This window comes from Rhinoderma darwinii, chromosome 2 (genome assembly GCF_050947455.1).
Source record: "Rhinoderma darwinii isolate aRhiDar2 chromosome 2, aRhiDar2.hap1, whole genome shotgun sequence".
Lineage (NCBI taxonomy): Eukaryota > Metazoa > Chordata > Amphibia > Anura > Rhinodermatidae > Rhinoderma > Rhinoderma darwinii.
The window spans coordinates 248553874-248698052 of NC_134688.1; the positions used below are offsets into that span (position 1 = coordinate 248553874).

The 144179-nt window shown below is 42.4% G+C and overlaps 1 protein-coding gene across 5 annotated transcripts; it reads right to left on the minus strand.

Moving 5' to 3' along the window:
• Positions 1 to 15141: 15141 nt before the first annotated feature.
• CLTC (clathrin heavy chain) lies at positions 15142 to 95851 on the minus strand. 5 transcript variants are annotated; one of them, XM_075853038.1, is made up of 34 exons: positions 95540 to 95851; positions 73476 to 73683; positions 59843 to 59869; positions 55896 to 56164; positions 51315 to 51476; positions 49893 to 50006; positions 48288 to 48461; positions 44290 to 44487; positions 43033 to 43233; positions 42667 to 42819; positions 42422 to 42544; positions 41269 to 41406; positions 41012 to 41176; positions 39367 to 39547; positions 37625 to 37788; positions 35341 to 35466; positions 33686 to 33828; positions 32950 to 33184; positions 32365 to 32487; positions 32116 to 32261; positions 31347 to 31530; positions 31073 to 31265; positions 29701 to 29858; positions 28161 to 28325; positions 27960 to 28067; positions 27625 to 27792; positions 27365 to 27514; positions 26983 to 27114; positions 26749 to 26859; positions 26426 to 26596; positions 25878 to 26099; positions 23788 to 23808; positions 20639 to 20714; positions 15142 to 16427 (listed from the first exon to the last, which is right to left on the minus strand). In XM_075853038.1, exons 1-34 carry the CDS (start codon positions 95579 to 95581, stop codon positions 16303 to 16305), a joined length of 5076 nt encoding a protein of 1691 aa, XP_075709153.1. In that variant the 5' UTR covers positions 95582 to 95851; the 3' UTR covers positions 15142 to 16302. The 5 variants fall into 5 exon arrangements, with proteins under 5 accessions (XP_075709153.1, XP_075709152.1, XP_075709156.1 ...); XM_075853037.1 differs by having other exon boundaries at positions 59843 to 59872; XM_075853041.1 differs by lacking the exon at positions 59843 to 59869.
• Positions 95852 to 144179: the final 48328 nt, after the last annotated feature.

Below are 144179 nucleotides of genomic sequence, written 5' to 3' on the forward strand. Positions count from 1 at the left end.
TGCACATACCCTCAGCTCTTTCATCACCGGTGTTATGGCTTGTTGAAGAGTTTTCCTCAGGAATGACTTGGTAATCATACCAGATTCTGTGGCCGACGCCATCGCGCCACACATGCTGTCTGCATCTGAGTCCTCCGATGCGGGATACGGCACCATCTTGGCGGCTCAGGCGGCCGCTTGTGAATCCTTCTTTTGAAGGAATTTACCCAGGTCAGCTTGCTGTTTCTGCAATCCTGGGGTGCCAGAGGTGTCGCTGGCTTTGTCCTTTCCAGTTTTGACCATCTTAAGTAAATTGTGCCTCGTTAGTTCTATGGATCCCAGCCGGCTTGTGAGGAGCACTGAGTTATGCTGCCATCACGTTCAGTGGTCAGGCTCCACCCCGAACCCATGTATTTCAATGGGGCCATTAACACGACCGTTGTTTCAACGGAGAGTGTGAACGGCTTGTTGAAAAATAGGACGTGTCCTATTTTACTGCGTTTCACACATCCTTCCATAGACTGTAGTCTGTGGGGGATCCGTGACGCGTCCCCCATGGGTGCACCTCGGACCTGGAAAACTGCAGTTTTTCACGTCCGAGGTGGGCAATGTTTGTGTGAATGTAGCCTTGGGTACTGAAATTATATGCGTTGAAGAAAAGCTGTAAAATTGTTGGTAAATCATGAGTTCAAAGCCATGAAACAAATTTACAATAGAGTGTTAACGAAATCAACAATATTTTTTTCTTTCCAAAAGTCTATTGGAGGCTATGTTCACACGGGGTATTTTGCAGGAGGAATATCTGCCTCAAAATTCCGTTTGGAAGTTTGAGGCAGATATTCCTGTCCCTGCACGCCGATTTTCGCGGAGTTTTTCGCTCCGTTTTTCGCCCGCGGCCATTGAGCGGCGCGGGCATAAAACAGCGCGAAATACGCTTTCTCTGCCTCCCATTGAAGTCAATGGGAGGTCAGAGGCGGAAGCACCCTAAGATAGGGCATGTCGCTTCTTTTTCCCGCGAGGCAGTTTTACTGCTCGCGGGAAAAAGACGCCGACGCCTCCCATTGAAATCAATGGGAGGCATTTTCAGGCCGTTTTTGCCGAGTTTTGCGACGCGGTTTCCGCGTCAAAAAACTCGGCAAAATACCCCGTGTGAACATAGCCTTAGTTTGGAATTAATAAAAGCTCCCAAAACGACTCATTTCTGCAGATTTGTTTGTTATGCCACAAGTGAAAAATAATTTTTTTTAGACCGCAAACATTCATGCAGATGCAGAATGTAGAACTGCTGTCAAAGGGTTTCTACCACTTTTAATTTCTCTATTTATTTAAACAGTGTTCCATACTACCGGAAAACAGATGGTGTAATCCTGGTCATAATTCTATCTGGTCAACATACTTAGGCTTTATTCAGACGAACGGGAATTACGTCCGTGCAACGCGCGGGATTTTCACGTGCGTCGCACGGACCTATATTAGTCTATGGGGCCGTGCGGACATGTGCGTGATTTTTACTCAGCGTGAGTCCGCTGAAAAAAAGTCACGACATGTCCGTTCTTTTGGCGTTTTGCGCGAATCACGCACCCATTGAAGTCAATGGGTGCGTGAAAACCACGCATGGCGCACGGAAGCACTTCCGTGCGTACTGCGTGATTCACGCAACAGCTGTCAAAAGGATGAATGAAAACAGAAAAGCACCACGTGCTTTTCTGTTTACAAACATCCAAACGTAGTGTCATTATGATGGCGGCTGCGCGAAAAGCACGTAGCCGCGCATCATATGCTGATGCCCCACGGAGCTGTTAAGTGGCTTTTGCGCAAAAACGCCACGCTCGTGTGAATCCACGCTCGTGTAATTCTCCGCCCTTTAAAACCATGTAATTTTAGGTCCAAAATATTTAGCTAATTCTTTTCCTTATGCATCTTCATAACGGTCTGAGCTCTATTTTTCTGATGCAGAGCTTTATTATTCTCTTCACTGTATAACAGTATACAGTAAGCTCCCTCTAGTGGCGGCTGCAGGCAGACAATGTTATTTTTTTAACCCTATATCTATGCAGGGGATTTAGAGCACTGTATCAGAAAAACAAACTTCCGGACACTATACAGATATATTAAGACATATAATAGCACAGAATTTTGAACCTATTTACATTACAAAAAACAAAATTATATTCAATGGTGGCCATTCTCTTGAAGGGCAATTTCGTCTTGTAACTGCAGTGGTTGTACCAGCTTTAGCTAAAATGAGAAAAAAAATATACAATTTCAAAGTCCTCTGATGTCACTCTTTGGGGGGATACTCTTGAATCATACTCTAAAATTTAACACAACATTAAAATCATTGTAGGACTGGGTTTTAGGGACAGATGAAGGCTCTTATTTACTAAGTGACTTGTGCAACTCTAGTGGTGGTAAAAAAGTAGCAAGTTTAGGCACACGACTTTTATGCACAAAAAAAAATAATTTACTATTTGGGGCTTGTCCACACGTAACAGAATTGGTGCAGAAAATTTCTGCAGCAATTCCGTTGAAAGTAGCAGACTCTCTGCTGCGGCAAAAACGCACAGTTTCCTGTGATTTTTACTGCAGAAAATGGTGCGGATTTTGCTGCGTTTTTCTCAATGTTGGGAGATAGTGCCAAAAACGTAGCAATTCAGTCCACTTTCCGCAGCAGAAATTGACGCGCTGCGGTCCAAAAAACGTGCACAACAGGTAAATTTCTGGTCCAAATTGTTACGCTGCGTGTGGATGAGATTTATTAAATCTCACCCACTTTGCTGCTACTGTATTCTGCTGCATATTTTCCGTCCGCAATTCCGCTACGTGTGGACAAGCCCTTACCATTTTCTGAGTTTCATGGCTCTGCAAGTCTGACATGTAGTGCTTGATTGCGGTAAATTCTTTAATTATATACGACATTGGAAGTTTGTTTACTTCTTGAAAAATGTTATAAAAAAAATAGTTTAAAAAATATATACTTTTTTCACTATTATGCCACGTTTGGCCCCACAGCTCAACGTATTTACTATAATTTATGCCAGAAACTGGCGTTAATTATAGTGGGAGTTTGGAGGCGCATGGACAACACAAGATACAACTAAGGCGGGATTCACACGACCGGGTCCCGCCCGAGCCCGAGTATCGGCCGGTAAAATCGGCAATTTTTCCCGCCCGGTTTGCATTATTTTTGCATCCGTTCCGGGCCGGGCAGATCTGGACAGTGACATCAGCGGTAACTCCTGAAGGGGAATCCCCATGTGTTCGGGGATTCCGCTTCAGGAGTTTCCCCTGATGTCACTGCCCAGATATGGACAGAGACATCAAGCGTTCTGTCCAGGAGCGGAATCCCCGAACACACGGGGATTCCGCTCCTTCAGGGAGCGAAAATTGAGCTAGCGCATAGCAGAGCGGGGAGATACCTCCCTGCTCTGCTATAGTGGCGTCGCTACAGCAGTAGCAGCCGCAGCAGCAGCAGCTGCTAGCGGCGCCATGGAAGGTGTCGCCGGGCCAGGGCGCTTTTAAAACAAGCAGGGGAAGGGAGCCAGCGCAGTGCTCCCTTCCACCTGCTGTACACCTCGGCCCTGCCACACAGTGTACAGCAATTCGTCCGAATGGCATCAACTCCTCCTCCTCATATGCACTCTGCGCTGTGAGGAGATAGAGCGCAAGCGACGGAAAACCCGGCCATCACTCGGGACACATTCCGGTGATGGCCGTGTATTACCCGGCCCCATAGACTTCTATGGGAGCCGGGCGGCCGGGTACCCGGCCGAAAATAGAGCATGTCCTATTTTTTGACGGCCGGTTTTCCCGGCCGTCAAAAAATCGGTCGTGTGAATAGCCCCATTAGGGGTCTATTATTCCTAATGCAGCCGGGTGCCGGCCGATTTATGAACGGCCGGCACTCGGCCGGGAAACCCTGTCATGTGAATGAGGCCTAATTGATTGAGAGGCGTGTGGCTCTTAATAAATGACTCGCATTTTACTCCTGCGGCTTCAGACTAAGGCCCCATGCATACGACCGTAGATTTCATCCATCCGTAAATATGGATCCGTAGTCATTTATATTCATTCATAAATCATCCGCATATACGGAACGATGTCTAAATACGGTCCGTAGTGCATCCATATTTACGGATCCGCAAAAAAGAAAACCACATATGATATGCAACATCTGAAAATCTGGCGTCAATTTTACATGGTACGCTTTCACTCCTGAGCCTGGTCGAACGTCCAGGCAAAAGATTAGCGCCACATGTAGGGTGTTTCTAAAACCAGGAAACACCGCATAATAATTAGAGAGCTGTCTTGTTATGGTGGCACAAGCTGGGCACCACATATTGGCATATCTATGGAAAACATCCCATTTTCACTCTGCAATATCGAGTGCACACTAATTTCTACAAAACACCTGTGGGGTTAACATGCTCACTACTCCCCTAGGTGAATGCATTGAGGGGTGTAGTTTCCAAAATGTGGTCACTTCTGGCAGTTTCCACTGTTTTGGTCCCACAGGCGCCCAGAAACCAATCCAGCAAAATCTGCACTCCTAAAGCCAAATGCCGCTCCTTCCCTTATGAGCCCTACTGTGTGCCAAAACAGCAGTTCATGACCACATATGGGATATTGCCGTACTCTGGAGAAATTGCTTTACAAATGTCGGGTTCTTTTTTTTCCTTTATTTGTTGAGAAAATGAAAAATGTTGAGCTAAAGCTACGTCTTATTGAAGAAAAGGGATTGTTTTTATTTTCACTGCCCAATTCTAATAAATTCTATGAAACACCTGTGGGGTTAAAATGCTCACTACACCCCTAGATGAATTCCTCAAGGGGTGTAGATTACGAAATGGAGTCAATTTTTGGGCGTTTTCATTGTTTTGTCCCCTCAGGTGATTTGCAAATGTGACATGGCCTCCGCAAACCATTCCTGCTAAATGTGAACTCCAAAAGCCAAATAGCGCTCTTTCCCATCTAAGCCTTGCCGTGTGTCCAAACAGCCGTTTATGACCACATGTGGGGTATTGTTTTACTTGGGAGAAATTGCTTTGAAAATTTTGCGGTGCTTTTTCTCCTTCAGTCCTTGTGGAAATGAGAAAAAATTAGCTAAACCTACATTTTCTTTGAAAATGTAGATTTTTATTTTCACGGCCTAATTCCAATAATTTCTACAAAAAACCTGTGGGGTCAAAATGCTCACTATACCCCTAAATTATTTCTTCAATGGGTGTAGTTTCCAAAATGGGGTCTCTTGTGGGGGCGGTTTCCAGTGTTTTGTCCCCTCAGGGGCTTTGCAAATGTGACATGGCCTCCGCAAATCATTCCCGCTAAATTTGAGCTCCAAAAGCCAAATGGCGCTCTTTCCCTTCTAAGCCCTGCCGTGTGTCCAAACAGCCGTTTATGACCACACGTGGGGTATTGTTTTACTCGGGAGAAATTGCTTTACAAATTTTGCTCACTATACCCCTAATTTCCTTGAGGTGTGTAGTTTCCCAAATGGGGCAACTTTTGGGGGATTTCCACTGTTTTGGCACCGCAAGAGCCCTTCAAACCTGACATGGTGCCTAAAATATATTCTAATAAAAAGAAGGCTCCAAAATCCACTAGGTGCTCCTTTATTTCTGAGGCCGGTGCGTCAGTCCAGTAGTACGCTAGGGCCACATGTGGGATATTTCCTAAAACTGCAGAATCTGGGCAATAAATATTGAGTTGCATTTCTTGGGTAAAACTTTGTGTTACAAAGAAAATGGATTAAAAATAAATTTCTGCAAAAAAAAAATGAAATTTGTAGATTTCACCTCTACTTTTCTTTAATTCCTGTGAAACGTCTAAAGGGTTAAGAAACTTTCTAAATGCTATTTTGAATACTTTGAGGGGTGCATCTTCTAAAATGGGGTTACTTATTGGGGGTTTCTAATATATAAGGCCCTCAAAGCCACTTCACAACTGAATTGGTCCCTGTAAAAATAGCCTTTTGAAATTTTATTGAAAATGTGAGAAATTGCTGCTAAAGTTCAAAGCCTTGTAACGTCCTAGAAAAAATAAAAGGATGTTCAAAAAACTATGCCAATCTATCTAAAGTAGACACATGGGTGATGTTAATTAGCAACAATGTTGTGTGGTATAACTGCCTGTCTTACAGCAGATACATTTAAATTGAGAAAAATGCAAATTTTTCGCTAAATTTGGTGTTTTTCACAATTAAATACTTAACGTATCGAGCAAATTTTGCCAGTAACATGAAGTCCAATGTGTCACGAGAATACAATCTCAGAACCGCTTAACATAAAGTGAAACATGTCAGATTAGAAAAAAGAGATTCTGAAGGTCAAAAGTGGCCAAAGAGGGAAGGGGTTAAAGGGGTTGTCCAGGCACAGACAATTGATGACCTATCCACCGGACAGGTCAACAGTAAATGATCATGGGGGTCGGACACCCGGACTCCACACTGATGAGCCGTTCTGGCTGTCTTCGTCACCAGATGTCTATATCGGAAGCAGATGGCTCCGATCACATAAGGCTGGGTTCACACGACCTATTTTCGAGGCGTATTATGCCTCGTTTTATGTCTGAAAATAGGGCTACAATACGTCCGCAAACATCTGCCCATTCATTTGAATGGGTTTGCCGACGTACTGTGCAGACGACCTGTAATTTACGCGTCGTCGTTTGACAGCTGTCAAACGACGACGCGTAAATTGACTGCCTCGTCAAAGAAGTGCAAGACACTTCATTGCAACGTAATTTGAGCTGTTCTTCATTGAAGTCAATGAAGAGCAGCTTAAGATTACAGGCGTCAAAGACAGCATTTACATCTGAAACGACGCAGCTGTTTTCTCCTGAAAACAGTCTGTCTTTTCAGACGTAAAAGCCTCTCATCGTGTGCACATACCCTAATAGCCGCCGAGCTGCAGTACTTCAGCTCTGCTCCTATTCAGAGTTGCTGTTCTGCAGCACAGCAGATATGCAGTGTACAGAGCCATCTGCTTCCGGCTCCATATACTGCATACTCTGCATTACATCAGGCACCCGAAGGTAGTCGTAGCAACTTATGTGTGCGGGGTCTGGGAGTCGGATCCCCACCGATCATATACTGATGACCTATCATGTGGATAGGTCATCAGTTGTGTGTGCCTGGACAACCCATTCAAAGTCTTTCCTCCTGTGTTTTCCCTACTTCCTTTGCCATTTAGTGCTTTGGATTCTAGGAGCATTGCTAGAATCTCCAAACACCTAGCATGGGGTGGTAGCAAAATTGCTTGGCCCTGCCTGGTCCCCTCACACATACAGAATCAGCAACAGAGCCCCATCTTGCTTCCTCACGTTCCTTTCAGAGGAAGTAACATGTGAGCAGCAAATTAGTGCCCGCTCACGTTACCCTGTTGGTGGAGAAACCCTACGGCTAAGCGATTTGCGTCTCAATGGTCAACACCTCACTTTGTCAGGTCGCAATTTTATACACTGTAGGTTGAGAACGTGTTGAATAGTCTCGGTATGGGGTACCCAGACAGCGGCAGCACCTAAATAAGAAGCAATTGCAACGGTAATATTATTGCAGATTACATAACATCAACAAACAGTAGGTGCTCACAAATGTCAGTAGCACACATGACTAAATACTACATTCAGCAAAACAGTGGCACACCTATTAGGCCTTATTTACACGAGCGTGTTAAACGTCCGTGGGACAGTCGTTGAAACAGCGGCTGTCTCACGGACCTATGTAATTCAATGTGGCCGTTCACACAGAGGTTGTTTCAACGGACCGTGTGAAGAGTCCATGGAAAAATAGGACATATCCTATCTTTCCACGCATCACGCATCACTCCATAGACTTTTATCTATGGGGGGATGCGAGACATCGCGTCCCGCAGCGCCAAGCACGGATGCACCTTGGCCGTGAAAAACTATCGTTTTTCACGTCTGAGGTGCACAGCTCTCGTGTAAATAAGGCCTTAGTGGAATACTAAGAGACCTTTTATACTGGCCAATTTTGGCCATAACGAGTGCCAATCAACAAGACAGCTCGTTGATCGGTGATCGTTTGCTTCATTCACAAGGAGCTGTGATCAGTAATGTATGAGGACGAATGATCGTTAATACGATCGCTTGTCCCCATGCATTTCCATCATGTCACATCTCCGTCTACAAGCCGATGAATGGGCGTTTGCACAGGGCAATGATTATGAAGGAGCGTTCATATAAACGCTCGTATTCCCAATTATTGCCTTGTGTAAAAGGGCCTTAAGAGTGTGTTAAAGAGGCTCTGTCACCACATTATAAGCACCCTATCGCCTACATAATGTGATTGGCGCTGTAATGTAGAGAACAACAGTGTTTTTTATTTTGAAAAAAGAAAGTTATGAGCCATTTTAGATTTGACTATCTTGCAAGATCATGCTGTTCTGTCACATACACCCACATTAACTTTACTGAAGTGTCTTGACAGTGAATAGACATCTCCTCCAGCCAGGACGCGATGTCTATTCACAATCCCGAAACTTTGGTAAAGTTTATGTGGGACTAAATCGCTGCACAGCGTGATCTCGCGAGATCACACTACTGCTGTCATTCATAGTGTGATCTCGCGAGATCTCACTGTGCTGAGTACAAATGGACAAGAATGGAGAGAAGTGTATGACCCTGATTGGTCAGCGTCATATACTCCTCTTTATCTTTACAAAGCCCACTTGGTCAAAAGTAAAGAAATGTCCATTTGGGCATTAAGAAAGTAATTAGCATAAATCTAAAATTGCTCATAACTTCTTCAAAAATGATCGTTTTTCAAAATAAAAACAGTGTTGTTATCTACATTACAGCGCCTATCAGATTATGTAGGAGATAGGGCACTTATAATCTGGTGACAGAGCCTCTTTAACAATGAGAGATAAAGAAGATATCAGCAGGGCAAATTAAAGGGAGACTATACCATCTAGAGGGCTTCCACCACCCACACTCCCTGATGGCTGTTTGGTGATCCTTTTCAGCCAAGAGGTGGACACGCACGTGTGTGTCACGCTCTTTTGAAATCTAAGGGGTTGCTGGCTTGGCTATCTCCAGAACTCCCATAGACTTCAGGGAAAGGGCTCTATGGCCACCTCACCTATGTATCTGATGAGGTGGTATTCAGGTCCCTCACCAACCTTAAACTGGCCCTTGGTATCAGGTATAAACCAGTATGACTGCCCCCACTGGTCTGAAGGAGAATAGCATACTAGCCAATTGATCTGGAGAATACTCGACCATAGAGAAGTAGAGCAGGTGTTTAGTAAACTATTGTTGTGTTATATAGAATAAAATACATAGGGATGGGTGGGAAGACATGTCCCAGACCAAACCCCATAAATATAGACACGGGGCATGCAGATACTCATCTCCTCATTCCTTTTCACTCCCAGGCCGCACTTGTACTGTTGAGGGTGGTGACTGTCTCTATCTTGGTCGTGCACTCCTCCCATGTGTCCAAGGCTCTTGTTTTTCTAGTACAGAATAAAACTGGATCTTTCCTGTCCTAATTGCATTTTGTAGGCCCCCCCCAAAAAATAGGCCATCAATTTTTATTGACTGGAATGCCACTTTAAAGTATAGTAAATATAGCAGTAATGCAATTGCAAATTATTCAATGTTTGTATATGCACGATGTGGCTAAAAGTATGTGGAAACCTGACTATCGCACTTATATGAGCTTGTTGAACATCCCAACACCATGGTTGTTAATATGCAGTTGGTCCACTCTCTGCAGCTATAACTACCTCCACTCTTATGGGAAGGATTTACATATCATTTTGGAATGTGTCTGTGGGAATTTGTACCTTTTCATCCAGAAGAACATTCATGAGGTCAGACACTGATGTTGGGCCAAGAAGGTCTGGCTCACAATTGGAGTTCCAATTCAATCCAAAGATTTTCTACGGGGTTGAGGTCAGGGCTCTGTGCGGGCTTTTCAAGTATTTTCACACCAAGCTCATCGAACCACGTCTTCATAGACCTCATTTTGTGCACTGGGGCAATCATGCCCAATCATTAACAGGAAAGGGCCTTTTCTTAAACTGTTGCCACAAACTTGGAAGCATACAATGGTCTAAAAAAAAATATGGCATGCTGAAGCATTAACATTCCCACCAACTGGAAATAAAGGGTCTAGGCCACCCCTAGAAAACAACCCCAGGTCCTTCTCCATAAAATTGTATAGTATGCACCATGCATTCCAGTAGGTAATGTTCTTCAGGCATCTGCCAAACCAAGATTCATGCACCAAACTGCCTGAAAATAAATTTATGACTCGAAAGAACACATTTCCACTGATCCAGAGTCCAGTGTTCTAGAAATTTCACAAACTGACTTGCAGCATCCTATGACAGTGCCACATTTCAACCTTACCATGTTTTGTAGATCACAGTATACATCTCCAACATAATCCAAAGATATTTACTGATGAAACATCCATAGCAAAAAAGGAAAATTTTTAACTCATCAATAGCAGTCTCTTTCTCAAGCATCTGACCCCGCTCTTATGATGGGTCGAAGCATTGCACGTTATGCTATGGTTGTTTGATCGATACCACTATTGAATCATATTGGACAGGCATTCGGTGATCTACAAATTATAGTAAGGCTATGTTCACACGGCAAACCAAAAACGGCCGTTAAATACGGAGCGGTTTTCAAGCAAAACCAGCCCGATTTTCAGCCGTTTTTTTGAGCAACATGCGTTTTTTGAAAATTGTTTTTGGAGCAGTTTTTCTATTGAGTCAATGAAAAACAGCTCAAAAAGTAACACGCACTTCTTTTGTACGTGCCCGTTTTTAAAAAAAATGCTTCATGAGAACAGAACGCCATCTTTCTCATTAAGATCAATGAGGAGATTCTTAGAGGCGTTCAGGCCCCGTATATTCGGACATTTTTCGAGGCGTTTACGGCCCGAAAAACGGCTGAAAATAAGCTGTGTGACCATACCCAAAGGATTGAAGAAACCGGAGAGGATTTATACGATAATAGTACAGCGTGACACCATCTCATAACCGGGCTTTGTGCTGCTTCACAGATCTGACTTTTTCGTTTAAAGAGGCTCTGTCACCAGATTTTGCAACCCCTATCTGCTATTGCAGCAGATAGGCGCTGCAATGTAGATTACAGTAACGTTTTTATTTTTAAAAAACAAGCATTTTTGGCCAAGTTATGACCATTTTTGTAGTTATGCAAATGAGGCTTGCAAAAGTACAACTGGGCGTGTTGAAAAGTAAAAGTACAACTGGGCGTGTATTATGTGCGTACATCGGGGCGTGTTTACTACTTTTACTAGCTGGGCGTTCTGATGAGAAGTATCATCCACTTCTCTTCAGAACGCCCAGCTTCTGGCAGTGCAGATCTGTGACGTCACTCACAGGTCCTGCATCGTGTCGGCCACATCGGCACCAGAGGCTACAGTTGATTCTGCAGCAGCATCATCGTTTGCAGGTAAGTAGCTACATCGATTTACCTGCAAACGCCGATGCTGCTGCAGAATCATCTGTAGCCTCTGGTGCCGGCTCGTCTGACACGATGCAGGACCTGGGGCAGTGACGTCACAGCGTGATCTCTCGAGAACACGCTGTGTCTGCACTGCCAGAAGCTGGGCGTTCTGAAGAGAAGTGGATGATACTTCTCGTCAGAAAGCCCAGCTAGTAAAAGTAGTAAACACGCCCCGATGTACGCACATAATACACGCCCACTTGGACTTTTACTTTTCAACACGCCCAGTTGTACTTTTGCAAGCCTCATTTGCATAAATACAAAAATGGTCATAACTTGGCCAAAAATGCTCGTTTTTTAAAAATAAAAACGTTACTGTAATCTACATTGCAGCGCCTATCTGCTGCAATAGCAGATAGGGGCTGCAAAATCTGGTGACAGAGCCTCTTTAAGTCACTTACCTTTTCAGTACGGCCCATTGTACTACCAATGTTTGTATATGGAGGTGGCTTGATTTTATGAACCTGTTTGCAATGGGTATTGATGAAACGCCTAAACTAAATCGATGGGGTGTCCAAATACTTTTGGCTACATAGTGTATCTTAGAGCCCACAGGGCGCTGCTGCATATTTGTGTTTGCCAATGCATTCACAGCAGATTTGCACCTGTCCATGTACTTGTTCGCTTGTGCAAATTGGCTTTTGCATTTAAAAAAAACAAAACACGACTCCATGCGCAAGTAAGAAATAGGGAAATTAGTGATTTATAAGAGAAGGCAAAAGAAAACAAAATAACCTTCTACAATACGCAAAACCACTAGAAAACACATATGATCATAGATCTTCTGGATAACAGATTTTTGTTGTATTTAGGCCTCAAGCACACCTCAGTGATATTCTTCAGTGTGCTATCCGTTTTTTTTTTTTTTTTAACGGATAGCACACCGACCTATTCATCTCTATGGGGCCATGCACACATCTATTTTTTTTTTTGTGGATCCGTGTGTCCGTTCTGCAAATTATAGAACAGGTCCTATTCCTGTCAGTTTTTGCGGATCGGCGGTCTTGGTCATTCTATTCATTGGTCTTAGACCGACGGATCGCACACGGAAACCATCCATGTGTGCTTGAGGCCTTAAAGAGGATCTGCTGCTTCTCCTGACAGGTCTATTTTAATACATTTTTGTATTCCCCATAACATAACAATTCTGGAGCTTCTTTTCTTCAAACTTTGCGTTGTGCCATTCCTCTGTAAGGGTATGTTTGCATGAGTTTTGGTGCACTTTTAATAATCGTGGCGGTTTTGCCGTGATTACAAAAATTCCGTGAAACACCGCAAAAAAAAAATACACAAAAAAAAAACCCCAATAATTTAAACATACCTTTAATCCCCATAGAAATTTGAATAAATTGACAAGTAGGCATTTCCATTCACCTTGTTAATAGGTGTATCCCTACAGTCTCACTGTTTCAGCAGTCATTGGACAATGTCAGACTGTGTAGACAGAGGTTGAAAACTAGATGCTCCAGAATTGTTATTTCATAGGGAATAAAAGTATTTACTAAAACAGAAATGTCAGGAGGAGAGCCGACAGGTCCTCTACATTTCTGAAATTATTTAGCAGAAAGTCTTAGGCCCCATGCCCACTTCCATTTTTCCTTCAGGCCGCTAGCAGTTTTTTTTTTTACGACTAGCACCCTGACCCATTCATTTCAATGGGGCCATGCAAACTTCAGTTGTTCTGTTCCGACAAAAGTAGAGCATGTCCTACTTTGGTCCGAGATTCCGTGACCGCGGGGCCCATACAAGTCAATGGGTCAGTCAAAAAAACGAAAGGCACACGGAAGGCATCCGTGTGCCATCCGTGTGTGACAGAGCCGTTTCCTAGCAACAGCCGGGCGGGTAGAAGTACACGTAGAGTGATATTGCACTGCACTAATCGGCAGCCCCTTCACTCTATCCAGCACTGATAGAGAGAAGAGGCTGCTGATCAGTGCTGGATAGAGAGCGGTAGCAAGAAAAAAGTTCATACGTATCCCCGGCCATTGTCTTGGTGACGCGTCACTCTTTTGACATCCAGTCCGACCTCCCTGGATGACGCGGCTGTCCATCTGACCGCTGCAGAGGTCACATGGGATGAAACGTTATCCAAGGAGGCCGGACTGGAGGAAGAAGCAGGGAGTTCTGCGTAAGTATAAACTTATTTTTTTTCTGAGTTGGGGTTTTTGAAGGAAACATTAGAAATCTATATGGTGAATGCCGCGCATGGTACTCACTGTCCAAAGTGCTGAAAGAGTTACTGCCGATCAGTGCAGCCCCTTCTCTCTATCCAGCACTGATCATAACTCTTTCAGCACCCGGGACAGTAACTACCGCTGGACAGTGAGTACCATGTGCAGCGCTCGGAAACAAGGAAGTGTACACTGAGTACACACAGGAACCACACGGATCAGTGAAAAATGGCCATGAAAACTGTGATGGAAGTGTGCATGAGGCCTTAGAGTATGCATTAACCTTTGCATAGGGGTATATGATGGCTTTGGATACAACGCAGGTCGCACGGCCAAAGATTATTATGTCACGTTGTCTGCATCGCAGTAATGAAAGTGATTGTGGCCACATTGCGACCCTCAGGTTGCCATGACAGCAACACAGCAGTCGGAAGAAATCCATCAAGTTTGGATTTTTTGCGACTGCCATGTTGCGGAAAGCTGCGGGTCAAGAAGTTGCCACATTCACTTTCATTACTGTGACGCAGTCAGCACAAAACTGCAACGCAGGCAGTGTAACACAGCTATCTTTTTCCATGCAAACTGTCACAGCCAAAGTCACTTTGTAGCCCTAGCCTAGGGAACATTCAGATGTGCCAGATTTTCAGGGATATTCCACTGCAGAGGACTAAAGGGTCTGGATTTGATTTTTTTCAATATCAGCAACAGATCTCCCTCTCTGCAAAGGCGGCCATTTTACAGAACATCCTTACCTGGTCTCATGAATGCACTTGTGATTAAATGCACACAAATCCAGTAGTCATGTTCCAGAATCTAGTAGACCGTTTTGTCCTGGAGAATGGTGGCAGCAAATGGAAGGCAAACTGCAGACATTTTGGAGGGAGATGTTCATCAATCACATATGAATTGGTGAAAGCTAGCTTTCTAGATGACTTTAAATGATGACGTATACACTTTAAAAAAAATAATAATTCTGTACATGGTTATGGGGGCAGCCATCTTGTCTGAGGTGCGACCAGCATCGAGATATGCTTTACAGCAGCCACATGGAAAGTACTCATGGACTTCTACGGGAGAGTTTTGAGTGCATGCTCTGCAAAAAACTGACGGTGCAGGGAGGGGCGAGCTGCCCGCATCACCTATCGTCAATGGTGTGATACAGTGTTATCTGCCCCAACTCCATTGTAATCAAGCCTATGATAACGAGATAACCGCTGAAAAGTGATCTCCACAGAACAGAAAGTATCAGCCTATTGTGAGGGCTCAGTGGTTAGCGAAAACTGCAAGATTTCACACATCTTTCCAAATATAGATAGTGACATGTGAACACAGACATATATTCCCTTTAAAGAAAAAAAATATTGGTTCATCGTAAAAAGATCAGAGGTTCCATTTTGAAAGCTTTTCAGGAGTGAGCAGAACCAGACGGTCTAAATACAGAAAGAGTATGGGAATTAAATAAAGACAAAAATCAACACTCATATTTTAGAATATGTCCACAGTTCAGTATTTTTATTTCATTTACTTATTTTTTTTCTTTTAAATCTGTCATCTCAAATTGCACAAACAAAACCGAACAGCATTTATAGTTGTTGCTTAAAGTCTCTCCTCTGTACACTCAAAACAGTGACCTAAGAACACCACAATATCCAACATACACAAACCTCAGGGGGCAGGAGAGGGGTACACAGACTGGAATTATGGTGCCTTCATTGTTCCTGAATGAAACGGTCCCACAAAAATAGCACAGGGTACAGCACGACATAGGGCCATCTGCTCATCATGGAGTGACCTATACACACTAGCATTATCTATAGGCGCAACTGAATATTCCCTTATGTGACTGATGTTTTAGATTTTACGCAGAGTTGTCTTGTATGTTGCTAAAATTAACAGAGTCACACAACAAAAGTGGTATAGAATATGTAGATTAGTGTTCTTTTGTCATCGGCAGTCTTGCATGTGGAAATAGAAACATTTTCTTTTTTTCTTCAGAATATACAAGTAGATTTATATGCATTTAGATAAGACAGTACATAAGCCGCTTACATACATCAATTCTGAGAGAGTCAATATTAACTTTTCTAACACTAAGAGTGCAAATCAGATTCTTCACGACAGACTGTTAGCATTGTTAACCCCTTCGCTACCAGACAGTGTCTCTACAACATTTTTTTGTTTTGTTTTACATCATGTATTGCAGGTCCTGTAAGGGGTTGAGAGTTGAAGTAAACCTCTCTAACAGCGGAAGCTGCTGCACCATATAGAGCCCCAACTACTGGAGGGGTTACAAGCAACTCATCAGAATAAAAAAAAAAAAAAAAAAGAAAAGAACAAAAAACAAACAAAAAAAAGAAAAAACAACACAGACCACAATGGCAAAAAAATTAAAAGCCTGCCTAAAAGAAAGAAACTAACATACAAGATTGTAATTTTGTTGATTATGGAATGTGAAGAAAAATAATTAAGGAAAGTGTGATCCAAATACACTGTAAAAAATAAATTTGTCCTTCATGAAACAAGGATTAAAGAATATGGAGCCAATTTCTGCAGCTTTTCCCTGCTATGGGACAGTAGGCGGAAGAGGGACGGTGGAGTTTCAGTAAGAAAATAGCCCAGGTTTAGAGATGTCAACCCTTTTCTTTTACATGCTATATCCAAATCCTGGTTGGGGCTGCCCGTAGGCGGGTGCAGTATAACCATAGCCAAATGCAGCTTGTGGAGGTACTGCAACACTGGGTCCTGCTGTCAGCATCAACTGGGGCTGGCCTAAAGAGAAAACACAAGAAATGGGGTTACATCATAACAAACCATCAGAACTCACTAGTCTTATGGAACATTGTGTAGAGTCGAGCACCAGTGCACAAGACATAGTAGAACTTGAGCGGGTTCAAAGGCGGGCAACGAAAGTAATAGATGGAATGGGAGGACTAGAGTACCCAGAAATATTATCAAAACTAGGGTTATTTATCTTAGAAAAAGGATGGCCGAGGGGTGACCTAGCAATTACAGTATGTATAAATATATTTAAAGTCAATGCTGCGAAAGTGATTAAAATATCTTTATGTGACTCCATTTTGTAAGTGTGGTTATGGGACTCCATCTTGTACGAAGAATCCAGTTTATGTTATGAAGAATCATCGGTTTCTCTAAAATTAAACGTATGCTGGGATTGTCTGGGCATTCATAAGGTTAAACATTCTTAGCTCGTGTTGATCATTCGTTATCTGGGTCTGCTAGGAGAATGTATGTACTGGCCTTGCAGCAAGCTTGTTATGACTCTAGTCTTACTGTAAGACAATCTTCTCACAAGAAAGGAGTACGTTTCCATAAGATGCCTTTCTTGCTCGTGATTGGCTGAGCTACAGCCAACGTCCCATAAGTACGCGATTGGCTGAACTCAAGCCTACGCTCCTTTGATACTATTGTAATTGCATTCTACCAATAAACCAGAGAAAGATTTTTGGGTATACAAAGCCTGTGTCTTACTTCTCTCCGATATATCGATATAACATATGGATTTGGATCTGGGCAAGTGATTGAAGGGTATTAGTTGTCACACCCACTACACCTTCTGTGTAATATATTTTGGCCGGGATTGTGTCAACAATATAGAGATCTCTGATGGTCTATTTATACCCAGGTCTGTAACTATAACAAGGGGGTATCCTCTAGGTCTAGTGGAAAAAAGATTTATTAACAAACATAGAAGCAGATTCTTTACTGTAAGAGCAGTGAGAATAGGGTACTCTATGCAAGAGGAAGTTGTTCAAAAGGGGCCTGGGTGTCTTTCTGGACTGTAATAATATTACAAGCTATAGAGATAGGTTGTTGATCCAGGAATTTATTCGGATTGCCATAATTGGGGTCGGGAAGGATTTTTTTCCCTCCCTAAGATAAGGAAAATTGGTTTCTGCCTCATGGTTTTTTTTGCCTTCCTCTGGATCAACATTGCAGGATAAACTGGATCAAATTATGTCTTTTTTCAGCCTCAAACTACATTGCTTAAGTAAAAAACAAACCAAAAATTATTTAGTCAACTACTGAGCAACAACTTATTTTCCAAAAAGATAAACTACAACTAAGGCCTTCCAAAGGTAAAAACAGGAATGTCCTGTGATATTTATAAATGTCAGTATAAGTACCCTGCTGATCACATCGACTTGTTTTTTAGGTAAATGAAGCTCATCATGACTATAAAGGGAAAAAAAGTTATTCAACTTTCTAATATACTTTATTTCAACTCTTCACCATTTCCATATTAGTTTGCAGAACACTGGTGTCTTCTATGGCAGCCGGGGGCTTAATAAAGGCCCCCCGGTCTGCCTCTAGTCAATGCCTGATAGAGGCCGTGAGGCAGAGGCATGGCCTAGCAGATGCCTGTCCGCTTTAAACGGACAGGCAGTAATCGACTGCAATACAGAAGTATTGCAGTGTATTATAGATGCAATCGGATGATCGCATATTGAGTTCCCCTAGTGGGACTACTAAAAAAAACAAAAAACGTTTACTAAAGTGAATAGTAAATTAAAAAAAGTGAAAAAAATTAAATGGAAAAACCCACTTTTTCCCCTTAGAAAATGCTTTATTAACAAAAGAAAAATAAATATAAAAAAAAAAGTTACACATATTTGGTATTGCAGCGTCCATAACAACCCCAACTATAAAGTTATTACATTATTTAACCTGCTCGGCAAAGGCTGTAAAAAAATAAAAATAAAACACAATGCAAAAATTGCTCTTTTCAGTGTTTCCTGCCTTAAAAAAAAAGTGATCAAAAAGTCACATGTAAAAAAAAAGGGTTTTTACTGTGTAAAAGTAGTAAAACATAAGAAATCTGTATAAATTTGGTATCGTTGCAATCTTAACAACCCGTTGAATAAAGTTATTGCTTTATTTATACCACACGGTAAACGGCATGAATTTAGGACGCACAAAAAGCGTGATAAAATTACTGCTTTTTTTCTATCCCCCCAAAAAAAGTTAATCAATAAATTCTATGTACCCCAAAATGGTGCGATTTTAAAAAAAACAAAAACAAAAAAAAACAAGACCTTATACAGCTATGTCAACGCAAAAAAAAAAAAAAAAAAGTTATAGCACTTTGAATGAGACGATGGAAAAACGTAAAAAAATAGCTTGGTCATGAAGGTCTAAAATAGGCTGGTCACCAAGGGGTTAAGTTGTATTTACATAAATCCCAAAAAACCCTTCCCGACATTTGACGTATACATACGCCAAAGTCGGGTAGAGGAAGTATGGAACCCGCTCCATACGATACGGGTGTCAGCTGTTTGTTACAAGCCGACACTTCATTGTAACGAGAGGCATCCCTCTCGTTTAACTCGTTAAATGCTGCGGTCAATAGGGACCGCAGCATTTAAATAGTTAGAAAGAGGGGGACGACCCCCTCGAACAGCTCATCGCGCCGCCACCGCAACGCAATTGCGGGGGGCGATGGTTGCTATGGCTGCATGGGGGCCTAATGAAGGCCCCCAGATCCGCCATCTTTGTGCACCGATTAAGCCTTGCCTCCAGCAGGGCTTAATAGATGACTGTCAGAATCACCCTATACTGCAATACATTAATATTGCAGTATATCGTACAAGCGATCCAACGATCGCTGGTTGACGTCCCCTAGGGGGACTAATAAAAAAAAAAAGTAAAAAGGAGTTGGTTTTTTTTTTTTGTGTAAAAAAAATAAACAAATTAAGTTAAAAAAACCCCCCCTTTTCCCATTTTCCACCTAGAGCATAGTAAAAAAAATAAACATAATTGGTAAAAGTCTGAACTATTACAATATATCATTATTTAACCCGCATGGTGAACACCGTTAAAAAATAAAAAAAAAATAAAAAAAAATTGTAAACGCCAGAATGTCTATTTTTTGGTCGCCTAACCTCCCTCAAAAAATTTAATAAAAAGTGACCAGTCGCATGTACACCAAAATGGTATTATTAAAAACGACCGCTTATCGCGCAAAAAATAAGCCCTCATACCACTTCGACGGAAAAATAAAAAAGTTATGGCTCTCGGAATTTGGCGACACAAAATACTTGTAAAAGTAGTAAAATATAGAAATATATATATATATATATATATATATATATATATATATTTATTTGGTATCGCCGTAATCGTATTGACCCACAGAGTAAAGTTGACATGTTTTAATTGCACAGTGAATTCCGTAAAAACGGCGCGCAAAAAACCATGGAGGTATCGGTTTTTTCCATTTTCTACCCCACAAATAATTTTTTTCCCGTTTCCTAGTACATTATAAGGCAAAATAAATGGTGCTACGAAAAACTACATCTTGTCCCGCAAAAATCAAGCCCTCATAGGACTATATCGAAGGAAAAATAAAGACGTTATGGCTTCTGGAATGTGTGGAGGAAAAAACAAAATGAAAATCTGAAAAAGGGCTGCGGCGGGAAGGGGTTAATAGAGGGAGCCCCTGTCCAGTTCACACTCCTTAAACATGGCGATTTATCTCAGTGTCTAAGGGGATTACATAGTCCAGATGGGATGCAGTCACATTTGCCCAGTTGTAATGCAGCCTACGGCCAAGTCTTCACCTCTACCGAATAAAGCCGAGAGAAGTCGTCAGGAACTAAAGGGGCACAACACGCTGGCCGATAAGCGACCGGTGCATCGTTGATCGGCGCTCGTTTTCTCCCGTCACACCGAGCTATGGATACATTATCATCATGTCGGCAGCGTGTCTCCCTGTTTACACAGGCAGATGTGCTGCCGACAATATTTAACTTTTTTTAAATGATACGACCAGCAGATGATTGAGCGTTTGCTCGTTCATCCCCGTTTACACAGGGCAATTATCGGCAACGCGCGTTCTATGAACGCTGGTCTGCCAGTTTATCGTCCAGTGTAAAAGCCCCTTAAGGCCTCTTTGTTACGTAGGCTGTATAGTAATCTGCATGCTGAGGAAAGCTCATATAAATCGTTTCATTATGAATTACCATAGACAATAGGCTGTGTTTCTGTAGCTTGTTCTTCCTCTTTTCTTAGGGATTCAGAGGCATCCAGTTTGTCAACCTTTAAAACAGCACAAGAAATCACGTCAATCATCACCATATTATACACAACGGAGGATCCTACAATGATGAAAACTAAAAACGTGGAAAAGCCTTAATATTCAGAAATGTATATTTGATCACACAGGACACATGTAATGCCACCCGCCAAATTGAGCCACATTAGGCAGAAAACTGGATGTAGTATCAGCAGTCACTTAAAACACGCACATCAAAGAAACAATTCTTGTGTAATATAAGCACCTACATATAGAATGACTACAGTAGATATAACACGTCAGCCAATTAATATCGATTATGACAAAGATTTTCAAGCAACTTTAAAATGAAGCAATGACATCATGGGGAACACGGTCCCAGTTGTAACTTGCAATAGGGCTTCATATATTCTATTTTTTAATAAATAGTTTCTAGGGCTAATGTTCTAAGTATCATATTCCGCTGGACTCCGGAAAGCAATGGGAAGCTACTGGGTGTAAGTTATGAGGTTACAAGAATGCACATCCTAATGGCTCGCAAGAAGTAAAATTAAAGCAATGCTAAAAATCAACATGCAAGTCATTCTCATTAGATCCCGGCACAAAAGTCGAACGCTAAGTATTAAATTGTATAGAAAAGGGTTAAGACAAACGGGAAATGTAGAAGTATAAAAATGTCCCCTGACCTCCTTTATAGCCAACAATCTTCATTCTGTCTGATCAGCCCTCACATGTCCGATCCACAATAGGACGCTAAATCAGCAACTGTTGCAAAGTGCCCAGATACAAGTTCCCTTTACGAGTTAATATACAGGGGCCTTCTTAAGTCAGTTCTGTAAAGACGAGGCACGCAGGGATTTCGAGTAGATCTTCCTAGATTCCTGACTCTCTCCCGTCAGAACAGGAATACTGAAGGCTTCTGAACACAAAGGCCTGGAAGACGCCACCTAAACAATTTGTGCATGTGGCCCTGCTCTCTATGCAGGGAAAGCACGGCTACACATGCAATGATGTATAGTGTTACGGTGTTAATCATGCCATTTAACCACCATGTCCAAACTAAGGGAAGGCAAAACAAGATCAGCTCCGACCAGGCCAAAACACGCCACGTCTACACCCATAACACAAGTAGACAGGTTATACAGACAATGCAAGCGGCGGTACAAGCATTTCCAGACACGCTATATGCCTATGGAATAAGGGCTTTACGTGTCACCCACATGTTGCTAGTCATTCAAAAACAATAAATGCAAACCACCAAGAAAGAAACAGGACTACCGACGTTGTACACTTTGTAGCCGCTAATAGGAAGCTAGTATGCCTAAAAATATAGGGATTCTTCACAGGTTTCCCAATATGGGCTTGGATACAAGAGAATTTAAAGATCTATTACTATGTAACCATCATTGCGTTGTGTGTAAGACTATACAGAGGTCATTTATGCTATTATTCTATAGGTCCTGCACGACTGCCACTGAACGGCTAAGCATGTGGCAAGCGAATTGAGAGCAAGAGAACCACAGACTGGCAGCAATTGGAAGTGGGGGGGGGGGGGTGCTTAAAAGAATTGGACTAAAACCATTTGCGCTTACAGGGACTACCCAGTTTACTCTGTTCTCGCACCTTGTGCCACCCATGTAAACAAGTCAGCTCAATAAAGACATAAGATCTATAAAAGGCTTTTCCACAGAAGCAGCAGCAGCACATTGCAAAAGGTAAAAAGAAGAACTCTTCCGGAAACATGCATTGAACGCCATTTACATGTAAAGTGTCAAATGTGTGCATGAAAAGAAACGGCAACAGAACTGAAGCAAGGAGTGGAATCTCAAAATGGAGGTTGCCATACAGGCTCCTGACAAACAGCCAACAGCAAAGCTTGCGCGATCATCTTAAAAACATGGCGATGCAAAGGCTGGAAAACTAATGCTGATCTTCAATAGTGCAACACTACCGCAGTTCAATTACCCGTTTGGTTTTCACACAAACACACACTATATATATATATAGATCTTTAAAAGGTCAGGCACAGAAGGACATTCCCCTGATTTATTTCCAGCATCCAGTAAGGTCTTCCTATGGTGTCAGACCATTTGCCAAAGAAATCAAAAGGTATTTAAAGGATGTTTAAACTAACATTTCTATGGGGAGAATATGCTTAAAGCCCAACAAATGGTTTTAGCCAGTAAACCCAAGCACAGAACAGGAGCCACCATCTTCTAGCCAATATACCAAGGAAGGGTGCAGGATCATGCAACGGAGTATTACTACTCGAAGTTCATTTGTAGGGTGGAAATTAAATTATATATATGTTATGGCAAAGAAAAAGGAAATGAACGTAATAATAATACTTGGGCAATAGACACTGACACCATAAGATCTGGACCAGTGAGAAGGGGGGAAACCACAACAAGAGAATTCACTTCTGTGACTATAGTTTTGGCTAATGTCCGGGGAAAAAAAAAAAAAAAGATCAGGAACTGGATCACAGTATAGGTTTATAGAATTAAAAAAATAATGGACAAATCTGAAGGATGTACATATGAACTACTGGTAAGAAAAATAATCACAACAACAGACTGCAGGATACGAAATATTGAGTCTCGCATATAAAACATTGTCAAATGACGGGGACACTTCCCTATTACGGTATAAAACTAGACTTATGTTGAATGCAAATCTTTAAGCAAAACCTAATTTCTTATTCCTCCGATTCTACACTCTTACAGTAATAAAGTCTTACATCAGTGGTATGTTTATCCTAGGTAGAAGATTAGTTGCCATCTGGTGGTGTGAGATGGAACTACAAGTAACATGTATCTCATCCTTCAGATTTACATTAGTAACTGTGAACCAATCCCTTACATCTTCCTGAGATTAGCCGATTAGTAGCAAAACACTAGTAGCAACCTATGTCTAACTATTTTAGTTCTGTATTTTAAGGCCAGCAGAGGCTTTAGTGAGTTTTGGGGGGGGGAGGACAGCAGCAGCAAATGTAGTAATTGTAGTAAAAGAAAGGAGGTGGTGTGGGAAACGCATGCAGATTCTTTAGACTTAGTCTTCCAGGTTTAAAGATGGAAAACAAGAATCAACTTTCACCTTTTCCTTTATTGCATCAACCTGCAAAGGAATTCAGAGGGTGCAGCTTAGAAAATCAAATTTCACATTGAGCATAACAAAAAGGAAGAATAAGCAAAGAAATAAAAATAAAACTGCGGCTGTTAGAGAGAATAAATAAAAAATAAAAGAAATAAAAAGGAAATGTGATAAGGAAAGATAACAGGCATGGGTTTGTGTCTGGGTTTCTAGAGTTGATTTGATGCATAAATCCAAATAAAAATGCTTGCCGTATACAGTTAGAGGTGGCATGGGTGCATTAGAGAACGAGGGGGTGCATAGGTACAGTGCCCCTGTTAACATTTATAGAAATGCATTGCGGTTGGAAAGCAGACAATTGACCAGCCGACACGGCACAATTATGGAGGACTTGTACAAAATGTAAAACATTAAAGGGGTTCTCCAGAATTGTAGCATGTTCATAACCCTGAGCACATCTAGAGACTATAAACAAGCGCACACATCCATGGTCTCCTGAGACCTCCGCAAAACCGACATAAGAACGTTTCAGCAATTAACTACTGCAGCCCCAGACAATGCCTTTAAGTTCTGTTTATTACTCAGACTTTGCTACAAAAGGGAGATTAACTTGCAGATCACCTTAATAATATTAAATGTCTATTTTACGGATATGTGTGGTCTATAAAACACTTGCAGACTGTAAAACTACCTACTAAGAAATCTACAGCGACGTTGAATATGTACTAGTTACCAGTCTGCTGCCCTACTAGCTGCAGCCTAGAAAGATCAATGGTGCCAGTACTGATAGGTAACCCCTGCCATCACAAAAACCCGTTGGCAACAGTCAAACAAACACTCAGTGTTAACAGGTCACCCACTAAAGAGATTTTGCTGTTCCAGCACAGAATTGCGCTCCTCGCAGTGGCCAGCATGTACAGGGCAGTCCTGCTATGTGCAGGTATTAATGCAATGGATGGCCTGGATTGTTGTGTACAGCAATGTGGAATATGATGGCCCAATATAAATATAGGGTGGAAAATAATAAACCGCATTAGAAGATGCTCCAGCAAGTATTCCGTTTTATTGCTTTCAACTAATATGTTCGATTATAAACAGGCAATACAAATGATATTCTAAGTGGCCTGGGTGCCCAGCCAGGTGACAGAACGCAAACTAAGGACTCCCACATGTTCACAAAGAGAGTCCAGATAGGGGAGCCTAGTTATTGCCACGGCTTCAATATTACAACTGTTGGCCAGATGCAGCATACTTCTACTCATTAGGGACAGGTTTTTTACCGCAATCCTGTTAAAGTGGCCTTAATACCAATCTCGTTCCGAATATGTTCATGTCTGTGCAATACGTAGCAAAAAATAACGAAGCTACGAGTATCTTGACACTGCAATAGAAGGTCAATCATCCAAATATAATGAATGTAGTCATGTTAAAGCGGTTTTCTCACTGACTCTTAAATCTGTGTATAGGGGATAAAGGTTAGATCACTGGGACCCCTGACCATCACTAGTACGGGGGTCACGAGACCCCCAGAAACAGCCGAGTGAGAGCCGGGTCAGCGGTTACTCCACACAAACTCCTCATCTCCATGGTCATGTTGGGGAGAATTAATAAACCCTGGACACCAGTACTAGTGACTAGTAGGGGTCTCCGTGATCTAACATTTATCACATATCTAGGGGACACAAAAACAAGAAATAAAAAAAAACTGTTTTTTGTGTTTTTTTTTTTTTAATTGCTTCTGGGGTAAATCAGATTAATGACTTATAAGACTGATCTACCATAGCTAAAAACACAAAGTCTTACTTTGCAATTACTGAAATACCTTCCTGAACAACTTTGCAGAGTTTAACCAATTATTCCCGTTAGATAAAAACCAAACTACTGATTCAACAATAATATACTATTATTATAATGGTGCTAAGAAGAACCTATAGTCTATCTCATGAATGCACTGGCATAAGGGTGCACAATTTTATTTCTCAAACGTATATATATGATCTGTTGTACTGGGACAGCACTTCACGTCCACGGTATTGGAATAGACATTCAGCTCCTTAGGACAGGACATTTAACCATGTTTTGTCAGTTCTTACCTTGCTTAAGTATTCCCTCATGACCTGAATGAAGTAGGGCATGGCAAAGTCCATAATATTGTGCCTCCACGCAGTCTCCAGGACCACATCTGGCCGCAGCAGGTCATAGCACGTGAAGAGACAAGCTGCAAAGCACTCTTTCTTCTCTTCCAGCAAAAACCATTGCAAAAGTTCCTCTGCCAGTTCTGTGTCTTTGGATTCAGAGGCATACTGCATGGCGTCCTGCGAGAAAAAGTGGTCAAAGTAAACACATATAGCGTCACCAACACATTGCTCATTTATTTCTTATTAGCGGTCATGAAGGAAAGGTCGTCTTGTGTTACTACTCAAGCAAACGATGTTCTAACATATTAGAGACTGCATGGGTGCAGCCATGTGGGCCATTACCTACAGCGATGGCAGTAATTTTTGCAATGGGCCAATGTTCCTTAGAATGGAATGTACGAGTAGCACTGGGCCTGTAATGGGAGAGGACATACTGGTGCACTCCGCAAAGCAGAAAAAGCTTGGAGAATGGATTTGACCATAGGAAAACTGCTCATATATACCTTATAAAGCCGGTCTTTCTTGCACAGCTCTACACTCTGTTTCCAGCGGTTGTTACCCTTGAAAAGGTATGCAGCAATCCTTCTAAATTCAATCAGCTCATGCCTCTCCAATCGCTGAGCAAGGGATATGTTGTCAAAGTTGTCATATGCATCTATGGAGGTACGAAGTGCCTAAAAAGGAAATAAAGTTTACTTTTTATTAAAAACAAAAAAAGGGAGGGGGAACTAAAAAAAAATATTATATATATATATATATATATATATATATATATATAGAGATAGATCGTTGAGCTATATATGGCTATATAGTTTAGCAATATTACCTGGTAGTCCTCTTCTGTTATGAAGAGATTGTTAAGAGCCTCATTAACCGATTTATTGTTGTGGTTCTGCACTGAGCGGAGGTACGGTTTTACAAGAGGAAGTTGCTTCACCTTGAACAAGAAAACCAATGTTACGTTAAAAATCTGAACAGGGAAATCATTAATAATGAATATGCCATGCATTTGTCAGCTATTCTATGCGTATACCACTAACTAGTACAGACTGGACTTTACCTTGCTGAAGTAGTTGACAGCGCGGGTGTGGTCCAGTCTTGGAGACAATACCATCAGGAGATCATTCAGCAATAGTGGCTTAAATTCCAAATAGAACTGTACGGCTCTGTAATAAAGCTCCACATTGGCCACCTTTAAACGAGGGAAATAATAAATAAAAAAAAGTTTAAAAATCAAAATGTACAATTTACTCTGGCTTCAGTCCCAACAACGCCTGCAGATTCTGGCTTGTGCTTCGCATGCACTATGATGCTTTGAGTATCTTAATCATCTTACAACAATCCTGTGTTCACAACTATTTTGGGTGTGTGATGTCTAGAATATGAGGCTAACAATGCTAGTCCAAATCTTAAGTATTAAACTCACTTTGCAGAAGTGTTACCTTCGTAATAATATCTTTGAATTGTCCTTCTTTCCATGCATCTGTCGGGTGGCTCATCATTGTGATAATGGCATTATCATACTCTTCATATTTATCATAAAGGAACACCAACTCTGCCCACAGGTGAGCTTGCTCTGCTGCTCTGAGCACCTGTAAAAAGAATGTACATATAGAACACAGTTTACATAATCTATTGACGTGACTTACTATATAGCTTGGATATACTTTTGAATCTACATATACAAGATGGTGTGGTTTACCTTGGGAATGTTGACTCTGGACCAGAACAGCTCCAAGTGCTCTCTCATTTTTTGTGGCTTGAATTTTGAATACAGAATGGCAAGCTCTGTGAACATGCCCATGTGTGCCCTCTCCAGGCCCAGAGCGGCTTCAAGCATGGTGATAAGCTCTTCAAAATAACCACGATCCTAAAAACACCAGAACACTATTACACACAATTGAAGACGTTTTTCTTCACAGACAAGTGAATTAAGTCCTAAGTTTCCCCTTAGCGAGGACATATTCTCTTACCAGTTTTAATACAGCTAGCCTACAGGGGAGTAAAAAAAAACAACCAATATCCATCATTAGTTACCTGATAATAATTTATTAGCTCCTCCAGCTCATCAGCATGTACCACAATGTGAAGACCACACATTTGGGCAAGACGGAACTCTTTACCATCAACACAAGCAAAGCAAACCTGGTAAAAGAAAAAACGCAAAAAAGATGAATTATAAAGAAGTATTCCAAAAGAACAGGGTAAAAAACAGACGGACTAAGATGCTTGTTTCACCTCTTTCCAAGTGCGGGTGCTGTTTGCCTTTCGTGCCCCATCCACAGCAGCTTGATATTCTCCTAGATGAACCAATGTGGATGCCAAACGGCCAAAATTTGAAACATTGTTGTAGAGAAGCTTAGCAGCATCATACATTTTCTCATCATAGCAACGATCACCAACCTAAGGAAAAAAAAAAAAATCAACATTAACGGTCAATAAAAATGTAATACACCTAAAACGCCTTACATACACCTTTTGTTTTATTTCACAACACCGAGTAAGAAGGGTTGTCTTGTTTAGTAAACCCATTTTTAAATGCTTGACCTGTTCAAGATCCTCCTGTATTAGCCGAACAGGGAGCAGCTACAAAGAGCCCAATGGGAACTTTGTACTAGATTATCTCCCCTGCAGGGGAATTATAAACACTTGCTGCCATCTTCCTCCACAGGTTACAGTTGATCGCTGGGGGTCCAGGCAGAAAGAGACCCTATGATCAGTTTATCTTGGAGGGATCCTTCTAACAAACATCCACTGCAGGCATTTTTTAACACTTTCCCGACCGCCCACTGTCTTTTGACGTCAGGCGGTGCGGGTGCTTAGTCTACAGAGACGTCTTTTGGCGTCGCTGTAGATGAGGCTGATGAGCGCTCGTCCTCTAAGCAGGAGCTGTAACTAACAGTTCCTGATCTTAGAGCAGCCTCCTGAACACAGCTGGGGTCGGCAAACATTCAGACCCCAGCTGTTTAACCCTTTGATTACCGCGGTCCGTGACCGCGGCATGATCAAAGGGAATTCCCCTCTTTGATCGCATCACCGGGATTCCAGTGATGAGATCAAACACCGGGGAATCCCTCTGCAGTCAGCCCTGGGGACCTACAAAGGACCCCAAAGGATCCGTGTGCCTGCTGTTCGGGCACACTATGTGCTGCCCGATCAGCAGCCTGTGTCATAGTGACACAGTGTAATGTATGAGCGTACAGAAGTATGCTAATACAATACAAGTAAAAAATAAAGTTACAAATAAAGTTATCCCTTGATGGGATTAAAAAAAAACAAAACAACAAAACAAAAAAATAAATAAAAAAAGTCCCAAAAAGAGTCTTTATTTTGCATTAAATACATTTTATTGCCCCTACACTAAATAAAAACAAAAAACCTACGCATATTAGGTATCTACACGACCGTAATAACCTGAATAATTAATCTAATGGGTTATTTAGCGTGAAACGTGAACGGGATAAAAAATAAACAAAAAAACTAGTCCGAGAATCTCATTTTCTTATATTCACGCCGTAAAAAATTTTTTTTTTTTTACCCCCAAACTGAGGGGAAAAAAAATATACTATTTCTCTCGCATAAAACAAGGCCTCATACAGCCACATCAATTAAAAAATAAAAAAAGTTATGGCTGTTGAAACGCAGAGAGGCAAAAACAGAAAAATTGAGCTGGTCATTAAGGTCTTTTCAGGCCTGGTCATTAAGGGGTTAAGCAGGATTAAACATTCCTAACACTTCCTACATTAGCAATCGGATGACAAATAGAAATAAAGCTTACTTGTTGAATATGAGCATTGTTTGGTCCATTGATAAATTCCTCAAGTTCTGTGAGACGGTTGGTTTTAGCAAGAGCAAATATGAGCTCTGTTTCTACATAGGATTCTCTTGCCTTCTTCCGTGCCATTTGCAAGTATTTGACAAGTTCTTCCCAATTTCCTAGAAAAAAAACACAGGATAAAAAGTTAGTCAATTGAACGATTGCTGAGGTTCTATTAAATAGTTTAAAGGAGTATTCCCATCTTACACATGCATAGCATATACACAGGCTATGCCATAAAACATATGATAGATGCTGGTCCCAGTTTTGGGACCCCCACCTATCTCGAGAACAGAGGTCCCCCAACCCAGTCTGGTGAAGCTGCCACACCCAGACAGAGACTGTGTGGACAGGTGTCTGGGCTCGCTGTGCTATGCGGTTTCTGGAACGCCCATAAAAGTGAATGGGAGTTATGAACAGTGAGTTACGCTGTTTCCGGAACTGCTACACTATTTCCATAACTCCCATTCACCTCTGCACATACTCTGCCTGCAGAGGGACGGGGGGCTCCCCCACCAACAGAGGGGTGGGGGACTCCCATTCTGTTGATCGCTGCTGGTCACAGAGCGGAGACCCCTTTCTATCAGACAATTATAGCATATCCTGTGTATATGCCATACAGGTCTAAGATTTGAAGACCCAATTCATAAAATACTATTTTTAACTGTACTACCAACACTGTACAGCAGAGAAATTACCCTAGCTTGTCAGACCATGTGGAATCACTAAATTAGAACGCAATTATTGTTATGATTTTCTATACACAGAGCACATCTCAAATCCCAGGAGCTGCGTATATGTGTACATACATAGATTTAAAGTGTAGCTAAACGTTTTACAAACTTCTGACATGACATAGTGACATGTCATTAGTTTGGATTGGTGGGGGTCCGAGCATGGAGACCCCCACCGATTGCTAGAACAAAGCAGCTGAAGCGCTCGTGTGAGCGCTCAGCTGCTTCGTGTCTGTTTGGCTTTTTCAGGAAATAAATGTATCGGTGTACGGACTCAAAAGAAAGTCTATGAGCCCGTACTCCGATACATCGGCTTTCCGGAAAAAGCGGAAAAGACACGAAGCGGCTGAGCGCTCACATGAGCACTTCAGCTGCTTCGTTTTAGCGATTGGTGGGGGTCCCAGTGCTCAGACCCCCACCAATCCAAACTTCTGACATTTCAGTTTGTAAACGCTTAGCTACACTTTAAAGCTACATATCTTATTTTACTTATCTGGCTAAAGAGGCTGATTTCAATAACTGCTGGTTTTTAATATGTATTCATGAAACTAAGCCGGGTACTCAAGTCACTCAGCTGTAGTGTGAACACAAGAACATACCACTCGCATTGGCAGCCTGCACGACCTCCATGTAAGAAGAAGGATCATCTGCTTTAATGTAAGAATCAATAGCTTCTTTGACCATTCCTTTCTGCAGCTGAGCCTTTGCCAGTTGACTCCATACGGCTGGCTCATTGCAGCGCTCAGCAAATTCATAAGCACGGTCTAAATTTCCAATGTGTTCAATCAAAACCTAAAACACAAACAATGTCACTCAAAATTCAACACCGATGTGGTATGTGATAACAGGCTAAATAAAGAGGCATGGCCTTACCTGAATGGCAGAAGTGTTCACATCAAACTTCCTGAAAATGGCAAAGGCTTCCTCATACAGCTCATTACTGATGGCAATATTTGCAATATCTGGAGCATCATAATTGTCCAGCCGATTAATATATTCCATAACCCTGGTGCGATCAGCTTTAATAGCAGTCAGGATCAGCAAGTTCTGTAGATTTCTGAGAAGGAAAGGGGGAGAATTAGAACTGGAGGAACCGTAGTAGCATGGATTGCCAAAACCGCTAACAGACAATGGGGTAGAGAAGACCGACACAGTGGTCTGTTACATTTGCCCATGTTACCAGGGCTACAAAACTACTGGTCTCAGTATTCTGGGCATGGAAACAAGGTGAGCTTTGCACCAACTACAACTCCACTGCTTTCTAATATTAGTGTAAACAGGAATTATGCAGCGCTTTCTGGCCATCACAATTTGGGCAAAAGCTTGCAGGAGGAGATGCATGTCTGCAAGTTAAAAATGACAAAAGCCCCCCCCCCCCCCCCCAAGAGGTAATATATTCATTTATGTCCTGTAATTGGTATTGCAGTTATATTTTACATACCATGGTTGTGTACTTGTAGTTACTAGCACCGACTGTTCAGGAAAAAAGGTCTATACATGCTTGCTGCTGCAGCTAAACCAAACGTTGTATAGCCATGGCTTAAAAAAATGTAAAAATAAATTGTTGCCACTGGAAACAGGTTTAACACTGGTCGAAAAATGATCTTTATAATACCCCGATCAAACATGCTGCAAAACATACCTGTGTTCACTGAAAACAGAGTTATCCAAAACAATCTTCTCCAAAAGCTCAATGAGTTCATTTGGAAGGTCTGCAGTCATGAAAGCTTTTACAGTAACAGACACTTCCTCCGGATCTTGAGTTTCTGACAATGCTGTTTGTACAACCTGGGAAGAAAGAATAAAGTTTGATTTGAAAGAGATCGCAGCTCATGGTGACAAACAGAAGCTGGTTTTGCCATCTGTCACAGTAATAAGTAGTAGAAAGTACCTGATCAATAAGAGGCCTCCTGTACGGATTGCTTTCTAACAAAACACTGGCCCACAATTCGGGGTCTTTACGGCGTACCAGATATCTTGACAGACTTTTAAAAAGGGAGTTTTCATTGCAAACCTGAAGAGAAAACATAAAAACAAAAAGTTACTTTTTTTACTACGATTGCTTTCTCGTATATTAAATTAAAAAGTGCACAACATTTCCTTTGAAAGGTCAGCGGAGCATTAAATGTATTAAACTTGCAAACATCTGGGATCCCAAAAAAAAAGTTCCATAAAAATGTATCCAACGACTGCTAAGGAACTCAGAACACGAAGGGTGGATTCCGACATGCAGATTTTGTTGCAGAAAGTTCTATGATTGAAAAGGAGTTCCATTTATCTGAACGGAACTTGCAGAAATACATATGCTTGCTGCAGAAACACCACCATTCAGATTGAACGGATTTTTCAGAAATTTCAGCTGTGAATCCACACTAATGGGGCACAAACTTTTCAATAAATCAGACAAAAGTTCTACAAGGCACATCACTTAAAAATGGTCATAGGTTTTAAGAGTGTAAAGCGTAGAACCACATACATTGATAAGCTCCAGGTCACACTGTCCTCTTTCATATGCCACACATGCCAGATGGGGATCTCTCTTTTCACAATACTTTCCAACAACACGGCTATCGTAATATGGGTTTTCACGAAGGAAACGCTCTGGGTTGTTATTACTGTCTATGTAAATCTTTGCCAAAGCATTGTGTGTGGCAGGTTCCTCACAGCCCTCATGGATCCTAGACTCCAACCATGGAAGGAGCAACTTTAACCTAAAAAGAAAAGAAATAATGAAATAACTAATCTAATTTAAAGGGGTTGTCCACTTTGTTAGAAGGGTCCCATGACAAATAGCAGATCACAAAGTGTCCCCTTGTTAGGATCCCCAGCGATCAGCTGTTCTCTGAAGAAACCTGTCAGGAAGTGTTTAATTGCCCTGCAGCGCCATCACAGGGGAAGCTATGCATTACATAGTGTCCATTCCCATCAATCTATTATCAGTGTAATGCAGGATAGGTTTGATCGAGAGAAATAGGTAGAGATATATAGAGAGATGCTTTTTGTGATTGCTCTTAACTAAGACAAAGATTTGAGAACTCTGAAAAAGGAACACCTCTCCATCTAATTCAGAATTTCCTAACAAGGTATATGAAAATGGGTTTTCTAAACCAGACAACCCCATTAAGAGTAATATAGTGGGTATAGCGTAAAACATCCAATAAATGCACGCTGTAAGAATACAATTATAAACAAAGGGGACGTGGAGTACCTACCGGTTCCTTTTTTCCACTTCAGCAACAAGTTCATCAGTGGAGAATTGCCCCCTCACCACTAGGATGAGGTTTTTGATCACATCCTCAGAACAATCCACATCAAGCAAGCCACCAATAACCACAGGCAAACGGCTAGGGTTAACCTGAACAGAAAAAAAAATAATATTTAGTGTTAATCCCAAACGTGAACAATGCTGCAGTGGCAGCTGCCGGAGAAACAAAGCATTACAAATAAATGGATGGACCATGAAATCCATGGACAGGCAGGGTCCGCCAAATTGGCTCTCCGTTCTGGGTCATAGAGGGGGTCCAGAGCGAGGCACACCTCTCTATGACGTCTGTACGCCCTAATATGGAACATGAACAAGGGTTGTCTTCTTGTGACAACCTCTTTAACCCCTTAATAATGCAGCCTAGTTTGGGCCTTAAGGCTCAGAGCCCATTTTTCAAATGTGACATGTCAATTTATGTGGTAATAACTTGGGAATGCTTTTACCTTTCCAAGCGATTCTGAGATTGTTTGGAAAAACTAGCATTTTTCAGAATTTAAAAGTAATTGCTTGTAAAACAGATAGTAATACCACAAAAAATAGTTACTAGTTAACATTTCCCATATGTCTTTATGTTGGCATTTTTCGAACGCTTATTTTTCTAGGACATTACAAGACTTAGAACATAAGCAGCAATTTCTCATATTTTGAAGAAAATTTCAAAAGCCTTTTTTTTTAGATATATATAGAAAAAAAATCGAGCAAAGAAGCAGCACTCAATAGCAAAAAATGAAATTTATTCACCCAACACAGCAACGTTTCACTTCCTCCATGGAAGCATTTTCAAGCTTGGAGGAAGTGAAACGTTGCTGTGTTGGGTGAATAAATTTCATTTTTTGCTATTGAGTGCTGCTTCTTTGCTCGATTTTTTCCATATACCTTACTGGGAGAAAGTCACTCCCTGTTATTTGAAGCTTAGCACCAGCTGTTTTTGTTTTTTGCACAGTGCTGCTCCTATTATATGATTGTTTCTATATATATATATATATATATATATATATATATATACACACACACACATATATATATATATATATATTATATATATATATATTAGAAACCCCCATTTAAAAAAAACCTAGACTCTTCAAAGTATTCAAAACATTTAGAAAGTTTAACCCTTTAGGCGTTTCACAAGGAATTTAAAGAAAAAAGAGGTGAAACGTACAAATTTCATTTTGTTTTAGTTTTTTTTTTGCAGAAAATCCTTTTTATTCAGTTTTTTCCTGTAAAACAGAAGGTTTTACCAGAGAAACGCATCTCAATAGTTATTGCCCAGATTCTGCAGTTTTTAGAAATATCCCACATGCGGCCCTAGTAGCAAAGGAGCATCTAGTGGATTTTGGGGCCTTCTTTTTCTTAGATTATATTTTAGGCAGCATGTCAGGTTTGAAGAGGTCTTGTGGTGCCAAAACAATGGAAGTGCCTGTTCACATCAGCGTTGGCTTTCCGTTGAGGGGTTCCATTGGAGGTGTCAGTCGGGAGAACCCCTCAACGGAAAAGCAAACGGAAACCTTAGCTTCCGTTTGCATCACCATTGATATCAAAACGGAAATGGTTTCATTAAAAGGAAAAAGATACATTTCACAGAAACAGATGACTTACCTTCTGTACATAAATCTCAATATACTTCTGCAGATTATTTCTGTACAGATACAGGACAAGATCATGGACAAAGTCAAAGCGGTCACATACAATTATGAGTGGCAGCTGGTCTGTAAGTTTTGCTTCCTGCAAGGATGAATAAAACAATACATGTAAAGACATACAAATCCGCAATCTAACTAGCTATACTAGCATCAGGTAACTTAGATCAAATGTTAAATAGCAGTAGGTTAACAATTAAATAACATTGATCTGCACATATGCTTTTGTAAAACATAGATAAAAAGGTTCCTGACATGGATGCATGCCATTATAAATAGTCATTTATATCAGATTTTAAAGGTATCTGGAGTGTGGACTATGGCAGTAGTCGCACAGCACCCTAGGACTAGAAATGTAGCTTACAATAAATTAAGGAAACCTTAAAATATTTTTCACATGACAATCCTACATACACAATTACACCAAAAAAGTACAATGGGGAGACCGGTATAAGATTTACCTTGCACATGTCCTGCTCATTCCACAGACAAAAGGAAAAGCACAAAAAATAATAACTTCCATCAGGAAAAGTTTAAAAACATTAAAGAGGGTCTATAAGGGGTACTAAGTCTAAAACTTGTAATGAAAATTAAGTAAATGTAGGAGACGCGACTAAATGTATATAGTATGTATATAAATGTATATAGTGTTGCTAAAACGTAATGAAAAACCACATATAATAAAAGAAGATCTAAAGCAGACTGGAGCTCCATATCCTGCACTCTCAGGATTGCATACCTTGACCTCTATAGGTAGAAGCAAGATGACCAGCTGGCTGATAAATGCAGGTATCAGCCTCAAATTTAAAGAGAAGGTCCACCGTTAGGGTATGTGCACACACACTAATTACGTCCGTAATTGACGGACGTATTTCGGCCGCAAGTCCCGGACCAAACACCGTGCAAGGAGCCGGGCTCCTAGCATCATACTTATGATGCTAGGAGCCCGGCTCCCTGCAGTGTGTTCGGTCCGGGACTTGCGGCCGAAATACGTCCGTCAAATACGGACGTAATTAGTATGTGTGCACATACCCTTACATATTTGTCAACATCTCACCGCGACATGCCAGATGAGGTTATTGGTGGGGGTTAGTGTGAGGGGAAACCTGTCCATCCCCAATTCTTAGTGACTTAACATGTGCTAAACGCTGCAGATAGACGCCGGACCACCTTCACCAGCACTTCCGCTAGTAAGCTAAAAAAGTGTGCACTTGTTTTACAGGTGTTAAAATTTAAAATGAGTGTTATTAAAAAAAAAAAAAAAATCTGTTTTTCACATTGTCAATGTTCAATAAAAATCCTTTAAATGGCATAGTCATTTTGATATATAACACGAGTTGTCAGGGTGGACCTAACACGACGTTTGGACTGGCAGAGGTGTGTGCGTGTGTGTGTGTGTGTGTGTTAAATGCTATGTAAACCATTGAACGCTTTTTTTTTTCTCTTTATCTATAAAACAATGTATCATGATTTTAAATCAACTTTGTAATTAGTTTTTATTCATTTTTTAACTTTGAGATACAGCTTTTACTTATTCTGCAGGGACCTCTTATCGATCACAAATAAGTTATGAATTTAGATGTGATCGATAACAGCTGTCACTTAAGCTGTCAGTCTTGCAGACCTGACTGATTCGGGTTTGAGCGCAAGATACAACTTCTATGTATCCAGGATAAATAGAAACGGGGTCAAAAAAAGTTAAAAAAATGCTTTCATATAAACCAACTACAAAGTTGTTAAAAATATGATACATTGTATTATTTAAAAAAAACAAAAAAACTTTCAAAGATGTACATAGCCTGTGTGCTATTAAAAATGGAAAAACCTATATATAAATTTTTTTTTTTTTACATAGCCTTTAAGAGATATTATAACTTTACATTTTTGTTATTACTATTGCCCCCTGCAACTGGGGCTGCCATCAACCCCAGTTAATAACCCCCTGCCTTCTCTAGATAGCCTGACTCTCTGACAACAGGCTCTCCTAATCTGCAGCTGTACATACAATAATTTTTTTTTTTTTTTTAAAAACAACACTTTTGCTACATGGTTTACCATCTTAAAAAATTTTAACTTAAAAACTGAGCAAACTTTTGAAGGGGCATACTTGATCAATATAATAGATTGCTACAAATGTGAACTAATACACTACCATTTAGTTATAATCTTTTACAACCTAAGTATTTCTCTAAAGGATATTTATGGATGTCTCAATACCCAGAGATCAATTTAATCATAATTACCTTAAGGAAATTTTTCACACGCTCTGGATCATAACAGTTACTCTCTCTGCAAATTCTCTCAACTTCTTTTATCTGACCAGTTTTGCAAGCTGCCTGAATGTACTTGAAGTGAACGTCAGGATCTTGGCTGAAGTTAACAATGGAGCCAAGGAAATAAAATAGCCCTAAAGAAACAAGGTTAATAAAACACTATTTCATGTCAGCAGAAATTATTATTCAATTAAAGGAACACACTGGGTTTGTTAATTTAAAGGTTAACTGAAATAAGTATAGTATATGCTCAAAGTTTGTAATCTATCCTGTAGTAAATCAGTCCTCAAAGACAGACATTGGGGACGCCAAAGAGTACTGTTCAGGATATGAAGCAACATGTACACAACTATTCTATGCATGTTTTTCCATCTTGGATGTAAGCAGAGGCATCAGTGCTTTCAGTCAAAGTCTTCCAATCATGAGAACAGATTTCGGACTTTGAGAACATCATGTCCTTATTTAATTTAACTTTATTTGTATAACTTAAAGAGGCTCTGTCACCAGATTTTGCAACCCCTATCTGCTATTGCAGCAGATAGGCGCTGCAATGTAGATTACAGTAACGTTTTTATTTTAAAAAAACGAGCATTTTTGGCCAAGTTATGACCATTTTTGTATTTATGCAAATGAGGCTTGCAAAAGTACAACTGGGCGTGTATTATGTGCGTACATCGGGGCGTGTTTACTACTTTTACTAGCTGGGCGTTCTGACGAGAAGTATCATCCACTTCTCTTCAGAACGCCCAGCTTCTGGCAGTGCAGACACAGCCGTGTTCTCCAGAGATCACGCTGTGTCGTCACTTCCCCAGGTCCTGCATCGTGTCAGACGAGCGAGGACACATCGGCACCAGAGGCTACAGATGATTCTGCAGCTGCATTTGCAGGTAAGTCGATGTAGCTACTTACCTGCAAATGCTGATGCTGCTGCAGAATCAACTGTAGCCTCTGGTGCCGACACGATGCAGGACCTGTGAGTGACGTCACAGATCTGCACTGCCAGAAGCTGGGCGTTCTGAAGAGAAGTGGATGATATTTCTATACACAACGCCCAGCTAGTAAAAGTAGTAAAAACGCCCCGATGTACGCACATAATAAACGCCCACTTGGACGTTTACTTTTAAACACACCCACTTGGACTTTTGCAAGCCTCATTTGCATAAATACAAAAATGGTCATAACTTGGCCAAAAATGCTCGTTTTTAAAAAATAAAAACGTTACTGTAATCTACATTGCAGCGCCGATCTGCTGCAATAGCAGATAGAGGTTGCAAAATCTGGTGACAGAGCCTCTTTAAGTTATTCCCTTTAACTGCCAAACAAATACCATCCAACCGGAAGCACGCAAGATGTGCCCCAACTCCTCCAACAGACTGGTAGGTATTTTACTATTCTGTTACACTATAATAAATATAAATAAGTGAGACATAAGGAATTAAAGTTGGATCTCATGTCACCATAACCAATTCAATACACTTTAAATTACTATTAGTTTTTTTTTAGCATATGTTGATTTTACACTTTTCAAAGTGTTCAATAAGCTTACGGCCAATGTTAACATATGTAATATTTTCAGTGTGTCGAATATTTCTAATTTCCAGTTCTAGACGGAACTCTATTTTTGTTGTCTAGCTTTGGAAAAAAAAAAAAAAAAAGAGAAGTAATGAAGTGAGAAAATATTGTGAATTTACTTCTCTTCCCTGTCTACCTACCTTCAAAGCTCTTGAACGATTCGAAAAGTTCAATCAGAGACTGGGTAGAAAGCTGCTCATGATATTTGGAGGCCACTTGGACACATATCTGTAGGTTTTGCCGGATGTTTGCAGAGAGCATGGCACGCAAGCACTCAAGTGAGTCTTCCACTGACAGGGATCCAAAATAATTAACAAGCCACTGAAATAAGAAGAAGAAGAACAAAATGTGTAGAATTGTAACACTTTAATTGACCCCTTTCCATGTAAATGAACAGGCTAACAGCATGGGGATTTACTTTCTATCTTTGATGCAACAGGTGCACGTAGCGCCAAGGCAGGATGGGGCTGTCACAATGACAGCTAGAAGTTTTACTGCAATAGGGATCTAAAATAAGGAGTTCAGTGTTATTTTAGTAGAGCAGCACTCATATTGAGCGCTGTGTCACAAATGCAGAAGCCGCCACTTCTGCATGCATAGAGGTGCTTCCAAGGGAACCCCATTAAGTCATTGGTGATGTCAAAGGGATTCCCTGAGCAGAGGGGACTCAGAGGCACTGTTATCAGTGATCTGTATATTGAGAGAGCAAGGAACATATAGAACATGTGCTCCATGCTAACCTGGGCCCTGATGGTAAAAATAAAATATATTAATATATAAATATAATACATTGTGAAAGTAAACAAAATGAGAATAAACATAAATCAATTAAAAAGTTAAAAAAAACAACAAATCTAATCCTACACTCCCAATCCACAATCACCAGTATTAGACATCCGGCATCACCCCAAGGCTTCATGCAGACGACTGTGCCCGTAATTACGACCCATAATTACGGGTAAGGCAGGCTGCGGATAGCCGGCCATTTTTAAGGGGCGTTCTCCCATTATAAAAATATAGGAGCATGGTCCTTAAAATAAAAAAATAGGACGTCCTATTTTTTACGGCAGGTTTCTACGGCACGGACACACTCCCGTAGACATATGGGAAAGTGTCAGTCGGCCATAGAAATGAATGGGCCCGTAATTATGGTCCGTTATTACAGGCGATTTTACGGTCGTGTGCATGGGGCCTAAAGCATTTTGTGTGGGTTTTTAGGTGCTTAGGCACATAGAATCTAAGTTACCTGAAATATACAATAATTACCCCCAGCACCAATTTTTGGCTGTCCTACTCTGGCCCTAATTTTGCTCCTTCACAAAAACATCCTTTATAGGATCCACAAAATTAAATTGCATAAGCTCCAATTTTAAATAATAAGAAAAGCATAGGTGTCCCACAAAAAGAGAAATACACGTTTCTGGACTAAAATAAAAAATGATTCATCCTTGAAAGGCAACATTCCAAAATGTGAAATTTTGCTATGGGAAACAGGGCCTAAAATGAAGATATTCATGAAGATATTCACAAAACCAGTTTCTCTATACAATGTGCTCATACAAACCAGTCTGCCGATTTTCGCCTCCCTACATCAGGATTTAAGCCCATAAACCAACCAGTGTAAGTCATAAACCAAAAAAGTATTTGTTGATGTTTACCTTTCATTACTTACTGACTGATTTTATTTAGTGCCACAAAATTCTAAATTTTTCTATGGAAATAATACGTTACAGTATTATTAATTAGCTCCTACCAAAGCATAATACAAATAGATGCATGTTTTACCTCTGGGTTGAGAAGGTGAGTGTGGACAACTGCTCGCTTGATGTCATACAGATCTGTGAAGTGTTCTAGAGCTCTCTGCAGCAGACCAGCTTTCTCACAAAGTTGGGCAATGTGAGCACGATCATAGTGTGTAAACATCTGGTTGCCCAAGATAGCATCTGCTACCTACACAGGTATAGGAAAAATTAACACTAGATCTCATGCCAGTTGTGAGCTTGCAATTTAAGTCACAAAACTTAACAGTAAAGGCAGACTACCTGAGGAGCATGCATTAGGTTCATCTCAAGCAAGCGTGTTTGCAAGGGACCCTCACTGGGACGGTTGTTCTTCAGAGCATCCAGTAGAAAAGCAGTGCACTGCTGGATGAGGTTGTATTCCATAAAGACGTCCACAATCTGATGGAAGATTACATTTTGTTAATCCGCAATTGTACACAAAACTTAGATTTAAAGGAACAGTGTCATCACAATTTATTTTTTAATATGTTAAAGATGTTAGTGCTTTATTAAAAACGTTTATATTTATTTGTGTGCTTGTGTTTTACTTTTTCTTATTTTTACACTTTTTCTTCCCTATGGGGGCTGCCATTTTTTTTTCCATTTCTGTATGTGTCGATTAACGACACATACAGACATGGAATACGGCAGCTCCAGTCCCATAGGGACTGCGAACGGGGCCCGTTCCATCCACTAACATGTACGCCGCCTGTGTGGGAACTGCGCATGCGCCGCTCCCACACAGTCCAATTTGAAATGCGCGCCGTCCGGCGCCATTTTCCTGTGGACCGGAAGTCGCGGCCGGACAGTAAGATTACTACTTCCGGTCGCGGCTTCCGGACTTGTGCACTTGGACCAGCGGCAGCAGACGGAGCAGACGGGCCGGAGGGAGCCGCGGCGGCAGGTAAGAGATTTCTATGTATGTTCGTGTTTGTGTACGTTTACTACTGTATGTAAACCTACTACACTGTGTGTTAGCCCAAAAAATTGCGACACAAAGTGTAGGAGGTTAGACCGTTCAAACCCCTCGTTTATCCCGGCACTAGCCAGGATAAAGGAGGGGGGGGATGCTGAGAGCTCACTAGAGCTAGGGCTTTTTACCCAATTTTGCAATGCTACAATTTTGGGAATAGCTCCATCTAGTGACCAGCAATGGGAAATATTATAAATTAGAATTAATTTATAATATTTCCTGACTCGTGAAAAAAATAAAAAAAATTTGAACAATGTTTAATCACCTATACACTAACTGTTTAATTAAAAAAACAAAAACATGTTTTTCTGGCAACACATTCCCTTTAAATAACCTCAAAATGTGCAGCCAAGTAAAAGAAAAATTCTAACAAATTTTACTTTATTTGCAGATCTACCGAATATCATTTTTCAAAAACTCTGCATTGTCATTTTTCATTACCTGTGTGATATCAGCAAGTGGCTCTTCATCCTGAACCAACATTTGCGCAAATTGCTGACCCTGGTCTGGGTTGATTCTCATGACATTTCTCAGAAGGAAAATCCAGTCAGGGGTGTATCCAACCTGTAGCGTACAAACCGTGCACACACACACAATATAATCAACTAAGCAAAGCCAAAACGTATAAATATAAATGGTACAGTACATTTCTACAAAGAGGAAATGTAATCCATTAACTATTGTACCTTCTTAGCATACAGGACAATCTTCTGAACCTGCCCAGTTTCTGCGAAACACTGAATAACCTTGTTAGGAACATTAGCCCGCAAGTAAACACTCAAAGCTAATGTGGGGTCCACAGACTTTACAAGATCTCCAAGCTCCTCAGAGCACTCCAGCTGATAGAAATAAACACAGTAACCGTTAACAAATCCGACCCAAAATCCTTTAAGAAAACATGGACACACATTTTCAAAGGCAAGTGTTATATTATTTGTGTGTACACACACACACACACTTTTTTTATACATACATGTATACACACGCACACACAGCACAATATTTTAGAATATCAAACAATGGCTCATCGGACATTACAAGTTTTGCCATACCTTGTCTTCTTTAAGCCACTTCTCGAGAAGTTGTTTGCGACCCTGTTGCAGTACAGGTCTACATAATTCCAGAGATTCATATTTATTCAGCTGACCCTGGTCCAACAGAATGCCAAAATACTGAAGCAGCGGTGAGGTCTGACCTGGCTGTGCGGGAACACTTTGAAAGCGTTTTATTGTTTCTGGTGTACGGAGAATACCCTGGAGTAAAACAAATAAACGTAAGTACAGAAAAAGGTAAAATGTTTGAGCAAGAAGGCAAAGTTCAATTAATCCCACTTGTCCTCTGATACATCAATCGGAAGCCACTAGATTACCACAAGGTCCAAACAACGGACACTTTGTCCTGCATGAAACTTAATTTTGACCAAGTTATGAACATTTTAAGATTTATGCTAATTTCCTTTTAATGCCCAGTTTGGCGTTTTATTACTTTTCACCAAGTGAGCGTTGTAAAGAAAAGCGTATAACGCTGACTAATCCGTGTCAAACGTTTCTTCATTCCAGCCCAGCTTGTTTCACAGCACGGCATGATCTTGCAAGATCACACGGTGACGTCACTTCATCCCACGAGTCCTTCACTGGAGCGATGGAAGACTGAACAGATATCGCCTCCAGCCGCTGCAGATTCGGATAAACGTCCTGGCACGGCTGGAGGCGATGTCTGTTCACTATTCTGTCGCTCCGGTGACGGACCTGCGGGAGGTAGTGATGTCACAGCATAATCTCGCGAGTCTACTGTGCTGCTGTCTGCAGGTTGAAGGACTAAAGTTTCAAAACCGAATACATTTAGGAAAATAATATAAAATGAAACCTTTACAATAATGTGTACGCAAAAACGGGTGTTATGTGCACGCATTACATAAAGTTTCCAAAAATAACTATCCAAGTCTGAATTCCAAAGCTGGTCAGTCGACCTGACTGACCAGCTTTGGAATTCAGACTTGGATAGTTATTTTTGGAAACTTTATGTAATGCGTGCACATAACACCCGTTCAGTTTACTGAGACCTACACACCAATCACAGGATTTGGAGGAAAAATAACTCTTGCATCAAAGGTTTTTAACATTTATGAATACTCCCGGGTCCTTTTCTGACTCGCTGGCGTCTGCACTTGGGAGACACAGGCCAGCCCATTGACCTGGAGCCTCCTGAATGAAGGGGAGCGTGACGGATCGAAGCCGAAGGAGTCATAGTCCTCAAAGTAGGAGAGTAAAACTATAAAGTGACAAATTAAAATCTGAAGCGCTGCTAACCTTTGGTGCATTTGCAGCCACCTTTGCTGCCTCTGAATAATTCCCCTGGGCAAAGAGAGCATTGAATTTACGAGCAAATAGTTCCTCTGCTCCAGCAAGATTGTTGCGGACAGCCATGCGCAGGGCCAGATCCGGGTTTTGCAGGACATTTGTGATGTAAGGTATAATATTTTCTTCTTCTACACAAACAGACAAAACCTGAAGGACAAATAGAAAAAAAAATATTTGCCAACTTCTGCCATTACATGATAGTTCATCCTTAGAAGATCAGAATATTATATTAAAATACAAATCAAATTGAACCAAGATGAAGCTCAAAGTTATCAGAAAACTAGAGAACTGCACGCCTTGCCAATGACCAAATTACTTAAAGTTAACACAATATTTGTGAGCTTTGTAAACAATACGAGTTTTAGTTTTGTCCGGCCATCAAATTTACGCCATGTTCACATTTGCAATGTGGTTTCCGTTATGGATGAAGCTACAACTCTCTGCCAGATCAAATCGTACAATAGATGTAAACGGTGCCCGACAGACCCCATTGACTAATAATTAAGTCTGTCGGGTTTCGTCTTGGTGTTTGTACTTTTGATGGGAAATATAGTGCTACATGCAGCGCTATTGTCTCCATTAAATATGTCGGAATCTGAGACAGGGGCACCAAAGTAAGCTTTTCATGCAGATGTAAACAGAACCTGTGGCATGTGTATACTGGTTTAACTCCTTAACGCCGAAGGACAGATATATCCGTCCTCAGCAGCTGCTAGTTCGCGCAGGAGGACGGATATATCCGTCCTGTGATGGCGCGGGTACTGACACTGTACCGGCGCGATCAGCGGCAGGAACACGGCTGTTATACACAGCCTGGCTCCTGCTGCAACTGCCAGAATCGAAGCGCGCTCCGATTCCGTCAGTTTAACCCATTAAATGCCGCTGTCAATAGTGACAGCGGCATCTAATGTGTTTGACAGAGGGAGGGAGCTCCCTCTGTCACCCGATCGGCGCCCCCACAAACAAATCGCGAGTCGCCGTCGGGTTTCCATGACAGCCGGGGGTCTAACAAAGACCCCCAGGTCTGTCTTCCGCAACTGCCTGTTAGGCGATGCCAGAGGCATGACCTAACAGGTTGCCTGTCAGTTTTACACTGACAGGCAATAATGCTTTGGTATACGAAGTATACCAAAGCATTATATATGCGATCGGCACATCGCATAGTGAAGTCCCCTGGTGGGACTTAAAAAAAAAAAATGTTAAATCAGATAAAGTTTGTTGAAAAAAAAATATATAATAATTACAAAATCAAATAAAACTACTTTTTTTGCCCAAAAAGTGGTTTTATTCAGTAAAAGTGTCAAAACAAATCACACATACACATATATGGTATCCCCGCGATCGTAACAACTTGACCAATAAAATGAACACATTAATTAAACCGCCGGATGAACAGCGTCCAAAAAAACCGCAAACAACAACGGCAAAATTCTCTCTTTTCTCCCATTCCCCCCATAAAAAATAAGATAAAAGTTAATCTATAAGTCCTATGTACCCCAAAATAGTACTAATGAAAACTACACATTGGCCCGCAAAAATCAAGCCCGGATACGGCCACATCGACGGAAAAATAAAAAAATGACGGCTCTTGGAATGCGGCGATGCAAAAACAAGTAATTTTTTTCTAAAAGGGTTTTTATTGTGCAAACGTAGAAAAAACATATAAAACCTCTACATATTTGGTATCCCCGTAATCGTGCCGACCCATAGAATAAAGTTAACATGTTATGTACGCTGCATAGTAAACTGCGTAAATTTATAACGTGAAAATCAATGCTGGAATAGCTGCTTATTTTCAATTCTCTCCTAAAATAAAGTTAATCGATATATTATAAGCATCTAAAAATGGTGCAATTACAAAATACAACTCGTCCCGCAAAAAACAAGCCCTTATACGGCTATGTCGACGTAATAAAAAAAAGTTACGACTCTTGGAATGCGACCGTGAAAAAACAAAAAATAATCCTTGGTCATTAACGCGCAAAATGGCCCGGTCATTAAAGGGAATGTGTTGCCAGAAAAACATGTTTTTTTTTTAAAAATTAAACATTTAGTGTGTGGGTGATTAAACATTGTTCAAATTTTTTTTATTTTTTTCACGAGTCAGGAAATATTATAAATTAATTCTAATTTATAATACTACCCATTTTTGGTCACTAGATGGAGCTATTCCCAAAATTGCAGCATTGCAACATTGGGTTAAAAGCCCTCGCTCTAGTGAGCTCTCAGCATCCCCCCCTCCTTTATCCTGGCTAGTGCCGGGATAAACGAGGGGTTTGAACGGTGTAACCTCCTACACTGTGTGTCGCCATTTTTTGAGCTAACACACAGTGTAGTAGGTTTACATACAGTAGTAAACACACACAAACACGAACATACATTGAAATCTCTTACCTGCTCCTGCCGCCGCGGCTCCCTCCGGCCCGTCCGCTCCGTTTGCTGCCGCTGGTCCAAGTGCACAAATCCGGAAGCCGCGACCGGAAGTAGTAATATTACTGTCCGGCCGCGACTTCCGGTCCACAGGAAAATGGCGCCGGACGGCGCCAATTTCGAATTGGACTGTGTGGGAGCGGCGCATGCGCCGTTCCCACACAGACGCCGTACACTGAAGTCAATGGGACGGGAGCCGTTCACAGTCCCTATGGGACTGTGGCTGCCGTATTCCATGTCTGTGTGTGTCGTTAATCGACACACACAGAAATGGAACAAAAAATGGCAGCCCCCATAGGGAAGAAAAAGTGTAAAAATAAGAAAAAGTAAAACACAAACACACAAATGAATATAAACGTTTTTAATAAAGCACTAACATCTTTAACATATAAAAAAATAATTTGTGATGACACTGTTCCTTTAAGGGGATAACTGTATAGAAAAAAAACAAAACCTAGATTTTCCACCTGTAGTTGGTCTCTCAAGAAATAAACTCTAAGGCTATGTTCACACGGGGTATTTTGCCGAGTTTTTTGACGCGGAAACCGCGTCACAAAACTCGGCAGAAACGGCCCGAGAACGCCTCCCATTGATTTCAATGGGAGGCGTCGGCGTCTTTTTCCCGCGAGCAGTAAAACTGCCTCGCGGGAAAAAGAAGCGACATGCCCTATCTTCGGGCGCTTCCGCCTCCGACCTCCCATTGACTTCAATGGGAGGCAGGAGAAAGCGTATATCTCGCTGTTTTATGCCCGCGGCGCTCAATGGCCGCGGGCGAAAAACGGCGCGATAATTGCTGTTCACACGGAGTATTTTGGGGGAGGAATATCTGCCTCAAAATTCCGTTTGGAACTTTGAGGCAGATATTCCTCCCCCAAAATACTCAGTGTGAACATAGCCTTAAGGCCTGCTCACACAGAGTTTTTTGCAGGCAGAAAATTCTTCCTGGAAAAATCATCTAATTTTTTTTTATTTTTTTTTTAAGTGGTTTTGCACCACACGTGTTTTTTTCCACGATTTTATACGCGTTTCAGGCTTTTTTTTCCCTATTCCTTCAAGAAACAAAGTGAAGTTTTTTTCCATCTCCCATTGATTTCAATGGGGGGTTTGAGGCAGAAAACACCTAAAAATAGGGCAGGTCTCTTTTTCCTGCGAGGGTTTTTTTTTTTTGCTCGCTGTAAAAAAACGCCTCCGCCTCCCATTGAAATCAATGGGAGTCAATTTCGGCCATTCTTTGCAGCGGCAAAAAAAACTGTGTGAACAGGGCCTTACAGTATAAGCCACAAATTGAAAGCGATTGGTCTATGTGGTGGAGGTAGCAGTCAAAAAACCTTGATCGAGTTTTGTATCACAGCAGGGGAAAAAATAAGGAGGCAGGCCAATACCTGGTGGTCAATACAGCCAATAACTGGGGGTCCCAGCAGCAGAAAAGTCTTCATCAGGAAAGTGGCCACTTAACTTATGCTGGACCACAGAGTAACAGAAACGGACAAACTACTATAATAAGGAAAAGTATGTACCTGTCCCTTTCTGTTCACTCCAATAATTCCAGCAGTGGCTTCATGTGGTGCAGTAACAAAGATGGTCTCTCCACTAATCCTGTTCATATAAATGCAGGTGCCAGTCTCCAGGTCATAGAGGTGAATGTAACCATACTTCGTAATTAAGAAGACAACGTCATGTTTCCCACTGATCTATATGGAGAATAAAAAAGTGTTATCAAACAATTGTGACCTGGTTAATTTGTAATATTCCATTGAAGGGGTTTTTCGGTTTTAGCAAATTAATGTTATTTTTTGTAGAATTAAAAAACGTATACAATTTTCCGATATACTTTCTGTATTAATTCCTCAAGGTTTTCATGATCTCGGCTTGTTATCATCCAGTAGGTACATTCATTGTTTACTTCCAGTGGATAATATTCTGTCCATGGTCATGTGATGGACACACAGGTGCTGGGATCGTTAGAAGACACAGCTGTGATACACATACTGTAACGATCCCAGAACCTGTTAGTCCATCACATGACCACAAAGAGAACTGTATTCACTGGAAGTAAACCATTATTGTTCCTACTGAATAACATGCAGGAGATTTGGGAATACCGAAAGTATATTAAGAGAATTGTTTACGTTAACTCCTTCCCGTCGCAGCCATTTTCTGTTTTTACATTTTTATTTGTTCCTCCCTACGTTCCAAAAGCCATAACTTGTTTATTTTTCTGTCAATATAGCCGTATGAGGGCTTGAAGTTTGTGGCACGAGAGGACATTATTCACAGCACCATTTACTGTACCATATAATCTACTGGGAAACTAGAAAAAAAAATTCTTGTGGGGTGGAATGGGGAATAAAACGGATTCCTGGTTTTATTTTTGGAGCATTCACAGTAAAAACGACATGTTAATTTTATTTTGTGGGTCAATAAGATTACGGCGATACTAAATTTTGATATTTTCTCTATTTTTTTACTACTTTTACAAAGAAAAAAAATGAATTGTTAAAAAAATAGAATTGTTTTGTGTCGTCAAATTCTGAGAGCTATACTGTGTGAAGGATTGATTTTTGCAGGGTGAGCTGTAGTTTTCATTGGTACCATTTACCATTTTGGGGTACATGCGACTTTTGATCACTTTTTAGTCAACTTTTTGTGGGAGACAAAGTGGCCAAAAAAACAAATCTGGCGTGTTTTCTTTTCTTTTTTTTTTTTACGGCATTCTTTGTGCGGGTTAAATAATGTTAGATTGTTATAGGTTGGACTTTTATAGACGCAGCGATACCAAATTGTGTTTGTTTTTTTAACAATACATTTAGAGGAAAAATGGGGGTTTATAGGAGCAGAACGATGGCAGGTCCACTCCACTCTAATGGATTAGATACAGCGGCCGCTATTGACCACAGCATCTAAGTCGTTAAAAGGCCGGGATCAAAGTTATCTCCGATCCCAGCCATTGCCGTGAAGTGAACCCACTAAGTATGGAGAGGGCTTAGCCCATGAGCCCGCCTCCTCACTTCAAGGGGTTTGCTCTCAGGCATCATTTTTAGGACACTATAGATCTTATATGACCAGGACTAAGAATTGCCTACAGTTTACAGCACGTTTAACTACAGACTACACCAACATACCTGCATTGCCACAGGAAAATCATTTTGGGCTTCTGGTGGAAAGAAAACATCCACTGCTTTCTTTGGGAAAGGCTGGTTACCAGTGGGTGGTGTTCCAACTTCTATTATATGCAACTGGAAGGCAAAGCACATCAATAAAAGCAATGCACAGACAAAGCTGTTCTGATGACCAGATATGTAAGCAGAAGCGAACTTTGTGTGTACTAAAGCTTAATTGGGAATGGAAAAAAAAAGGACTATGGAATACTGGGTTTTTGCTTATTGCAAAATTAGAAATATATAAAAAGAACATATGTTCATAAAATAAAATTATTATAATAATGGAAAAAAAACAAACAAAAAAAAACAAAAAACAAACAGACCACAACGCTCCAAAATATAGACGGATACAATGCGTTGAATTTCACAAAGCTTACTTTTATTATATTATATACAATATATGTTGTAAACACTAAAATAGTTTGGTAAATAGAGGAAAACCATTTTAGTTCAACATTTACAATCTGTTTGAGCGCTAAATTTGTAGCATGATGTTATAGGTACACTGATACGAGGTCATGTAAACACCTAACATGTAAAAAAAAAAATATACAGATCGAGAGCCAATGAGACGTTACAGAATTGTACGACGATTTTGATAAAAGGCGACAAGATACATGGTGAATTTTGACATCATTGTGATCATTTATTCCTTTCAGTGATATTACATGTAAATTATTTCCTACATATCAGGTAGACTAGTAGACTACGCTATTCCATACCAAGATATACAGTAAACACTGTACAGTATATTTTTTTATTAACGTAGCCCATTAGCAACTTGCCTATATAATTGGATATGTCGCAGCCCTATGTTGGAGGCATATACTGGTGTATACGCTGAACGTAGGGTAACAACGAGGTGTGAACACAGATTACCTGTGACTAAAGGCCCTATTACACCGGCCGGTGCAGCGGGCACCGATCAATGAGACATCGTTGATCGGCGCTCGCTTGCTCCTGTCACACGGAGCTGTGGATGGGGACGAGCGGTTTACTCCGATGCCTCGTCCCCATACATTATCATCATGTAGACGGCGCGTCTCCCTGTTTACACACCAAGATGTGCTGCCGACAACAATATTTTACTTTTTTAAAACTATACGATCAGCATATGATTAAGCGTTTGCTCGTTCATCTGTTGACCGTTCCCCTGTTTAGGCAAGGCAATTATAATTTATAATCGCCCAGTGTAAAACCCCCTTAAGGCAAAGTATAGCATCTTAGTTTATGTAAAGTAACATGAATTCACATGTCCAGAATGGTTCTTTTTTTGCTTATATTTTCGTTTTGTTCTCCGGTTTTTCATAAAGTACGAGTTAATAAATCTGAAATTATTTCGTATTTATCCACAGCTCACTACTGTAACTGAATGAACTTTACCTTTCCACCAGCCTGGCCTCTTACGGCAAAACAGAACAATGTTGATTCTTCAGCATTTCCTTCCATTTTAAACTGGGCAAAGCTGGCTGCATGGCCTTCAATGGGTTGAGACACTTTCCGGTCCACAGAGTAGAGTTGCATTGCTCCAACAACACGATTTTGCTATATAAAATAATTCTGAATAGGTCAGTTTATCAAAGCAGAGGCACGGAAATGATAACCACAAAGCTGAAACTAGATTTACAGTATTACATGGATATGATAGTAATCAAAGTAGATTTTTTTTTTGTTGTCCGAATGGAAAGAAACAGTGGGAATAATAGTAGCGATCTGCTATAAAGCTATAATCCATGAAATTGCAGACAGATTTTCACAGTAAAGCTATTAATCTTACATACTCCTGGGCTGTATAATAGCTACACAAGACCTTGCTCATAGTGTGTTTCATTATAGTGAAGGCACCTCTAAGAATGTATTATCTGCATTGTACAGTCTAAATATAAGTATTAGACAAGTTTTTTTTCGTTTTTTTAAATAATTTTTATTAAGGTTTATCGAATACAGGTCAAGAGGAACAGAATTCCTCCATAGAGAGAAAATGATTGAATGCGCAATATAGCATAATATTACACTTTACAGTTAAAAAAAACAAAAACAGTTATTTTATACGGCAAATATTAAAAGGGGTTTGTCCAGTTTGAAGTTTTTTGTCGACTAGGAAATAATCCAGTTTTCTAATATACATGTATTAGAAATTCTGTTCACATCCATTTATTATAGTACATGAGGGCCCTGTCACAGTGGAATGGTATAGCCCACAGATTAGTCCTGTATAATGTGACCAACACACAAAATGTGTTGGGACAATATGGGCTATGTGAATAGGACTAATGGTGGAATAACGATGAACAATTGATTCACTGCTTGTAATCACTGTCCCTAGATGATTTATAAAATAACTGCCTGTCACTAGGTGATGTTGTCAAGTTAATAAAGTTATATTAAAAAGAAAACATACAACACCGCGGACACAGGGAGAAGAATGTAAGAGCTGCTCCTCACAGACACTAGCAGAGATGATGTTGCTGTAGGTAGAAAAACTCCAACTTCTGCTCCTCAGTAATCTATTTACCGGTTAGATACCTGGACAGTGTTACCTGAATGACAGCGGTCACATGATGTGGGTCACATGACTGTCCATTCAGTTATACTATGGGTGCTTTTTTATTGACTAATCTGTGGGCTATACCATTTTTTTTATTTTTTTAGACAAAGACAATTGCACTGATGTAATTAAGGTATGTGAGCAGAATTTTAAATTACATGTATATTAGAAATATTTCCTATTCTATAAATAAGTTAATAGAAAAAATAAAAAAGTGGACAACCCTTTTAACCCCTTCCCTCTGCAGCCATTTTTCAGATTTTCACTTTTGTTTTTTCCTCCCCACCTTCCAAAAGCCATAATGTTTTTATTTTTCCATCAATATTGCCGTATGAGGGCTTGATTTTTTGCGGGACGAGTTGTAGATTTTCACATCACCATTTCTTGTACCACATGATGTAGAGGGAAACGAGAAAAAAAAAACGCGAGGTGGAATAGGAAAAAAAACAAAAAAAAAAAACAGTGATTCCTCAACATTTTGGGTGGTTTTGTTTTTATGGCGTTCACTGTACGGTAAAAATGGCAAGTTAGCTTTATTCTGCGGGTCAATACGATTACAGCGATACCAAATGTATATAGTTTTCTTTATTTTTTACTACTTTTACAAGGAAAAACCGGATTGTTAAAGATAAAATTTGAGTTTTGTCGCCACATTCTGAGAGCCATAGGTTTTTTATTTTTCTGTCGATTCAGTGCTGAGGGCTTATTTTTTGCGGGGCGAGAGATGTGGGAGATGAAGGGACCAAAAAACAGCAACTCTGATGGTTTTTTTCACCGTGTGGACTAAATGATATATTGTAATAATTCAGACTTTTACGGACGCGTCGATACCAGTTATGTTAGCTTTTTAATTTTTTTACGTTGTGCTTAAGGGAAAACAGGGTTTTTTTGAGATTTTATTTTTTTTGTTAAAAAAACCTTTATTTTACAGTTTTTTACTTGTCCCCCTAGGGAACGTTAACCAGTGATCGCTTGCACGATATACTGTAATACTAATGTATTGCAGTATATCGTGATTCTGAGAGTCTCGCATGAAGCCCTGCTTCATAGGAGTACAAAGATGGCTGACCTGGGGGACTTAGTCACCCCCTGTTTTTAGTCATTTAAATGCCACGATCGCTATTGATCGCGGCACTTAACTGGTTAAACAAGCGGCATCGCGCTCGAATGGGGTCCCGCTCGTTACACGTAAGTGTCGGCTGTAACACAGCCGACACACTCGCTCTATGGAGCAGGCTCAGCCCGTGAGCCCACTCCATATTCCCCCACCCGGCGTGCGCCGTGTGTGTGTATATATATATATATATATATATATATATATATATATATATATATATATACATATACATATACATATACACACATACATACATACGGCGGATGTCGTGAAGGGGCTAATGGACACCTTTCACATGTAAAAAATATTTTTATATATGTTAGTGGTTACCTGGATTTAAAAAAGTTGCACACAGCTTCAGGCTGCAATCTTCATTCATTTTCAGACCCCGAGATATTCAGTTTACAACCTGCGCCTAGTTCCAGACTTTTCATGTGGTTTGTCCCTCACATGCTGGATGTGGGGTATGTGAACCCACGATGCTGCTGCCTTCACTAGCTCTCATGTACTAGCATGGCTTAATTTCTATACTACTTCCGTCTACAGCCCATGAGGTATCTCTTCTCACTTCCCCCATGCTTTCCTCCCTATCTACACTCTGATTCAGTACAACTTGTGTGATCTGTCCTCCCTGAACACTTGGACCCACATTCGGATCTGCGGTGTACAACCCCCCCCACTAACTCTAAAGGCCCCGATACGCATTCAATTAATGTCATCCCAACCAGTCTATTTCGGCCGACTGCCTAATGTATATGGGGACTTTCAGACTCCCCTCCGACAGATGAAGTCAGTGGAAATAAGGATCGGGCATGTTGAATTTCAACACCTGAACCTTTTGGTCTCTGGGAAGATAAGAGGTGTCTGGCAGTAGCTGACCTGCATGCCTGTATAAGGGGAGTTTGTTAGGAATAGCCGTTGGCCGAATAAGCTTTCGGCCAATAGCTATTGATAGTGTATAGGACACTAACACAAGGAAGGAAGGGAGAAAGAAGAGAGCCGACACAGCAGATCTGTGACAGAATCAGCAGCACAGCCAGCTAGGTGAAGGAGTTGTACAGACTCTTAAGCAGCAAAATGGTAGGACATTTTTAATAAAGAATATTTACAAAATTGATTAATTTTGAGTTTAGGAAGCAAATTAACAATAATAATAAAAAAAATGCAAAAGGTGTCCATAGCCTTTAACTTATAATATGAAATGACTACTTCTCAAGCGTGGATGATTCTACACCCACATTGCTGCATCAGAGGAGGATTCATTCTAAAAAACAGGCTGGCGATAGGGATTGTATTCATGTAACGCATTGAGGAAACATTAAAGGAAACTTCTGTAGGCAGTATGTTATAGAACAGAAGAAGCTGGGTAGATTGCTCTGTAGTTTTGTCGAAAAATATTCAGTATAACAATCTATTGATCTAAATCCCTGCTCTTTCTAAGCTAAGGAGTCCAGTCAGAGGTCCTACTCTATGACTAACAGCCTTCCCGGTATGAGTGTGTATACATTGACAGCTGTCAATCACTGAGTAGGACAGCCCACTGGACTCCTAAGCTCAGCTCTCCATTTCAAACACTAAAAGCAGTCACCCGTGCCCTTGCTATACAGCTCTCTCCCCCCAGCTAGTCACCATTATTTCTTTCCTGCTCCTCTCCCTTACTGCACAAACAGCCTCTGCGCAGTAATTCCTCTTTTCATCCTCTGATTTTTATCTCGACTTGCGCCACTCGACTCTTATGGGTTTCTGTTCCTAGTTTGACACTGTAAATTCACTCATCCGTGTCCCCGCTGTCCAGCTCTCCCCCGATTGCCATCACAATCTTGTTCCTACTACTGAACAGGAACAAATTCTTTACACTGATCATAATAAAGATTATTTGGGATGCACGCAATTTCAGAGTACCTGTTCTCTCCTTTCTGTCAAACCGTATACAAGCATGACAGAAAGGCTAATGGGGGCATGTGTCTGATAAGATGAGCAAATGGACATCATAGAGGGGGCACTCGTATGCCACCCCCCCTTCCTTATGAGCCAGAATGGAGAGCTGCTATCAAGCAGTAGCTCTCGGGAGACTTGGGCCATCCGCACCAGTTGCTGCAGAAAGAATGAGCAGCTGGCCACATCTTCCCACAGCAAAATATGCTCCTTGCTGGGGGTCTCAGAAACCAGATATCATATTAAAAGGGGTGGTCTGTGGTGAGACAATCCCTTTTTCGTATGGATTAAATAGGGTCTGTATCCTAATCTACCAAAATAAACTAAAGGGACATTATAAGACCTTTACTCCCATGTCGTTTACCTGGGCAGATATTCCGGTTAGAAGCAGCCACTTCTGTTTTGCATCTGTTCGGTAGTTAATGATCTGGCATCCTGCCAAGCTGGAGTGCCGATCAAACATCTTTACTGGCTGCGATTCCCCCTCCATGCTCCAGTGATACACAGCATTGTCAGTTACTAGAGCAACAGTGTTCAGCGAGATCCACTTCCAAAAGGTGACATCATCTGTCATGGTGTGAGCCTTCATTTTACTTTTCATTTCAATGTTAAAAATCTGAAGGGTTTTCCCAGCTGAAAACAGAAACAACTGCAAGTTATTTTCCATGAAATGTGTAAATGAAGCCATTCTTGTCCCTGCAACCACAGCAGACGTAATATTTTTATGTCAGTCTTTATCATGCATTTTTAACATGGTAGTAGTTCATGATGCATTATGTTTAACAAAAAGCTACAAGGATCAAAATGTAAAACAAGATCACGGGGTAATTTTAAACTGTGCATTGGAGAAAACATTTGTAAATTGGTTTAACAAAGGGTTAACCAATTTGATTTAAAAAGTATGGAAACACAGCTTTCTTGCCATGCTAGCAAACAGAGCATGGCTCATCCCCCAGAAGCCCCAAGCATGAAATCTGGATGATCAAATTAACCCAAACACTACCAATCATTTACTTTGCTTGAATTAAAAATTTCCAGAAGCAATTTTATATAGCAATAAACTGCCATCTAAAACGAAAGAATTTTAGAATCTGACCCTTCAGAAAGCTTAAAGGGGTTGTCCAGCCTCAGGGCTCCTCCGCTGTATAGTTAGAGCCAAGGGAGGGATTGGATCTCGACCTATGAGATAAGGAATGACTCTCCCAAACAATTTGCTTTTCCTGACTCTCCTTATGTCACGGGACAGGATACAAGCCCATCATTGGCACTAAATATACTGCTCACGCATGAAGCCTAAGGGGGGGGTTATCCAGGCACAGAAAAAAAAGGATCTGATTTTCTTCCCCAGAAAAAGCACCATGGGCTGTGTCTAGTATTGCAGCTCAGTCTATTTCACTTAAATGTGGCATGGACAAGGTTCTGGGGTGGTGTACGAGAAACAGAACTTTTTTTTCTAAACCTGGAGAACCTCCTTTATGACCATGTGCGCTGCTTTTTCTGTAAATAAAGGGTATGCATTGTATAGTGAAGTGTGACATCTTTCAAAATGTAGTTTTTTTTTGTTACTCATCGTTTTCAAGATCATTGTTCATTGGCAGTCAATGTAAGAGTATGAACATCTCTCAATAAGGTCCTGCTCACTTAGCTGCTGGATTTGTTACATTGTATCAGTGGGCTAATCTTGCCCCTGTACAGAACATTTTGCTGCTTGATCTATGGGCTTCTTGAGGTTTCACACTGAGCAATTATCGGGCAAAACAATCATTCATAGAAAGCTTGTTTGCCCATAATTGTCCTGTGTAAACAGGGCAGCGATCAACAGATTAACAAGCAAACGCTCGTTCATCTGCTGAGCGTATAGTTTTAAAAAAGTAAAATATTACATAGCTTCAACGAGCGCCGATCAACGAGCCGTCTCGTTGATCGGCACTCGCCAAAATTGGCCGATGTAATAGGGCCTTTAGGCTGTATTCAGACATGGCAGGCATATTGAAACTGCTGCATAAAACAAGATACGGTCGCAATGTGTAAACACAGCCTAACCTTCTGCAGTGCCAAACCCAACAGCTGTATAAACAGGACCCAAAATGTTTCCCGCCTTCGAACCAGGTCTAGATAATTTTAAGCATCTGAAAGTAAACAATGAATGTTTTCTTTCACTGACAGCAAGCAGAGACCTCAGAGAAAGGGGAAAAAAAAGAAGAGTACTTTAGAAAGATGCATAACTTTCTTATACAATGATTAAGCCCTGGAAAGACAAATCCCTGGAGCCAGATAGCCAAACAATATGAACGTGATGCTTTGGCTACCAAAACAAAAACGTAACCTGGCTCCTGGAGTGCTTTTAGTCTACAGTAATTTGTTGACACCCAGATAAGGTTTATCTATATAACACTCAACAACCCCTTTAATACAAACGAAAAGTGTATTAACCATGTCGGTACTGAAGAATTCAATGTATATTAAGAAATCAGTTAAGTATTTTTTTGCTTTCTTTTAGGCAAAACTATGTTCCCATCACTTTCATTAGGCAAATGTTGACAACAACAAGCAAGGAAATGATTGAAAATGCAAATCATTTAACTAAAGTGATTTACTATAAGGCGATGCTGATAAGTCTCCAGCTTTCCCTTTCTAGAAAAGTGACACACGAAAGCAGGTACATTTAACTGATCTAGTTCTCAATTTTATCTGGGGATGGGGGAGGTTTTTTTCTGTGGGTACAGCTTGACAGCGACCTGTTGAGGCTACAAAAAAAAAATAATTCAGGACAGTGAAGAAGTTTATGTTCTTCCCAAGGAAGACATTTATAAGGACATAGGTATGAAAAGTACTTCTTATTCAACGGTGATAGGTGAGATTACCAGCCCCAACACCCCAGGCTGAACAGGCATGTAGCAGGCATCCTGTGTTTCTACTTGACAGCAACCATCAAGTTATGGTCAGTCAAGAACCAAAGACAATCGACAGTCGGCAGATGTCGCCAAATCGGCAGAAACCACAGACAAAAATCTATTGTCTATGGCCACATGTAGGGTTACAAATCACTCATTCAACTGAATGGCAGGTAATTCACGCTTGGTGAAGGCGTCCATGTGCCCCAATAGGATATGTGGAAAGAGGTTGGTCAGTTGGGACAAGCCCTTTAATGCAGTGGGTGCCAAGTGTCCCTACTAGTGTCCTGACACAATATCCTATTACTACCTACGCACTGAATCAGTCTAGTGGACAAAGCAATGTGAAGGAATGCCTGTCATTCTCCAGGTCTCAAATAATTGGCGATTCAATAAGCAGTTTGAAACACAGACAGCTTAACAAGTAGGTAGTGATTCACTCACATTGCACCACATACTATAAACGATCCAAAGTGTAGGCAGAAACTGTAGGCCCTATTCACATCTGCATCGGGTCATTCTGCTCCTTCAGAGGAGCAGAACAAGGGCTTACCGGAAGCAACTATTCCATTGAACCACGGACACAACTGGCGGCCGACGGAACCTATTGACATTAATTTTGCTGGGGTGTCCGTGGTTTTACCAGAAATAATAGCAAAGCATAATGGGCTATTGTTTCCAGTAATCTCTGCCAGATCTGCGAAGGAGGCCCCTAACGGAGCCTCCAATGCAGATGTGAACAGGGCCTGAAGCTGTAAATAACTGACACAGCTACCTCCCCTGACTCCCCCCCCCCCCCCCATTAGACAACTACCTTAAGGTGTATTATTTTGTGACAAGTTGAGGATGCAGTTTAATTTTTTTGACAAAAGGTGTGTCTGAGGGCATAGGTAGGTGCAATTTCCACTGTCACAAGGTGTGTCGGACATAAGACTGGACACCATACATCAAACAGTCCCCATGGCCTGCATATTATATTACATATACAGCGCTACTGCCACTCCACAAAAGTTTTGCGAACACTAGTTTCTGGCCTCTGTAGCAAGTCTTTGTACATCCCTTTAGCAAGGACCAAATCTGTCAAAACATAGAGCTCAATTCCCACTAAGCAGGGTCCGAGGTGAATTACAAAGCCCCGCTCTTAATAAATGGAGTCTAATTATCCTAAACCTAAATATAGAAATTCACACATCCATTTCCTGAAACTGGAAAGCAGCAGAAATGAAATGCCTATCACACAACCATTTATAACCCAGAAAGTAAGGGGAACTGCTAATAAATGCTGTGTTAATCATTCTAGATCCCCTCTTGCTCTATACCAGAAATAGCACAACCCTAGCCAGATTCCATTAGGATTATTGAGCAGGCATTAAACATGGTTAGTATTGTACATCTAAGTCTACATTGTGATACTTACCCTGCGCTGGCGCATTCTCCACAGAGCCTGCTTCAAAAAGAATTAAAAAGATTGCAATCACTTTATAAAGAGCGGTCTATACAATGCATAAAAATATGAAATCATTGAATCTTTATAATAAAAATAAGAGAGTGTAGTGATGGTTTGAAGGTACACAGGGTGATTTATTAGGGAAACATGTCATTCCCTAACCCTTACAGCTACCAGCAGAAGCATCCTCTAGCTATAGCATGGAAATCATATCCCCCTCTATCAGGAGGCTACATTGTATAGCTTGGCATCCACATAGTCTCTATGGGTTAGCGACAGGCACAAGTAAATCACATTCTTGCTAAATGTATTGTCCAATAGTGGGCACAGATTTTCCCCCAAATGTAAAATTCTCACATTAGTAGATCAGAAGTTAGAGCGATAGCCAAAGTTTGCAATTCGGTTTTACTTAAAAGATACTGGCGTTTTTCAGTTTTGGTATAGAAGTCATTTTTGACAGCAGGCGGTGCAGCCATACTGGTTCTCAACCTCAAATTATCTTTACAGAAACTATCACCATGTTCTATTATTAAAGTAATAGTTAAAGTGGCCACAACAAAACGCTCTAACTTCTGATTTACTATTAGGGTATGTGCACACACACTAATTACGTCCGTAATTGACGGACATATTTCGGCCGCAAGTACCGGACCGAACACAGTGCAGGGATCCGGGCTCCTAGCATCATACTTATGTCCGATGCTAGGAGTTCCTGCCTCTCCGTGGAACTACTGTCTCGTACTGAAAACACGATTACAGTCCGGGACAGTTGTCCTGCAGCGAAGCAAGGACTCCTAGCGTCGTACATAAGTATGATGCTAGGAGCCCGGCTCCCTGCACTGTGTTTGGTCCGGGACTTGCGGCTGAAATACGTCCGTCAATTACGGACGTAATTAGTGTGTGTGCACATACCCTTATATGGCTAACATCTATCCGGCGTGGACTCTCTCTGCATGGGTGTGTATAGATGGAAAGCTGTCAATCAGTATGTGAGAAGCCAAGAAAGGAAGCCCACAGTCTCCTGTTTTATCATATGCGCTGCCCCCAAATAGGACAGCATGGATGGTCTGCGTTAAAGCAAATTTGGAGTAATTTCATATGGTATTCAATAAGTGGACTGTGTACCAAGTAATGGTTTGTATGAACATATTGTGGAATCCCTACATAAACTTTTAGTTTACCCTATGATGTTGTCTGGCCTATTGCTTTTAAATTAAAAGGAGAGAAGAAGATATATCAAAACTAATGAAAAGGAAAAAAAGTATTTTTTCAGGTTGCTGCTTTCATTTTCCAAAAGGCCTCTGAAAAAATGAGATGGAATCTGATTGGTTGCCATATGCAACTACTCCATTTTTCTTTTGCATCAGGTTTGATATTTCTCCTCCAATGTGTTTTAACAAAGTAAATATGTTCATATTCTAAGTAGGGTGTATGTTAAGACATTACCTAAATCATTATAAAGTATTCTCTAGTATTTACATAAATATGTCCTTTTAAAGAATTGACATGGTGATTCCACTGAGATAATCAAACTACAAAGGGCAAAAGCAATAGTTAAGCATTTAAAGAATATGCAACTAGAAGTCTACATCACAATGGAAGGTCATAGTATGACATCTACAGCGACAGGCTAAATAAAGCGGACCTGTCATGCCTACCAATGCTGCCCTATCTGAGAGCCGCATGTAAGACCATCTCAATGTCTTATTACAAATAGCGTAGTAAAAGAATTTCACAAAATTCCCAGACTCACATCTCAGCATCAGCAAGTCCAAAGGCTGGTCTCTCCTACCCAACACACAATGATTAAAAGCTTCCAGAGTTTGCATACAGGGGAAGCTGTTGATCAAAGTGTGTGGAGGGGGGGGGGGGGCGACACTGGCCTTCTGGACTTGCTAGATGCGATATTGGGGATAATAAAATGACAAAACGAAAAACATACTGATCTGGTCAGTGGCCCCTCATATAGAGCAGTATGGTGGGACTGACATGTCCGCTTGAAAAACTAATCTGTGAAACAATATTGGGACAGGTTTTAAAGAAAACGGTTTATTTCATTAACATTCAGCAGTGGATTCCCTTCACATCATTTCTCAAACTATACAAGACATATCAAGGTTATGTTTACAAACAGACTTTTCCAACACCATTACATTCCTATGTCAGAAGAAGGTTAGACTGTTAAAGTAAAAAAAAAAATACATGGCTTAAAAGGTAATCGGTCAGCAGATTTGACCCCAATAAGCTCTTAAAGCTGCTAAATAGGTGCTGGGGAAATAAGTTCAAAGATCCCTAGGTTTGTTATCATAAACTTAGTATATCCGAGAAAGTGATCTTTTATTAACCCACGCTCGGGATTAAGTGTCCGCTGGGAGTGTTTTCATCTGTGAAGTGTCCTACCAATCCCCTCTAGGGGTTGCCGCCGGTAATGCAGGAAACTTCACAGATGAAAGAATACCCAGCAGACACTTAATGATTCATTAGAATGCTGCACACGAGTTAATAAAAGATAATTTAATCCGGCATACCTGGCTTGGGATAGCAAACATGAGAGGGATCTTTGAACTGGTTTTCCCAGCACCTATTTAGCAGTGTTAAGAGTTTATTGGGGTCAAGTCTGCTGACTGATTACTTAAATGAAACGTCTCAATACACACTGGGCATGTCATGACAATATTTTAGGTGCTTAAAGTAAACATTTTCATATACCGTGTTATATCCCTGACAGTGTATACATACCTGAAAGAAAACAGAACATCTCTAAGAAACGTTGATGCCAGCTTAGTGGTCAAGTATTTATAAAAAAAAAACTAACACGTTCACGGCTTCTAACTGACATTTCTGTGTAGACTAAATAAAAAAACATTTTTGTAAAGCAATGTTTGAGTGTCACATGGGAGGGGGGGGGCGGCACAATTTAACTAGGACATCCTCCCCTTTGTCTTAAGTTCTCTTCTATGAAAATCGCCAACCTCTTAGGCCAGATTCACACAAGCATGTTCGGTCTGTGATATACGGACCGTATGTTGGCAGTATTTCCCAGACCGAGCACACTGCAGGGAGCCGGGCTCCTAGCATAGTTATGTACGACGCTAGGAGTCCCTGCCTCTCTGCAGGACAACTATCCCGTACTGTAAACATGATTACAGTACGGGACAGTTTTCCTGCAGCGAGGCAGGGACTCCTAGCGTCGTACATAACTATGAAGCTAGGAGCCCGGCTCCCCGAAGTGTGCTCGGTCTGGGAAATACTGCCAACATACGGTCCGTATATCACAGACCGAACATGCTTGTGTGGATCCGGCGTTAGGCTGGGTTCATATCTGCGTTCCTTTTTTTTCCCCATTCATCTTTTCCGTTATAGGAAAGAAAAAACGTAAAAAAAAAATAAAAAAAACGCAGGAGTGCCGTGACTGTTGTATGACATTGACATTAATGGGTTCTGTCAGGTTTCCGTCGTTGTACAAAAATAACAATGCAGTGTGCTAACAGATTCCGACACAGATGTGAATCATGACAAATGCCATTTTTGGAAAAATTACACAGGCACAGTAAAATATAGGGAGATGTGCTGCCGACAACTAATATTTTGGGCATTTAAAACGATGCAATCAGTGTTTGCTCGTTCATCGGCTGATCGTTGCCCTGCTTAGAGAGGGCAATTATCAGGAACGAACGTTCTATGAACGATAATTGCCCGGTGTCAAAGGGCCCTAAGGCCTCATGCACACGACCGTAAAAACACCCGTTATTGCGGGTCGTTATTACGACCCGCAATAACGGGCTCATAGGCTTCTGTTAGCCACGGGTACCTTCCCGTTTGCTCACGGGAAGGTACCCGTGCCGTTAAAAAAGATAGAACATGCCCTATTTCATGCCGTAATAACGGCACGGGCATCCCATAGAAGTCTATGGGGCTCCCGTAATCATGGGTGGCTGCGTGTGTTCACCCGTGATTACGGGAGCGTTGCGAGGTGAGGCGAGGTCAGGGGACTACCCGGTCTGCAGGCCACAGCCCAGTGGCGTAACTACCGCCGGGACTACAATGAAAACTATGGCAGAGCGGGGAGGTATCTCCCCGCTCTGCCATAAACAAGACATGTATCCCCTATCCTGTAAAAAATAAAAATAAAAGACGTTCATACTTACCGACAACTTCCTGCTTCCTCCAGTCCGGTCTCCCGCCCGTTGCCTTGGTGACGCGTCCCTCTCGACATCCTGGATGACGTTTCAGGCCATGTGACCGCTGCAGCCAATCACAGGTCAATCACAGGCTGCAGCGGTCACATGGACTGCCGCGTCATCCAGGGATGTCGGGCTGGATGTGAAGAGAGGGACGCGTCACCAAGACAACGGCCGGGTAAGTATGAATTTCTTTAACTTTTATTACAGAAAAGGCTGTCCCTTCTCTCTATCCTGCACTGATAGAGAGAAGGGGCTGCCGATTAGTGCAGTGCTATTTTGCTGCCAAAAACGTGCTCGTAAATACGGGTGGAATACGTGTGACACCGGACCCATATTTACGAGCACGGGTTCGTAAATACTGGTGCAAAACGGGTGGAATACGTGTGACACCGGACCCGTATTTACGCCAGTATTTACGGGTGTGAAAAAATACGGTCGTGTGCATGAGGCCTAAGGCTGTGGTCACATCTGCATTGGAGGATCCACCGCATTCAGTAAAAATCCAGAACAAAACAAAGCACAGCATGCGGAGCCATTTTGTCTGGTAAAACGGAAACCTGACGGAGCCCATGAAAGACAATGGGTTCGGTCAGGCACCATTAGCGTGCGTTATGTGGCGGATCCGGCACATCCATTATTTGAGTTTTCCTGTGAACAGAGTCTTAAGGAATTATTGATTTATAATCTGTTCCTACAAGCAGCCAGAAGTTACAGCCATATAATAAGATTCTCACACTGGAATGATAAAGCAGGACTCCTTGATGATATTGACAACCGTGTAAGTGTTCCTTTGTATAGGAGAATGTCTAGCGCTGGTTTGCGTATGTAGGTAACATACATAACACCTTTTAATTTTCGCTGTCCCCTCAGTTATTTCTACATTACGGACTTTAAAAATGAGCTGTCAAATAGGTGTGTGCACTTTCAATTAGAATTTCCCTCGTTTAGCTAATCTGTCAACATTGTAATCCTCATACTGTTTGGACTGCAAATTTTTTTTATTTAAAACCATAGGAATCCATACAACAAATTCCAGTCTAGAAACTAAGCAACATTCTTCAATTAATTATATTTATTTTGGGGGGAGGGGTGTCTACCATTGAATTTACACAACATGCCGACCACTTTGATGGTTCAAAATATTTTTTTACTGTGACAAACAATTAGGACAAAAAAACTTTAATGTGCATAAGTAGTCAATACTTTGTGGAACTCTTTTGCCACAATAAGGCTTCATTCACATCCGCATCGGGACTCCAATCATGGGTTCCGTCTGAGCTTTCCGTCGGGGCAACCGAGATAAACACCCTCCCCCTTCATTACGCCAATTTGTCGATGAGGGCAACGAAAGTGTTCATTCATTGATTGATTTAATTTGCTCATTTGGATGTGGTAAATCCTCTACTTCACGTGACGATAACCTTGATATAGGGTTTATAAAGCAGGGATAGTTCTCTGCTTGTTTCTGTCTGTTGCAAATGGCAGCTAAAATACAGGAGGTTTAGAACACATTGTAATATTTGTGTGAAACTGAAATGCCATTATTGGTTTGTGTCTGTTTGGTTGTATTTTTCCTATATGGATTTAACTCTGGTCTAATATTTTAGTTTATTATTTTGAAAAACTATATTTTAGATTTGACATTCACTTTCCTCAAGAATTGCCCTGTATTTACGGCCATCCATCTCTTCCTCAATCCTGACCAGTTTTCCAGTCCTTGCCAATGAAATACATCCCACATTATGATGCTGCCACCACCGTGCTTCACTGTGGGAATGGTGTTCTTGGGGTGATGGGAAGTGTCGGGTTTGTGCCACACACAGCGTTTCCCATGATGGCCAAAAAGTTACATTTTAGCCTTATCGGACCACAGAACCTTCTTCCATGTGTTTGGAGAGTCTGTCACATGCTGTACGTTGAACTCAAAACGCGTTTTCTTATGTTTTTCTTTGAGCAATGACTTATCTGCCCACTTTTCTACAAAGCCCCAATCTGTGGAGTGTACGGCTTATAGTGATCCTATGAACAGATATCTCCATCTCCCCTGTGGATCTTTGGAGCTCCTTCAGTGTTATCGTTGGTGTCTTTGTTGACTCTCTGATTAATGCCCTCCTTGCTCGGTCTGAGTTTTGGTGTGCGCCATTGGCCTTTTAGTCAGGTTTGTAGTTGTGCCATAATCTCTCCATTTTATTATAATGGATTTAATGGTGCTCCGTGGGATGTTCAAAGTTATGGATTTTTTTTTTTTTTATAATTTCCTAACCCTGATCCAGGTGGTCATGCATCAAAACAGGAAAACCAACAAGGGGTGAACACTTATCGCAAGGCAATTTATCAGTGGGAGCCCAGCTACAACAAAACAGAAACCAGAACACCTCATCTAGAAAGTCACTGGGAAAAAAAAAATAGCATTACATGGGACCACAATGCATACCACATGTATCACTAAATTTGCGATAGTGCCTTAACCCCTTAATGACGAGTGACGGATATATCCGTCACTCTAAACTCGTGGGTACTGCCACTGTACCCACAAGATCAGCGGTAAGAGAACGGCTGTTATATATAACCAGGCGCCTACCTCAACCGAAGAGTACTCAGATTCCGGCAGTGTAACCCCTTAGATGCCGCTGTCAATAGAGTCCGCTGCATCTAATGTGTTTGACAGAGGGAGCTCCCTCTGTCACGTCATCGACACACCTGCGACGAGATCACGGGTCGACAATGGGGTTTCCATGGCTGCTGGGGGCCTAACAAAAGCTTCCAAGTTCTGCCTTCAGTAACTGCCTATTAGGCCATGCCAGAGGCACGGCCTCATTGATTGCCTGTCAGTATACGAAGTATACCAGAGTATTATATCAGCGATCAGATCGCAAAGTGAAATCAATTAAAAAAAAATAGTAAAACCGTTAAATTAAGATTACTATCAAAATAAAACCACTTTTTTTTTTCTATAAAGTGTTTTTATTTAGTAAAAGGGTAAAAAAAATAACCACATACACATATATGGTATGAACAGCGTCCATAAAAAAAAAAAATACTATTAATTCTTCCCATTCTCTCCTAAAATAAAGTTAAACGTTAATCAATAGATTATATGCACCCAAAAACGGTGCCATTGAAAAATACAACTCGTCCTGCAAAAGACAAGCCCTTATAAGGCTATGTCGACGAATGCGACAGTGAAAAAAACCAATAATCCTTGGTCATTAAAGGGTTAATAGTAGACAATTTCTCCCCAATTCAAGATAGGTTTAAAATAATACTAATAATCTACTTCACTGCTTGACAATCAAGTGCCAACGTTCCACATGACATCATAAAGTCTGTCAATCTCCAGCATAACTATGAGTGCCACACATCAGTGCAGCCAACAATACTGTTCCGTAATAAAACAGAATAATACAGCACAGGATGACAATCGAAGTGCCTGTACAGTCCAAGTGTGTCTACGGAAAATAGATCGCCTAGATCCCTTCTTTTATAGAGCTAATAGCTCTGCTACTCAAAACACATGGCAATTTTTTTTATTTTACAAAAAAAAAAAAGCTCCCAAAACGGGAAGATCTGTTCCGGCACATACTACTCCACCTAGGGGATTGAAAGTCTCGCTCATCGTTTCAATCCATTTGTAACTTTCATCCATAATTCTTTTTTTACTGTTTTTATAAGAAAGGATGCTTTTAGAAGGACTATGTTGGTGAGTGGTAGTCTGACCTCAGGGACCCCTGATGATTATTAGAATAAGTTCTCTCTTGAATGAGTACCAGGAACACCTGCACGTATGGACGAGCCCCTGTTCCTGGATAGACATTGAAGAAGCCACATTGCTCTAGTGAGCACCATGGCCCCTTTGTTTAGATGATTGGCAGAGGTCGGACCCCTACCGATCAAACACTGATGGTCTTTCTATGTTATATAGGCCTACAATGTTGTAGTCCTGGATAAACCCCTTCATGATGTGCATAGAACCTTGGTGCTTGAAAGAAGCGTGGCCCAGTTCCATAAAAAATTCTGAATTAGTCATGCCCAGTGACTGGATAAGATCCAATCTTCGGCTTTAAAAATGTATCCCTCCTGCATGGAGCATAAGCTCTTAGGGTCCTTACACACAAAATCTCTACAACTCCTCAACACATGCTTCGTATGAACGGAGTCCAACGGAGCATGTCACAATTTTTGTTCTGACTGATGGGTACGGAATCTATAAAAAAACAAAAAAAAAACCTCTGTATGAAGTCAGAGGCATACGGAGGTACAGTAGACCTCTCTGGCAGCCATATTACTGCTCCACACAAAACGGAACTGTAAATAGATTTGTGCATTCAATATCTGAAGTTGAGTGAATCTTATCATCCATAGCGCCTTACAGTATAGTATTCAAAATATGGTGTTCAAGTCTAGCAGTTCTAAACTATAGGAAACACCAACAAAAAGGGAAGTAGATGATCAAGCCTTGCTGCCACAATTACAACATTTCCGTGGTAATGTCAACAGCTCATTTATTTCTTTGCCTTGGTAAAAGTGAGGAGGGGTGTTTGAACAGGAATATTTAGGGCTCTATCCAAAACATTACGTAAAAGCACATGATGGGGGTATATAAAGCACACTAAAGGGGAACACTACGAAAGACATTGTAAAAGTCACTTTCCTGCTAATAAAAAGCTTACAATTGTTTCTGTGAGGTTTCTTTTAGTTTGTGAAAGGTTTTAATATTTTTTTTAACTTTGCTTGGTTTTATAAAATATAAGTGAACTGCAATATTAGGATAAGTCACCAGTATACATTAAAATACAGGACGAATGAAACTGCTTCAGTTCAGGTAGGGGGGGGGGGGGATGAATCTTTGCATTTTATATACATTGGTGAAAAATATTAAGCACAGAAGTAAACACACAGAAACAGTGGCTAAAGCTTTTTATATATACAGGACTATGACTTATACAATGTAATAGGATTTAACTCACCATCTGCATACACACAAGAAGCATTAAATGTAACAAAAAGCAATGCAAAATTAAAAAAACCTTCGTAAAAAGAGCAAGTTTTATAACAACATTTTTTAAATTAAAAAAACAAAAGTACTTTTCATAATTGGAATTATAAAGGCACTTTCACAGGGGGCAGTATTAGTATGGAAGAGAGCTGCACTATGACAAAACCACATATTAAAGGGGTTTCCCCATGAAGGACATTTATGACATATCCACAGGATGTCATAAATGTCAGATAGATGCGGGTCCCACCTCTGGGACCCGCACCGATCTCTAGAACGGGGCACCCTAAACCCCATTCTAGCTTTTTGTACTCACGCTGCCTCCCGGCCACTTATGGTCGGGAGTTACGGTGACAGCCTAACTCGCTGAGCTACGCTGCTTCCGTAACTGCCATTCACCGCTATGGGAGTTACAGAAACAGCGTAGCTCAGCGAGTTAGGCTGTCACCGTAACTCCCGACCATAAGTGGCCGGGAGGCAGCGTGAGCACAAAAAGCTAGAATGGGGTTTAGAGGACCCTGTTCTAGAGATTGGTGCGGGTCGCAGTAGGTGCATCCATCTGACATATCCTGTGGATATATGTCATAAATGTCCTTCATGGGAAAACCCCTTTAAGGCCTCCTGCACACGGGATAAAAATGCTGCGGATTTCATTCGGATTAGCGCACGTACAATCCGCAGCGACTCACAGTCTTCGTCATGCGGATGAGATTTCAACAAATCTCATCCACATGCTGCGGGAACATTTTCCCACACAGAAATCAGAGCATGCTGCGGATTTTCAAATCCGCAAAATTCTCATTTGGTTACGGATGTTTACAGCGGATCTCACCCTTTCCAATGCAGAAGGGGTGAAACCCACAGTAAAATACACACAACACACGTGAATTTTGCTGTGGAAAATCTATCACATGTGTGGGTACATTAATATACTTTTTTTCACATTGTTTTAATGCAATTGCGGATTTCGAAAATCAGTGATTGCAATTGCGAAAAAAAACGCGCAACACTATTTACATTGAGTTTTGCCAACTGTAGAGTAACAACTGCTCTCGCACCAATGCAGCCCCGAGTGAATGTAACCTAAAGAATGCAGGTTATTGCATAAAACTTAAATATGTCAACATTCAAAATGCATTTAAGAACATTTTAGGATTTCCATACAAAGAAGCCGCATATAAGATTCATGAACTGTAGCATCAGATCACAAAGCATTGCTACTAGTAATTCAGAATAGGGCTACATAGACTTAGAAATAAATGCATCTCGCAGCTTGACTGATAACTGCAGGTTGCATGCAATTCTTTTATCCCATAGGGAGAAATTAAATTCTCATGCCATTTTAAGTCACTTTGTAGTCCTAGCCTTATGGTTTACATGTATACTTGCTTTGAAATGTATTCTATGTTCAGAGCAGCATCAAGATTTAGGACCTATCTCAAGAACAATTAAATTCTAAAAGTGGTCAATGCTGTTAAATATTAAAACTTTTATGAATTTGTTCAAAGGGAATCTCTCAGCAGTTTTAAGCTGACAGTGCTATGTTGAGGAGGGGACAACAGTGTATTGATACAAGTTGCATGACTGAGAAATCAATGTTTAATGCTCACGGCGCCACAATCGCAGGTGCCACAGAAGCATTCCCTTGATGTCCGAGTGCTCTTGACTCTTCACTGAACGCTGCCATCGTGTCTGATATAAATGACTGCTCTAGAGTACTCCTGATTGGACGCTAGAGTCGTCACAGAGCGGCATTTGAGACCACAGCACCGGGGGCATTCAGCGTCAATATCTTGATTTCTTACATGACCAACACACCAGGTATCCCCTACCCTATATAGTGCAGCTAGCAATTTTGATGGCTCAAAACGGCTGACAGATTCCCTTTAAGTGTTCTAACAAATGAAAATGGAATACTATTTTAGATTTGTATATGTTTAGAGGGTGCACGGTCTAGAATTAAAATGCACCTTGAACTAGGAATTCCACCACATCCCTTTCACCTGTAAGGCTATGTTTACACATCATGGCAGGGATTTATGAGAAAATCCACAGCAGAATTAATGTAATATAATGGAGCTAATCCATGGCTTTCAGTGCGGAATCGACGGCAATAATGAACATGCTGTGGATTTTAAAATCCACAGCGAGTTCATTGTTCCACGCAGACACTTACCTGGACATGTGACATGTCATATAAGATACCCCATTCACATGCATTGCAAGCAGAATCCACACCTACATCTTCATACAATCCTGAACGTGTGAACATAGCCTTAGTGGGGGAACTACTTGATTCAACCACACAAATAGCTCAGAGTATAGCTGTCTACTGTAGTTTTATAGGATGCCTGCAAGAGAGTCTTTACAATAGACCGTTTTAGTATTGTACTATGCCTCCAGACATGCATGCGCTGCTCTGCTTCTGACATGTATATATGAATATATTAAGTATTAGTTTTGGAGAATTCCATTTTAAAATGTTCGATATTTCGGTACATTATTTTATTTTTTCACACTCCAGGGGTTTTCTTAACTTTTCATAACTACAATGAGCTTATGTAGCTGTAGAGGACCATGTACATCCATGATTTACATAGCTAGCTCATTGATTCCAATAGAAACTGTATAATGCCTCATTTCCACTGTGGTGGTGCTGCAGGGGAATGAAACACTTGGCCTTTACAGATTACAGTTGATCACCGAGTCCCAGCAAAGGGGTTTCACTGATCAGCTCTGCGGATTCGCCTAACAAAAAGTGATTGCCCAAAGTAGACGTCCCCTTTCATTCAATATAGTAAACTGCAAAATTCAGAATCTGGTGCTGGAATGACGATGTGTGCCTTACATGTCTATGAGAGAACTCATAAACAAAAAGTTGCTCACAGAGGGTTCATATGCCAGCATTTGAACCCCCCTTTACACTTGGTTAGAAGCCGAAAAAGCAAACTAGTCTAAGTGTGTAATGTGAACCCTTCTCTGCATTAACAAGACTATGTTCAAATAAACTTATTTATACAAAGCACCGTATTCAATATACAGTTAAAGGAGTTTCCCCATCAGAGACATTTATGGCATACCCTGTGGATATGCCATAAATCTCCCTGATCGGAAAACCCCTTTAAAGGGGTCACCTAGGTTATTACAATTGATGGCCTATCCTTAGGATCGGCCATAAATATTCGATTGGTGGAGGCTTGACTGTCAATCCCCCCGCCAATCAGCTGTTTAAAGGGGCTGCAACGCCGTTGTCATTGTTTACATGGTTCTCCTCACCGTTCATACAGGCACGCGCCATTATATTTGAGGAGGCTGTGCAAGGTATTGCACCACTCTCCCATTCACTTGAGTAAGACAGTTGTACAGTACCTTGCACAGCTACTACAAATGTAACGGTGCGGGCAAGTATGAACGGAGAGGAGAACCATATAAACACGGAGAGGCTGCGGTGCTCGTATGAGTGGCACGGCCCCTTCAAACAGCTGATTGGCTGGGGTGCCGACAGTCGGACCGCTACAAATAGGCTATCCATTTTAATAACGGAAAAAAAAAAAATTAAACCCTCTTATGTAAAGAAAGTCAAGAACTATTGAAAAGGCAGATCTCCCATGGTTTAGAACAGCTCTAACAAGAAACAGGGGTCAAAAGACAAAAGTAAATGGTCCTTTAGAAATGTAACCTACTACTTAGACAACAAAAAAACAAAAAAAAAAAACATATATATATAAATCTGCAGTAATTTATTAAACGGCTATTCCCCTTCCATCACTAGGATATGATCAGTGGGGGTCCAACCTCTGAGACAATGGTGAGTAATGGTGGGGAAAACCCTTCAGACTAGATTAACACATGCCGTTTTGATGCAGTTTGTGGTGCAATTTTTTTGAGCCAAAGCTAGGAGTGGACACAATGGAGAAAAAAAAAAGAAGTATACAGGAAAGACTGTTTGTATCCAGTAAAAAAAAATATCATCAAAACAGCATGTGTGAATACAGCCTTAAGAAGATTCTGTTATAGTAGATAGATTGTACTGCATGTGAAAGTCTGCACACAAGTTTCTAAGCTTTGGACCCCAATACGGATGGCAGTCATACATTATAATCAGCCATTGACACCTTTTATTAAGATTTCAGTAAGAAGCCATGTTTTCTCTTTATTGAATCCACAATACATGGCTCAAAATAGGAATTGTTACTTTAAATAAAGTGCAAAAAATCCAGACGGCACATCTCAAGATAACCTCCAATGTGCGGCAGACTTTCACATGCAGTGAGACAGATACTCTACAATAGGTCATTCCACTTTCTATCACTGTTCTCAATATCCTACTACACAGGCTATAAAACAGGAGCTACAGTTAAGAAAATCTTTTAGGCCATTAAACTGACTAATACAGAGTGAAAAATCAAAATGCGAAAAATACCTTTCAACGCTATGACTTTGCTGGCTGGATTCATGATTGCATTATCAGCGGATATAGGCCTACGGATAGGATTGGTGGGGTCATTCATGTCAATGATAACTACTTGGGCTTGTTCTCCAACCTTCTCCCTGATGCAGATGAACTTGTCAGACTCCATGGTAAGTGTACTAAAGCCAATGTTAGCTGGGTTTATACCCAGATTTTGGAGCTGAAACAGAAAAGAAAAAAGGAAAATTAACATTGCATCATTGTGGTTGTGGGGCTTTGACATTGCAACCGAAAGTCTTAAGAATGGGAAAACACAGAAATAAGCATTATTATTCAAAAGAATATGTACATGAGTATAACCTACATATCAAGATCTTACTTACAATAAATGACATTTACTAATTAGATACATAGAACCAAATGCAGATATAACATAAAACTACAACTTGCGGTGGTCATTGGCATCATAAGAATAATAAATAGTTAAAGGGTTTAACCATTCATGTAATTCAATGGAGCTAATCTGTGGCTTTCAGTGCCGAATCCACGGCAATAATGAACATGCTGTGGATTTTAAAATCCACAGCGAGTTCATTGTTCCACATTTATAGCATATTATATGGCAAAACGATGTGATCTTTGATGATGGTGGGGATCTGAGCAGCCGATATCAGAAGGGGTGGTCTGGTTCCCAGTGGAGAGGAGCATTGCTTACAATGGGGCAGACAGCACATACTTCCCTCTCATTACGAATGCCGCACCCTATATCCTACTACAGATCGCAGTAATGCACATTACAGTCAGTGAGACACGCATGGACAAAGTGCAGGTGTCTCAATACCATAATACCATACGCTATTTTTCAATAAAAGGAGACATACGCTCGCTTTGTACAACAACCGGGAGAACAAGTAGGCCATAATGATAATGGTACGTTAAAACAGCCTCCTAACTTATAAAAGGTATGGATATGTTGGATAAGGCCTCATGCACACAGCCGTGCCTAATCACGGCCCGCGTTTGCAGGCACGGCCGGCCCGCGATTGCACATACTTACCCCCTCCGTCTTCTCTGCACGTAGTCCGGCCTCCTACGAGGACGTTGCAGGCCATGTGACGCTGCAGCCTGTGATTGGCTGCATTGGTCAAATGGGAAGAAACGGACTGCAGGAAGGAGGGCATTCTGGGCAAGTATAATTATTTTTATCCGGAGCTGCAATTTTTGCGGCGTAATCGTTGCAATTATGCAGCAAAAAAGTCGCAACACTTGGCTCTGTTGCGGGTCTTGAATCCCCATTGAATTTAATGGGAAAATCCTGCAACAGAAAAGCAACAAAAACACAACATAAATTGACATGCTGCAGAATTAAACGATGCAGAATTAAATTTTGCACCGCAGGTCAATTTATTAGCATTTATGCTGCGTTTTGTAAATGCTGCAGAATTTCCGCACATAATTCCATTGCGGAAGTTCCACAGCGTTTATGCCTCGTAGGAACCGGGCCTTAGGTTATGTTCACACAGAGTTTTTTGATGAGTTTTTTACGTGGAAACCGCGCTGCAAAACTCGCCAAAACACCGGCTCGCGGGAGAAAGAAGGGACATGCCCTATCTTCGCGCGATTACGCCTCTGACCTCCCATTCACATAATGGGAGGCAGTTTTATGCCTGCGGTGCTCAATGGCCGCGGGCGAAAAACGCCACGAAAATCGGCGTGCCGGCAGAGGAAAATCTGCCTCAAGCTTCCAAACGGAATTTTGAGGCAGATTTTCCGCCTGCAAAAAAACTGTGTGAACCCGGCCTTACACTTCTCTTATTTGGAACTACTCCCAGTTTCGGCATAACAAAAAACAAAATGCATCAAAAAGGCAAAATGTGTACTGGTCCTTAAAGGAACAGTGTCACCCAAAATTTTTTTTTAATATGTTAAAGATGTTAGTGCTTTATTAAAAACGTTTGGATTAATTTGTGTGTTACTTTTTCTTATTTTTACACTTTTTCTTCCCTATGGGGGCAGCTAATTTTTTTTTCCATTTCTGTATGTGTCGATTAACGACACATACAGACATGGAATACAGCAGCTCCAGTCCCATAGGGACTGCGAACGGGGCCCGTTCCATCCACTATCGTGTACGCCGCTGTGTGGGAACGGCGAATGCGCCGTTCCCACACAGTTCAATTTGAAATGCGCGCCTTCCGGCGCCATTTTCCTGTGGACCGGAAGTCGCGGCCGGACAGTAAGATTACTACTTCCGGTCGCGGCTTCCGGACTTGTGCACATGGAGCAGCGGCAGCAGACGGAGCGGATGGACCGGAGGGAGTGGCGGCGACTGGAGCAGGTAAGTTATTTCTATGTATGTTCGTGTTTCAGTGTGTTTACTAGTGTATGTAAACCTTCTACACTGTGTGTTAGCTCAAAAAATGGCGACACACAGTGTAGGAGGTTAGACCGTTCAAACCCCTCGTTTCTCCCGGCACTAGCCAGGATAAAGGAGGGGGGGATTCTGAGAGCTCTCTAGAGCGAGGGATTTTTACCCAATTTTGCAGCATAAAAGCAATGTGGTTGCTTTACCACATGCAATGCTGCAATTTTGGGAATGGCTCCATCTAGTGACCAGTGCTGGGAAATATTATAAATTGAATCCAATTTATAATATTTCCTGACTCGTGAAAAAAAATAAAATAAATTAGAACAATGTTTAATCACCTATACACTAATTGTTTAACTAAAAAAAAAAAAACATGTTTTGCTGGCAACACATTCCCTTTAAAACACTTCACGCAGACTTCTCTGTAAAGCCATTAACACTCCAAAAGGAATACCATACCAGAGAACTCCTTTAAATGGTCACTAACTTTTCATCAAACGTTGCATAAATCAACATTATAAGAGAATATAAGAAACATTGTAAGGGCCTGTTCACATCAGCGTTAGCTTCCCGTTGAGGGGTTCAGTCAGAGCTTTCCGTCGGGTGAACCCCTCAACGGTAAGGTAAACGGAAACCTTAGATTACGTTTGCATCACCATTGAGATCAATGGTGATGGAATCAATAGCGCAGTCGACTGCGCTATTGATTGTCAAAAAAACTTAAACCTGACGGAATGGTGAAAAACGGAAACCATTAGAAAGGTTTCAGTCACCATTGATATCAATGGTGATGCAAACGGTAGCTAAGGTTTCTGTTTGCCTTTGCATTGAGGAGTTCACCTGATGGAAAGCTCAGACGAAACCCATCAACGGAAAGCCAACGCTGATGTGAACAGGCCCTAATTTAACTTCTTTCTCCACTTATCAGGCCCCCCCCCCAAGACCTTGTTCCCACAGTGCAGATTTTGCATGCATTTTTTACACCAAAACTAGGAACAGAACATAAAGAAAGGCCTTAAAGTGTCTCCTCTCCTCAATCCAATTCTGTCTTTGATTTTAAAAATAAAAAATTAGGCCTGATTCACATTTCGTTTTAACCCTTCCATTGGAGGTATACGTTGATATATCTCACTGTATAGGCATACAGTGGAATAAGTCGAACTCCCCGGGCACAGTACTTCTTGAAGCGCTTTGGCAGGGGATGCCCCTGACATCACTGTGCATATGTGTCTCCAGTCCCAGAGTCCCCGGCCAGAGCGCTACAAATGCTACGGTCGGAGAACACATAGTTGCAAGCCCCTGACATCACAGTCCATATATATGGACAGTAATGTCAGGGGCTTCCTCAGGGTCAGAATCCCTGAGCGCTACCTTCCCAGGGGCTGCAGCCATGGGGAAGCTCCCCAAAGTATGCGTTTTTTCATCTGACGGATGCCATACAGTGTCATCCATCACACATAGGCTCTCATGTTAAAAAAAATATGATTCCTTTTGTAGCATAGTCCCTCAGGATGGAAATGCATATAATACGGTTATTCCACCCTCCCAAAAAAAAAAAAAAAAAAAAAAAAAAAGAATGACACATACCAACCCGACAGAGGCCAAAAGGACACGATTAATAATGGAGCCCTATGGACACGTTTGACGTGTACGTTCGGAGTTTTCCCGATGTACAGGATAAACGTAGGGCAGAAACGTGATGCGAATCATGCCTTAGATGTATGTCGGCCGAGCCCTCAGGGACCGGCCAACCGTCTATTGCGGTGGCTGATAACTTCACGATTTTGCCGGGTATTACCATCAAAATTGTGAGGCCATTAGTCACTGAATGTGGGTGGAGTTTCTGCCGCATGCAGACCCCCTCCCTATGTAGACTAACGACACATACAGAGATGGAATACGGCACATACATCCCCATAGAGAATGGGAACGGGAGCCGTTCCATTCACTATAGCGTACGCCATCTGTGTGGGAACGGCGCATGCGCCGCTCCCACACAGACCAAAAGGAAGGTCTTCGGCAGAGCGACATCCGGCGCCATTTTCATGTGGACCGGAAGCAGCGGCCGGACAGTAAGATGACGACTTCCGGTCGCAGCTTCCGGCCATATGGTCAGACGCAAAGACTAGGAGCGGCGGCGGCAGCAGCAGGTAAGTTATGCTTGCGATGTGTGTGTATGTTCGTGTTATACTGTGTGATTACCACTGTATCTAATCCTCCTACGCTGTGCATTCGCTCAAAAAATGGCAGCACACAGTGTAGGAGGTTTGAACATTCAACCCCCTCCTTTCTTCTGCCACTAGCCAGGATAAAGGAGGGGGGGGATTGTGTGAGGACACTAGAGCGAGTGTGTCATCTCCAATTTTGCAGCATAAAGCAATGAGGTTGCTTTACCACTTGCCAATGATGCAATTTTGGGAATTGCTCCCTCTAGTGACCAGCACATGGAAATGTTATAAATTAGAATCTAATTTATAATATTTCCTGACTTGTAAAAAAATTAAAACAATGTGTAATCATTTATATACTAACTGTTTAACTAGAAAATAAAAAAATTTCTAGCGATCCATTCCCTTTAATACTAGATTCGTAAAAAAAAAAAATGACAGACATAAGGAGAGCCAGCACAAAGTGTGTTAGATGTTGCTTGCTTTAGTAATGTTGGTTTTACTTTAATAATTAGCCTCTTAGTACAGACATTTAACGCCAATAAGAGAGAAAAACATTTTATAAAGCATTCCAAACCGCTCCTAAACCCATTTTTCTATGAATATTAAATGGATAACACTACATGTTGACAAATCTGTTCCTCCACAGATATGTAGAAGTCATGTTGCTATTTCTATAAGAGACAGCAGATGGTCTGGATGCCAGGCTTATACACCACTGTATCCAATCGACTTAGTCAAGACAGATTTACCTTAAAGAATCACAACTAAATCGAACCATCTGTTAACTGCAAGAATCTGCAAAGGAGACACGTCCTATAGTGTGTGAACCTGATGCCACGTGTGTAAGTTCTACACAGGAATCTTTCTACCTATACATTCACCACTGGAAAAAACAAACATCTGATCAGAGCTCGAATGTCAATCATCAGTGTAGAGTCCCATAGAATGATGCGATGGAGGAAAAAAAAAAAAACTCCCAACTTCATCTTTTTTCCATTTGAGAATAAATAAAATGAAAATGTGCTGACAAGGATTCTTCCACTATTTTCCCTAAAGTTGTCAGCAGATTCAGGCAGCGCACTGTAAGGAAGGACACAGAACTGCTGATCAGACCACATTCTTTTACTTCAATATTCAACAACAGGATGTTAACTATTGTTCTCAACGGATTTCCCAACGTCTTTCACAAACGCTCCTACAACTAAAAGTCCTCAAATCATTGAAATAACTACAAGCAGAAATAATGTAAGCGACTCAAGCTACAGATGAAATCCAGTGTACTAGGCCAAAACCATAGACATCCACAAATCATGGCGTAAAACAGGCAATTCATGTGGTAGGTAGAAATGTTTCACGTTTTCACAAAGCAACTATAGCTGAAAAACAGAACACAGCAGAGAGGCCTTTAAAGAGTTATTCCCAACTTAGACATTTATGGCATATCCACAGGATATGAGAGAATCATCATGATCTGTACACAGGCTAATGTACTGGCACATAGATAGATATATGCCAGTACATTAAAGTTTAAAAAGAAAAGAAAAATAAAGTAATGTTAAAATTAAAAAAAATATTTTTTTTTTACAACAAACATTAGAATCACTCTATACATACAATATGCACACATATTCAGTATCGTCGCGACCGTAATAACATATTTATAGCATCACTTAAGTTTATGCTGTTATAAATTAAGAACGGCCTTCTTTCACTTATTAACCCCATCCCGACATTTGTCGGAAGTATAAGTCATGGAAAACCAGTGCTTCCCGCAAAATGTTGTGTCCATACGACAAATGGATGGCTTAGAAGCCGAGTCGGTGCCATCATCCCCGGATGTCAGCTGACACCCTGCTGTAATAGCGGAGACCGAAGTTAGCTTCGATCCCAGTCTTTAACCCCTTAAATGCAGCGGTCAAAAGCGATCGCTGCATTTAAAGTTGTTTGCAGCTTATCGGCACCCCCAGCAATGAGATCACCGGGGTGTCGGTGGCTGCAATGACAACTGGAGGCCTAATAGTGGCATCCCGGTCTGCCTAGTATGGAAAACCTCCAGGCTAAAAGGCTTGCGTAGCCGTCGGCAAGATTGCGCCGCCTCAGGAGCGGAGTCGGCATCATCAGCAGTGGATGTCAGCTGTATGTTACAGCTGACATCCAGCTGTAATGGCAGGAACCGAAGCCAGCTCCGATCCCTGCCATTAACCCCTTAGATGCAGCAATCGAAAGCCATCGCTGCATCTTTATAGTTGTCAGCAGATCGGCAGCTCTGCCCTGCAATCGCAGCGCTGACTGCTACTATGGCAACAGGAGACCAAAGGGTTTTCAAGGGAAAACAGCTCCTGATTTTCAGAAGTTTTTTTTAGCAACTCGCGTTTTTCACAGCCGTTTTTGGAAAGGTTTTTCTAGAGTCAGTGAAAAACGGCTCCAAAAACGGCCCAAGGGACCGGCGTCCTTTTACGTATCGTTTTTTGAAAACGGGGCGTAAAAAAACCCCCCCTTCGGAACAGAACGCCGTAATTCCCATTGAAATCCATGGGCAGATTGTCATTGCCAGGCTCACTCCCCTACTGACGGCTGCAGCCATGGGTCTGCGAGCGCTGGCCCCAGTCTCCTCCTCAGGAGACGCCAGCGCTCACTACTGCTTACCTTGGCCGGGTCCCATAGGGTGTTTAATGTCAAAATTAGCCCATGAGTACCCTGGACTATAAGAAGGGCCCAGCCACTTCCTCCCATGCCTGAGCGTTGTTGTCGTACCCTAAGTTTGTCTAGCAAATGGTCTAGAGTTTTCCAGTTCCCAGTGTTCCCCATTCCTGTATCCTGTGCTACCTGGTCAAGTGCCGTGCTGAGCTGTAGTTGTGCTGTGCTGTATTCCACGCCTGTCCTGCTACACCACACCTGATGTCTGCCTGCTGCCTAAGTCCCAGCCGAGCTGGTCATTGCTACTGTCCGAGCTGCCACAGCTACACTATACGAACTACAGACTGTGACCTGCGTCCTGTTGGCCAGCTGCCATACCGTCAAGGCGGTACTGCCCAGTGGGTCCACGCACCAAACATGACACAGAGGTTTGTAGGCGTTCTGCTTGCGATTTTTCAGCCTTTTTCTCAGGACATTCAAGGCCCAGAAAAACGGCCGAATATAGCCCGTGTGAACATACCATAACAATGCCCTCCTTCTCCTTCATTACGGTAGTCGATTAGGCCCCGCCCGAAGGTGAAGCCTAATCGGCTTGCTGTCGGTAAATGACTGACAGATAGAATACATTGCACTACATAGGTAGTGCAATGTATTAGAAAAAAAATAAAAATCTGACAGTTGGACCTTCAAGTCCCCTAGTGGGACTAAAGAAAAGTAAAAAAAAAATAAAAAAAAAAAATTGTAAAAAATATAATAAACGTTTCAAGTAATAAAAACAAAACACTACTGCCCTTTTTCCCTTATCAAATCCTTTATTATTGAAAAAAAGAAATAAACCATACATATTTGGTACCGCCGCAGTCGTAACGGCCTAAACTATAAAAATATGTTATTTGTTACACGCGGTGAACGGCGTAAAATAAAAAAAAAAGTAAAAAACAATGCCAGAATTCGTTTTTTGGTCACTTTCCCTACAAAAAATGGAATAAAAAGTGATCAAAAAGTTGCATGTATCCAAAAACTGTACCTATAAAAACTATAGCTCATCTCGCAAAAACAAGCCCTCATACAGCTACATTGACGAAAAAAATGTAAAAGTTATGGTTCTCACAACATGGCGACAGAAAAAAAAAAATACATTCTTTTAACAAAAGTAATTTTATTGTGCAAAAAGTTGTAAAACATAAAAAAGTTCTATAAATTAGGTATCGCCGCAGTCGGACTGACCCGCACAATAAAGTTAACATGTAGTTTATAACGCATGGTGAACGCTGTATTAAAAAAACTAGAAAAACTATGCCAGAATTTCTGTTTTTTGGTTACCTTGCCTCCCAAAAAATAAGATAAGTGATCAAAAATTCACATGTACTCCAAACTGGTACCAATAATAAACTACAGCTCATCGCACAAAAAAACAGCCCTCATACCACTACATCTATGAAAAAATATCATTAGTTAAGGCTGCAATAAGTCAAGAAACATGCAGTTGTGCAGGCCTGAGGGGAACATTTCTTCTGATTCAAGAGGCGATTTATTAAGGCCATCAAATTAGGGAACCAGGAAGGGGAGAGCCCAAACATATCCGCTGGAAGCGAAGGTATCCGTGTTATACCAGGACAACACTTCCCAGCAAAATTCCCCAAACTGCAATGGTGCAGAGTGTGGAACAAAAGGGGGATAAGAAAGGACACCATTTATCAGTGCGACACCGGCCTGTGCAGAAAGGATTGCTTCACAGCGTATCAAATATCTATGGATTCTTTAATGTTTTTTTTTTACTCCATTATTATACCACCTGACTATGCCCCTGATTGCCCAGCTTACATGTACCCCCCACATTATAAACTGAAATACCGGTAAACCTCCAAAACAAAACTACTACCAAACAAAATCCACACTTCAAAAGCCAAATGGCGCTCCCTCCCTTTTGAGCCCTACAGTGTGCCCAAACAGCAGTTTACTTCCACATATATGGCATCGCCATACCCGGGAGAACCCTTTTAACAATTTTTGGGGTGTGTGTCTCCAGTGGCATAAGCTGGGCATGACATATTTGCCACTGAAAATGGAATATCTGGGGGAAAAAATTTCCATTCTTACTTTGCACCATCCGCACCGCAATCATTTATGGAAAAGACCTGTGGGGTGAAAATGCTCATTACACCCCTTAATAAACGCCTTGAGGGTGTAGTTCCCAAAATGGGGTGACTTCTCAGGAGTTTCTTTTATTATTTCACATCAGCCTCAATTTTACATGGTGCTCTTTCACTCCTGAGCCTGGTCGAATGTCCAGGCAAAAGATTAGTGCCCCATGTAGGGGTGTTTCTAAAACCGGGAAACACCACATATTAATTAGAGAGCTGTCTTGTTATGGTGGCACAAGCTGGGCAACACATATTGGCATATCTATGGAAAAAAAATCCCATTTTTCACTCTGCAACAGAGTGCACACTAATTTCTGAAAAACACCTGCAGGGTTAACATGCTCACTACACTCACTCCAAAATGGGGCCACTTCTGGGGAGTTTCCACTGTTTTGGTCCCACACTGGCTTTGCAAACGCTACATAGCACCCAGAAACCACACTAAAAAAGCCAAATGGCACTCCTTCCTTTCTGAGCCCTACTGTGTGCCCAAAAAGCAGTCGATGACCACATATGGGGTATTGCCGTACTCGGGAGAAATTGCTTTACAAATGTTTGGGTGCTTTTTCGCCTTTATTTTTTGAGAAAAAACTAAATTTTGAGCTAAAGCTACATCTTATTGAAGAAAAAGTATTGTTTTTATTTTCACTGCCCAATTCAAATAACACCCATTGGTTAGACAATTCTAATTTGGTTTCCGAAGAATTAACGAGGCATCGTATGGGACGGTTGTGAGTGGCGTATGTGGATTTTGGCTTTGATTGAGTGACTCAGACTTGGGGGACGTGGGATCCTCTTCTAGAACTTGATGATTGGCTGATATATTACAATTGCATATGGGGTTGCGGTGGGGAATTGCATTAGGGTGCGCAGGTCTAAGGCATTCGCCAATTTAGGCTTATTTTAATTATGTGAGGATGCTGTACCATAGGTATCACTGGTTATGTTGATTACTATGTGCCGTTTATTGTAACCTTATGCACTACTGTGTATACACATGGACTGTACTATTGCCATAAATGACTATTGCACTGCTTGGGAAAGTTTTTGGTTGGGTGAGTAAAGCTGGGGATTATTAGATTTCTTCTGTATGTTTTGTAAATTGTAAATGCAAATTAAAAAAATTACTGAATTTAAAAAAAGAAGAATGTAAGAGCTGCTCCTCACAGTCACTGACAGACAATGATGAGATATTGCTGTAGGTAGAAATACTTTAGAATTTCTGCTCCTCAATCTACTATTTACCCTTTATATACCTGGACATTGTTACCTGAATGCCAGTGGTCACATTGACACAATTTTAAATACAAGTATATTAGAAAACTGTAAGATGTGCTATTCTTCAAATAAACTAATAGAAAAAATAAAAAAGTGGGCAACCCCTTTAATCCTGGACAACACATTCACTTTTAAGCAGGTCATTATTAATTCCCAAGATACGTTTTTTTACTCAGGTTCCAAATATTGCATTTTATTGAAACATCATAACCCATTTAGTAGAACAAATATGTAACAGTGGGCATATATATTACTTATATCATTACTTTTGCAATTGCTGACATTCATCCCTCAGTGGACACATTAATATAATGTATCTGTGTATTTCCTAGGGACTAGAATGACCTTGTTTGAAGCTGAATATCTACATGGATTCAGTCATTTTAAGAAGGAGGTGGAGATTGATATGTAATGTGAAATCATGATTTTTACACAAAACATTTCATAGATAGAATAATAATGGATTTCCTTGGAAAGATATATATAGTGCAGTGTGCGTGCTGCCTCAGCAGAACTTCCAGGGCAACAGGGTCATACGTCAATGTTAAACAGAAAAAAAGAAAGGTTTCATGATTATTCTGGAACGGTCAGAAGGTGTATGCACATGATTCCATAGAAGTATTTGCACACAATTCAGCAGTGAGGTGCCATTGTCCATTCTTTTTACAGAGTCAGGACCATTATACTGTAGAAAATGTTACATAGCAGCAGGAATTTTTAGGCCATGTTCACACGGCTTCTTTTCAGATGTTATTTCAAAGCGTCATACACTCATTATGCCCCAAAATACACCTGCAAATAGCATCCCATCAATGTCAATGGGAAATACACTGTGTACTTTATACGAGTTGTAGTTTTGCACTGCTGAATATAAAAAAAAAAAAAAAAAAGTGCTTTGTATAAAAAGTAGTCAATTTCCCGTTGACCATTCAAAAAAACACTTTGAAAATACACCTCAAAGTGCTTTGGAAATCAGCGCCAAAGACGCCTGGATCCTGAGGCTGGTTTTTTTTCCCCTCATATTTTTTAACCTGAAAATATGCTGTGTGAACATGGCCTTAGTCATATTGGCTCATACTTTAGTCTGTCACTTTTTTTTTTTTCTAAAGCGAAGCATGGATTCACTTGGGGTGTGTATGTAGGTTAAACTATTCTGTTCACGTCATTACCTGACCTGCATAAAAAGTTTTTAAGATCTGATCTTACTACGACTTAAGCCCCATGCACACGACCGTAATTACCGGCCCATAGACTTATATTGGCCACAGGTATCTTCCTGTTTGCGTACGGGAAGGTGCCCGGGCCGTTGAAAAATATAGAACATGTCCTATTTCAGGCTCTAATTACGGCACGGGCAGGCCCATAGAAGTCTATGGGGCTCCCGTAATTACGGGTGGCTATGTGTGTGTGCCCCCGTAATTACGGGAGCGTATCTAGGCGACATCAGGGAATTTCAACTTTTGAATAAAGAGAAGCAGAGAAAATGGCGCCTGAGCGATCATGTAACCCTTTATGGGTTCGTAAATACGGGTGTGTGATCGCAATTTGAGTCACGTTACGCCTTGATCTCCATGCAGGTTCAAATCAGGTGGGGGGGGGGGTGCGAGCTCGGAGAAGCAACAGATACACTGAGACGTTTCTCAAAGTAAAAATCCTTCTGACTTTATTTAACCGTTGTGGTCGCTTTTATAGCATCAGAACAAAGAACATTCCATAACATATGAGTCATCTGTATATTCAATCCTTACATCCTTCTTTCCCATAAAGCCCATTGGTGGAGAATCAAGTATTCCCTTGTGTTTCCTTTTATGCTTAGGGGGGGGTTGGTCAAGTGATTGACCGCCATCTGTTCGCAATTTCAAGGGACGGCAGAAGCAGCTGCAAACTATTTCCTCTCTTAACCTTTCTAAAATACCCATTCTATTGTAACACATGTTCTCCTCTATAACATTTCACTCCTTGGGGCCCCAGATACATTATACATATATTTATACCATAACAGGGTGGAATACAGATGACAACGGACCCGTATTTACAGGTACAGGTCCGTAAATACGGGTTAAAAACGTGTGTGACAAAGGACCTGGATTTACGGCCAGTGTTTACGGGAGGCAAAAAATACGGTCGTGTACATGGGGCCTAACATATAAATGGCCCTGTCAATGAAGTTATCGTCTTGCCCTAGCCTAAGCGGTATTGCAACTCTCAGCATATCATTTTAAGTACACAGAAATAAAGTTAGAGTAAAAAAAAGATTTTGTGAAAATATACAAAGCATATATAGACAGTGTGCTAAAAATAGATTCCAGGTTGTCCTTCTATTAAGGCCTCATTCATACTTTCATATTCTGCATCAGTTAGCCCAAACCAGGGGTGGGTCCATAACACAGAAGAGTTACACATCTCTTCATTATAACTTTATGTTTGCGTAGGACCCACTCCTGGATTTGGCTCACAAATACAGATAAAAAATACACAAATGTGAAAAAAGCCCAAAGGCCCATTTTCACAGGCCGATGATTGGCTTAAAAAGCAGTTGTGAGAACTCTTGTTCCCAATGATTACCCCTTGTAAACAGGGCGGCGATCAGCCAACTCTCGTTTGTTCGCATAGTTTATGCAGCCTGGTGAGATTGCGATCATACAAAGCAGCCAATCTGAACAAGCAGCCCTGCAGTGTAAATCAAGGGGGAGGGTCAAAATAGCATTCTAAACCTGGGAAAGGCGGTGGATTATTAAATTTGCAAACAGAACAAAAGTTGCAATTGCAGAGTTTAGCAGAAGAGACAGGCAACCTGCGGCCCAACATTTACTATAATTTTTGCCACAAACTAGCATGAATGAGGGCCAGTTCACACAGAGTTTTTTGACACTGAAACCGCGTCAAAAAACGGCCGAAAATGCCTCCCATTGATTTGAATGGGAGGAGTTGTTTCCCGCGAGCAGAAAAACAGTCTCCAGGGAAAAAGAAGTGACATGCCCTATCTTTGGGCGTTTACGTCTCTGACCTCCCATTGACATCAATAGGAGGCAGAGAAAGCGCATTTTGCGGCTTTTTCTCCCAGCGGCACTCAATGGCTGCCGGTGAAAAACGGCGTGCAGGCAGAGCAAAATCTGCCTCCAAATTCCGTTTGGAATTTTGCGCAGATTTTCCGCCTGCAAAAAAAACTGTGTGAACCCGCCTTATAGTGGAAATCAACATCATCTGCTGTCTAACGTAGATTTTGATCCGTGGTGAACGGGGAGCCAGGGATGCGCCCAAGTTATTAAGAGGCGTTCACCTCTTAATATGAATAGCGCTTGTGTAATGCGCCTAATTTATTAAGACTGGCATATGAAACGCCAGTCTTAATAAATTTCCCCAATGTAACGAAACAGAAGTACAGATCACAGCTCTGCTCTTAAAGCAGACGGGCAGCCAACAAGTGGGGGAAAAGAAAAAGGACTAACTCCGTGTACATTTTTTTTTTTTGGTTGCTTAAATTTTATACTGGATAGGCTGCCCATGTATGGGTACCAGTGCTTGTGATCCATTCTTATGCGCCACTCTCTCCAATAAGCCTGAAGAAAAACATTAAAATCATTAAAGGGCTTGCCCCACAAATAATTTGTTTATAGTTAAATCCAGCTCCAAAAGATGAACGTTTTAGAGAGCTGGAAATGAGCTTGCTGTACATCTGATATACAGCTGACACCTTTCAGTATAACATTAAAGCTGCACTCTTTATATACAATCGACATATTGACTATGACTGATTTGTATGAAATCAGACCATCCTAAATGCATGATGCCTGGAGTGCTATTCCATTCTTATTAGGTTAAATGCCAACAATGTTGAAAATTCTCCAGGCTGCTGCATCAGATCCAATTGCCATACGTTTCAGGTAAAGATCCAGTGTTTCTACCAGAGTAGCCAGAGTTCTGTCTTTCCCTACTAATGAAATGGACAATCAACACCATAGAACGAATGCATTTTTAATGACGTGTTCATATGACCCATCAGTACTAAAGGAGTAGACCGTATCTATTTCCCAGTTCTGCTTCTGTATAATGCTTCTGTAAATTCTAATTTTGTACTTCAGTTATACATTACCAGCTCTCTGAAAGAAGGAACACTTCAAAGACCTGCAACAAACCGTTAATGTTCTATTTCACACAGCTAATCCTTAAAGAGGCTCTGTCACCACATTATAAGTGTCCTGTCTCCTACATAAGAAGATCGGCGCTGTAATGTAGGTGACAGTAATGCTTTTTATTTAGAAAAACGATCCATTTTAAACCACTTTATTAGCGATTTTTTAGCTTTATGCTAATGAGTTTCTTAATGCCCAAGTGGGCGTGTTTGCAAAAGCACGTTCGTGTGAATGAGGCCTTAGTACAATACAGTTCCAAAGTTACTTAAATGCTATGTCCAGCTTTGCAACCATTTTTTTGTTTTTTATTGCTCCAATGCCTATAAAATAAATGAAGCAACTTTGCAAATAGTCTTTATTAAAAGTGGTCTGCCATTTTGTATCTAAATCTTCTAGTGACATATGCGTCTCTATGGTAACAGACCACAAACAAACTCTGTAGTCTAATCCTGCAGTCATACTCACTTCCATTTGTCTACTACTTCTTCCTACCATACATTCGGTAGATTAGCAAGAAGCTATCCAGATGCTTTATCATATGGAGAGCTTAGAAGTAGTTTAATGCTCTAACTCCTTCCGGTCTACTCCAAACTAAACCAAACAACCCCGATCCAGTGGACCTTTTCTCTGGGCACTAGGCCCCAATCACTACTGCCTCATGAACTTATGATCACACACACTCCTCCACTGGTGGGTACTGCTGTACTATATATTTTTTGTGATAACTGACGCTGAAACAAATTTCCTAACCCCACTTCCCTTGTCCCACTACCCTTCCTCCCACTCTCTTTATTATGTATATGTTCTAATTGTTCTGGCCATTTTTAATGTTAAATAAAAATGTTATTGTAAAAATATAAAAAAGGCATGACCTGCGGTTCAGACTACAGTATTTGTTTGTAGTCTATAACCATGGAGATGAAAACAATCGGAGTAACGACCGCTTGTCCCCATCCATAGCTCCGTGTGACAGGAGCAAACGAGCGCCGACCAACGATGTCGCCGCTTATCGGCCGGTGTAAAAGGGCCTTTAGCTGAAATCCAATCAGACCAGTACTTCCTAAACCTGTCTGAAGGCTCGACAAATCTACACTCTGGAAGCATAGGAACGAAATAGTGACTGAATTAACCTGTACTCTGCTTAAAGGGGTATTCCCACTTAAGACATTTATGGCAAAGCTACAGGATATTCCATAGATGGATGATCAGTGGGGATCCCACCTATTGGGAGAATTGGGTTCCCTGACCAACATTTGGCATGTCAAAGTGGCCATCAGCATTGTCTCTTGTATGCTGCTTAAAGAGAATCTGTCACTAGTTTAGTAAAGCCTTATCTCCTAGAAAATTGTATCCCAAAAAGTTTTATTATTCTAAAAGCTATAAGCTTTTTTCTAAATATGCAAATTAGGCTATACTAGACAAGTGGGTGTCGACACCAGCGATTCTCCTGAGGTAGAGCTACTTCACAGTGTGAGAGACTGAGGCTGGAGGGAAGGGGGATCACTTAAAAAGCAACTATAACTCCGGAAGCATACAGCAGGATCGCAGTTCTAGCTGTGAAACAACCGGAGGTATCACCAGTTGAAAACCCAGTGGCGAATGGAAGCTGTATACTATATGATCGCACTGCGTTGATGGGCTGGGAAGAGAACTGTATAACGCTGGACAGTCATACAGAAAACATTACACCGCTCAGAGTGAAAAGAAAGAGTAACCTCCCATTTGGCAAATTAGCATATTTAGGAAAATGCACATAACTTTGCAGATAATCTTTTTTGTAGTTATCAGCATCATAGCGCCTATTAGATTAGTTAGGGCCTTAATAAACTAGTGAATTATCCTCTTTAATGGTAGTCAGTGGACGCTTGCCTATCACACATCTATGGTATATCCTATGGATCGGTTTTAAACGCCTGAAGTGGGAAAAGCCCTTTAAGATGTTGAGCTCAGCTTACAAAGATTTAGACACCAAACATAGTCAAATAAAATTTTGTTATTTCGCATAACGCGCGACCCTCTCTCCAATAGCCTCCGTCTGGACTCTGCAGCCAGCAGGCGCCGCACCAGGCAAAACGGGGTCGGAAAACCCTTGATCTCGAAACAGGTGCAGGTACCAGAGCTGGGACGAACATCCTGTGGTTAGGCTATAAATGTCTTAGATACCCCTTTAATGTAATAAATAGTGTAACATGATTTGCTATTCAGCACCTTAACGACCACCAATACGCATTTTCACGGCGGTCGTTAAGGGTATTTATGCCAGAGCTCTGCCTTTTCACGGTGCTCTGACATAAGCCCGGCACAGGTGTCCTGAGCCGGCTAAAGCGGGTGTCGGGCAGTCCAAAGACAGCCGGACACCTGCACTAACGGGTGGGATCGATTTCAACATCGATCTCACCCGTTTTAACCCTTAAATGCTGTACTCAATAGCGAGCGCCGCACCCAAGTAGTTTTGGAGGGAGGTTGCTCCCTCTCTCACCCCATAATTGCAATCGCAGGGTGCCAATGGCTTCTATGGCAGCCGGGGGCCTAACAAAGGCCCCCCAGGTCTGCCTGTAGTGGATGCCTGCTAAGCCATGCCCAGGCATCACCTAGCAGGTGCCTGTCAGTTTTACACTGACAGGCAAATATACGCTGCAATAGAGAAGTATTGCAGTGTATTATAAAAGCAATCAGAAGATCGCATACTGAAGTCCCTAGTGGGACTAAAATAATCAAAAAGTTTAATAAAGTTAATAAATAAAAATCCCAAATAAAAAAATGAAAAACCCACTTTTTCCTTTATAAAATACTTTAATATGAAAAAAATAATAATTTAAACATTACACATATTTGGTATCGCTGCATCCGTAACAACCCCACCAATAAAGCGATTACATTATTTAACACCGCACGGCGAATGCTGTAAAAAATAAAATAAAAAACAATGCCAGAATTGCGGTTTTCTGTTCACCCTGCCTTAAAAAAAAAAAAAAGTTAACAAGTGATCAAGAAGTCGCATGTACTCCAAACCGGTACCAATAAAAACTACAAGTCCTCTTGTAAAAAACAAGTCCTCATACAGCTGCATCGGCGTAAAAATATATATAAAACTTACTTTATTTCTACATTTAAATTCCATTTTACACAAAACTAAATATATAAAACGTTGGGAAACTAAAACACAATATCACTTAATATAATGTATAGAGTTACTTAACGCTTTATATAGTCAACAAGCTGTTGACGGTTTCCATTAACAACCAGCAGAATTGGGTTATAAAGCAAAAACAGCATAAACTACCACCATGTTCTCACACTTCAAAGACGCTCAATCCAGCTCTCTGCCTTGTGTATGACAAGTGGTTTCACAGAGAACACCATTTGGAGCGTCACAGCACTCATCTGTGGACATGGAATAGATAGTGGAGTTGTCCGTCTCCTACATTCTCTCTCCTCTCATCACCATAGTGCACAGGTCATGTGCAACTCCTGTTCCGTATAATTCAGAATTGACAGATCACACTCTCCAACAATAAATGACCATGAATGTGGTAAAATAATAACTTCTATTGCTGACTGGACATAGACTGTCTCGTCCCTATTTAAAGGGTAACTATACATATCATTAATAGAAAACATAGTTGCTATAAACCGAGAGCAATGCAACTTTAGTTTTTGCCATGTATATGTTGGAGTTTAGTTTATTACTTATTCTGATTGCAGCAATCCAGCTTTGTATGAGAGCCATATACTTAGCATTAAAAACAGGATTGATCCTGTATGTTAAGGTAGGAAAGCTTATCCCAACAAAATCTTAGTAAAAGAAAGCCTTCTCCTATGATAAGATGCCATCTTGCTCCTGGCAACAAATATAAGGGTATGTTCACACGATAAACAAAAAACGGCTGTAAAATACGGAAAATAGAGGGAAAATAGCCTCTGATTTTCAGCCTCAAACGTTTTTTGATGCATTTTTTGCGGCCGATATTGGAGCTGTATTTCTATTGACACAATGAAAAACGGCTCCAAAAACAGCTCAAGAAGTAACACGCACTTCTATTTCCGGGGGGTGTTTTTTTTACGTGCCTTTATTTTTCAAACGGCCACGTAAAAAATTCCCCGTCAGGACGAAACACAGTTTTTCCCATTGAAATCAATGGGCAGATGTTTGGAGGCATCCAGCTTCCGTAATTTCAGCCGTTTTTTAGGCCGTTAACGGATATCTTTAGAACAAGGAATGGGATCAGACTGTTATGTGTAATAAAGAAAGCTCTTCCCAAAAAAATTTTTTAAAAAATACTTGGGAAAAGGTTTTCCAGATTACAAATAAAAGGTTAGATTGTGTTCTTAGCTACAATTACACAGAGCTCCCACACGAAGCTGTATTACATGAGTCTGACTGCAGCCTAATGGTGACCATAATATGGCCACATTTTAGCGGTCGTATTATGGCCGCAGGTCCTAATTCAACCATGAGACTATTGACTTGAACTGACAGTCCCAAATCGAAGCTTGGTTAGGCAAAGACTTGAGGCTGTAAAGCGGATGTTAAATGTAGCCCATTAGCACCTTCTGAACGAGGCCCAAGTCTGATGGTCAATGTAATGAATAACTACTATGGAAGACACGTTTTAAATTCCTTACTATTTTCAAGATTTCTGGGTGCTGCCAGAATTATTATTTTTTTTTTAAGATTCTGGCTCATAACAGGGGGTCCCGAGTAGGGAAGCTCTATTAGGCTTCGTTCACATCTGCGCTAGGGCTCCGTTCCAACGTTCCGTCGGAACGGAGCCCTGACAAACACAAATGCAAACCATAGGTTTCCGTTTCCATTGATTTCAATGGTGACAGATCCGGTGTCAATGGTTTACGTTTGTCTCCGTTGTGCAAGGGTTCTGTCATTTTGACAGAATAGCGTAGTCGACTAATGGACATGGACAAGGGTTATCTTTACGAGATAACCCTTTTAATGGAAACATTCAGGCAGATTGACTAAGACTGGCGTCTCATACTCTAGTCTTTGCTTTCTGCTCTGCTGGTCACATCTTTCCGCTGGCCGTGCGCCACAACTGTGGCGTATCGACCGCAGCTGTGCGCCATCCATTTCCCCCACGGCTCCTCCCCTCAGCATGCCACGGCTCATACAAGGTTCTCACGGAGACCATCGTCAGGGCCTTATATGCGATGCAGCATTCAACGTCCGGAGTACTGCGTCACATACCACGTCCTGAGGCACAGGCCCCTACCTTGCTTCTCCCCACAGAGTGAAATCTATGCCAGCTAGGAACTGGCGTACATTTCCACTAATAATTACACCAGTAACCATTCTGCAGCGTATTACAGTAGTAGAAAGTGTATGCGATTTGAACTAATCTCTTCCACGCGCCACGAGAAATATTAGCAGAAAAGGACGTGCTCGAACTGACCTGCGATGCAAATTCTCAATCTGGAACATGTCAATTTCTCTAGCAAAAACGCTGTGGAATTTACACTACATGTGAAGTTAGCCTTAGGTCTCAGTCAAACATTGCGGATTTGCCCCTTATTTTTGCAAGCCAAAACACGGAAGAGGTCCAAATCTTTCCATTAGATTTTTTCTCTGTTAATGTTCCACTGCTGATTTTGGCTTACAAATACTGATGCAAAATACACAAATGTGTACGAGGCCTTAGGTTAGCGCATTATTGCATTGATTTTCAGAAAACAAAAAGTATGCCTCTCATGTAACAGCGATGCTTTAAATAAGGGGATTTAGAATGGACAATTATCACCAGAACCCCCACGTTCCTCAACTGCAGCGCAGAGAACTTTAAATAGAGTGGCAAACAAGCATGCGTGGCTATTTGCATCAAACCCATAGACATTGACTGGAGAGGCAGAACACATGCTTGACTGCCACTCAATTCAAGCGCCTCCTCACTGCGAGGAGGGAGCGGTGCAGTGAGGAACGGAGGGTTTGGGACCCCCATTCTAGGGATGAGTGGAGGTCCCAGCCATCAGGCACTTATCTATGTGTATAGGTGATAAAGGGGTAATCCCAGAATGGGGGTTATACAACCAGTTATATACCACCTCCCCCCACAAACTGTACTTCGGCAGTACTATAATCTTGTCACCTGCTCAGATTCATCCTCTATGAGCCAAAGTACAATTGAATAGGGCATCTCCTGGTCTGGTGGACTTGGCATGGCCATTTATTACAGGACACCCATTAATTTGATGAGTGTCAGGTAATACTACATCTTCCATGTAAGGCTATTGTCCAAAAGTACACTTAGATGTGTACGAGAGACCTCAAGTACGGGTCGAGGGATCACTGGAGCTTACTTTATTACAGCATCATTAGAGAGGTCTGATCCTGGAACTGTTCAATGTGTCATTTGTCTTTATTAGAAAACTGCTGAATATTTTCTCTGGTGAAAATAATTTTAATAGAAAGGAAGTCAGAGTTACAGGAAAATATGATACTCCCAGATCTCTGCTCCTGCTGTTATATAGACCCTCTCTCTATAGGGATATAATAGGCTTTTCCTTGTACCTATACAGAACTGCTCATCAACTACTACTGACTTTTTAGATGGCAGCGGATTCCAATAAATGTGTAAGTTCCTTATGTTTACCAGTAAATGAGAAATAAACCTGGGCTGGAAGTACGGCAAGAGGTGGGGAAATAAAACATTACAGTAGGAAGGGGAATGAATGATAATGTGCATATGGATGTACTCCTTGTTTTCTAACATATATCCCTGTGTGAACAGAGCCTTGTGGGTAACACCACTTAGCCTCCCTTTGCTAGTACATAAAGGTCTATATATAAGTATCAAGTTAGAAAGGATCTTTGCCCTTTACCATACAGCTTATAGTCATTCATTCGTCATTGCACCCACATTACACAATGCCTGTCACAGTGACACTCCCTTCTGTCCATGTAGATCTCCCATCCACCTGGCTGAGATCTCCCGTCACATACACCTAGTGACTCTCTTCCGCTTATGACATCAGCAGGGAAGGGGTTACCAGGCCTGTAGCCATCGCACCGAATGTAGATGAGCAGGGTGGGAGAGGCAGAGCTCAAGGTTATCCATTACGATACAAGACCAGCGTCCCCAGCCGTCCAGGAGTATATAGTGCAGATGCAGGGGTCAGGGTGACACGGTGGGAGATGAAGGGTGAGCGGTTAAGAGGAGGAGGACCCGGAGGCCGGGTCGGTGTGGAGACTAGTGACAGGGTGTGAGGTTAATTCATTCGGCCGGCCTAGTAAATAACACTGGAAATAAATAACAGATTACCCGACCGAGGAGATTAACCCCCCCACCAGCAGATGTAGTACGGCCCGGTGGGGCGGTGGGCTATGCTCCGGTACCTGCAGGTGCTCCTGGAAGCGGATGGGCAATATTTGAGCCATGGCGGTTACGAGCTCTTCTGCTTCTCTCTGGGGTGTCACCTCCCGCCTCTCGCAGACTTCCTCACTCTCTCAGGGACTGGGAATAGTAGAAAGATGTCCTCGGTGCGCCGCTTGTCTATGAGAGTGTGTCCTCCAGCAGTTCCTTACTGACTATCGGGCAGAAGCCGCAATGGCGGAAACGGGGGAGCTGCCTCTGCAATCCGGAACGACAGCTTCACCCTCACTCTGCGTCCCGCCCCCTCCACGCGCAAGAATACTACCTATAGCTACCACAGACGTACGCTCAACGCCCGGCGGAGGGATTTTACTGTAGTTCTCAGATTATAGTACTAGAAAGCTCCCTGTTAATAAGTGAAGTAAGTGCTGAGAAATATGCTTATTTTATTGCTGGTCGCTGAGGAAGACCGTAATGTAAACACTCTGTGAACGTTTACATACAGCATCCGGGATTCTTTTCTTTCCCTTCCTTTTTTTAATTTTGCCACATCATGCGATTGAGTGACGTGACGTCATTTCCGGAAAATTTGTACCTTGGCCTTGAGTTCGTGGTCACATGACGCTTGATGTTGCCTGGTGCTGAGACTGTGTGGGCCGAGTGTCACCGGGCTCCGTCTCTACCTGCCGGTCACCTGAGCGGCAGCATTCTCCGGTGCCATGTGTAGTATCCCGTTCATGGCTGGTTCACAGGGTCACTAAAATATTTGTCTTTTATTGCCGTTTATGTTCTAAAATTTGGAATTATCTAACCCAAAGGGAGTGTCACAATTCAACTCTTGATGGATCCCCTGTGAGAGTCTGGTAGTTATTAGACATTATACAACCTGGCTATGCGCTAAAGATTATCAATATTATATCTAATTTTTTTCATCACGAAGACTGATTGAGGTCTTGTAACCTTGACTAAGGTCATTAAAAAAGTGAGAAGGCTGCTGGCCAAATATAACATAACCAAGATAAAATGTGCCCTACGTTTACACCTTTTATTAAAATTAGTACAAGGTAAAAGTGGAGTAGTTGCCCATGGCAACCAATCAGATCCCACCTTTTATTTTTCAAAGGGTGCTTTGCAAAATGAAAGCAGCAATCTGATTGGTTGCTATGGGCAACTACTACATTGCTAAATCTGCCCCATGGACGTGGAAGAGATTTTTAACAGGTTATGGATAGTAACCAAAGGAAATAGGCATTAAATAAGGGCTCACTGTATTTTACCATACCTTTTTTCGATGTCCATTGCGTTCTATGAGTACAACAGTATGCCAAACGTATTCAGATTTGGCAAAGGTGTGCTGGTATTATGTCAGGCATTCTACAAAAATCTTTTACAGAAAAATAAACTACCTCTAGTCTACAGCGTGAATACACTAAATGGACCAAAGTATTGGGACACACGTCTTAGGCCTCATGCACACGAAGGTAAAAACGCCCGTAATTACGGGCCGTAATTATGGCACGTTTTTACTGGCCCATGGACTTCTATTGGCCACTTGTACCTCCCCGTATGCTTAAAGGCAATGTGTTGCCAGAAAAACATGTTTTTTTTTTTTAAATTAAACATTTAGTGTGTGGGTGATTAAACATTGTTCAAATTTTTTTTATTTTTTTCACGAGTCAGGAAATATTATAAATTGGATTCAATTGGATTCAAATTTATAGTATTTACCATTTCTGGTCACTAGATGGAGCCATTCCCAAAAGCATGTGGTAAAGCAACCACATAGCTTTTCTGCTGCAAAATTGGGTAAAAAGCCCTCGCTCTAGTGAGCTCTCAGCATCCCCCCCTCCTTTATCCTGGCTAGTGCCGGGATAAACGAGGGGTTTGAACGGTGTAACCTCCTACACTGTGTGTCGCCATTTTTTGAGCTAATACACAGTGTAGTAGGTTTACATACAGTAGTAAACACACACAAACACGAACATACATTGAAATCTCTTACCTGCTCCTGCCGCCGCGGCTCCCTCCGGCCCGTCCGCTCCGTCTGCTGCCGCTGGTCCAAGTGCACAAGTCCGGAAGCCGCGACCGGAAGTAGTAATATTACTGTCCGGCCGCGACTTCCGGTCCACAGGAAAATGGCGCCGGACGGCGCCAATTTCAAATTGGACTGTGTAGGAGCGGCGCATGCGCAGTTCCCACACAGACGCCGTACACACAAGTGAATGGGACGGGAGCCGTTCGCAGTCCCTATGGGACTGTGGCTGCCGTATTCCATGTCTGTATGTGTCGTTAATCGACACACACAGAAATGGAACAAAAAATGGCAGCCCCCATAGGGAAGAAAAAGTGTAAAAATAAGAAAAAGTAAAACACAAACACACAAATAAATATAAACGTTTTTAATAAAGCACTAACATCTTGAACATATGAAAAAAAAATTTGTGATGACACTGTTCCTTTAAGGGAAGGTGCCCGTGCCGTTGAAAAATATAGAACATGTCCTATTTCAGGCCGTAATTACGGCACGGGCAGGCCCATAGAAGTCTATGGGGCTCCCGTAATTATGGGTGACTATGTGTGTGCACCCGTAATTACGGGAGCGTTGCTAGGCGACGTCAGTAAATAGTCACTGTCCAGGGTGCTGAAAGAGTTAAACGATCGGCAGTAACTGTTTTAGCACCCTGGACAGAAACAACCAATCACAATATAGATCAACCTGTAAAAAAACCAAAACGTTCATACTTACCCAGAACTCCCTGCTTCTTCCTCCAGTCCGGCCTCCCGGGATGACGTTTCAGCCCATGTGACCGCTGCAGCCAATCACAGGCTGCAGACTGCCGTGTCATCCAGGGAGGTCGGGCTGGAAGTCCAGAGAGATCCGGACGCGTCACCAAGACAACGGCCGGGTAAGTATGAATTTCTTTTACTTTTACCTCGTAAAGGGCTGCCCCTTCTCTTTATCCTGCACTGATAGAGAGAAGGGCTGCCGATTACTGCAGTGCAATTTTGCAGCGAAAACGTGCCCGTAAATACGGGTGGAATACTGGTGAAACCGGACCCGTATTTATGGGCACGGGTCCGTAAATACTGGTGCAATACGGGTCGAATACGTGTGACCAAGGACCCGTATTTACACCAGTATTTACGGGAGGAAAAAAATACGTTCGTGTGCATGACGCCTAAATCATTGAATTTTGCTGATTCATTCAGTCCCATTGCCGCAGGCGTATAAAATCCAGCACCTAGCCATGCAGTCTGCCTTTACAAACGTGTGAAAGAATGGGTTGTTATAAGGGTATTGGATGCAACGGAAGACCTGCAGCAGTTTCTCAAAAAGGTAGTTCAGAAACAGAAATCAGCAGCAAATAGTACGCAGTATTTCCACAGTGGTTTTATCTGCTGATTTAGTGTAAAGCATTGATTATAGCAAACTTCATGTGCAACAGCGGATTTTCATGGTTTTTACTGCGTTTCCGCTGTGCAAAACGCAACTTGCGTATTTTAGAACAGAGTTTCTGCTCCCCATCCAAGTCTATGGACCAAACACGCAGCATCCCTGTATAGAATACGCAGCATAAATTGACATGCTGTGGATTTAAAAGTCGCACCGCAGAACATTTTCTGCAAGACTTTGCGTGTTTTTTTCCCCCGAAGCATTTGTGGCTGAGATTTGCAAATGCTCATTCACTTTGCTGCTACAGTAAATTCTGTGGAATTCTACTCAGAATTCCATTGCGAAATTCCGCAGTGTTTACGCTGTGCAGAAACTCAGCCTAAAGAGCTCACTGAAGTCGAGCGCGGTACTATAATAGGATGTCACTGTTGCGACAAGTCAGTTTGTGAAATTCCTCCCCTCCTAGATATTCCACGATCAACTGTGAGCGGTATTATTGCAAAGTGGAAGATTTTAAGAACCACAGCAACTCAGCCACAAAGTGATAGACCACGTAAAGTTACACAGCGGAGTTATCGAGTGCTGAAGCACACGGTGTAAAAAAAATCGCCAATGCTCTGCTGACCCAATACCTGCAGCATTCCAAACCTCTGGTATTAACAGCCGCACAAAAACGGGAGCTTCATGGCATGTGTTTCCATGGCCGAGCAGCTGCATGCATGCCTTACATCACCAAGCACAACGACAAAAGTTGGATGGAGTGGTGTAAAGCACGCCGCCACTGGACTCTGGAGCAGTAGAACGTGTTCTATGGAGTGATGAATCGCGCTTCTCTATCTGGCAGTCTGATGGACAAGTCTGGGTTTGGTGAATGCCAGGAGAACGTTACCTGCCTGACTACATTGTGCCAACTGTAAAGTTTGATGGAGGAGTGATAATGCTAAAGGGTTGTTTTTCAGGGGTTGACCTAGGCTCCTTAGTTCCAGTGAAGGATAATATGAATACTGAAGTACACCAAGACATTTTGGACAATTGTATGTTTCAAACTTTGTTGGACCAGTTTGGGAAAGGCCCTCTTCTGTTCTAGCATGACTGTGCCCTAGTGCACAAAGCAATGTCCATAAAGGCATGGTTAGGTGAGATTGTTGTGGGAGAACTTTACTGGTCAGCACTAAACCCTGACCTCAACCCCATCCAACACCTTTGGGATGAACTAGAACGGAGATTGCGAGCCAGGCCTTCTCGTTCAATGTCAGTGCCTGACCTTACAAGTCCTTTTCTGGATGAATGAGCGAAAATTCCCACTAACAAACTCAAAATCTTGTAGATAACCTTCCCAGAAGAGTGGAAGCGGTTTTAGCTGTGAAGGGGGGACCAACTCCATATTAACATAATAAGGACTAGGCTGTTTTACAGCTAAATGGCCAGAGAAAATTTCACAATTTTGCTATGTATGCGCTTCTTTCGATGATTATAACTCTGTAGGTGAATAAAGTTCACCTTTGAATTTTACAATCTTTTTAAAGGACAGATAGGGCTTTGTTTTAATGACATTTGTCAGAATACATAATTATTTTTTTTTTCTCTAAAGTGGGCAAAATTGGAAAAAAATTCAAAAATTTAGCAAGTGCGTCAGTTTATGTTAGCATTTTTCACACACAGTATGGACAACGGACTAAAATTCATTGCATTTCAAATTCTACAACATCTCCCGTGCATGGGGATACCAAATATGTGTGCTTTATTCACTGTGCGGGCATGTGCCAGGGCTTGGCATAAAAGGAGGCTTTTTGGCCTTTTCGGTCCAGGAATTCTGCACTTGATTTTATAGCAGCATACTGATTTCTGGGGGGCGTAATGCTGCTGAAACATTAGAAACACCCCATAAATGACTTCATTCACACAAGTAGACCCCACAAGGTTTTCTTCAAGGGGTTTATCATCTTTTTAGAAAGTCAAGTTTTCTTCTGAAAGTTTCTTGAATAGGATGGAACAACATAAAATGTTCCTTTTAGTTTACATGAGCATTTTCCATACACAGTATGGACCATGGACAAAATGAATCTCCTTTCACGTTCGGCCACTTCTCCTGTGCATGGGGATACCAAATATGTGTTCCTTATTTATCACATAGAGATGTAGGAGGGCCTACGATAGAAGAAGCTTATTTTACAAAGCTGATTTTTACAAAACTCAGCAGAGTTTCTATAACACTTTCAAAATATCTGCCCACCCATTCCCTTCCTCAGCCTTGGAGTAAAATCAGGGGAAAAATAAAAATGTAATGTAGGGCAAATATTAACTAAAATCTAATAATTCAGAACAGTATGGTATTTTTTAAAACATAGCTCAATGCAAAGGCCTGGTTGCGAGGGACATGAGGGACAGAAATATCGGGAATCTTTGCGGTGCCCGTCTTTTCTGCAGACGCGGCACTTTTTCTGGGGGTTGCTTCTGTTTGGTGTTGGGGGAATCCGACTGATGAAGTGTCTTTCAGTCAGTCGCGTGACATCCTCAGACTGGGGGCGTTCTCTGGTGTCCTGAACATCAAATATGAGGCCTTTGATAATTTTCTCCTGGAAATACAGGTATGTGTCTCTGCCTCTGTTTTTTTTATAGAGCACATATGAATCGTGGATTGCCACCTGTAAAAGATGGCCACTTTTTTGTACCAGGTTTTTGTTTTTCGTTTCACTAAATAGGGCTGTAAAACCTGGTCGCTTAAATCCACCCCCCCCCATGTACTTATTATATTTGGACACGCTCACTGGTTTGTGCTTGTCCGATGTTGCCCCTCTTTCCCTCACTGCCACTGTTGCTGCAGTATAAATTGTGCTTAGCACATACACTGTATACATCTTTGCAGGGGCGTAGCTAAAGGCTCATGGGCCCCGATGCAAAAATTCTTACTGGGCCCCCCCCCCCCGCAAACTTCTCTTGGCCGACGGTCCGCAGCTTTCAGCTGCATCGCTGGGTCTCCTAAGTGACCCAACAATTGCAGCACTAGCAGCCGGGGGCGTCACTAAGGCTCGGTTCACACACCCTATTTACGGACGTAATTCGGGCGTTTTAGCATTGAATTACGTCCGAAAATGCGGCTCAAAAGCGTTGGCAAACATTTGAATGGGTCTTACGATGTTCTGTGCCGACGGTCATTTTTTTTTACGCGCCGCTGTCAAAAGGCGGCGTGTAAAAAAGACGCCCACGTCAAAGAAGTGCCTGTCACTTCTTCAGACGTAAATGGAGCCGTTTTCCATGGACTCCAAAGAAAAACAGCTCCAATTACATCCGTAATGGACGCAGCGAAAGACGCCTGCACATGCCATTATGGCTGAAATTACGGTGCTGTTTTCTCCTGAAAACAGCACCATAATTTCAGCCGTAACAGACGCTGCCGTGTGAACATACCCTCAGGGCTTAAAATGTCAGGGGAAATAGCCCCAATACATATGTGTCCGCCCAAAAAAATGTGTGTATATGAGACAGCATAGCATATCTATAGCACTACGACCCTATAAACTATGGATAGGATTAGATACAGTGGCTCAGCAGACAGTATCACACATGATAGGATTAGATACAGGACCAGGAAACAAAGATACATGGGAAATGTAATCATTACAAACACCTGTGTGCAGGGATTTATATCCCAGCTACATACACCAGACAGTCAATACCAGCCATGACTAAGGACGCTCGAAGCGTCTGAAACGCGTAGGCTTTCTTCACCTACGATATCTCTCCTCACACTTCAGGATTTTACACTTCTACCAAGTCCTGCTTTTTAGACTTTGATCAATTAAACTTGGAACAAGTTTCCATTTTACACGCATCTACGCTGGATCCAATTCCTCTTCCCTGCGGCTCAGCAGACAGTACCACACATGATAGGATTAGATACAGTCGCTCAGAAGGCAGTATCACACATGATAGGATTAGATACAGGGCCCAGCAGACAGTATCACACAAGATACGATTAGATACAGGGCCCAGCAGACAGTATCACACATGATTGGATTAGATAGACAGCTCAGCAGACAGTATCACACATGATTGGATTAGATACAGGGCCCAGCTGACATTGCGTCTCCAGCGCTGGACCCAGGATAGGTAAGAATAATAATTTTGCTTCTTTATGTGTTACTGATTATTTTTGTGTGTTTGTGTTTTTTTTACAGGTTCGGTTGTTGGACTTCGGATTCGAGGACTTCAATGATGGCGTTTTTTTTATTCTCAATAAAATGGTTAATGAGGGTTGTGTTTTTTTATTTCAATAAAATATTTTTTCTATGTGCTTGTATCTTTTTAAACTTTATTATCACCGCCTTAGTAATGGCCGCTGGCTGACAACCTCCATTACTAAGGCGAGGCTTAATGTTAGCCGGTGCAGAGGCTACACTAACCCCCATTATTACCCCGGTACCCACCGCCACCAGGAGTACTGGGAAGAGCCGGGTACGAACCAGTACCCGACCATCTGTAGTGACGGGCAGGCACTGGGGTGGCCGCAGGCTGGTAGTATTAGGCTGGGGAAGGACAAAAACAGTGGCCCTTCCCACCCTTGTAATGCTGCCTGCTGCTGCTGCTGTGTTGTATCTGGCTGGTTATGAAAATTGGGGGGGACCCCACATCGTTCTTTCCAATTATTTTTAATTTTTTTTTTTTTTTAAATGACGTGGGGTCCCCCCACATTTTTCATAACCAGCAAGATACAATAAAGCAGCAGCAGCCTAGCATCACCAGGGTAGGAAGGGCCACTGTTTTTGGCCTTTCCCCTCCTGATAATACCAGCCTGCGACCGCCCCAGTGGCCGACCATCACTACAGATGGTCAGGTACTGGATTGTACCCGGCTCTTCCCAGCACCCCTGGTGGCGGTGGGTACCGGGGTAATAAAGGGGGTTAGTGTTAGCCTCTGCATCGGCTAACACTAAGCCACGCCTTAGCAATGGATGCTGTCAATCAGCCGGTGGCCATTACTAAGGCGATAGTAATATAGTTTAAAAAAAACCACAAAGACATAGAAAAAATATTTTATTGAAATAAAAAAAAACCCCACACAACCCTCCTTAACCATTTTATTGATAATAAAAAAAAAGCTGTCATCGAAGTAGTCCTGGAATCCGACGTAGTCCAACGACCGAACCTGTAAGAAAACACACAAAAAATTATTAGTAACACGTGTGTTAGGCTTAGATACAGGGCCCATGTGTGATACTGTCTGTGGGACCCTGTATCTAAGCCTACCACAACGTAGGCTTAGATACAGGGTCCAGCAGACAGTAATCTTATACAGTATAAGATTACTGTGTGCTGGGGCCCTGTATCTAAACCTACAGTGTGGTAGGCTTATATACAGGGCCCATCAGACAGGATCACACATGGGCCATGTATCTAACTAAGCCTACCATGTGATTGGCTTAGATACAGGGCCCAGCAGACAGGATCACGCATGGGCCATGTATCTAAGCCTACCATGTGATTGGCTTAGATACAGGGCCCAGCAGACAGGATCACGCATGGGCCATGTATCTAAGCCTACCATGTGATTGGCTTAGATACAGGGCCCAGCAGACAGGATCACACAATCTGTGATCCTGTCTCATGGGCCCCCTAAGCCTGCTACATCGTAGGCTTAGGGGTTGTGCAGTCCCTAAACATTGATGGCCTATCCTCAGGATAGGCCATCAATAGCTGATGTGTCTCTCGGGACCCGCAAATCAGCTGTTTTGAAGGGGCCGCAGCACTCGTACGAGAGCTGCTTCCCCTTCATTTCACTACTCGCCCACACTGTGAATCGCCGACACGGATTCACAGTGTGACCGGAATGAAGTGACAGGAATGAAAGGGAGCAGCTCTCGTACGATTGCTGCGGCCCCTTCAAAACAGCTGATTGGCAGGTCCCGGGAGTCGGACCCCGCCAGTCAGGGCTAACCTTACCTTCCTCTTCGGCCGCGGCGGGAGTTCTGTCGTCTCGATGCTGTGCGTGGCGCATAGCGCTGTGACGTCATGCGCTGCGCACAGCGCTTGACGTCAGGATCTCCGCTGCGATCCGGAACCAGGAAGGTAAGTAAAGTATGTTACTATAGTAACAGGGGCCCGCGGCCCGAGTTACTATAGTAACTTTTTATTGATGTGGTGCGGGGGGCCGTGGGCCCCCTGGCTTCGGGGCCCGGTCGCAATTGCGACCGCTGTGACCCCTATAGCTACGCCAGTGCATCTTTGCGATCCCTGTACTTGACCGCCAGCAATTCCTCAGATGCATAAGCACAGGAGTCCCCCTTTACCATGCGCTTCCCCACTAATTGCTGCGGAAAACCAATTAGGATGTGCGCATGGTACCACATGCCCCAGTCCTTGCAGCATGCAAATGCCTAAACAGGGGCACACTCGAATAAAAATTGTCACAGTACAGGTGGTACCCTTTGTGAAGCAGAGGCTGCATTATCTCCCACACAATTTTGCTGCTGGTGGAAAGATCAGGGGGCATCCAGGAACATTTATTGTGCGGTCCCGCCCTTCATAAATTCTGGAGGCGGTAGTATATCCTGACAGTTTATAAAGCTTAACGCCATATCTTGCCCTTTTGGAAGATAGATATTGGCGAAAGCTAAGTCTTCCATGGAAGTTGAGGAGGGATTCATCCACACTTACATTCTGCTCAGGGGTGAGAAGTTGCAGAAATAAATTATTGAGGGAATTTATTTGCGGTCTTATTTTGAACAACCGATCACGGTTTGCATCGCACTTGGTGGGGCCTGTGCGTTGTCATTGAAGTGGAGGAACCTCATTATTGTTTCATAACGAGACCTGGGCATTACTGCAGAATACAATGGGGTGGCTTGGGTGGGTATTGTTGACCAGTAAGACGTAATGGAGGGCTTTTTTACAAAACCCATATTTAGGGTGAGACCCAATTTTTTTTTAATTCTGGCAAATTAGTGGGCGTCCAGTCTCTGGCATGGGTGGATGAAGGGTTCTGTCTTACATACTGAGTGGCATATATATTGGTTACGTGGACAATCATATTTAGAAGGTCGTCGGTAATCAATAAATGGAAGTAATCCATTTGGGCAAAATTTGCATTGTCCACAGTTATGCCAGGGGTGCCAGTAAATCCATGGATTCTAGGCCCAAATGATGGAGCAGGTGCCCATACGAGAGCCTGAACTGGAGGGACCAGGCTGTCCCGTGCTATAGCGCTACTAGGCTCTGCGCTTTCATGTTCTGCAGTTTCAACTGCATAAGGGATAACTTCCCCTGAAGAGGAACCTGAAGTGACGCTATCATCGTCACTGCCTAAAACAGATTTCTGACGCCGTCTCTGACACGGTCTCAGACTCTGACCTCAGCATGGCGTATGCCTCCTCAGTGCTGGACAGGGCAGAAACTCAGGTTTTAAGCAACCAGGGAGCATGTACATCAGAGAGGGTTTTCTCTGCTGTTGCTTGGGTGTAAAGCCTGGAATAGGGCCTGGTTTGCTGGAGTGTGAAGGAGAAGGGCGTCTTCCACTCCATACAGACAGTCCGTGTCTTGGGCTTCCACTCCATACAGACAGTCCATGTCTTGGGCTGTCTGATGAGTTAGGCTTCACCTGAGACGGCTCTTTATATCAGGTGTGTACAGTCCACACAGGGATCTCAGTCTGGGGAAGACATGCATGCTAGCCTGTGAGAGTCACCACCGTGTGAGGTAAAACTGAAGGTTTTGAGGTGCTGGGCACAAGGCTCAGTGTCACATAGTGAGGGACACGAAATGTGTTAGTTAGAGGCTGGACGGCCTAGGGTTTATTTTGTATGTTTATTGTTGTACCACTGACTGCTGTTGTGAAGACAATAAAGCTAGCTGCGGCTGGTTTAAACCTTTTTGGAGTGAACTTTCTATGTGTGCCAACCATCTCACCCGGGAGATGGCGTTCCCATGAGCTAAGTGGTCCCCAAGTTGTCACAATATATATATATATATATATATATATATATATATATATATTGTAGCAGTGCAGCTACTGGGCAGTGCAGAAACTCAGGTTTTAAGCAACCAGGAAGCATGTACAGCAGAGAGGGTTTTCCCTGCTATTGATTGGGTGTAAAGCCTGGAATAGGGCCTGGTTTGCTGGAGTGTGAAGGAGAAGGGCGGGCTTCCACTCCATACAGACAGTCCGTGTCTTGGGCTGTCTGATGAGCCTAGTTAGGCTTCACCTGAGACGGCTCTTTAATTCAGGTGTGTGCTTTTCACACAGGGCTCTCAGTCTGGGGAAGACAGGCATGCTAGCCTGTGAGAGTCACCACCGTGTGAGGTAAAGCTGTGAAGGTTTTGAGGTGCTGGGCACAAGGCTCAGTGTCTCGTAGTGAGGGACACTGAATGTGTTAGTTAGAGGCTGGACGGCCTAGGGTTTATTTTGTATGTTTATTGTTGTACCACTGATTGCTGTTGTGAAGACAATAAAGCTAGCTGCGTCTGGTTTAAACCTTTTACTCAAGGAGTTGGAGTGAACTTTCTATGTGTGCCAACCATCTCGCCTGGGAGATGGCGATCCCATGAGCTAAGTGGTCCCCAGGATGTTACTATATATATATATATATATATATATATACATTCTAGTAAAGATAGAAAGGTAGATAGATAGAACAAAAGATGGATAGATTGTATAGATAGATAGAAATCTATCTATACAAAGAATGTATTATAGTGTAACACTGTATTTTTTTGACACAGTATTATTCGGGCAGCAATTCTCTCTAAGGCTCTATGCACACGAACGTGCTTTTGGGGTGGCAATTCCCCCGAAAATCCACGGGAGATTTGCGGCCCGATTCATTTCTATGGGCCCATGCACACGACCGTGGTTTCCACAGTCCGTGCATGGCCCAGGAGCCTGGACCGCAGAAAGAACAGACATGTCTTATTACATCCGGCCCGCGATTTGCGGGTGGCCCGCGGGTGACACGTCCGTGCACATGGCTATGTTCGTGTGCATGAGGCCTTAGTCTCTTCTTCTCCTCCTCACACTGAAACAATGTGTGAGGAGAAGAAAAGAGGCAGGAGATTCGCTGCCAGAACTTTCAAAATAAAGACAAATGTGATCACATGTTCAGGGACCAACTGATTGGTCCCTGATACCCTACCCAGTGCCCAGAGCTGTTGGTAACAGCGTGGGCACAGGGCTGTGTGCACGCGATCGCACACTATATTTTACATGGAAATGCATTTGATCACTGTGATTGGTTCTCACAGCGATCACATGTTCAGGGACCAAAAGATTGGCCCCTGATGCTCTGCCCAGTGCCTAGGGCCATTAGCAACAGCCAGGGCACAGGGCTGTGTGCACGCGATCGCACATGCACACTCTCTGAAGTGCCGCCGAAATTAATCTAAACGGCGGACTTCAGAGACCCTGGCCATAAAAACACAGCCAGCGGTATGGATTTAGAATGAGATGTCATAAAAGCTCCTGTAGGTACAATGTGTGGGAGCCCCAATAATTTTGTACATATAGTATATAAAGAATGCACTTCACTTAATGCTATGATCAACAATTTGTTGCAGAAATATTTGTGACTGATTTGTGATGCAAATAGGTTTTGTAAAAATCGATGCGCATGCTGCAGAAACAACCCCATTTAGATGTATGTAATTTATTCCATACATTTGGAATTGGCAGAAATTTCAGCCATGTGTCAACATGCCGTCACTGTTTTTATTAAAACAAAATAGAAAAAAGGTACAGACTACAATGGAGGGGTCATCAGCGCAAGGTTATTTTTTTACATTATTCGACGAATGGGATAAAAGCAGAACATGCTGTATTTTAATCAAAGTAGGATTTTTTAAAAAAAAAAAGATCAGTACAACATAGTTTGAAGGAAACCCTATGAGCAGTAAGAATTCCTTTCATTTCACACCAATGTACATAAAGGTGATTGGGCCTCTAAGTAAAGATTAGAGGGGTTGTGTCATGGACACTGGGTTTGTGGACCCACTAGGCCGCTCCGCCGTAGCGCGCACCCTACGGGACCTAGCCGGACGGAGCGGAAGTGAGCGCTGGCATCTCCTAGGAGGGAGACGGAGGCCAGCGCTCACAGATCCATGGCTGCGGGCGTCGGGAGGTGAGTGAACCCGACGGCCCGCGGCCATGGGCGCTACGGTATCCCCCCTCTTACGCCCCCTCTTCTTGGGACCAGTGTGAGAGAGGAACTTTTTAATAAGAGTAGGGGCGCTGAGGTTCTCTTCTGGCTCCCAGGACCTCTCCTCAGGACCAAACCCTCTCCAGTCCACCAGATAGAAAGTCCTTCCTCCTACCCTCTTGCGGTCCAGGATCTCCTTCACCTCGAATACATCAGAAGGACCGCTGGAAGCAACTGTGGAACTAGAGGTCTTGCTGTAGCGGTTCAGGACCACTGGTTTCAGGAGGGACACATGGAAGGAGTTAGGGATTCTGAGGGTAGGGGGCAGCCGCAGCTTATAGGAAACAGGGTTAATTTGTTGCAGGATCTCGAAGGGACCAAGGAACCTGGGAGCAAACTTGTATGAAGGCACCCTCAAGCGAATGTTTCGAGAGGACAGCCGGACTTTAGTCCCAGGAAGATACTGAGGCGGCTCTCTTCTTTTGGTATCTGCCTTACGCTTCATGCGATCTACCGCCAGCAAAATAGAGGACCGGGTCTGTTGCCAGATTTGCAGGAAGTCCCCATATGCAGAGTCAGCAGTGGGTACCTGAGATGAAGTCGACACTGGAAGAGGAACTCTGGGATGTTGACTGTACACGATGTGAAATGGAGTGGAGGTGGTAGACTCACTTGTGTGGTTATTATATGAAAACTCCGCCCATGGTAGAAGCTGTACCCAGTTATCGTGCTGTGAAGAGATGAAGTGGCGGAGATAATTTTCCATGATCTGGTTGATCCTCTCAACTTGCTCATTGGACTGGGGGTGATAGGCAGAGGAAAAGTCCAAACTCACATCCAGGAGTTTACAGAGGGCTCTCCAGAACTTGGAGGTAAACTGAACCCCCCGGTTCACAATGTGAAGAGGCAAGCCATGCAAGCGGAAGATGTGCTGAATGAAGAAGCTTGCCAGTCGAGCAGAGGGTAGGCCGGTCAGCGGGATAAAATGTGCCATCTTAGAGAACCGGTACACCACCACCCAGATGGTGTTGCATCCTGCTGAGAGAGGAAGGTCCGTGACGAAGTCCATAGCGATGTGCTGCCAGGGGGCACTGGGTACAGGCAGGGGTTGAAGCAGGCCGGCAGGCCTGCTGTGAGCCACCTTGTTAGAGGCACACACCGTGCAAGCAGAGACAAAGTCCAGAACATCCTTAGGTAGCATGGGCCACCAGAAGTGATGAGCGATCAGGTCTTGGGTCTTACGGACACCGGCGTGCCCAGCTAGTTTAGAACTGTGTCCCCAGCGGAGAATTATTTTTCTGTCTGCCAACCGAACAAAAGTTCTCCCTGGAGGGATATTTCTAAGCTGCAGAGGATTGGCGGTGACAATGCAGGATGGGTCTATGATCGTCTGAAGGGACTCCACTGTGTCTTCCGTTTCAAATGATCTGGACAGGGAATCGGCCCTCACGTTCTTGTCAGCGGGATGGTAGTGGAGCAGAAATTGGAAACGGGTGAAGAACAGTGACCACCTGGCTTGACGAGGATTCAGTCTTTGAGCGGACTTAAAGAGGCTCTGTCACCAGATTTTGCAACCCCTATCTGCTATTGCAGCAGATAGGCGCTGCAATGTAGATTACAGTAACGTTTTTATTTTTAAAAAACGAGCATTTTTGGCCAAGTTATGACCATTTTTGTAGTTATGCAAATGAGGCTTGTAAAACTCCAAGTGGGTGTGTTTAAAAGTAAAAGTCCAAGTGGGCGTGTATTATGTGCGTACATCGGGGCGTTTTTAATACTTTCACTAGCTGGGCGTTCTGATGAGAAGTATCATCCACTTCTCTTCAGAACGCCCAGCTTCTGGCAGTGCAGACACAGCCGTGTTCTCGAGAGATCACGCTGTGATGTCACTCACAGGTCCTGCATCCTGTCAGACGAGCGAGGACACCGGCACCAGAGGCTTCAGTTGATTCTGCAGCAGCATCGGCGTTAGCAGGTAAGTCGATGTAGCTACTTACCTGCAAACGCTGATGCTGCTGCAGAATCAACTGTAGCCTCTGGTGCCGGTGTCCTCGCTCGTCTGACACAATGCAGGACCTGTGAGTGACGTCACAGCGTGATCTCTCGAGAACACGGCTGTGTCTGCACTGCCAGAAGCTGGGCGTTCTGAAGAGAAGTGGATGATACTTCTCTTCAGAGCGCCCAGCTAGTGAAAGTATTAAAAACGCCCCGATGTACGCACATAATACACGCCCACTTGGACTTTTACTTTTAAGCACACCCACTTGGACTTTTGCAAGCCTCATTTGCATAACTACAAAAATGGTCATAACTTGGCCAAAAATGCTCGTTTTTTAAAAATAAAAACGTTACTGTAATCTACATTGCAGCGCCTATCTGCTGCAATAGCAGATAGGGGCTGCAAAATCTGGTGACAGAGCCTCTTTAAGGTAAGTGAGATTCTTGTGGTCGTGAAGATCAGGATGGGGTGAGCAGCGCCCTCCAGAAGATGTCTCCACTCCTCCAGGGCCAATTTGATAGCCAGTAGCTCCCGATCTCCAATGGAATAATTGCGCTCAGCAGAGGAAAACAGTCTTGAGTAGTAGCCACACACTACTGCCTTTCCTTTGGAGCTCCTCTGGAACAGAAGTGCGCCTGCACCAACAGAGGAAGCGTCCACTTCCAGTGAGAACTGCCGAGATATGTCAGGGTGATGGAGGATCGAAGCTGAAGTGAACGCTTTCTTGAGGCTAATGAATGCGGACTCTGCCTCCGGAGTCCACACCTTGGCGTTTACGCCCTTCTTGGTAAGGGTAGAGATTGGAGCCGTCAGAGAAGAAAAGTTCGGAATAAACTGCCGGTAGAAATTGGCGAAACCCAGGAACCGCTGTATGGCCCTTAGGCCTTGAGGACGTGGCCATTCCAGAACAGACTTTAACTTCTCAGGGTCCATCTTAAGGCCTTGATCCGAGATGACGTAGCCCAGGAAGGGCAAAGACCTCTTTTCAAAGGTGCATTTCTCTAACTTGGCATACAAGCGATTCTCTCTTAGTCACAGAAGAACTTGACGAACGTGCCTCCGATGGCTCATCAGATCTGGGGAGAAAATTAGAATATCATCGAGATAAACTACAACACACGTATAGAGGAGATCTCGGAAGATGTCATTAACGAACTCCTGAAATATTGCGGGAGCGTTACACAGTCCGAAGGGCATCACTCGGTATTCGTAGTGCCCATCGCGGGTGTTAAATGCCGTCTTCCATTCGTCACCCCGGCGAATCCGGATTAGATTATAGGCCCCCCGCAGATCTAGCTTGGAAAAATATTTGGCTCCTCGTAACCGATCAAACAGCTCGGAAATGAGTGGCAACGGGTATTTGTTCTTGACCGTGATCTGATTGAGACCACGGTAGTCAATGCAGGGTCGGAGAGATCCATCTTTCTTTTTAACGAAGAAGAATCCTGCCCCGGCCGGGGAGGAAGATTTTCTAATAAAACCTCTCTCCAAGTTCTCCTTGATATAGGCTGACATCGATAAAGTCTCTGGCAAGGAGAGAGGATATACTCGTCCACGGGGAAGAGAAGCATTGGGAACCAGTTCAATGGGACAGTCATAATTCCGATGTGGAGGCAACGTCTCAGCCTCTCGTTTGCAGAAGACATCCGCAAAACTGGCGTACTGAGAAGGTAGATCGGAGAGTGACTGAGGCAGAGGGGGCACAACAGGACGGACTTGTGACAGGCAATGGCTATGGCATCTGGAGCCCCATTGAAGAACCTCTCCAGAACTCCAGTCGAGTGTCGGGGCGTGTAGACGGAGCCATGGCAGACCCAGCAGGATAGGATTGATAGCCTTGGGTAGTACCAGGAAGGAGATCTGTTCTGAGTGAAGAGCTCCGACCCGTAATGTCACCGGCTCAGTGATGAGCATGATTGGATCAGGCAGCGGTAGACCATTCACAGAGGCAACTGCCAGGGGTCTCTCCAGACGGACTGTGGGTAGTTGAAACCGATCCACTAGATCTTGGTGGATAAAATTAGCAGCCGCTCCAGAGTCAAGATAGGCGGAGGAAGGATGTGAAGTCTGTCCGGTGACGATGGCCACAGGTATCGATAATTTGGAAGAGGTTTTAACGTTTGGAGACGTTCCACCTAGAGTTGCCTCTCCAACCAACCCTAGGTACTGGAGTTTCCCGGTTTCTGAGGGCATTGACGCACAAAATGACCCTTGAGGCCGCAATACATGCAAAGTCCAGAGGAGCGTCTGCGCTGCTTCTTCTGTTCAGATAAACGGACTCTGTCTACCTGCATGGGTTCCTCAGGTAGCGCACTAGGAGTGGACAATAGTGGTCTCTGGGCAGGGGGTGCTGGTCTGTGGGCCCGGCTCTCCTGACGAACCTCTTGAGAGCGCTCCCGGATTCTCATATCAACCCGGGTGGCTAACAGGATGAGGGCATCCAAGGTAGAAGGAAAGTCGCGGGCTGCCAGCTCGTCCTTGATGTGAGAGGACAGTCCCTGCCAGAAGGTCGCCACCAGTGCCTCATTGTACGGAAGGAGATCGCATACTCCCCTACTGTGGAGCCTTCTTGCTTGAGGGTCAACAGAGTGGCTGCGGCAGAGGATGTTCGACCCGGCTCCTCGAACACGGCACGAAAGGACTGCAGGAACAAGGCTAGGTCCGAGGATACAGGTCCCTGTTGCTCCAAGATTGGGTTCGCCCATGCGAGGGCCTTGCCAGCGAGGAGGGAGATAATCAACGCTACTTTAGCCTCCTCGGAGGGGAAGAGATGAGGCTGTAGCCTAAAATGCACCGTGCATTGATTAAGAAATCCTCTGCATGCTCTGGGGTCACCGTCGTAGCGAGGAGGAAGAGGCAGAGTAACTGAGGATCCGGAACAAACAGGGGGAGCAACAGGCAGTGGCACGGCAACAGCCTCTGGAGGAAGAATCGGGGGTGGAACAGCGAGTAGATCCAGGCAGACCAGAATAGAATTCACCGCCTCAAGGAGTTGATCCTGACGAGTGCGTAGGTCATGCATCTCTGTCTGAATCTTCTGTACTGGGGTCTTGGGCTGGCCAGCGGGTTCCATGGCCTGAGCGTACTGTCACGGACACTGGGTTTGTGGACCCACTAGGCCGCTCCGCCGTAGCGGGGAGGCAGCTGACCAGGTCACAGTCTATGTGAAAGTAAGATGGCAGACAGTAATGCTTAGGTACCTGAAATAGTCCGGGCGGTGGCTGTGGCTTCAGCACGGATGGAGGCAGGTGCGGAAAGTGGCGCCAGACATGGCGGGCAGTATCCGATGAGCAGATGGCTCTTGACGTGGCAGAAGACACTTGACGTGGCAGATGGCACTTGATGTGGCAGATGGCACTTGACGTGGCAGATGGCACTTGACGTGGCAGATGGCACTTGACGTGGCAGATGACACTTGACGTGGCAGATGGCACTTGACGTGGCAGATGGCACTTGAACACGGGTAGGCACAGGAACAATGCGGAATACAGGAACGGTAACAGGGCACGGGTAACAGCTGGAACGGGAGACACTAAGGGACCATTTGCGAGACAGACTGGGAAAGACTAACAACGCTCAGGCAAGGATCAGAAGGGCTGGGGCATTCTTATAGAGCAGGAAATCATGTGGGTTAATGATCATTGTTTTCATGTGCGCGCGCTGGCCCTTTAAGAGCGGGCGCGAGCGTGCGCGCGCACACTACGGGACCTAGCCGGACGGAGCGGAAGTGAGCGCTGGCATCTCCTAGGAGGGAGACGGAGGCCAGCGCTCACAGATCCATGGCTGCGGGCGTCGGGAGGTGAGTGAACCCGACGGCCCGCGGCCATGGGCGCTACCGGTTGTCTCGTGATGACGCCTGTCCTTATGCCCTAATAGGGCATTTGGGTGTCATAGAGGGGGAAGCCCTCTATATGAGTTATAACAGGGGCTGAGCGAGCAAGTCCATGTATTACAAGATTATGCATTTCAATGGCTGGCATGTCATGCCACATTTCTTCTATAGCACTCACTGCAAGAATTTCATTTCCCACACCCTTGTTTGTAGGACCTATGTAGATGAAATCCCTACACAGTTTCTCACCACCTATTAACCCCTTTTTTCCTCTCCGCCTTCCAAAAGCCATAACTTTTTTATTTTTTTGTCGACATAGTTGTATAACAGCTTTTTTTTTGCGGGACAAGTTGTAGTTTTTCATGCCACCATTTATTGTACTGCATATTGTACTGGGAAGCTGAAAAAAAATATTTGTGGTGGTGAAAAGGGCGAAAAAAATTTTTTGAGGGGCAAGCTGTAGTTTTTACTGATAGAATTTTCGGGTACATTTTGATAACTTTTTATTCCATTTTGTTGGAGAGCTAAGGTGACCAAAAAACAGCAATTTGCGTGTTTTATATATTTTTTTTACGGCATTCACTGAGCGGGTTAAACAATGGTATATTGTGATATTTCAGTCTTTTACCGACGCGGCAATAGCAGTTATGTTAACTTATATTTTTAACATTGCTTTATGGAAGAAATGGGAGGTTTTTTGTTTTTTTTACTCTTAATTTAGTTTATTCATTCGTTTTATTCAATATGATATCAAAACAAACAAAGCGAGTAGATGACACATGAAACATGAGTAAAAACAATAATGACAAATACAATAGTAATGTCAGTGGTAACATATACAGTGTATGAGTACATTAAAGAGGCTCTGTCACCACATTATAAGTGCCCTATCTTGTACATGATGTGATCGGCGCTGTAATGTAGATTACAGCAGTGTTTTTTATTTAGAAAAACTATCATTTTTGACGGAGTTATGACCTATATTAGCTTTATGCTAATGAGTTTCTTTATTTTAAATCTTTATTTTTGAATGTTTGGAAAAAAAAATAACAAAGAAATACATGTACAGTCAGGGGGAAGCTCGAAAATACAGAGCTATAGGCAATATATAATAATACAACATAAGTCGCATAGTACAGTCATAACACATTTCCGGCGTGCAACAACATGTAAAGCCAATATCGCAGTAGAAACAAGAAACATTAAAAATAAAAAATACAAATAAAGAAAAAGGTACTCGTTACTTGCAGTTAGTGTCCCTTCAGAGGTTATGATCAAGGCGTAAAACTCATATGGAATTAGGGAAGTCAAAATACGTACATTACAATAGTAAAAGGGAGGTACGAGCTCACGTTAGGTGAGTCGTTGCCCAAGTGCACCACGGGGCCTATCATTTCATAAATTGGTCATGTTTTCTAGATTCCCAGCTGGACAATTCTTCCAGCCTAAACATTTGCCTGACTCGATTGAGCCACATTGAGAGATCAGGAGGTATCTTATCCAACCTCTTAATCGGGATGAGGAGCTTAGCTACCATGATAAGGAGTGAAGACAAGTTAAATCGAGTGAAGCTACAGTCTGATGATGGTAGATTAACCAATACTAGAGAGGGAGTAAGTTTAATGGACCTATTACAAATAGTGCTGACCGCCGATTCAATAGATGACCAATACGGTTTAATTATAGGGCACTCCCACCATATATGAATCAAAGTACCTGGGGAACCCCCACATCTCCAACACACATCAGATGCAGTATCATACATTTTTGCTACTATATCCGGGGACCTATACCACCTCGTAAGCAGCTTATATGCATTCTTCTGAGTTCTAACACATCTGGATAGACCATGAGATCTTTTAAGTATAGCGGAAGTGTCCTGTGGGGAGAACAGAACATTCAAGTCTTGTTCCCAAGCACAAAGAAAGAGAGGCTTTTCTTGTGCGTCAAAGGTAAGTATTTTGTTATAGAGGTTGGAAATCTGTTTTTTTTTGGGCAAGGGTGTAGAGCAAATCAGAGCCTCGAACCAAGGGAGTGATGTAGCAATGTTATAACGTCTCAGGAATCCCAAACTAGTAGCTTTAAAATGGTCGTACTGTGCTCTGGACCAGTGTTGTCCTATACCGAAGTCATGAAGAGCATCAAGAGTTGGTACCGTACCCTCTTTATACAAGTCCCCTATTGGGATAGTTTCAATGAGCTCGACAAATTCAAGGGGTCCTCAAAATGCTGGGAAAGAATGAAAGGAGTCAAAGTCGCCGGCATCAAAGGCGAGGGAAACGGAATACTGGACACATGGGTAGAACGAGACTTACGAGAGAACAATAGGCCCTTTATCAATGGACTCTCACTATCAACCTTCCCCATCCCACCCTTCCCTCCCGATAAAGTAGTCAGGACCTGAGTCTTGAAACTCCCCAAAGCAATTTGTTTTGCCAAAGTCGTATGTGAACCAGACAATAATTCAAGGTGTGACAAGGTGTGAGTTGTATGGCTTGATAATAGAGTAGTATGTCTGGGAGACCAAAGCCGCCTTTTGCCTTGGGGAGAGTCAATTGTCTATAAGAGATTCTAGGTCGAGACTGGTTCCATAAGAATCTAGAAAACAATCTCCTAGTCTCTGTGAAAAAGGAAGCAGGGATGAAAACAGGGGCAGCCTGCATGAGATACAGAATGTTAGGTACTATAAATGATTTTAGTAAATTCTTCCTCCCCATCCATGAGATCAACGGAACCCTTAGATCACGTAACTGAGCGGAGACCGACTTCAACAAGGGGGAAAGTTAAGGCGGTAGGTGTCTTGTAAATTACTGTATATTTTAATCCCCAAATAAGTGATGAACACTGATGCCCACCTAAATGGGAATTCTCTCGAGAGACTAGAGACTACAGGCGGAGACAGAGTAACATTTAGTGCTTCACATTTGGAGTGATTGATTTTAAAATTGAATAAAGCCCCAAACTCCTCTAATAATTTCAGTAAAGCAGGGAACGCAGATTTAGGATTGGAGATAAGCAATAGCATGTCATCTGCGAAAGCAGCTACCTTATGTTCTCTGTTCTCCACCTGCAGTCCCCTAATATTGGGGTCCTGTCTGATAGCTTGAATCAATGTTTCCAGAGTTAAAATAAAGAGGGTAGGAGACAGCAGGCAGCCCTGTCTCGTACCATTAGTTATTGCGAAAGGCGAGGACAATAATCCATTAGCTCTAACCCTAGCAGAGGGCGAGGCATAGAGGGTAAAGAAAGCCTCTATCATCGCTAAGGGAAATCCAAATTTAATTAATGTGAGGTACATATATTGCCAGTCCACCCTATCAAAGGCCTTTTCCGCGTCTGTACCTAGCATCATAAGAGGCCTATTAATTTTTTTTGCATGATTTATTGCATATAAAACCATATAAGAGTTGTCTCTACCCTCCCTGCCTCGCACAAAACCAGACTGCTCCGGTGCAATCAACTTGGGCAAAACCAGGGCCATTCTATTTGCCAATAGCTTTTGCCCATAATTTAACATCGGTATTTAGGAGTGAAATGGGACGATAATTCCCACGTTGAAGAGGATCCTTACCCTCTTTATGGAGTATAGCTATATGTGCCTCTAGGGCTTGCGAGTGTGGAGGACAGCCTGCATTTAACTGGTTCCCGACCGCTGGCTGTATTTTTACGGCCAGCGGTCAGGGTCCTTAAAATCCGAGCCATAGACTTTTTACGGCTCAGGTTTTAACTTGCTACCCGCGAGATCGGGCAGCTGAATGTCGGGTCTCCGGCTGTCAGTGACTGCCGGGGACCCTGAGGAGAAGGTAGAAGCAGCTTTCACTGCTTCTGTCTTCTTCGATGTCTTTTTACACAGCGCTCAATGAACGCTGTGTATAGGAATAGAGACAGCAGCAGTGGCGCTGTCTCTATTGCTCCCGGTGTTCATGTGACTGGTCACATGATCCCCGGGTGCCGTTACTGACAGACTGCTGCTGGGTCTTACTAGACCCAGCACAGTCGTATTAGTGCCAATCGTCACTATGAGAGGGCTGATTTCCCCTGTAACAGGGGCTGCTGTGCACACAGCGTGTCCTCGAGAGATCACGCTGTGACGTCACTCACTTCCTTCCCCAGGTCCTGCATCGTGTCGGACCAGCGAGGACACATCGGCACCAGAGGCTACATTTGATTCTGCAGCAGCATCGGCGTTTGCAGGTAAGTCGATGTAGCTACTTACCTGCAAACGCTGATGCTGCTGCAGAATCAACTGTAGCCTCTGGTGCCGATGTGTCCTCGCTCGTCTGACACGATGCAGGACCTGGGGCAGGAAGTGAGTGACGTCACAGCGTGATCTCTCGAGAACACGCTGAGTCTGCACTGCCAGAAGCTGGGCGTTGTGTAGAGAAGTGGATGATACTTCTATACACAACGCCCAGCTAGTAAAAGAAGTAAAAACGCCCCGATGTAACGAACACAATACACGCCCAGTTGTACTTTTACTTTAAACACGCCCAGTTGTACTTTAGAAAGCCTCATTTACATAAATATAAAAAGGGTCATAACTTGGCCAAAAATGCTTGTTTTTTTAAAAAAAACAAACGTTACTCTTATCTCCATTGCAGCGCCGATCTGCTGCAATAGGAGATAGGGGTTGCAAAATCTGGTGACAGAGCCTCTTTAAAGTAGGAAGAGATAACTTGTTTAAGAAACTGGAGATGGCTTGGCGATTTCCCTGCACAAAGGAAGCGGGCGCAATACATGTACTATTAGTTGTCGTAGCAGTTTTTTGTAAATTATACAGTTGTCGTGGAAATCCATCGCTCAAAATATATTAGACTGAAATTTATACGAGTCCCAACAGACTCTCAAGGCCAGACTCCATTAGTCAGTATCCTAATTAGGATATTTCACCGATATATATCGAGAGAGGAGAAGAAAACACACAGACACGCTGAAATGTTCAAAATGCTCCTCTGAAGGATTTATTACCAGACTCAAACTGTTAAACTGAAATTCAGAAGGGGTGTAGGCTTGAGGTAAACCAATCAGAGACAATGTAACAATATTTTTTATTCAGTAAAAAGCATACAATAAAATACATCATTATAATTCTTCACACATTATGTTTACAAGTGTCTTATCTCTCTCTTGGACAGAATATTCTCGTGGAGATGGGGGAGACGTTCCCTCACGCATACTTACCATCCTCCCATCTCACTCCCTGTCCATCTTCGCATGGGAACCAAGGTCAAAGATAAAACATACTAAATCAACATTACTTGTATTAAAGGAACAATGACTTTTCTATTCACTACAAAAGAACCAAGATGGGAACTCCAGACAAGATGGCTGCTGCACGAAACTAAATCATTGAAACATTATCATCACTTTCACATATTACATATCTTAGTAATTCGGCATCCTGCTTGATAATTCACAATGTAATTTCATACAGAGAATAAAAGCAAATAAATCATCCTTCACAAACCTCCCTTTTTCTCATATTAAATTACAGAAATTATATATTATGATTATGAAACTCAAACAATATATCAATAGGGCCACAACTAATATGATGCCATCACCAATGTCCGGTTAGGGTATGGGGTCCCACCAGTGTATTGACAAGTCATGTACATCATCGTCCTCTTCTTCTCCTGTCTTCTGATTAAAACACTTGATACTGCTGATGGATTCACTCAGGTCTTTGGTCCTTACTTTGAACTTTGCTGATGTCATCCGAACTTGGTTTGGTCCTTCTCATCTTTCAGACCCCGTCTCTTTTAGTTTACATCACCGGGCTGTACACTACACCTCATGCTGTGAGCCTGGTGTGAGATCCCACGTAGGCGGATTAGTGGAGTGTTATTATGACCCACAAACCCTCTGTCTTCTTCCTCCGGTAAGTTACTTGTCTGGACGGCTGCTTGGAATTGTGACACTGCCGTCAGTTCATGACAAACGCGTTGTACTGGCTCCGGCTGCGCCTGCCGCACCTCAGTGATAAGAGACACAAAACACAGCGCCACATAGTGTAGATTACCAAGGTAAAAAGGTGCAAAATCCAGAAATCCAAATAGGTGCTCACCTAGGATCAAAGGACAACGAACAGTGGAGAGAATGGTTGCTGCTGCTGCCAGGACTCGGTACCGGTGTTCCACGGAAGACCGCAAAGGAAATACTGATATACAGAATGAAAAATAGAGTCTCCAAGGCGCTGCTGCACGGGAAAAGCAATGAGCATAAAGGAAATGTAAGGTATAGGTAATTTATTGAAAACAAGGCTACGCGTTTCAATGCCGCACCGGCATCTTCATCAGGCCATAAACGAAACATAACATCTGCACAGTTTAAATACACACTGAACAATTAAAAAACCCGCCAATGTGACTGGGGTCAAAGTTCTCAGATGTGTGACGTCATCTGAGAACTTTGACCCCAGTCACATTGGCGGGTTTTTTAATTGTTCAGTGTGTATTTAAACTGTGCAGATGTTATGTTTCGTTTATGGCCTGATGAAGATGCCGGTGCGGCATTGAAACGCGTAGCCTTGTTTTCAATAAATTACCTATACCTTACATTTCCTTTATGCTCATTGCTTTTCCCGTGCAGCAGCGCCTTGGAGACTCTATTTTTCATTCTGTATATCAGTAGCACCTCAGTGATGGAGTTCATCGTATTAAAAATCTTTTAGTTCACTTGCTGGGGAACCCCAACCCTTGTCAATTGTTACTAATCTGGTGATAACATCTACGTACTATAAAAGTTGTTCTAAGTACATACAATAACAATGTCAGGCCCTTAAACTAAATCAAACAAACACCTTTTATATAAGAAAAACTTCTCTGTTCCAATGGACATGGCACCTAGAAGATGTGTAATTATTGGGTACATTTCATTTGCACTTGGTGTCACGCTTTCCAGCAGGATTTGTACCTTGATCTGAGCTGATTGCCTGGAACATCTCCAGCTCACCAAAATATACACAGATTCCACATGTTTATCTGACAAATGTCGCAAACCAATTTTTCTTACTCTAATTTGTATTGCATGGGAAGGCCTCTCAATTTCTGTTCTCTTTGTGGGAGGCGGGTATGATAAGGTTGGCACCGGTCTGCCAGGACTGTTCTGTAGGCAAATCAAACAGCTCTAACAGAATTTAGCAGCAACAGCTGTAAAGCCTGGGACATACCAATTAGATCTTACCAAATCGATCCTTGCAATCTTGGGGCATATGTGAGGTCATACACCATCAATGCAAAAGCCATCAAGAGTGCCTTGGGTGTTACCGGTTCACGTTCCCTTATCCGTCCACATTCTGTTAGAATCTGGTTCTCACGCCTTCCGCTCCCAGTTGGACTCTTCCTGTGGAGAACAAGCTTTTTCATTGTATAAACATTAATTGATCTTAATCAAATAATTAATGTGAAGAAAAACATTAACAAATAACATCTTTACATCAAACGTTCACATTGAGCAATAACTAGTAATGATACATGCAAACTCATTTTTCTTCTTTTTATATATATATATATATATATATATATATATACATATATATATATACACACACAAACACTGCACAGAATTTTCCTTTCACAATAACAACGACAAAAACCAAATAACTAAAAATGTTTTCAAATGGGAATATTCCACTTCTGTACCTTTTATCTGACGCATGACTCTAATAGTCCAATGCTAAGGCTGGTCCAGAACTTTACATAAAACTTAACTTCAGTATTTAATATTCCCACAACACTTCTTAAATACAATTGTTAAACAAACTAACTTTGGAATAACATCTGGAGAACTGCTGATATCTTATTGTACAAACATCAGGTCAATACTTGGGATAACACTGTTCCCCTGTCACTTACACACAACGTCTGCAGTGGGGAAAATACAGGCAGGGCTTCAGGCCCCCCTGAGAACAGGTCTACACACACGAGCACATTGTCATACACTTCTACCTCGGGTAGTTGTATGTTCTGCATTCACTGGGACTGTTAATCTGGCCGGGCTGCACTTTTCACAGGTGCCTTTTCTGTTTTACCTATGTCATGCCGTGCGCACATCATGCCGGCTGCTACAAACCTAGTGGTGGCATTATTGTATCCAGGGATAAGCCAATTTACTGATACCTGGCTGCATATACCCTTGTTGTCAGTTCTGTTTTCTCTTGCTCTCTCAATTGGCTTACCCAATGATCCAATAAAGTTCCTACTACCAATGGGCCCATAATTGTGGGCGATGCCAAAAGCGTACCTAGAGTCAGTGTATATGTCGGCCGTATTACCTTCTGCCAGGTTACAAGCCTCAGCGAGCACCTCCAGCTCCGCTCCTTGAGATGAACAAGAAGGTGAGAGTGGTTTCTGAGTAATTTACCTTGTGCCTCGTATCCTGTTCTACATATGCTGTATATGATAAAGTATGTCTACATTACAAATTTACATTGGAAACCCATGTCACATATAGATAGAACATTTCAAAAGGGTGGAGTTTTATTGTTCCACATTTATCTGATAATCCAGAACACTTGTAAATCCCACCCACCAGGTCCTGTAAATACCTGATTAATACAAAAACAAACAAAATATGTTACTGAAATCTGGCATAAAATAAACAATATTCAAACAATTTTTTTGTTTTGCCTTCTCCCCATCTAAATCTGTAAAGACTCATCTGTGAGTGACGTAACCTCTGCCTCCTGTGTAAATTGGCTGGAGGGGGATGGTCTCTTACACAATACCTCATATTGGGTGGAGACTACAGCACAGCTTACCCAGTGCCATATTCACCGTTCTGGAAGGATCGGGACATCATCTACACAGAAAAACCTCAAAATGTAGGTTACTGTCATACACATTTAATCTGGGTTACTCCTTGAAGCTCATACACATTTTTTATATCTCCTAGAACCAAATTCATTAATTCAAAACAAAATAAAACACAAAACAAAACTACCTGATCAGTCCCTTCACCATTCCCTCCTATTTGGACTCTGCGCAAGTAATGTAGCAGGGTTCAAAACTACATATCAACATAATAAAATTAGGCACTCTATCGGGGGGGCACTAGCTTAACCCCCTGTAATACACAACAGCCTGGAACAAAAAAGATTACTTTCTCCTGACAAAAATACATTTTATCTTTAAAATGACCTGCAACCATTTACCTGTAAAACATCTCACATTTTCAAAAATAACATTTAGGCAGCCCCATAGCACGTGCCTCATGTGTGAAAACAAAAACAAGACAATTGTAATTAGTTATTCAATAACACAGAAAATAATATATCTGGTAATATTAATTACTGCAAACCAATAAGCTATACATAAGAATAGGGAACAGAGGGGGGGGGGGGGCACATACATTTTCAAAACCCCGTGTCTCACAATATCTGTATTTTAATTCATTTGAATCAACATCAAAACATTCCAACAATAAATCTTATCACATTATAACACATTAATCTGCAGTATAGCTTTTATCTTTCTACAAACAGATCCAGCCGGCTGTAATATTTTTCTCGCTTAGTGTAGTTACAGACGACTGCGCATGCGCGTGCGCGAAAATAAGACACGTTGCATAAAAAAAAAATGAAAAAAAAAAAGGTGGAACTGATTTTAACCCCATACACAAAACACTAACATTTTTAGACATTACTGCTGTTAAAAATAGGAAACATACAATATAGTTCTGCTTTTATTGTGGCCATTAGTTTCAAACTTCAGACATGTTACATTACACACATCACACAGATGTCTCATCACATCACACATGTTTCATTACACACATCACACAGATGTCACATCACATTACATATGTATCACACATCACACAGATGTCTCATCACACCTGTTCACATTACACTCCCCCCGTTCTGACCCACGTTAGTCACTGCAATGTACCTGGCTGCTCCGTTTTCTTCACTCTTCCAATGAAAATTTACACCTATATTTAAATTGTTCTTTCTCACATCATCTTACTTGTAACTACCTGTAATCACCTGATCACATGCAAACATCCTTCTTACGGCTGCCAGCCTCTTCAACAATTTTTTTCAGTGTGTTATTTTGCCTTCACATACTTTATAATTAAAGCCCCAGCTCCTTTTGCTCATTCTAATGTTGGCCGGGACCAGTGCCCCAAAGCATCTTTGTCCAACTTCCTCCTGACCCCATGGTCGGAAAGCAGTAGGGTGATTTCCGGTAAATCCCCCACCTCCAGGCAAACAGGCTACGCCACATTTGCCGACAGATATCTCAGACCAGTCTATCTCCTAGACTGTCTTACCAATACGATATCAAAAGTCGTTCCTCCAGACATTCTAGCAGTAGGATCCTCTGATCCCTCACTGTATTGAACATCAAGAACAGACAAAATGCTGCCAATCAACAATTACAAGAGCAAATTCTTCAACACAATCGACATTCATGAACCTCCATTGATTCAAGCAGGAGTTGGTAACACTTCACTTATGCAGAACACTTGCTGCCGGGGGGGGTGTCTTTCAGTTCATACAGCCCATGATGTAGCATATATCCCAAACTCTTTCCTCTAGCACTTTGCAATGGTTTCACATGTAAATTTGGTAACATATATATATTATCCTCCCCGCTCAGTCGTTCACTCTGTGGGTTGTAGTTTAGGGGGCTGTTATGTATGTTGGTGATAATTTATTTACGGGCTATGGGTCTGAGCCAATACCAATGTTCTTCACTGTAATTACTACTACGACACAGGTGGCACCTGGGATAAGTGTCAGGGTCATTCATTGAATACAGGATGTTATATTACAACGGTATTCAATCCAGCGGTCTGATGTTATACTACTACAGACTTAATTACTTGGATGTTATTTTACATCAAAGTGTATATGCCGGATTATCATGTGCTAGAAATCAGTCTGTACTGATTCCCACTTTATGCCAGTCTGGCAATGCATACAACTGGTTTATGGACCCTTACACACAATATCACTGTCTGGCAATGAGCCAGGAAAATATAAATGATTTTCTAATACAGTATTCAAAGTTTTCCCTGTTGCACTGGGTAATGGTATTGAGTGCAAATTCAATATAGACACAATTGCTTCTCCTTGCACTGGATTCTACATTATCAGGACTTAACCATTGAAGCCCCTGTGGTACTACAGGATATTACTCACAACTATCCAACTTCTCTCACCTACAAACAGTCAATTACCTCCCAACCATAATCCCAGACAAACGGGTAACAGAACAACTATTAATCCTCAACAATTTTACACAACTAAATAACAAATTACGCTAAAACAAAGCAGCAAGCAGAAGTTTTGTTTTTTTCCTCACAGTCCAGACTACAATCTTTTCATTTCAAATACTTCACATGTGAGTTACGACTTCTCTCCACCATGCGCTACGTCACTGCATTCCAAAGGCGGAGGTTTTACAATTTTCCTGGTTAACAATATAATTGCTGGCAAAAAATCTCTCATGTCTTTCATATCAACAGTTTAAGATCACGTACACACCTGCAATCCTTCATCACACAAAAAGCTTCAACATACCTTTTTGGATCAATCTTTCAACCCGTTCTGACTAAGGAGTCTCGTCCATAAAGAAGTGACGTCTAACAGCTAGATTCCAAGGCTTACGCAATACATGTGTGAATGGTGTAAGAATAAGCTCCTTACCTACCGCAGTTTTTTGTAATTCACAGATGCAAAGCCAGACCTCTCCAGTGACAGCTTATCAGACGTGCAATCTTCCTGGGTTTTATCGGCACCATTACTGTCGTGGAAATCCATCGCTCAAAATATATTAGACTGAAATTTATACGAGTCCCAACAGACTCTCAAGGCCAGACTCCATTAGTCAGTATCCTAATTAGGATATTTCACCGATATATATCGAGAGAGGAGAAGAAAACACACAGACACGCTGAAATGTTCAAATGCTCCTCTGAAGGATTTATTACCAGACTCAAACTGTTAAACTGAAATTCAGAAGGGGTGTAGGCTTGAGGTAAACCAATCAGAGACAATGTAACAATATTTTTTATTCAGTAAAAAGCATACAATAAAATACATCATTATAATTCTTCACACATTATGTTTACAAGTGTCTTATCTCTCTCTTGGACAGAATATTCTCGTGGAGATGGGGGAGACGTTCCCTCACGCATACTTACCATCCTCCCATCTCACTCCCTGTCCATCTTCGCATGGGAACCAAGGTCAAAGATAAAACATACGAAATCAACATTACTTGTATTAAAGGAACAATGACTTTTCTATTCACTACAAAAGAACCAAGATGGGAACTCCAGACAAGATGGCTGCTGCACGAAACTAAATCATTTAAACATTATCATCACTTTCACATATTACATATCTTAGTAATTCGGCATCCTGCTTGATAATTCACAATGTACTTTCATACAGAGAATATAAGCAAATAAATCATCCTTCACACAGTGAACTATATAATGAAGAGAAAGTAGCAGCTATAATAGATGGGTCAGAAGACAAAGAGCCCTGCTCTGTCAGTATTTGTTTGATTTGTGTTTTTTCTCTGGCTTTTTTAACTAATGCGGACATAACCTTCCCCCCTTTGTCCCCATGAGAATAATATTTATGTTGCATACGAAGGTAGGCCTAGGCAGACTTAATATTTAATACATCTTTAAGAGAATTACGGAGATTTGTTAGTGTATCTTGTTCTAAAATAGCAAGTGACCTGTTATGTAACTTTTCAATTTTAGCTATCTGAGAGAAAAGTTTGTTAATTCGCTTAGCCAGCTGTTTTTTTCCGGAATGCTCCAAATTCTCCTCTCATATAAGCCTTATGGGCCTCCCATCGAGAAGCCTGAGTAGTGTCTGCAGACAAATTTGTAGCAAAATAGGACTTCACCTTCCCCTCCAGAGCCACCAGCGTCTCGTGGTTGTCCAGAAGAGTCTCATTTAATCTCCAAGTCCACTCTCTTGCCACATGACCAATAAATTTAACCTCAAGATAAACAGGCGCATGATCGGAAATCGTTATGTTGCCTATCAAGGAACTCAGGATTTGTAAAAGACAAGAGTCACGAGCAAATATATAATCTAGCCTCTGATAAGAGCGATGAGCCGTAGAGAAGAAAGTGAAGTCCTTAGTGTCAGCGTGCAGAGTCCTCCACACATCAACTAACCGATTTTGTGCCAATGAAGATAGTATACGTCTCTGAGCCCTGAATGAAACAGCTAATCTCTTTGAAGTAGAATCCAACAATGGGTTCAAAACTAAATTCAAGTCACCTCCCAAAAACAATAACCCCTCCGCGAAAGCAGCAATTTTCTCTATAACTTCAACAATCCAGTGCGTAGTTTTAGCATTAGGAGCATAGAGGTTACATATTGTAACTAATTGTGTGCCAAATCTACCCTTCAATAACAAGTATCTCCCTTCTGAGTAATCTATCAGGCCTTCACACATGAATAGAGAATGCCTATTTAAACCAATGCTTACACCCGTAGATGCGAAGGATGGAATGGGGGCATGATAGCATTTATTATAAAGACCATATTGTAAATTCGGAATATGGCCAGAACGAAAATGAGTTTCTTGTAACAGTATAATTTCAGACTTCGTTCTAGACAATAGAGAGAAGATACGACTCAGTTTAGGTGGAGAGTTGCATCCCTTTACATTAAATGTACAAAAGTTTAAAGTCACCTCAGCCATACTCAAAATAGTAGGAACATCTTGAAAGAGCATATAGTATGAGTACCTGTAAAATGAAAGACCAAAATAAACTGAAATAATATAGAACAAAACTGCATACCATACAGGAATATTGCATAAGTCGTAGTGACATCATAGTGAAATCAAACTGTAGAGGAGATTTTCCTATATTTAAATGCAAACCTGAAGGGAAGGAAGACAATGAGAAGGAGGGGGAGGGGAGAGGGAAAGAGAGTGGGAGAGCAGAGAAAATAGTATCCCTGATCGGAGGAGCTACCAGAAACCTTGTAAGCAAAGAAAAACAAGTGTTACCGGCCAACATTAATAGCTAGGACGTTGTTTTTTTTTTTGTTTTTTTTTCTCCTCATATATAGAATTTGAGTATAACAAGAAATCATAAGGACAAAAAAAAGGATATGGATGTAGATACTTTGTAGAAAGAGTCCTAATTGATGGATGATTTAGAGAGATGTTTCTTGGATCTTGGTGACTTCTTCGTAGCAGGTGTGGACCAGGCATCCGAAGGTGGGAGTGTGGGCAGGTCATCATATTCATCCATTGGCAGCCAGGAAGGAATTTCCATAGGAGCAATATGAAGTTCACCCCAAACAGGTACAATTAGAAGCAATGCATGACCGGGCACGTTCCATGCCCGGCCATTCAGCACCTTTCCCCGAATGAAGCAACTGGTACCTTTTGTACCAGTGGAGCTTCCGTCGATGAAAGGCGCTGACTGACTGACAGGGAAAGTCATCCTGCCCAGCCAATCAGCGCCTTTCATGGACGCTGCGTTCAACCCCCTGGAGACCTGCGCAGAAGAGAGCAGGTCTCCATCGCTGCCGGACGGCGTGGGAGCGGGAATAAGGTGAGTTTGAATAGTTTAATTTTTTTATTTTTTTTATTGTAATAAAAGTGTGGCTGTATCTGCGGGGGGGACTTTGTCTACATGGGGGGGACTTTATCTACAGGGGGGGACTATATCTACAGGGGGTGGGCTATATACAGGGGGACTATATCTACAGGGGGGCTATATACAGGGGGACTATATCTACAGGGGGTGGGCTATCTACAGGGGGGCTATATACAGGGGGACTATATCTACAGGGGGGCTATATCTACAGGGGGGCTATATTTACAGGGGGGGCTATATACTGGGAGGGGGGCTATATACAGGGGGACTATATACAGGGGGGCTATATACTGGGGTGGGCTATCTATGGAGCACCATATACAGGGGTGGGCTATAGCTACAGGGGGGGCTATATAGTATATAGTCCACCCCTGTATATGGTGCTCCATAGATAGCTCCCCCTGTAGATATAGCCCCCCTGTATATAGTCCCCCTGTATATAGCCCAGCCCTGTATATAGCCCCCCTGTAGATAGCCCACCCCCTGTAGATATAGTCGCCCTGTATATAGCCCAGCCCTGTATATAGCCCAGCCCTGTAGATATGGTCCCCCTGTAGATATGGTCCCCCTGTAGATATAGCCCACCCCTGTATATAGTCCCCCTGTAGATAGTATCCCACAAATAGCTCCCCCTATAGTGCTCCACAGAAAGCCCACCCCTGTATATAGCCCCCTTGTACATATAGTCCACCCCTGTATATAGTGCTCCACAGATAGCCCACCCTTGTATATAGTATATACAGGGGTGGGCTATCTGTGGAGCACTATATACAGGGGTGGACTATCTAGTGGAGCAATATATACAGGGGTGGACTATATGTACAAGGGGGCCTATATACAGGGGTGGGCTATCTGTGAAACACTATATACAGGGGTGGACTATATGTGGAGCACTATATACAGGGGTGGGCTATATCTACAGGGGGGCTACATACATGGTTGGGCTATCTGTGGAGCACTATATACAGGGGTGGACTATATGTGGAGCACTATATACAGGGGTAGGCTATATCTACAGGGGGGCTATATACAGGGGTAGGCTATCTGTAGAGCACTATATACAGGGGTGGGCTATATCTACAGGGGGCTATATACAGGGTTGGGCTATATGTGGAGCACTATATACATGGCTGGGCTATATCTACAGGGGGCTGTATACAGGGGTGGGCTATCTGTAGAGCACTATAGGGGGAGTTATTTGTGGGACACTATATACAGGGGTGGGCTATATGGGGGCACTATCTACAGGGGGCTCTGTGGCAGGCACTATCTACAGGGGGCTCTATGGCAGGCACTATCTACAGGGGGCAGTGTGTGTGTGTGTGTGTGTGTGTGTGTGTGTGTGTGTGTGTGGGACACGGTGTATGGTGCTATTATAATTAGAGGTGCAGTGTATGGCACTATTATATTTAGGGGTGTAGTGTGTGGTATAATGATAACTTTATATTTATTTATAGGTGCAGAAATATTGGAAAAGTGAGAAGCTGAAGACATGTGAGCGGCAAACTGCAGAAATGGGCTGTGACTGGGAGAAGTCATCATAGAGGTCTGGACCGGATGGAGAAAAATAACTAGAATCTGAGACGTCACCGGTGAGTCACTTAATGTAAATGTTTATTCTGCCTCTAATCAGCACTGTAGTCACTGTACGATCTGCAGTGAGATGATGGGTGGTATGATTATAATATGATTTATTTTTTGTGAAAATACATCTCCCAGCATATCCTTACCATTGTTCGGGCCATGCTGGGAGCTGTAGTTTTACGCCGTACACACCTATACGGCAGGGGTTGCACTAAATTGAGCTGTATTTGTTCTGGGGCTGTATATATGTAGTGAGCTTGCTTCTGGGGCTGTATATATGTACCGAGCTTGGTTCTGGTGTTGTGTATAGAACCATATTGCTTGTGAAATGTACAAATGTTTTTATGCTCGCGTTACATAAAAAGAAATGACACGTCGATTGGTAGAGAAAACAAACACGGCGAGGGGGAAGGAGATGTCGGGAAAGAGGTTGGGGGGGGGCGCCATACTGAATCTTTGCCCCGGGTGCTGGAGAACCTAGCTACGCCTCTGCAGCCAGTGATAGGGAATTTTGGAATCTCTAAGCTTATCCGTTAGTGGCTTCAGAACTCTGCGTTTCTGCAGGGTAGACGGGGCAAGAGCCTGAAACAACTGAATTGCCGAATCCTCAAAAGAGAGATCACCTCTATCTCTTGCTGTAGAGAGGACAAGCGAAGTGTCCACATAACTCAAGAGCTTACATATGATGTCTCTTGGCGGGTCAGACTGTGCCGGCTTAGGTCTCAAGGCTCTATGCACCCTTTCTATGACAATGGACGCTGCTCTGTCCCGGCCCAATAGAAATTCAAACAAATGAGAGACAGTGGTGTGCAAACCGTCTGGTAGATAGGATTCATGAAGCCCTCTAATCCTTATGTTATTTCTTCTGCTCCTGTTCTTCTGATCTTCTAGGAGTAACAAGGTCTGATTGATGTGTGCTTGTTGCGCAATAACCTTATCCTTCAATGCAGTATTGAAGACAATGGAGGATTGGTGTGCTTGTTCCAGGGCCTCCACCCTGCCCTCAACTTGCCTCAGGTCAGACTTAATATCTGCCAATTCATTGACCACCGGTGCCAGAGCTGTGGTCAAAGCCCTCTTCAGAAATCCCCTCGATATAGGGAGTAAATCGTCACTTGCCTGTGCATCAGAAGCACTTTCAGCCTCCGAGTCTTCAGAGTGCTGGGCGGCATCTCGTGGCTCCGGCGCCATCTTGGCAGCTCGTTCCGGAGAAGACGGCTAGTTCTTCTGGAAGAACCAATCGACTTCGTGCTGATTTTCTTAATGAACAACTGGGCGTGTTTTACCTTTTGGCCAAGTGGGCCGTGAAAACGAGCACCGATTAACGAGACAGCTCATTGATCGGTGCTTGTTTGATCCTTTCACAAGGATCAATGATTGGTTATCTATGGGGACAAGCAATCGTTTACATAAGGAGATGTGCTAACGAGAATATTTAATGCTGCATAAAAGATGCAATCAGCCAAGGAATAAGCATTTTCTCGTTTATTGGCTTTTCTCATTTCTCGTTTATTGGCTGATCGTTGCCCTGTTTACACAAGGCAATGATCGCAAACGGGCGTTTATATAAACGTTTGTTTGCCTGATCGCAGCGTGCAGATGGTCGTCATGGCAGCCTGGGGGCATAGTGAAGGTCCCCAGGTCGGCCATCTTTGTACTCAGACTGTCAGTATAGCGATATACTGTAATACATTAGTATTGCAGTATATCATGCAAGCGATCCAACGATTGGTGGTTCAAGTCCCCTAGGGGGACTAGTAAAAAAAAATTGTAAAAACAGTTAAATAAAGTTTTTTTTAATGTTCCAAAAAATAAATAAATTGAAAGTTAAAGGGGCTCTGTCACCACATTATAAGTGACCTATATTGTACATGATGTGATCGGCGCTGTAATGTAGATTACAGCAGTGTTTTTATTTAGAAAAACGATAATTTTTGACGGAGTTATGACCTATATTAGCTTTATGCTAATGAGTTTCTTAATGAACAACTGGGCGTGTTTTACTTTTTGGCCAAGTGAGCGTTGTACAGAGGAGTGTATGACGCTGACCAATCAGCATCATACACTTCTCCCCATTCATTTACACAGCACATAGCGATATAGCTATATCGCTATGGGCAGCCACATAAACACACTATAACGTTACTGCAGTGTCCTGACAATGAATATACATTACCTCCAGCCAGGATGTGATGTGTATTCAGAATCCTGACACTTCGCTAATACAATCCGACACTACAGCACAGCAAGCGTAATCTCGCGAGATTACGCTGTAAACTGTCATTTCAAACGGGATTACGCTTGCTGTGCTGTAGTGTCGGGATTGTGTTAGCGAAGTGTCAGGATTCTGATAAAACATCATGTCCTGGCTGGAGGTAATGTATATTCATTGTCAGGACACTGCAGTAACATTATAGTGTGTTTATTTGGCTGCACATAGCGATATTGCTATATCGCTATGTGCTGTGTAAATGAATGGGGAGAAGTGTATGATGCTGATTGGTCATCGTCATACACTCCTCTGTACAACGCCCACTTGGCCAAAAAGTAAAACACACCCAGTTGTTCATTAAGAAACTCATTAGCATAAAGCTAATATAGGTCATAACTCGGTCAAAAATTATCGTTTTTCTAAATAAAAACACTGCTGTAATCTACATTACAGCGCCGATCACATTATGTACAATATAGGTCACTTATAATGTGGGACAGAGCCCCTTTAACTTTCAATTTATTTATTTTTTAAAAATAAAATACATTAAAAAATAATTAAAAAATTATTAAAAATTAATACATTAAAAAAAACTTTATTTAACTGTTTTTACCATTTTTTTTACTAGTCCCCCTAGGGGACTTGAACCACCAATCGTTGGATCGCTTGCATGATATACTGCAATACTAATGTATTACAGTATATCGCTATACTGACAGTCTGAGTACAAAGATGGCCGACCTGGGGACCTTCATTATGCCCCCAGGCTGCCATGACGACCATCTGCACCCTGCGATCAGGCAAACAAACGTTTATATAAACGCCCGTTTGCGATCATTGCCTTGTGTAAACAGGGCAACGATCAGCCAATAAACGAGAAATGAGAAAAGCCAATAAACGAGAAAATGCTTATTCCTTGGCTGATTGCATCTTTTATGCAGCATTAAATATTCTCGTTAGCACATCTCCTTATGTAAACGATTGCTTGTCCCCATAGATAACCAATCATTGATCCTTGTGAAAGGATCAAACAAGCACCGATCAATGAGCTGTCTCGTTAATCGGTGCTCGTTTTCACGGCCCATATTGGTCCGTGTAAAAAGGCGTTTAGAGTTAGATTGTGTGTCAGAGGAACACTGGAGCCGCTGTCAGCCGAGTCGTCGGTTCAGCTTATTGACCAATTTGGCTTACAGTGACGTTCTCCATTTTCTATTTTAAATTGGATACATAAAAGTTGCAGCGCTGAAAAAACATCTTTAATAAATGTATATTACAAATTTGTTTAGAATCACCTTATACATACATCGCAATAAAAAATTTTTACTAAAGATTTACATAGCGTTTAAGGTCCTGTAGCATATTTTGTTTTCACCCCTCTACATTCTTATTTATAATTTTTTTTCATTTTTACACTGACCGAGGTTTTGTAAAAGGGCAAATAGGGATACATATACAGTACTGTGCAAAAGTTTTAAGCAGTTGTGGAAAAATACTGCAAAGTAAGGGCGGATTTACACGAGCGTGTGCGTTTTGCGCACGCAAACAACTCTGTGTTTTGCGTGCGCAAAAGGCACTTAACAGCTCCGTGTGTCAGCCCCGTATGATGCTCGGCTGCGTGATTTTCGCGCATCCGCCATCATTATGACACTCCGTTTGGATGTTTGTAAACAGAAAAGCACGTGGTGCTCTGTATGTGTCGATTAACGACAGCCGCTGCTGGACAGTAAGATGACGACTTCTGGCTGCGGCCATATGTTCAGGCGCAAGGAATAGGAGTGTAGACCAGCGGCAGGAAATTTATGTTCGTGTATGTGATGTGTGTATTATGTTCGTGTTTGTTCGTGTGATACTGTCTGCTGAGCTCTGTATCTAATCCTCCTACACTGTGCACTCGCTCAGAAAATGGCGGCACACAGTGTAGGAGGTTTGAAGACCTTCACACCCTTCCTTCTCCTGGCACTAGCCAGAAGAAGGGAGGGGGGATTGTGTGAGGACACTAGAGGAGAGTGTGTCCACCGCAAATTTGCAGCATAAATCAATGAGGTTGCTTTACCACACTGACCATGCTGCAATTTTGGGAACTGCTCCCTCTAGTGCCCAGCACATGGAAATGTTATAAATTAGGATCTAATTTATAATATTTCCTGACTTGTGAAAAAATTAAAACAATGTGTAATCACTCAAATACAAATTGTTTAACTGAAAACAAAAATAATAATTTCTAGTGACACATTCCTTTTAAATCAATGTTTCATGTGATTTTACATTTTTTTAAATTGAGTTTTATTAAAACTGTTTATTTTTTCCGATACAGCTTCTATGTATCCGCTATACAGAGAAGCTGTATCGTTCACTATCAGCCAGACTGACGGCTCGGCTGAGTGCAGGTCCTCTGTGTCTAACGCACTGGATCACCATAATATCAATCACATCTAAGTTGGGAGAGGGTCCTGTATGTGTCTAACATACAGGATCAGAATAATATCGATCACATCTTTGTTCATCAACAAAGATGTGATCAACATTATTGTCATCCTGTGTGTTAGACGCACACAGGACCCGCTCTCAGCCAAGATGTCAGTTCACTTCACTGACGGATTTGGCTGATAACGAGCGATACAGCTTCTATGTACTATAGAAGATACATAGAAACTGCATCACAAAAACATAAAAACATTTTTTAAGAGTCAATTAAAAAAATGTTTAGCATTACATAATACATTGATTTAATAAAATAAAAAAAGGTGTACATACCTATTTAACGTGTTGTATGATCACAGAAGGCACAAGCCTACAGGACACACTACTATACTAATACAAAATTGCCAACTGCTATTTACTGACATCTGTTCTCTTTTCCTGTATGGACCTTTGGAACCTGCTGTAGGAAAAGCAAGCATACCATGATATATCAATATATTCAAACATATAATATATTTAACTTTCTGTCAGTAAATGTTGTATAAAAACCGCCATGACCACATAAGAGCAGGGAGGCAGCTAACTGCTGAATGTTGGGATGGATTACATATTTTATGCCCTCATCATGGACTAGGTGTATAAATATAATGAAGCAAAACGCACCAGAATTCTGGTGCACATCCATGCACCACATTTATTAACTGTTTTAGACACTTTTTGCCTTGACAAATGGGGTGAGGTCTAAATAAAAGGGAGTGATGAAGCAGAAAGACCGTGGCTTAAAATGTGTGCCACAACTGGCGCCATAACTGGCGGAAACTAAGCCAACCAAGAAGTGGTATAATGGAAATAAAAGTGTCTAACATGTCTAGTGAGATGCACCAAATTGATCTATCAGCATGCACTACTGTGATAAATTTGACGCATATTCTGACTGCCTGATCTAAGTTTACTCGAAAGACTCTTAGGCCTGGTTTACACGAGCGTGTGCGTTTTGCGTGCGCAAAAGGCACTTAACAGCTCCGCGTGTCAGCCCCGTATGATGCGTGGCTGCGTGATTTTTCGCGCAGCCGCCATCATTATGACACTCTGTTTTGATGTTTGTAAACAGAAAAGCACGTGGTGCTTTTCTGTTTACATTCAGAGTTTGACAGCTGTTGCGCGAATCACGCTGTTCGCACGGAAGTTCTTCCGTCTGACCTGCGTGATTTTCACGCACCCATTGACTTCAATGGGTGCGTGATGCGCGAACAGCGCACAAATATAGGACATGGCGTGAGTTGTCTTCAGCGGACTCACGCTGAGCAAAACTCACGGACTGTCTGCATGCCCCCATAGACTTACATAAGTCCATACGACACGCGTGAAAAGCACGCGCGTCGCATGGACGTATATCATGCTCGTGTAAACGAGGCCTTAGACAGTATAAGTAAATCTGCCTCAATGTCAACAGAAACTGTGCTTTGCAGATATCACTAGTACATTGAGGAATGGGTACAGTATATACCATAGGATCAGCAAGAAATATGTCTATGGACTGGATGCATTAAATGCACTTAAAGGGGTTGTCCAGGAATTTTTTTTTCCAAAAAGTGCCCCCAGCCTTTGTTTGCCTTCCCTAATACCCCCTATTAACCTCCTAACCAGTTTCTGTTTGATCTCCATTGTCACTGCTGCTGTTTCTGTTTGTTTACATCCCTTACTTCTGGTCCTGGCTGTTTCCTGTCTTGTATTCCACCATACCCATGATCCCCTGCTGCATCTGAGGAGATAGATATTGATGGCTTATCCTGTGGATAGGCCATCAATTTTTGTGGACTGGAAAACTCCTTTGACATCCCAAAGCAGACCCCAAGGTATTAATTTAACGACATATCAAAGATTTGAAAATCTGCCGCCTAAAATATCTGCAGCATGCAGATGAGTTTTGTAAAATCTCATTGACTTGCCTTGTACTCCGTGTGAGTTACATGGTGACTTTAGCCACGACACACGTCGTCCGACCAAAGATCGCTCTGTCCCATAGCCTACACCGCAAGCAACGAAAGTCAATGTGGTCACGTTGCGACCTGCAAGTAACTGCGACACGACAGTTTGGATTTCTTGCAATGGTCATGTCGTGGCAACTTGCGTGTTGCAACACAACCACATTGACTTTTATCACATGCAATGTAGGCTACGGGACATAGTGATCTTTGGCCGGTCGACCTGTGTCGTGCGTGGCCAAATTCGCCGTGTAGCAGATAGACTAATTTATTTATAGAGAACATTTTTATTTAAAAAATAAAAGGTGTGTGTTTTTTGTTTTTTTTACATTACATTATTCTTCTCCCTCTCTGGCAGTCTGCCAGAGAGGAAGAAAATGCAACTGGTGATTGCTGTGACAGGCAGTCACAGCGATCACCTGACCAGAGACCACTCTGAAGTTCGGTGATACAGCTGTCTCTAGACAGCTGTATCATGGAGCTCCTTACCGTCGGCACGCATGTGATCGCTGTGACAGGCTGTCATAGCGAACACCTGACCAGAGACCACTCTGAATCTCGGTGATACAGCTGTCTCTAGACAGCTGTATCATGGAGCTTCTTACTGTCGGCACGCATGTGATCGCTGTGACAGGCTGTCACAGCAATCACCTGACCAGAGACCACTCTGAAGCTCGGTGATACAGCTGTCTCTAGACAGCTGTATCATGGAGCTTTTTACCCTCGGCATGCATGTGATCGCTGTGACAGGCTGTCACAGCGTTCACATAGCTGAGCTCCGTACCGTCGGCGCGCAAGCGCTGCTATGAGGAACAACGTGATCGCTGTGACAAGCTGTCACAGCGATCACATGACCGGAGACCACACTGAGTGGTCTCCGGGTGAAAGCTCCGTGATCATAGAGCTCTTCACAGTTGGCGCGTAAGCGCTGCTGTTCGGAGCAATGTGATTGTTGTGACAGGTTGTCACAACGATCACATGACCAGAGACCACGCTGAGTGGTTTGCGGTTAAAGTTCCATGATACAGCTGTCTATAGACAGCTGTATCACGGAGCTAAATGCCGCCGGGGAGCGGCAAACCTGCTAACTCTGCAGGACGTACTGGAACGGCCCTGCAGAGTTAATTGCGGACCGCCCGGACGTTTATAGATGAGGAAACACGGGGTACATTTGCGTCATTTGTGATGTAACCGTACACTCTGATAACTGGAAACAGGAACTTAGCTATAGGAGCTAATGGACGGGTCTGCAGAGGAAGTGACAATTTTGGATTAGCAAGCGGTCACGTGACTGAAGATGGGATACGCCGCTACATTCATTAGATCCAACGTAAGTATATTGCAAAGTTACTTGTTTTGCATTGTTTAGTTTAACTAAATGTGATTGCTTCCGGAAAACCCCTTTAACTTATTGTAATGATGGGGGTAGGGAAACAGACAAGTGAGCCCTAATCTACCCGCCACTCAGTCCCTGCCTACTTGCAACGACCCGCCCTAGGCGACGGGGTACAACTGGGCGACTGTCCATACACTCAATAAGTGCACGACAGACAAACAGACAAGGGAACACAGAACCTAAGGGAAACGGGGCAGTTGCCCACGGCAACACCGTGAGCAACAAGAGTAGTAAACGAGCCGAGTCAAACCAGGAGAGTACGAGGTGCCAAACGCAGAGCAGGAGAGTAGTGAACAAGCCGAGTCAAACCAGGAGAGCACGAGGTACCAAACGCAGAGCAGGAGAGTAGTCAGCAAGCCAGGGTCAATACGAAGCAGGGACAAATAGTACAAGAAGCTGCTGCAGGGCCAGGAAACCAACAGAGAAGATTCACAAGCAAGGAGGAACAGGAAAGGCAGGTATAAATAGACAGAGGGCGGGAGCTAGCTCCGTCTGGCCAGGCTGCGATAGGCTCTCCCACTCCTAAGCCTGCCATCCTGAGTGGTGGAAGATGGAGTCAGTCTCACAGACCTAGAAGCAGGTGCAGACTGATTACCTATGGGCGTTGATAAAGAAGCTGTGCCTGGCAGATCCTTTACACTTATTCACTAGGACTGCATGTAATAATATTATAACTATACTAAATGTCGCTTAAAACATCATTACCCAACTTTAATAAATAAATAAATAAAGCAAAGAAACCTGTTTATTGGAAAATTGTGGGAATGGCCACAGTTTTATTAACAACAACATTTATCACATTGCCCTGAAGTAACCACTTAACTCATTAGCATATCCTGTGATGCCGCCCACTGTGAAGTGGCACGCTTGTAGGTTCTTCTCACGAATTTTAACTCTTCAGAGCCTATCTCCGCTAAGAAGGATACCACGAACACCTATGCGGTACTCCGACCACCCCCACCACACAACCCCAAACCAGCCTCCACACAATCTTGCAGACCCGACAGCATGATGTCGATCCAGATGTCATTTAAATGAACACCATCAGATAACAATAAGTCCCCATTATCGCCTTCCAACTTTAAATGACAAATTGATAGACCACCAATGGAACGAACGAACCTTGAAATTCGAACATTTAACAGCCTTCGCGAACGTTCGATGGCCGAGACACTCCTAGCTCCTCGCCAATGTTTTCTGGCAATCACCTCGGACCAAACAATAACGCAATCAGAGAAGAGCCCCAAATCAACCTTAATAAGGGGCAATAATTCAGACATTTTTACCTTCCCCAAATCATTTCCCCCAACATGTAAAACTAGCACAATTGGACCGCGGGATTCCCGACTAACTTCCACTATCGCCAGCAACAAATGAACCCACCTTAGCCCCCTTATCTCCTTCCAGTATGCATCAGCCGATGACACACCAAGACTGAGGCCTAAAAGACGATATTCAGCCCGACGAGCCACCAGGAAAACAAAAGAGTGGCCAATTATCCATACTTGCGGCCGACCTTCTGAAACGATAATGAAATAAATCAAAACAAAACAAGATCTGGACGCACATAGGACCTATAACAAGCTGAACTCCAACTACACAAACGTTTAATATCCTCCTCCCCCATACCTAAAGCATTAGCCTCAGTAGCTGCCCCTATTCTAAACAAATGAGTCCCAAACTCAGCCGGATCCACACCCAAATGCACCTGACAAGATTTAAGAATAGCTCCAAATTGAAATCAGGTAAGCGGCAAAGAATTAGAATGTACCATAAAAGGAACACCATCAGCTCGAATAGACAAAAACTCACGCACCAAACGAACTGGACAAAATTCCCCACCCAAGGAATTCACAAACAACCAAACACCAACTCCCATCTGATCCGTCTTGGAGCTCCACACAAATACCCGGACCACCTCCACATCCAATAAAACATCCGCAAACATAAGACCCCCCAAAGTGCTTTGCACTTGGCGACACCAATTCACTCACCCGCAATGCTGCAAAAAAGGCTAAAGAAAAAGCAGCACGCAGCTCGTAGCAAAACAGACTCATGAGGCTGGGTTCACACGACCTATTTTCAGACGTAAACGAGGCGTATTATGCCTCGTTTTACGTCTGAAAATAGGGCTACAATACGTCGGCAAACATCTGCCCATTCATTTGAATGGGTTTGCCGACGTACTGTGCAGACGACCTGTTATTTACGCATCGTCGTTTGACAGCTGTCAAACGACGACGCGTAAAAATACAGCCTCGTCAAAAGAAGTGCAGGACACTTCTTTGGACGTTTTTGGAGCTGTTTTCTCATAGACTCCAATGAAAACAGCTCCAAAAACGGACGTAAAAAACGCAGCGAAAACGGCGCGAAAAACTCAGCGAAAAATGCGAGTTGGTCAAAAAACGTCTGAAAAGCAGGGTTTTCCCTTGAAAACCGCTCTGGATTTTCAGACGTTTTTGGTCACTACGTGTGCACATGCCCTGAGGATCAAAACAAACTCCCAGAACAACAGTCAAAATCCTTTGCAAATAAAGCATATGTGATGGGCCTCCTAGCATCCTTCACAACATGTTCCCTCTTCCACCCCTTCAATGCCTGTCTAATAACAAACATTTTAGTAACATCAGTACAACCCCACAACTTTAACAGAAACGCAATACCAGTCAAACCTTTTGCACCCGCAGTCACAGAAGAACCATTAGCACGCATGCGAGACAAATACTCCAACGTAACCTCATAATGATGCTCATCATTCATGGGAAAAACCCAGCCAGACAATTCCAACCACGCCGCCCAGGATTTATTATGGCTCCGCCATGTACCTGGTACAATAGAATTTTGGACTAGCCGAGCAAGTTCCCCTCAACCAGGGCCCATAAGTGATTCGGGCAACGTTCCCCTTCCTCCCGTGCTCCTGGATGAAGCTCTCGAAAGTCCCCCATCTGCAAACGAGATAAGGTATTTGCTATTTTATTCTCCATGCCGGGCACATGTGTGGCCCGAAACCAAATATTCAAGTGCATGCAACGCAGAACTAAATGCCTAAGTAACACCAAAACCGGCAAAGACAACTTGTTGATAGCCTGCACCACTGCCATATTGTCCGTCCATAAACGTATGCGATTGTTCAACATCTTCAAACCCCACAATTCTACTGCGACGACAATGGGAAAAAGTTCTAAAAGTGTCAAATTCAGACCCATACTGTTCCAGCCCGTAGGCCAACGTGCAAAACACCACTCCACAGCAAAAATCGTGCCAAAACCAACACTGCCAGCAGCATCTGTGAACAACTGCATCTCAAAACTGGAAACTTCTTCATTCTGACAAATCGCCCTACCATTAAATGATCACAAAAAAGTCTGCCAAACATGCAAATCATCTTACGTTTGTCTAGTGACACGAATGAAATGATGTGAACGCAAAATACCCCTATTAGCCAATGATAGGTGCCTAGAGAAAACGCGACCCATGGGAACGATCCTGCAAGCAAAAACCAGCAACCCTAAGGGTATGTTCACACGGCTTATTTTCGGCCGTTTTTCGGGCCAAAAAAAGGCCGATAAATTGGAAGAAGAATTGCTCCAAACATGTGTTCTGTTCCGACGGCCTGTTCTTTTTACGCTGCGTTTTTTTTAAAAAAAACGCCAGCGAAAATGAAGTGCAGGTCACTTCTTGGGACGTTTTTGGAGCCGTTTTTCATAAACTCTATTGAAAACTGCTCCAAAAATAGTCGTAAAAAACGCAGCGAAAAACGCGAGTGGCTTAAAAAACGTCTGAAAATCAGGAGCTGTTTTGCCTTGAAAACAGCTCTGTATTTTCAGACATTTTTGAGTTTGCGTGTGAACATACCCTAACAGTGACTGAAGATGCTTCAGGGAAACCTTTTTTGCCAAAACAGACTCATCAATGGTGGAAAGTGAACGCGCAAGCTTATCCTCAGGTAATTTGAAAACCATCTCTTGCGTATCAATTTCGATACCCAGAAATTACAAATTCGTGACAGGACCCACCGTTTTGTCCTCTGCTATCGGGACACCGAATTCAGACATTAAAACTCGAAAGGTTTTCAACAAGTAAGCACATATTCCCAAATCACTCGGACCTACAAACAAAAAGTCGTCTAAATAGTTAATAGCTGATGAGATATCTGTCTTAAAATGAACCGTCCATTCAAGGAAGGAACCAAAAACTTCAAAATAGTAACATGATTTGGCACACCCCATAGGCAAACACATATCTACAAAAAACTGCTCATCCAAACGACAACCCAACAAATGAAAACAGGCAGGATCCACAGGCAATAAACGAAAATCCGACTCTATGTCCGACTTAGCAAGCAAGGCACCTACGCCGGCCTCACGTACTAACCGCACAGCCACATCGAAAGACGTGTAAGACACTGTAGCCTCATCTTTGGAGATCCCATCGTTGACTGAATCCCCACGAGGGAAGGAAAGGTGATGAATCAACCTAAACTTCCCAGGCTCCTTTTTGGGGACCAATCCAAGAGGGGCCCGCCATCCTGTCTAAAAACAATTCATTCATCACTTTCTCCCGTGCCACAGCCATGTTTTCTTTCACCGATTTTAAATTGTCTGACAACAACAAAGCCGAAGAAAAAACATGAGGAATGAAAAACCTTTACTGAAACCCAGATCTAGCAGGTCTGCTTCCCGTCTCTTTGGATGCCTGGCGAGCTACGGCTCCACCGCGGGAGCGCTCACCGGAGCTCTCCGCTGCACCGGCAGGACCCAGTTTGGAAGGCTGTTTTGCCCGTCGGAAACAGCAAAGTGCGGAATGGGCACCCCCGCAGACGGAGCACTCATGACGAAACTTGCAGGAGGAGTAGAACCTGCAATGTCCCTCATTGTAGAGCCAACAGGCTCCAGTTGGGTGCTTAGTCACAGCACCGGGTGCTGAACCTGAAACTGCCTGAAAGGGCCGAGCCTGCTTTTGAGGCAAAATTAGCTGTAACCACACATCCGTTGCCTTCGACGCCGAACCAATGTCAGGCATCAAAGCCAACCAACGGCGAACCTCGTCATATCTCCACCAAGCTGCACCACCGTCCAACTTGTGAGAACTGAATATAGTATCTAAATACACAAACAGTTCG

Coding starts and splice junctions, on each gene's coding strand:
- CLTC (XM_075853037.1), bottom strand. CDS start 95,581: ATGGCTCAAATATTGCCCATCCGCTTCCAGGAGCACCTGCAG. Junction 35,467..37,624: donor GTGTGAAAAATTTCCTTAAG/GTAATTATGATT, acceptor TCATCCTTGCAG/GAAGCAAAACTTACAGACCA. Junction 27,793..27,959: donor AGCTAATAAATTATTATCAG/GTAACTAATGAT, acceptor TGGTGTTTTTAG/GATCGTGGTTATTTTGAAGA.